General features: G+C 39.6%; 6 protein-coding genes and 1 long non-coding RNA gene across 12 annotated transcripts; 4 read left to right on the top strand and 3 right to left on the bottom strand.

The window, feature by feature from the left end:
* Positions 1 to 35405: 35405 nt before the first annotated feature.
* LOC114155678 (uncharacterized) lies at positions 35406 to 41243 on the top strand. Its single transcript, XR_003597803.1, has 3 exons — positions 35406 to 35502; positions 40784 to 40845; positions 41092 to 41243. It is a non-coding gene; the product is annotated as an uncharacterized LOC114155678 (long non-coding RNA).
* Positions 41244 to 46423: 5180 nt separating this feature from the next.
* sdhaf3 (succinate dehydrogenase complex assembly factor 3) lies at positions 46424 to 56186 on the bottom strand. The gene is made up of 2 exons (XM_028037146.1): positions 55864 to 56186; positions 46424 to 46837 (listed from the first exon to the last, which is right to left on the bottom strand). Exons 1-2 carry the CDS (start codon positions 56038 to 56040, stop codon positions 46643 to 46645), a joined length of 372 nt encoding a protein of 123 aa, XP_027892947.1. The 5' UTR covers positions 56041 to 56186; the 3' UTR covers positions 46424 to 46642.
* Positions 56187 to 58671: 2485 nt separating this feature from the next.
* On the top strand, positions 58672 to 67853 carry c1galt1a (core 1 synthase, glycoprotein-N-acetylgalactosamine 3-beta-galactosyltransferase 1a). The gene is made up of 3 exons (XM_028036849.1): positions 58672 to 59066; positions 61980 to 62650; positions 64406 to 67853. Exons 1-3 carry the CDS (start codon positions 58916 to 58918, stop codon positions 64571 to 64573), a joined length of 990 nt encoding a protein of 329 aa, XP_027892650.1. The 5' UTR covers positions 58672 to 58915; the 3' UTR covers positions 64574 to 67853.
* Positions 67854 to 67873: 20 nt separating this feature from the next.
* Positions 67874 to 105024, bottom strand: col28a1a (collagen, type XXVIII, alpha 1a). The gene is made up of 35 exons (XM_028036661.1): positions 104973 to 105024; positions 98986 to 99120; positions 95588 to 96153; positions 95380 to 95400; positions 95191 to 95250; positions 91739 to 91792; positions 91594 to 91638; positions 90978 to 91004; positions 90675 to 90719; positions 90535 to 90579; positions 86642 to 86695; positions 86478 to 86546; positions 86291 to 86359; positions 84380 to 84448; positions 84221 to 84289; positions 84062 to 84130; positions 83901 to 83969; positions 82737 to 82805; positions 82586 to 82657; positions 81210 to 81278; positions 80594 to 80665; positions 78958 to 79026; positions 77355 to 77423; positions 76170 to 76238; positions 76006 to 76074; positions 75801 to 75869; positions 75626 to 75694; positions 75353 to 75421; positions 75168 to 75248; positions 74912 to 74947; positions 74799 to 74835; positions 74016 to 74570; positions 72105 to 72253; positions 70772 to 71021; positions 67874 to 69555 (listed from the first exon to the last, which is right to left on the bottom strand). Exons 1-35 carry the CDS (start codon positions 105022 to 105024, stop codon positions 69383 to 69385), a joined length of 3564 nt encoding a protein of 1187 aa, XP_027892462.1. The 3' UTR covers positions 67874 to 69382.
* A 2903-nt stretch (positions 105025 to 107927) lies between these two features.
* On the bottom strand, positions 107928 to 109115 carry rpa3 (replication protein A3). The gene is made up of 4 exons (XM_028035643.1): positions 108897 to 109115; positions 108712 to 108786; positions 108205 to 108316; positions 107928 to 108118 (listed from the first exon to the last, which is right to left on the bottom strand). Exons 1-4 carry the CDS (start codon positions 108993 to 108995, stop codon positions 108036 to 108038), a joined length of 369 nt encoding a protein of 122 aa, XP_027891444.1. The 5' UTR covers positions 108996 to 109115; the 3' UTR covers positions 107928 to 108035.
* Positions 109116 to 109241: 126 nt separating this feature from the next.
* umad1 (UBAP1-MVB12-associated (UMA) domain containing 1) lies at positions 109242 to 115079 on the top strand. 3 transcript variants are annotated; one of them, XM_028035640.1, is made up of 4 exons: positions 109242 to 109517; positions 109655 to 109742; positions 111382 to 111467; positions 112994 to 115079. In XM_028035640.1, the coding sequence occupies exons 2-4, from the start codon at positions 109661 to 109663 to the stop codon at positions 113267 to 113269; spliced, it is 444 nt and encodes a 147-aa protein (XP_027891441.1). In that variant the 5' UTR covers positions 109242 to 109517; positions 109655 to 109660; the 3' UTR covers positions 113270 to 115079. The 3 variants fall into 3 exon arrangements, with proteins under 3 accessions (XP_027891441.1, XP_027891443.1, XP_027891442.1); XM_028035642.1 differs by having other exon boundaries at positions 109242 to 109558; XM_028035641.1 differs by having other exon boundaries at positions 109242 to 109575.
* Positions 115080 to 116079: 1000 nt separating this feature from the next.
* On the top strand, positions 116080 to 133923 carry glcci1a (glucocorticoid induced 1a). 4 transcript variants are annotated; one of them, XM_028035637.1, is made up of 7 exons: positions 116080 to 116365; positions 120059 to 120198; positions 128417 to 128551; positions 128757 to 128906; positions 129005 to 129215; positions 130750 to 130870; positions 130948 to 133923. In XM_028035637.1, the coding sequence occupies exons 4-7, from the start codon at positions 128763 to 128765 to the stop codon at positions 131234 to 131236; spliced, it is 765 nt and encodes a 254-aa protein (XP_027891438.1). In that variant the 5' UTR covers positions 116080 to 116365; positions 120059 to 120198; positions 128417 to 128551; positions 128757 to 128762; the 3' UTR covers positions 131237 to 133923. The 4 variants fall into 4 exon arrangements, with proteins under 4 accessions (XP_027891438.1, XP_027891436.1, XP_027891439.1 ...); XM_028035635.1 differs by having other exon boundaries at positions 116086 to 116365; positions 128754 to 128906; XM_028035639.1 differs by lacking the exons at positions 116080 to 116365; positions 120059 to 120198 and adding exons at positions 127358 to 127492; positions 128173 to 128239 and having other exon boundaries at positions 128754 to 128906.
* The last annotated feature ends 10256 nt before the right edge of the window (positions 133924 to 144179 follow it).

Here is a 144179-nt window from a genome sequence, read left to right as displayed (position 1 = left end):
ACCAAAACCAGGTCGAAAAGTACTTCATTTAAAGGATGGCTGACTATAATAAAAACATCAATAATCCATAATTAATTTTACATTTCCTGTGTGAGAATGTCTGTTGGCGCATATGCCACCAATGTGTCCAAATGGCACTTCTTCAGCTCTGTCCAGACAAAGCTTTCTGAAAACGTCAGTAGAATCACTCAGGTTGACTCTTTTATAGCCTCTAATAACTCAAAAGTTACTCTAAACATTTTCAGATGGACTATGTCAGTGTGATAAGACTCATGGGAGGTTTTCATTCTAATGGATGTCTTTTTAAGTTATTTTTAGGAGGATTCTTTTTACTTCCGCTGTGTCCAGGTGAATTCCCCTACATATCACAGTGTGGGTGAACAGCCTGGAGACGTCAGCAGTCCATCACAGAGGAATGTGACAAACTGGTGAGGATGGAGGAAGCCAGAATACCCAGAGAGAACAGACACAGTTCTGATACCTGTTACACCCTGCAGTCCTTAACAGATCAAATGAAACTAATACTAAATAAAAATACAAGACTAGCTCATCTTTAAAACAAAATTTAGCTTAAAGACAGACCCAAAGGTGTCCACATGTCTGACTGCAGCTGGTCTGACTCCTCATCAGTTTGTCTTCCTCCTTCATTATTCTAGCTGCCTCATGCTCCAGTACCACTGACAGAAAAACTACCCAAAAACCTGATCCTACCATCACTTTTTTCAAAAACAATTTTTTTTTTTTGCTATTTAAACAGTTGTTGTTCCTGTTTTACCTTGAAAGATGTGATATGTCTTAAAAGAGAGCTCAAATTCAGGCTTGGTTAATCCAGATGAATAACTTTAACCTTTAAATGGAAGTTCTCTTCAAAGGGACCATGGCTGGGAAGAATGAAGCTCTCACATCCAGTGAGATTTATGTTCTGCTTATTTTCACAGTGAAGAATGAACCTTAAAGCCTTGGAACCTGGTTATGGGAACCACGTTCAACGAAGAACTGCTCAATTCCTGCTGACCTTTCATTAGTTTAACGTAACCGTAGATTGGTTCACCACAGAGCCACTCTGCTCTGGAATTTAATCATCCTCACCACCATGACAGCTCATCCAATTAACAGACGGAAGGGGGAGGTGAGGAGCTAGAGGTGATATGGTGCTGTTGCTACCATCGGAGGAGCTACCGCTGTGGGGGAGGATGAAGAATCAAGGCGTAGGAGGTCAAGAGAGCCGGGGCCAAGAGGAGGCAATGCAGCTTGACATATCTTACATGTGAGGAGATGTGGACACCAGTCTGCTCTGCTCAAAAACTCCTCTAACTGTGATTCAGCAACAAGTGGGGCTCTTTTAATACGATGCATCATTTCATTAGAGCGTATTAATTGGTCTGTGTCCAGATTCTATGCGCGAGAGACACAAAATAGAAAATTCTCAATATAAACACACATTGTGCTGATGGCTGTGCTAAAACAGCTTTGAAGAAGTCAATTTAATTATGCCGCCTCACAGCTAGAAATGTGCTTATTCTAATCCGAGCCTGGCCACTCTGTGTGGGGGCTGAGTGACCTCTATGGGATGTATGGGCCAATATTTTGACATTCCATCTGAGAGCCGGACAATTAGTGGACAACAAGAAGAAAGCCACCACCAAAAGAAGTCAGGACCCAAACGCCATGCAGAGTACGGAGCAAATGTGAGGAAAATTCCACATTTAAGATTTAAAACAGGGGTGTGACCCTTGTTTAAAAATGATATAACTTTGTAGATTTCAGTGACAATTTTATGCTGTCGTTTTGAAATGTAGCTTTAACACCTGGAAGGAAGAGTTTTCTTTTTAAACAAATATTTTTTTCTTTTTTTTTAGCAGTTTCTTAAAGACCCACAAGTACTTTAAAGCACCATTAGTAGAAATATTTAATATCTGCTGCAACTGATTGTGACATGAAGGGAGAAAATCATATTGTACACAACTCAGAATGAGTAATGGCTGCCTTAGTTTGAGGATCAGCACAGTATTTACCATTAGCAGCTGACATAACAACCACAATTTAGCACATTTGGACGACTATCCAGACCAAACCCACGCAGTTTAGGGAGAAAAAAGGAAAATTCCAATCAAAAGGAACAGGTGCACATTACCAGACTATTAGTGCTTAAAGCTGCAGTATGTAACTTTTGTAAAAAATATATTTCTTTACATATTCATCCTAGCCCAGTGTGAATCTGGAGTGAATCTGGACACATTCATCCTAGACAGGATGAATGTGTCTCTATGAGACAGATCATTTGTGAAAAACATCTAGCTCCTCTGTCTTCTCCCAGTGCTCCCAGTTCTAACTACAAACAACCAATAAGAGCAAGGAGGCGGGTCTTAGTGCTGGCAATCACCCTCACATCACAGCAGAGCCTGTCGTGAATGCTAGGCTAGTGGCACCGATAACGGAGGATAAATGGTTTTCCTGTAACAATAAGTTGTTTCTCCACTATTAGCACATTGAGCAGCGAGTACACAGGTTGATTGACAGCACTAAGACCCTCCTGGTGCCTTTGATGTAAAACCCAATACATTTAAGAATCAAGCATTATTCATAAAGTAGACAAAGATAGTTATATCTCTTAAAGAATAATCGCATTGCTGAGAACAAGAGAACTATCCAGAGCTGGATTCATGAGAGACAGGAAGTGGCCTGTTGAGTCCATGACAAAGCATGAAACTTCCCTTTAATCTTTAGAAGCAAAGTTTTCAGGAAAATAAGACATGCTAATAAACAAGAGAACACAGCTTAAAAGCTTTTTAAGTTGAGTTGAAAGTTTGTCTTGATTTAATTGTTAGCCTCTCTTTTAATTTCTCACCGGAGCAGCAGCAGCTCAGAGGGCTAGGTGAGCTTTTCAACATTTCTAACTTTCCTAACTTTTCTGGGAGAAAACTTTCTCTCCACAGATAAAACAGAACTTCTTCAGTGTATTCTTGGGCTGACCCACAGATCATTTGTTCTGAGCTTCTTCTTTGTGTCTAGGTAGATGAATAAAAGTGACTCTGGTGACTAAGATTTGCAGTTCTAATTTCCTGGTTACCACCAATTATTGAACTCTTAATCAGTTGTAAGAGTCCGGATCTCATTATAAGGCTGGTATTTATGATGCCTACTGTGAACTGGGACTCTCCTGTTTTTGTCTTTGTAACTCGTCAGTTGCAGAGTGAATGTGACCTTAGCATCTCTTGCTGCACTGTTTAATCTCTTCATTCTTCATTCATAACTGCCAGAAGGGACATGCTGGGATAATTCCTGCTGCACAGTTAGAATATATTTCCACAAGGCTCTGACAGCTGACCTGTACCTGTAGCTTACAGTAAGTCCTTACTGACCCAAGACACTAAAAGCAGACACACTTTATGTGTGTGACAGACATGTTGTAGAAACGTCTGTCACATCTGTGTCATGCGCTGGAGGCAGTGAGTCCAGTAGATCTCCTCTAGGGATGGAAGAGGGCAGCCAATCAATCTGTGGACGGTGTTTATGACCGTCTGGAGCTGTTTCTTCTCTGCCGCAGTGCAGCTGGAGAACCACAGCGAGACGCCGTGGTTCAACACTGACTGAACAGAGCAGCAATAGAAAGACAGCAAGAGCCCAGTTGTTGGGTTGTTCTCCCTGAGAATCCTCAGGAAGTTCAGTCTCTGCTGTGCCTTCTTCAGGACTGAAGTGGAGTTAGGCACCATCTTCACCCTCTCCCTATTTATAGTGCTGAATGTCTGATTTACACCTTCTAAAGTTGCCAATCAGTTTGACCTTTGACTCTGAGCTGTTCAGGTTGTTGGTGGCGAACCAGGCAGACAGTCGTTCCATCTCCACTCTGTACGCCGTCTCATCTCTGTGTACGTACTCCTCTGATGCCTCTCATCAGAATGGGGCCCTGTCTCCGGATCTGAAAGCGTTGTTTCTGTCCCTCAGCAGTTCCCTGACTTCCTCGTTCATCCAGGGCTTCTGGTTGGGAAACAGCCAGATGTGTCTGTCCACTGTGATGGTGTTATCACAGTGCTGGATGGAGTGGAGTATTGCGGAGGTGGATACCTACAGCTCTGGTGCCAGAAAATGTCCCAGTATGTAGAGACTAAACAGTCGGTTTCACAGAAACAAAATTTCTGTGAAAAAGATGTTTTCTGTATTTGTTTTCTGTAACTGAAAGTTCAGTTTGTCTGCAGCACAGTCTGAGTTGGAGATGAACCTGCTGAAGCATAAACTGATTTACACACAAAATGGATTCTGGGTTAAGTACTTTGCTCAGGAGCACATTGACAGGAGCTGGCATCAAACCTACAACCTGACTACTCTAGCCACTGATCCACAGTCACAGTTAATGTTCATCTGTTTGTGAGTTTTGTTGTTCCCTGTGGTTTCACTCTGTTTTGTTACCTTGGTAACCTGATCTTGAATGACAGGATGAAAACAGTTGAATGGATGAATTATTACAATAAGTAAACAGCGGAAGAACCTCTGTTTTCTTACTGAAAGAAATCACTTCATTTTATAACTATATGACCTGGAGAGGCTGGACAGAAGAGAAGGCAAAGAACTTAGAGTAAACCGTACAGGAAGCTTGTAACAGGTAAACTGCCCGGTTTCTTCCTGCCCCGCTCCAACACCTACGAGCCACATTCCAGCAGAACGAGGCGGTGTTCAGTGAAGTGGATGTGCTTGACCAAAAACAACCAGGTGTGGGGTTTTATTTCCAAAAGTGAGAGGTGTTTAAATAAACCAGTACACAGTTATCATCTGTACTTCACACCATCAACTCCAGTTAGCTATTGTTGCCTGTTAAAAGTCAAGTGCACCTATAGAGAGGCTGGCTGAATGCAGCGCCGGGGAAAGTGCTCAGGAGAAGAGCAGTGGAGAGGGAAACAATAACTTTATTTATGTGAACATAAACAAAGACGATAGAATATCTCTTCAGAGAGGATGGTCATTAGGACAGAATATTCTCTTTGAATGCTCTAAGAATGAATCACAAAAAGTGACATCTGCAAGAATTTACTTTTTAATTTTTACAAAAGCTGCACGTCTCATCTGCCCTTCGACATACCACACACACACACACACACACACACACACACCCACACATGCCCACATGCACATTTAGTACTCTGACAAGAACAAAAGACTGAATCACCTTTGTCAAGTTTTCTTAGGAGTGACTGTGTTCAGGCACAACGGAGCTCAAATTAGAGGAATTTCAATCAGGATAGTCCAGATGGGCCACGTCAGCTGTAAATGGCAAATCCACGGGACACTCACTCATTGGCATTCAGTTGCAGTTCTCACCTCACACTGAGCATCTCTTTAAGCACGCGGCCAGCAGACACTCCAGGGATTGTTTCACTGACCGGCGTTGCTGCAGATTGGGTCTGCAGATCGACATGTCACACACATGTTCAGTTTGAAGAGCCTGCATCTGTTTGGTATTGGTCTTTATTCATTTAAATAAGCCACAAAGTAGAAAAGCTGCAGTGTGAGAAACGACACAATGCAGATCTTATCCCTCTGATGACATTTTGACATAAAATATAAGGACTGAACTGTGAAATAGTAAAATGATTAAACAAAGCATCTCAATAAATGAGTAAAGCAGATGTGTTGATCTTCATAGCTAAAATTGGAGGGCCTTTGCAAAACGGTTTGTAGCAGCACATTGCCAGTGAGCAGGTAGCCCTGCAGACACTCACAGCATCTGCTTTGTTCACCTGTTCACCAGGAGGGCAACAAGTGTGGGAGGGTGAAACTTTCTCAGTGTGGGCGCCTCGTCCAGCTAACACGTCACAACCACCTCTGGCTTTGTGACAAACAGTGTTCCAATATCTGAGCAAATCTAGTATGACTATGACTCCATTTCTTATAATGATTCTTTCACAATATTCTATGACAGGATTTGGCTTTTCAATATTTTCTAATATTTGTTAGCAGGAAAACATTTTGCTGTCAACTTTGGCACAAATAACGGTAGAAATATTGAACAGACAGTGAATTTGAGTTTTCCAAAAGTCAAAAATCCTTCTACTTCTAGAAAAGTGGCGAAATAACAACCATTATTGAAAGAAAGCTATAAGAAGCTGTGCAAATATTGTCACATGGCATGTAGGGATCCCAGCAAACATGGGGAAATGAGACTGAACCTGAATGTTTTAGCCTACATGGAAAAGAAGAGTTCAACAGAAAGATACCATCACCCTGAATAGCCCATCCCCACTGAGAGCCACCTTCAAGGAAACCTGTTATTGACAGGTTTTAATAAACATGAAGGAGCACAGGCCTCTGGAGGTTAGCACTGTTGTCTCACAGCTACTGTGGTTTGTACAATCTGCATTCATCTGTATCTGTCTTATTAGTGTATGTGTTCCAGATGGTGACCCAACATGGTCTGTGTAAGACAAACTGTGGCTGCTGTTCCCAGTCTGACACAAGTTCCGTTTATGTAGCATTTTAAAGCTACATAAACCCATTCAAAGGCAGCCTGAATGACTGCACAACAGGGTGAAATCCTGTTGAAGCAATTTTTGAAGCAATGACATAAAGGACAAATCCCAGACACAGTCGATCACAGCGTGACGGGGAAACACTGTGCAGCGCTGGGGAGCCGAGTGGGCGTGTCTGTTCCTGTAACTGTATTTGATAAACACATTTTGTGTGTAAGCTCCTTTTTAACAGAACCTCCTGGTGCACTCTCGGGTTTTTATTCTGTCAAGTCAGAATGAAATACGGCTGAGGGTTGTGTGCAATCTGGGTAATGAATTCAACAGAGCTTCCGCTTTTGGCAGGAGGTATACGGAGATAAATAGATTCCCTTTATGTTGCCAATTAGCCTCCAGAGCACGACTTCACTATGCTTACGTATTTGGTTGAGCTTTAGGAGATTTCATTTGTTCTAACATTCATTCTTGTTTGGAAACTTTCCTCTTGTGCATCTTGTGTTATGCCTGTACAGAGACTGGATTAGAATGTGTTAATTCTAACACTTTTGGGTTATAAATGTTGGCAATATTCCATATATTGTTTCAAATGTAATAAATTCAACTTATGTCAACCATTTCCCTTTAGCTCTTCCAGTATTTTATCTACTAAACTTTGCTTAAAAGAGCTCAACATTCCAGCACTCTATTTTTCTTCTAATAAACAGTGATGTTTATTAGAACAACACTGTTCTAATTTGTTTTCTAATAAATTTGTTTTCTAATAAACAGTGATGGAAAGTTTGGCTGTTTTGGCACCAGAAGAGCTTTCATTTATCATTAGCCTCACACGTTAGCTTAGCTTAACATATCAACATTCAAGTATTAATGCTTTGCATGTTAATAAATCCCTTTGCATTCAGTGTTTTTATTAGATGCCTTACTTGCCTAATTTTATGTATAAAAAACAGGCAGTAATTCTTACTTTTGTGTAATATTTTAATAAAACTTTTAATTTATATCTAACACAAAATCAAACAGCCCTGCGACAGACTGGCGACCTGTCCAGGGTGTACCCCGCCTCTCGCCCGGAACGTAGCTGGAGATGGGCACCAGCAACCCTCCCGACCCCATTAGGGACAAGGGTGAACAGAAAATGGATGGATGGATGGATGGACAAAATCAAACAAGCACTGCAAAATGTACTGAACAGAACGATAACAGAAATTGAACCAAACAAGTTAATTACAATGCTTTGAAGTAATTCTTCAAGTAATTCTTGCGATGCTAAATGCTACCTTGGGCTAGCATTTAAATCCAATCAAACGCCTCAGCCCGGATGGAGTGATGAGCGTTCTCCTCCATGTTAGTATTTGCCCTGTTTTTGAGAAAACTCTTTGCAGTCTTCTCAACAATTGCATATTACAGTCTTCTCCAATGCAGTTGTCATATTGCAAGTGTCAAGAAAATCCGAGCTCATCCCACTTCCCCATGCTGGAGATTTTAGTTTAACAGTAATAATAAATAAAGTTATCTTTAAAATGAATCACTCAAGTGATATCAAGGCCCAACAGTAGACTTAAGTGTCAATAAAATAAATCTAGTTGTGTGTGTTGTTTTTGTCTCATGCAAACTTTGCTTTAATTCTACTTTTTTCTATCTAATCATAAGAAATCATAGTCAGTCAGAGAGAGTCATTAAACAGGAAAAGCAGGTTTCCTGGAAAAAGAGGAAGTTTCCAGCCTGCAGATTTATAAAAATAGCTGAGACTATTTTAAAGCATGAAAGTTTAAAAAAATTAAATCTAAACATTTTGAGTAATTTGATAAGATTCAAAGTAAAATACTTATATTAATATTGATTTACTTGTAATAATACTTACACTTATATTTGTGAGAACACTTATAAGAAAAACAAGCAAATGTAACTTTGGTATCAAATAATTAGAATAATAGATTATTCTTGGTTTCTTTTCAGAAAAACATCTGTAATAACTCACATTAAGATCATAATAAGAGTAACTAATAAGTTATGGTTATAAAATTATAAATGAATGCTAAATCAGAGAAGCTAAAGAAAATAAATGTGATATAAATGTGATTTTGACATTGAACTTGAAATGGTGTAAAAGGTTGTAAAACTGCAATTAAACATCACTGATATGTTGGAGGTAGATGGTAGGTGAAAGGTGACAGGAAGGGAAACAGGGGAACTAACAGGAGAGCAGAGATGATCAGCACCTTATATGGAAACAGGAGGTTGAGCAGCCCTGAGACATTGGCACAGACATCATGACATGATGTCTCTTAAGACAGTGACGGATATGAGATCATCTGTCTAAGCAGACAGATAAACCCTATATAAGGTGGGTGCAAAAGAGGAACCGTTCGTTGGATCCTCCGGGCAGCTTCGAGCCAAGATCGAGATGGACAAAGAACTCTGCAGCTGAAGAAGAGCCGGGGCCACGGAGCCGGAGACTGTCCTGCACATGGAGACCAACCCGTCTGGCCCACAATCTGTGGCTTCGAATCGCACTTCTCTCATCGGCTGGGTTCAGACCCCAAAGACAAAGATGAAGACAAAGACAAGGAAGAAGAACTGGTGCCTTTTTTCCTGCCAGCACCAAGTCCTGTGTGACCTCAGCATCCATGCGGAGAAGAAGCTCATCGGACCTGCGGAGATCCTGGCCTTCGCCGATCAACATCTTCCTCCTGCTGCCACACCTTCTTCATCATCAAGCCAGGTCTGGGGTTCGAAACGCCAAACTCCGTCCGTCTCGCTCTAAGGTTCCTTTTTTAGTACCCAGTATCAGCAGTAGGGAAAGATAGACTAGATGATTGATTTTACTTATTTGATTATTTCTGCTACTGAATTAAGCTGTACTGACCCTTGCAAAAATGCCTTACTAATAAAATATTTAGCATAAAGAAAATCTAAAGATGTTGTGGACATTCAGTTAATGAGTCACCTTAAAGTTCTTTGATGGTTGTAAAATAGCTGTGATGTTTGATTCTGGAGAGGAAGAGGTGGAAAATGTTTTTAGGTTGCTGGTAGCCCATATTTAAAACATCATCCTTGGGACTCGCCCGAGTCACTAAAACCTACCTGGTTCAATAACAAATGCAAGTTGCAAAATAGAGAACGAGCGACCGTTAACAGGTGTGCTCTGTGAAACTAGTTGGCTGTAGGCTGCTCAGTCTGGCTAATTCACAGGGGGAAGAAGGGTGGGACACCTGGATGTAGGCCGTCAGATAACCAGGCGAATCGTTTCTCGAAACCAGCTTAAACAGAGTTTACTTCAGTTCTGGACAGGGTAAATCCCAGCAGATTTAGGAAACTCAACGTACCCGTTAGACGGAGAGCTGGTAGCACATCTCCCCTCTCAGAAGAGGAAGTACGAGAGTGAGAGAGTAGAGACAGAAAGGAGGGGGGGGGGTGTTGCGCAACAACACAAGCAAGCTTGTCATGTTGCTTGTTTGCAATATGACAAGCCGCCATATTGCAAACTGAAACAAAGTTCTATGGAGAGAAGTGCAGAACAAGTGAGAGGGATCTGAGCACTTCAAAGATCACTTCTCAATACTTTGGAGAGTCTGGACACAAGCTGATGAAACAGTCTGTGGTTCCTTTCAGGGAGCCTCCCTGCTGGTGGGGTCAAGATGTTTCAGCTCAACTAAGATTTTAATCTGTGTGTATGACTTCATTAAATTTACTGTAAATCTGTATTCCTGTATGGACCCGTTGCAGCATGACATCACACACCCCCAGCTACCTGCTGTTCACCAAAGATGACTGACATTAGTTTTAGCCACAAAGTTGACAACATAACGTACTAAATCTGAAATGTACGTCTGATATGTATAAGAAAAAGGGATGCAGCGTTTTGATGCTTATTGTCAATTCTACAACTAGATAACAAGGTCAGAAAAAGTTTTAATAAAAAGAAATATTCAGATTTACTGTATGATTCACTGTTCACTGTAGTCAACAAATAAAACATGCTCATCTCCATGCTCACCTTGGCAAGGTACCAGGAAATTCTGAGCTTCTGCATGATGTGAAATGATGAGGAAAAACTAATTCTGTTCATCATAGACCAGGATTAATAAGCCCTGAATTGAATGAATACAGCATGATGACAGAGGAATTACATCAGTGACTCATCACCTCTCCCCTCAGGCTTCAACATGTACAAACTTCAAGAATCTAAACAGAAGCAAATTACGGAGAAAACAGTAAAAATAAAAAGGGACTGATATTAGATCTGTTAAATTTACAATATTCAAAGACCAGGCATTAGAAATGGAATAAAAATATCATCATCAGGGGAAACAGTGACAACATGAGCAGAAAGTTGGATTGCTTATGGGGAGAGTATTTGACAGCATCTCGTTAAATGAATAACACATGTTCTGCTGCACTGTGACCTTGACACCAGCCTGCTGTGACAGAAGAGAACATCAGCAACATCACCAAGCATGTTGCATCATTTCTGGCTGTTTGGTTTGTTTGTTTGTTTGTCTCTATGCTGTGGCACCTGTACAGGAAGAACACGCTATCGTGAACATTATATTTTCTTCAAATGACTTCTTTGAATTCATTGATGCAGTTTGTAAAAATGTATAGAAACATTGTCTGACTTCTGTCCAAAGCAGGCCATTAGGTTACATCACTCATGCAGGAAGTTCAGTGTGCTTAAGTGGTGTGAGAATAGTGAGGTGGGTGGAGGAGGGAAATACATGAGACCTCTCAGTTTCAGAGTGGGGATCAGCTCCATAAATAAATTGGCCCATTAGCCTGATCTGTCCTCCTGTCAGACATTTGGCCAGAGATGCTCTGATCCTTTACAGCCTTCTTAAGTTTCTAATTTACCAGATTTTTGGCAGAGGACTTAGAAAAAGACCACTTGTATCTAATTTAACTGTCTTAATTTTGGACAGAATAAAATTCTGTAACAATCTGACTCATAATTTAATTTTATTTTAGAAAATAAGACCAACAGCATGTCCGGTTCCGTCTGGGCAGAGCAAGGCGTTTTAGAAAAAAGCTGATTGACTGCTGAAAGCTTTCAAATGATTTAAAACATTGAGGATGGCTTCATGCTTTCTGTGCAGATATAAATAAAATACCAGGAGGATAACTGATGCCGTTTGTTGGTTTTCTTGCATAGATGACTTTTCAGTGAGTGATATGTGTGACTAACTGAATTGGTACTTTTGGAAGTGTCAGTCATGGAAGTGTCAGTCACTACTTTTAGCTTCCAGCATATAGAGATCCTTTCTCTCTACAGTCCTGTGGGTGAAACAATCCCCAGTAAATGGACACTCTCCTCTCTCACTGTCTAAACTACAAAGATTTGAGTCAATCAAGGTCAGCGTTTCTGAAGAGGAAGTTATGGGAGGTTGGGCACCATTACTTCCTGTCTGTACAGTTCTTCCTGGTTGTGCTGCTGCTGATCATCCAGAGTCTGACCTGAAAGCTGCCTGAATGTGAAGGCAGTTCAGTTCCTGCAGGCCCAATATAGTCAATAAAAACTGGGGCGTGCTGTGGTGGCACAGGGGGTTACCACGCCCCACGTTTGGAGGCCTTAGTCCTCGACGCGGACGTCGCGGGTTCGACTCCCGGTCCCGACGACCTTTGCCGCATGTCTTCCCCCCTCTCCTCACCCTCTTTCCTGTCTGCTTACTGTCAAAAAAATACGAGCCACTAGCGCCTCAAAAAAAAAAAAGTCAATAAAAACTGCTTGACCTTTTTTGGGTTGTGGTTCTTGTCCTGGGTTCAACATGTACTTAATAATGTTAATAATTAATAATGTTTTCATAAACTTCTGCCTTAATACACTCCTGCTCTGCACTCAGTGTGAAATCAACCTTTAACTGGTTTCATGTACCTGACAGTCTACATAACCTGTTTCCTGTCTGCTGACCATTCTGCCTGATCTTTTTTGGCTGATTTTGGCTCCAAACCTTGTTTCACATACTCTGACTCTGATTATTGCCTCACAAATTCTTGAATTGTTCTGCCTGTTCTGTTGCTGACCTGGACTTATTCCCCAACCTTTGACTATTGAATTGTGGACCTAGTAGCCCCTGTTTTTCCCATGGTGTGTTCTGACCATTTGTGTCTGCGATTTGTCCCAGACAGAAGAGGTCATTGTAGAGTCCAACAGGAGTGTAGCAGAACAATCAAATCCACAAGGCGGGAACAAGGTCATAACCAGATGACTGAAAACTGACAAGGAAGCACATTGATATCTCCAGTCAGAGCTGGTATCAGTAATGTGGCCAAGCGTCTGTGGCTGGAGGGAGCTTAAATCGAGCAGACCAACCCAGGTGAGACAGCAGAGTAAACAAAGTCTGGACAAACGTTTATTGACTGAAACGTTTATTGACTGAAATTGGAAACAATATTAAAAAGTCTCAAACATTTCAGGTATTTCCCGCACCACTTACCAAATGATGACCAGTAGATAACTGACCAGCAGCAGGGTTAGGACAACCAAAAGCAGCTTTAACAAATACAACGGTAAAAAAGATCACTGCCTTGCAAAAGTAAAACCTTCAGCATGCTGTCTTACTGATATTTTGCGAAGATATTTTGTCGTTGAATCAGAATATTCTTTTTCAAATTTCCTGAATTCTTCCACCAAGGCTTCATGCTGAAATTAAATGAAAATAAATTCCATTTATAAAGAAAAAAACTAAACTTTGTGCTCCAGAGATTCCAGCTCTCCTCTTAACTTTTCTCTGATCTACAGTACATGTCTCAGTGACATCACCTGGGTCATGTGGAGACTTATATTTGGTATATTGATATAAAATCATTTACAATTTTCTGTTGTTGCTGGACAGAGGTCTTAGCGTTCTGTCAGTTATCAGTAACAACAACCAGCTGTGGAACGTCCACATGGAATCACGTTCTGGGGTCAATCATACAGTATATTTCTCAGCAGTTTTAAACACACATTGTTTAATTTGCATATATCCAGCATTTTGCCTCTTTTCAACACTTCAGCGTAATCACAAATGTATGTGAAATAAAACGCTTTAAATTTCACTGTTTGTTGCTACCATTAAATTTTTTTACATTTATTTTAATGCATCTACTTTATAGCATAACAAGAATGAAATGAAACTAGTTCCTTCCCTGCTTTTTGTTAGGCAAACTGAAACACCATCTAGAGTTAATATTCTGAACCCATATCATATCATACCATAATCCAGCTGGATCAACTTGTATGATGAAATGAAAAAGCGAGCTGTAAAGAAGGAGTTCATCTTTTTGTTTCAATGGCACAATAAATTATCATAGACAATTCTCATAGTCCAGTGCATGACTTTGTTCCACAGAACTCCATTCAATGATTATAACTGTCATGAAATATCCTTCACTCACTATTTTCTACGTTATAATCAATATCTTACCATATGTTATCAAAACAAAAATGATTCTATTCTATCACAGAGTAAACAGTAAAAACAGATCTTCTCAAACTTTTTACATCAGTGGTCTCAGACTCCAGACCCTAACAGTCAGAAACCTTCAGACGTCTCTCTGCTTCAGCACACCTGGCTCCAGTATTAGCTCATTAGCTGAGCTCTAGATCTTTTTCCATGCTAGTGAGACACTAAAGACATTTAATTCAAGTGTAGGACAAGAAGCTGCAGGACTCTGGCCCTTGAGAAATGCAGTTTGTAACCACTGCTTTCCACCAAACTGGTCCTATTCAGAGATGAACTGTTTTAGTGTGATAGCTATCAATTCTTTTTCTGTTTGTGTTTTTCTTTAGCTTGTTTTTTTTGTATTATTATTGTTATTATTTTACCTGGTGATTTGAGCGCATGTTTGTCATTTGCCAGCTGTTCAATCAAATGGCTGTCATACTTTTTTAATATCCAGAACAAAAGGAAATGGGATTGAGTTGGTAAATTGACTGCAATGAGAGAAGCAAACAGTGCCTCTGCGGGGGGCTGATGCTGGTTCCTGGGGTATTCCTGCTGCATGTTTACCTAAAATCTTCATATCCTGGTTGGATGTTGATTGAAGCAGCTGGCAGCGAGCTGACCTACAAGTCAAATACAGGCTGAGTTTACAGCAAATTCTCTGTGGGATGAAGGGAGAGATTGCCTTCTGGTTATAATGAGAACTTCTGCTACCCATAAAAGTTTATCACTTCACAGCGGAAATGACTGTCCCTGTCAATTATCTATTTATCGGTCGGTGGATCATTAAAACAGCCATCAGATTACAGCAGTATTGTCCAACCATGATAAATCAGAGCAACAAAAAAAATCACAAACCAGACACAGTGTGGATGTCCTGTACTGAACCAACATCCAGAACTTTACCACTGAACCAGGTTATTTTAAACCCATAGTGATGTTAGTCGAGGCTTTTTGTTCTGGTTTCTAATGGCCAGTTTCACAGAACAGCTCAGTTTTTAAAGTAACTCTCTCAATATGGAAGGAGAAAACCTCACACACACTCTGGTCTTCACAGCTTTACTGAGAGTGTGTTGATTCGTGGATCTTCTTCAGGTCAAACATCTGAACAGCAATGAGGCATGTCAAGAGATCCATTTTCATCTGAAACTGTTTGCTGTAAGAAAATGGCGTTTTGTGTTCTTGTTTTACTGGCTTGATTCAGATGATACAGTAATTTGTGCCACTGAGCTTCACTAACTTCATTATAATTACAGCCTGTGCAGAGTGGTGCATTGTGATCTGACAGTAAAAGAGCTGCTGGTGCTCCCTCGCTCAACAGCAGCATAATTACAGTGACAAGAAAACATTTGAGAGCCATTTTTAGCCTCTTAGTCAACAAAACATTTAAAAGGATTTCACTGAGACTAGTGCATCAGGGATTTCAAATATGTGTAAGAAAGCTGAGTAATTAACTGGCTGGTTAGAAACTTTTAGATCATTTTCATTTGAAAAAAATCCCCTTCTGATTGGTCATGAAATATTGTGTTAATGAAGTTACTTGTTTCCACCTGTAGTGACTCATTCTCTGCTCATTGTTTTTGTAATTGGACCTAAAGTAGATATTTATTCAAACTGAGCAGTTGATCAAAAAGTTTATTTCCTAAAGATTTATGCACATCAAGTCAGATATTCCGATTTATCCAGTCTTTAATATAAAGCTGTGTCCTGTACTGCATGTACACACCAGATATTTTGTTTGTGACCCAATATTGTTTGAAATATAAAGAGACTTTTCCAATATTGTCATGAAAAAGTCACTTTATATTTTCAACTTGTTCCCAGACATCTGACTTCTGTCTTCACCTGGGTCAGACTGACACTGTCTCTAATAACATCATATTTGTATGAATTTGTGAAATAATTTTGTAGAGTTAACATGAATGAGCACTAAGAATGTGGACAAAATCTGTGTGATAACGGATCAGGCTGAGACTCTGGCAAAGAGCAAAGCTTTATTTCTTCTGCAGATGGAGAACAACACAGCAGCAAGTTGCTCTGAGTTCTGACTTGGAGCTGCACGCCCTTACAACATATAAAACTCATAACACACAATGTGGCCACTCCAGTTTCAGATGAACAATTTCCATACAGGTCACGTAACCACAGGGTGAGTGAAACCTCATCCTCACTGGAGGGTCAGTTAACTCCTTGGATGATAAACATCTTCTTGTTCAAATATGTGAGTTTTCAAGAATCAGGTTTGCTAATGGAACAATTTTGCATAACAAGAACATTGTCAGGCCAGAATACCCAGCAGATGCATCAATTTCTCAAAACTCTGAGCTGGTGACATTCTATAGAGAAACTTGTTAAGCCTCAGTGCTTATTCCATCACACTACAATTATCTAAACTATCTGTTTAGATAATTGTAGTCAGACTCAATACAGTCTGCTGAGAAAGAAAATGTTTCACATTAACTTGACTGCATTGTTTTTGGAGTGAAATGAAAAGTGTGTAAATGATTTTAAATCTGCCTCTATGATTAGAATAAATCCATCCATCCATCAACCTAACCTTTTTAGGTTGACATAAATGTTAATGCTCACTGATGACAGCAGATAAATGGTTTTCCTCTGACAGTAAGTAGGACATTTAGCAGTGTGTTCACGAGGTTGACTGACAGCACTAAGCCCCTCCTCCTGGTTCTGATTGGTTGTTTTTGGTCAGGAACGGTGCATTTCTTCAGACAGCAATAGCAGTTCAGGGAAGAGGTGGAACAGATTAAACCTTTCACAGATGATTTTACTAAAATACTGCCATGGTATGGTGACAGTTTTAACAAGTAAAAAAAAAAAAAAAAAAAAAAAAAAAATATATATATATATATATATAATAAAAGTTACATACTACCACTTTACTACCACTAGTTACATACAACCACCTTAAAATAAAATGGACTTTGAGGCAAAGTACGGTAGATTATGAGCAGAAGTTGGAAGTTTTTATCATTAGGAAAGCCTCCCCACAGACACACCTTCACCCAAACACACTTTCTTGCTCTGAGATGACAGAACTGTTAATTTAAGTCTTTGTTTCTGTACCCTTTTTGTAAATAAGAAACTTGATGATTTCACATGGTCCAAAAGTTTGAAAATCTTTTGGATTTTCAGAAACTCTGAGCCAATCTTCTTGGTTGAGTTCATTTGACACAGTTCCACACTTCTGAGACACTCTCGTTGTTTTTCTGCTTTACTTTGAGACACAAAGGTCTGAGAAAATCTTTAGCTCAGAGTTCTTGACTCACTCTGTTGTTTAGTCACATTGTGTCACACAGAGGAGGTGACAGCGTAATTACAGCTACATGACACACAGTGGGTGGATGCTTTGAAAGTTTGTCTTTCCTGCATCTTCTGTGTCAAAGGGTGCATTTAGAGTCTCCGGCTCTCTGACTGCACACAGAGCAGAAGCAAAGTGTGGCTCCAAACTGATGCAAGCTGAGCCTCTGCTTTCATGCTGGAAATAGACCTTCTTCTTCATTTCCGTCTGTTAAAAAGGTGAATTGAGCCAAAGGACAGATAAAAGCTATTCCCAGATCATTCCTTATGGCAGATGGCTTTCATTAAGCAGAAACAGACATTTGAATGAGAAAACAGTGGAATGGTGTCAGTGTAGACGTGGTGAAACGGCACACTTTTTCTAATCACTCTTCCTTCTGTCGTATACAGCATTTCTGTAGCCGAATATACTGATATAATTTATGCAAATCAGGTTATGGCACCAAAATGCTTTAGGAAAGAGCCCAGCGCCAGCTAATGCCACTTAATCACTTAAACTCCAAGTAAAATAGGAGGGAGAGCCAGTGCTGCCCACAACAACCTGCAGCTGAATGTCTCCGGAGCTGGAAACTCATTCTCACATATAATCCCAATAAAACACACCAACATTTGTCATTGTAAAGTGAAAAAGTGGAAATAATTCAGCAAGACATTGTAGTTTGTGAAGCAAAGTGTATCTTCGCTGTGTGATGGTGTATCATCCACTTCAGGTTTTATATTTGAGAAATGAGGAAGTAGAGGAGATAATCCTTCACCTGGAGAAATGTTGGATCTGCAGATTTAGTTTCATTATAACGTTCTAGAATAAATGTCCATTCTTCAAACCTCAGATGACTCATGAATTCTGTGTATTAAGAATTTTGTCTAAAATCTCCACTTTGAGGCTTTTTAAGTTATACAAAGAAATAATTATAACCATAATCTCTGAGGGACCATGATAAATCATACAGTCAAGTGAGCCCACTCTGAAACTAATACTTCCTGGATTCATTGTTTGGTTCAATCTGAGCATTCAGTCTTCAGTAAGAGCCAGGTCACCATCATACATTATGATTTGGTGATATATACTCAGTGGAGGTTACAGCCATGTGTCTGATTTCTTTTAATGTTTTTTTAAAGGTTTTATTGGCTCTAGTGGCCTTTATTTGATAGTTAACCGACAGGAAAGTTGGTAATGAGAGAGGGGGAAAGACATGCGGCAAAGGTCACCAGGCCGGGGATCGAACCTGCGATGGCTGAGGCCTCCATACATGGGTTGTGCTAAACCCCTGTGTTAGAGATTTTTATGTATTATCATTTTATTCTTACTTAGTTCACATTAAGTCTATAGATCTTTGTGATTTTCTGTTTAAAGTGTTCTCTTCTTTAAATGACCTGGAGGTCACTACTGTCGGTTCAACTTTACGCACCTCGTAAATTAGTAACTACCTGTGAACAGTCGTATTTTGTTTTATTGACAGTACTGACCGAGATTTGAACCGGGCTCAGACCTTTGATCAGATATCACATCTGGAACCGGGTTGTTAGATGTTTGGGTTAGAAGCTTTACGACCTCTGTTGTTTTCCTGACTGCCCCCTTGCCTGTTCTTCTTTGACAATAAAAACAGGAGTTTTTGTGAGGGCAGATCAGAATGCCCTGTGGATTCTTCGGAGGAAGAGTTCTCAGAGCCTTCTCCTTTTGCAAAAGCTCCACGTAAAATTCATATACGTTGTCTGTGGTTCTTTCTTTTATTTAGGTTCGAAAGGAAAATACCTATCACCCTGCACCACCACATCACACCCCATGTGTCTGATTTCTGATTGGTATTTATCCACCATGATGATTTCTGATATCTGATTTTTAGTTAATTCCACTAATTAAATGCAACCACAGTGAGACTTTAGTGTGAGTGGTTTATGTCTCCAAAGCGACCCTCACGCTCAAAAGAAGAACAATGATGTCACACAGCGGCGCTTTGTTTACGGTACTAATGGACGCCGCCATCTGTAGATCTATGTTGAAGTTATTCAGAACTGACAGAATCATCACAAAATCATAAGAAGACAAAGGAAGCTGATAAAAAAGCACAACTAATAGCAGATGCTTTTAGTGGATAACTGACTGAAATGCCTGTAGAGAAGTTAGGTTGGATGTGTGGTCAGACCAGGAGTGATGGCGTTATGACGTCATCTGCTTCACTGACTTTCATGGTAATCATTTTTGTATACTTTGGAAATGAATGCATCTTACTTCTTCTGGAGCAGAATCACATCAAATCACATCAGTGACTTAAAAATCTGATAAAAAGTGACAAAAATTTGATTTGGGTTGCATTTACATTGATCATATGCCAGATCAAAATGAAAACAATGCAAAATAAGAATGTTATGGTGTATCATGTGTGTCTTATGTTGTGGATATGATCAATACCTCTTAAAAATAAAGAAAAGTGTCAGGAAAAGGTGTTTGGGTTGAGTTTAGTATTAGTATTGCAATGTAATATTTTCTTGTTATAGTGCAACCCTGAATAAAATATAATTTAAGATGGATGTTTGATTATATCTCTGTGTGGTGTTGATTGAGAGCAGCCTATAAGCCTGAACTGTCTGGACGATGTGAAAAACGAGTGATAAAAGCTGTGAGAAGTGAAGAGACACAAAGAAGGTGTTTAATTTCAATTTAAAGAAGGTGGAAAACAGTAATGATTGTTTTCAGTTTACTCACAGCTCTGTCTCATGCCTGCAGGTTTCACTCTGGTTCTGTGGAGGGAAACTCCTTCCACACCAATCACTATAGATACAAACACCCACACACCCACGCCCGCCCACACACGCACACCCCTATATATATATATATATATATATATATATATATATATATATATATATATATATATATATATATATATATATTCATAAACAAAGCACAAAGCTATATATATAGCACTTAAAAGTGCTTTTTATCTTTCTTTGAGCGTGCATGCCTCAACAATAAAGGGTATTTCTATTCCATTCTATTCTATAATTGATAGTTTTGAAATGTTAGTGAAGCTTCAGTCAGTCAGTATGCAAACAACAAGATGGATAAACATTTCCAGGTTTACCTGCTTGTTCAGCAAGATGTTAGCAGTGACAGAGAAACCTGCAGCTCAGCTCACGGTCGTGTTTGTGTCGGTTGGCTCACTGTGTGTGATAGAGATAGAAGAAATTATTTAAAGTATTAATACCATTCATTTCTGTCGCTCTAATCGATTCTTGGTTACCACTCACTTCAAAGACTCAAACAAACTGATCGTCATCAGGGAGTCAAACCATTTAATAGGCTCAGCAGACAGAAAACCTTTGTGGGTTAAAGGATCAGATCTGACCTTTGCATGCATCCTGTGATAATCTGAGTGGAGCCATGGTGCTGCTGGGAGTTACAGCAGTGGGAGAGATGCCTCTGTTTTTGCCATGTACGTCATGTTAATGTGTTCTTGCTAATGAAATGAAACCACTCTGCTGCAGCATAGAATCTCAATACTTTTGAACCCTGCATTGATTTGTCTTCCCATAAATTCAATGATTAAGTCCTCTCAGATTATGACTGAATCCACAGAACCGTAACTCTCCCAACAGACAAGTATCTCTGCAATTTGCACGTGCATTTTAATGTTTCTCTGAGACATTTTCAACTCAGATTGCTGTTGTGTGAAAGGAGAGTGGGAGAAGCCAGCGTGTGTCTGTGTGTGCATCTGAGCTACGTTTTCTTATGTATGTTTTTGTGCATAGCGGAACCATCTCCAGCCTTCACACAACATCAAATAACAATGCATCATTATTTTGATTTATTAGATTGATTTCATTAGTAAATTAGAATTTATCTGGGTTAGTCTTTTATTTATGGTAGAAAAGGCAGAGCCAGTAAGATGTACTGTCCCTGCTACAGCTAACTTACTGAAGCAAACAGATGAACTCAATATTACTGTATTATATTCAGAAATAGCAGAGAATCCGTTTTACATAAGCCACCAAATCACTGCTAACAACAGTCACCCTCCTTGTTGTATAGGTTTCCTTGAACAAAAAGGTTCCAGCCGTCGTCATTTTGCATCAAAATTGCCTCTGCTGTTAAGAAATTGCAGGCAAAGAGAACAGCTTTCTGGATCTTCAAAAACTTCAAGGTGAAAGAATGAGTGGCAGTGAAAAAGGTTTGAGGAAGTCCTGGAGCAATTCTCCTTAGGTGTGTGTGTGTGTGTGTGTGTGTGTGTGTGGGAAGGGGGGGTGTAGGGGTGTGTGTGCATGGTCTGTCTCTGTGTTGCACTGTGATGGACTGGCTAGTTGTCCAGTTGACATCTAGAGATGGGCAGCAGCACTCCTCTTAAATCTGATCAGATTAGGGTGTAAGAAGATGGATGGATGCATCTTTTGCAGAAGATAACTAAAATAAAAACACAAACAAAAAACAATAGTGCATCAACATAGGAGGGGAAACCATATAAAAGAGAAATGTATTCATTAATTGAAATATTTTTTATTAATATGTGAGTATTCAATTTTTGGTGAAAATGAAACTGCTGAAACTGGAACAACTACTGTTATTGATACTGTTTAACTTATTAAGTTGTTAAGTAAAATAACTCCTGTAGTGTTTCTATACATTTGTAAAAAAAATTATTTAGAATTACTCTGCCATGTTTTTACCTTAAATTAAATAATTACCTTTGTAATTATTTTCAATCATATTCAATCAGTTTGAAGGGCTGCACAGACAACTGTTGCCTTGCAGTAAGAAGGTCCTACATTTATTGTCTTATCACATTTTTATTCTGTCAAGTTAAATTAGTCAATCAGCTCTTGCCTTCACATAACTCTGTTTTCTCTTCTAACAGTCAGAAGCTGCTGGGTGACACGCTGTCTGTCAGCTTGACTGAGAGCCATCTAGACTGCTTTTTGCCAGTCAATTACTGGTGATGATGGGTGGATGACTGGAGGCCGTGCCCACACCATCCGCATTCTCCAAGCTCCAATGGGCTTGGAGCTTGGAGAAAGAAAAAAAATGAATGAGAAGGAAAGGAAAGGCCCTCGCTTCATCAGTCAAATGGAAGATGGCATCCACAGGGAGTGTATTTTGAGTTGGTGAACAATGATGGTACAGTGTTGAAAATATCCTGGAAACATGAATGAGTGTGCTTTGCTGAGCATCCATTGACGAAGCACTTTTCACTTTTTAAACAGGGCATCAGGTGGCATGTGCTCTTGAGTGGGCTCCTCTCCTGTCAGATCACAGAGAGCTCAGAGAGCTGCTGGTGTCTGTGGGTTAATTAGTCCACTAGGGTTCCACTAGCTGCTCCTTTCATGTGCCCTGCTTCCCCTGAGTCCTGACCTTTGACTTAGCTTCAGTTTACACAGGTGGTGAGATTAGACTTCAAAGGTCTGGAAGTTTTCAGTCATTGTTCTTTGATGAGAAGATGTATTAGTTTTTTAGACTGTAATATTTTATGCAAGTCCAATTGTCAGATGCTGTAGCAGAAAATTGTCATTCTGCTATTTTAGTTCAAGCAGAACAGCTAAACCTTATGAAATGGAATGATTGGCCTGTACAGAGCTTGTAGTAACATGTGGTGACTAACATGGATAACAGCAGACAGAGCTAAGCACGTCAAAGAACAATAAGTACACCGTTCCAACAAAAATTTTGACAGGCGACCTTTGACCTTTTGAGGGTGGTATAATAACATAACTGTCACGATTCTTCACAAGACTTCATGTATACTTCATGTTTGTTCATGTCCATAAGCACCTCATACTGCAGCCAATCCTGAATGATCTGACTTCCTTTGTCCACTTTACATGCAAATAAACCCAAAGTGCTCTGTTAGCTGAGCAGCAATCAGGACATCAACAGCTCTGTAACATTACAAATACATTGGCTCATTTGAACCAAATTATTATTCAGTTAACAAGGTTAGAATCACCTGAGCCACATTTTCTTCACTTATTTCATCACAAAACACATGGTGTTGCTATTTAGTGTTGTCATTTACATACAGTGTCTTGCGAAACTATTCATAGTCCTTGAACCTTTTGTAATTTTTGTCACATCACAATCAAACATATTATTTTTAATTGGAATCTGACGTGAAAGACACACAAACACAAAGTGGTATACAATTGTGAAGTAAAAAGAAAATTATACATGATTCAAAACATTTTTTTATAAATAAAAAACAGAAAGTGTGATGTGCAAAAGTATTTAGCCCTCCCCCACGAGTGAATAGTTTGTGGAATCACCTTGTGCTGCTGTTGCAGCCGCTAGTCTTTAGGGTTTGTCTCTAGCAGGTTTGATAGTCTAGTGACTATATTTTTTGCTCATTCTTTTCTACCAAACAGCTCAAGTTCAGTCAGATTAGATGCAGAAAGTTTGTGAACAGCAGTTTTCTGATTTGCCACAGATTCCGGATTGGATTTTTGGAAACTTATGGAAACACATTTCCATTTCTAATAAAAACAAATACAGAAAACCAAACTAAATTAACTAAATAAACAATAAGGTTATTGTTCAAGTTGGATCAGCCAAGATGAACATCAATATCACATCAAAAATTAAATGTAAAGATATAAAGTGCAATCTAAAGATTTTAATCATTTTCTGATTTTACATCAGGATATGCAATGAAAGAAAATACTACCAGACTCAAACTAATTCATACCTGCACAGATTTAGATTTGAGCTCATTTCTTAATCTCATAGAGATCTTTCCTCAGGCTGGAAGCAATATTAATGTTTTGGAACAAAAGTCCTGAAGATGAGGTTGATAGCAAGAGAAGATCCTAACTTGTGCACTATGTGTTCAGTAGGTTCAACATTTGTATTAATTATATACTCACAAAAACAACAACAGTCACAACAAAACATTTTAAAGAAGAATCTCTGGGGACTTGGCATTAAGTAGCCCCAACAATTCACATCAGAGGGAGTTAGAATGGCATATTTAGAACATGTTGGATAGCTGCTGCAGATGATAAAGAGTTTTAGCCTTTTGCTCTGCTGAGAGTTCAATGAGTCTTGCATGAGGTTATTGCTTCCTGAGAGTGAGGAGAAGTTGCACGGAGTTTTCCCTGATGAAGTTATGAGACAACGGTGGCAGAGGCGATGTGATGGAAGAAACGAGAAAAGACAGAGGTAGAATAAATGTGACCTGGAGCATGAGTGAAGCATCTCTAGGGAATCGCACTCCACTGAAAACACAAAATGGTCTATATCAGTCAAGGCCTGGCTGGTTTTATCAACTTGTTGATCCCTCATCTAGGAAACCTAAACTCTTTCTTCTTGTTCAAGAAAGAGATAAAACTGATACATATTTGTGCTGCAAAAAACCTCTGCTGTTAGCTGCTCCGTTTTTATCAGTCTTGGCCTGATGGCAGGAACATAAAGAAGATGAGCTCCATGACTTTGTGGAGACTGGCTCTCTTTGACCCCTTGGGGTTATGGAACATGGATAAGAGATGCTGCAGTCAGAACCTCTGTGACCCATCAGGATTCAGTACAGGATCCAACTCCACCAGGATCTGTTATCAGGAGGCTGCTTTCCATCATCTATTTTCAGAGTTCCTACAAATTCTCCACTTTAAAGTTCCACACTTTTTTAAGCCAATTTTAAAGATTTATCAGCTCTTTATGAGGCTTTAGACCTCTGAGTGTCATTCTCACCTAGATGGGTTTTATTATCTGGTCTTTTCCCCTCAAATTTATGAAGCCAACACAGCACAAAGGCATCCTTCTGATTTGACAATGTACCAAAAGGTGATTTCACATCCTTTTCTTTAGTGATTTGGATAATGCATTCAATACAGATTAAATACTGTTTCTTCACCATTGGTGGTGGAACATGAACAGCTCACATTTTTACAAGTAATTTTAAGAGACAAGCTTTCTAGTATTAATTAGTATTGGTTAGGATATGCATGTTACAAGCAAATCTTTTGTAGGACTATTAAACTGCTCATTAACAAATTTGTCTCAGTATGGATTTGAATGGAATTTGATGATGAATTTTTTGTTCCAGGGAACATAAACTGACTTCTAATAGTTTAATTTCAGTCATCTGTTCTCACTTTTACATAAACCCGGTTCCATTGGAAAACACATCCGATCACAGGAGACCAGTTGGAAATTCAATCATTTAAATGCAGCTTCGATGAATAGGTGCACTGACAGGCATTTGATCTGTTTTGTAAAGGACCAGAGCTGAAAATCTGTTTCAGGATGTTCAGGTGCAAGGTGAGAATTATTTTCCCATGAATGGCTCCAATTTCCCATGAAAATATGACAGCTTTTCAAAGCGTCCTCTGACTCCTGGACTCCTTTTCTAAGCTCTGTTTTGGGATGATTTGACTTTTAAAATACGAGATTTCATCTCCTCTAAAATACCGCAAGGCTTCAGAGTACACCTCAACCTCAACCTAAAACCTACCAAAACAATCTGAAATAATAGCAAAATCTGCATTATAAAGGATGTTTCTGTTGTAGCCGTTCAGAAGATTGGGAATTAAATGTTCCACAGAGTTCCTCTGAATGAGTTTTCTGTGGAGGCACAAATTCTCAAGGACACACGCTGTGAATAAGCCTGGTATTTCTCATCACAAGGTAATTAAGCGTCGCCTCACAGAGAAGGAATTTCTTATATCACACCTAAATGTTTTTGTCACAGAAACTGACATGACAGAAATTGGTTTTCAATGTTTACTCTTAGAAATAAATGAAAAGTGACAAAAATATTTACAAATCTGACTGTGAGGGTGAATCTTGATTCAGCTGCATGCGTCAGCGAAGGTTCACCCTTCGTGACTGTAAAACTCTGAGGTAGCGCATTCACCTATTCTTTACAAGGATTTAAAATCTTCATTGGGTTTCTGAAAATACACTTAAATAATTAAATACAACCTTTTGTTTTTATACAAGAACAGATGCAAAACAAAATGTACACAAAACACCTGGGTGGTGCAGCAGTGTTGACCAGGGTGTAAAAACTGTGTTGCTGGCATCAGTTACTGAAATAAATATTATACTGTCACTATGCTGCTTAGATTCTTGATCTAATTTTTTACTTAGAAAACATGTCAACCACTGTAGAAACCTGGTTTATTTTTTATTAAAGCTTTATACACAAAAGTCCTCCAAATAATCAAAATGTTCAAAATATTAATGTACCATTTGGTGTAATAAATTATTAGAAGTAATCTTCCATTACTGTTTATGTGCAGTGATGCACAGTGAACGAGCTGAGCATCTCTGCTTTTTATCTGGCTTGTGAGATGAAAATGTCTTAATTGGCTTAATATTGATTACAAAATATTGACTAACTTTAAAGGATTTATTCTTTTCTATTGATTCTGTCAAAATATAGATTACTTTGACCACCATGTTTTACACAGTGACTAGTAAACATAAACTCCAAACCACCGGAATCTCCCTGAAGAAATCAAGTCATAAACTGTTGGGAGTCATTTCAACATGTTGAATCCATGACTAACTCTTCTGTAAAATCACCAACTACAATCTACCCTAAAGGTCGCATATAAAGCCAAAGTAGGCAGGGCTTGTTGCTCCAATAAGATGCCGACATCTCCTCTGATTGGCTGATAGTTGATGGCGCTAGCACAATGATGAATTATGAATATATCTTATATAACTGTTCATATTTGTTGCAGTCATAATATTAATGACATTGTATGACCAATCTTAATCATGTTGAGATTTTAATTTCATTTCTTATTTAGTAGAAACACAGCATTTACAAAGTTGAGTTTTTAAACCACTAGCAGAAAATAGACCAAGATTGGCGCACGTTTGTAATGGAAACGCAGCTTTAGTAAGATGAACAGGCACATGGATCAATACATGACAGAGGCACAAAGAGCCATCAGTGATAATACTAGGGGAGCCAAGAACCAGCAGCTGGTGGACAGAGCCATACACTTCACAGCCAGAAACACTGTGAACTGATTGGGATGCTTCAGCTGGTCAACCATAACTATACATGAGGACCTGTCACATAAACAAAAAAAGGCAGCTTCAATTCTAAACCAAGGTGATGACTGGCTTCTTGGTGAGTCCATAAAAACTCATTTGTGGAATTCTAACTACCAGATCTGATGGCTCGTTTTGTGTCTTTTGTGCCGGTCCCAAGCCCGGATAAATGCAGAGGGTTACATCAGGAAGGACATCCGGCGTAAAACATTTGCCACATCTGACATGCGAGTCAAGAATATGATCTCCAGTATACCGGATCGGTCGAGGCCCAGGTTAACAACGATCGCCATTGGTGATCCTGAGGATGGACCTGCCAAGAAAGAGACCTAGAGGAAGACCGAAGAGGAGATTTATGGATGGAGTGAAAGAGAACATGAAGGTAGTTGGTGTGAGAGAAGAAGATGCGGAAGATAGGGTTACATTTAGACGGATGAGTCGCTGTGGCCACACTTAAAGGGAAAAATCCAAAAAGAAAAGAAGAAGGTCTGATGAACTATTCCTCTATGACCTGCAGGGGACACTGGCTGTTCTCTCACTCCCTGGCTCCTACCCCTTAACTCTAACCATCTTCCTTCAGGCCTCCGTCTTTCTCAGACCGATGATGCCCTTCAGTTTAATGACTGGTGTGCTTTGCTTATTATCAGTTAGTTAATGATTCTTCTGTCCCTCCCTGACAAACAGAGTTATGCCATCATACATGGCTCATGGGAATGTCGTGGATCACTTTTTCAGAAGTTTTAATATGTCTGGTATATGACACACATAGCATCACATAATTTGCAATACAGTTCTCAGTTCTCTGATTTCATTAATGGTTTTTCTTTGATTTTACAGAACAGCATTGGTCAGTACCCATCCTCCATGGGACGGCCACAGCCTTGGTGCCCGTCTCCCCCTCGCCTGGACTCTCTTCAGTTGGACCCTCCACACAATCTGTTAATTCTAAACATGTGAGAACAATACATTAGCCCATTGTTCTTTAACATTAAATACTAATGTAACTGTGCCTTACCTGGCTCATCTGACACTATGCCACACATGCTGGTCTCCCACAGTGTGGAGGCCATTCTTCTCCCTAAGGGAATTGTTTCGGGTACCCCTCCCTCTCTGGGGTGATGGTGATTTTTTTTTATTATCCACCTTCAAATCTGACCACTTCTTCTTCACCTCAGCCATGGTCTTCTCGGTGCTCACTGAACTCACTGCAGAAACTGTGGTTTTGCCACTTGTACTTCCTTTTGCTTGTCAGGTCCCTACTGTGGCAGCCAAACAGGATGTTTACCATTTTCAACCTCTTTCACCAACACAACTATTTGTACCTTACTGGAATTGTGTTTTTTGTTCCCCTCTTTTCCGTTTGATTCCCAATGTTAATCATAAAATGACACTGATTTAAATACACACTGACATTCAACAGTGTCGGGATCATGGGTTGTATTGGTTTTTTCTGGGTTTGTAGTTTTGTCCATTTGTTCTTTGTTCCTTCATGTCTTATTTAATAAGATCAGCCTTGCTTCTGTTCAGTCTAGTCTACAATAAACTATTATTTCTTTCCTGTGTTTAGTTAGTTTTTGTCTGGGTTAAACTTATTGTCCCAGTTCCTCTGTATTTACGCCATGCTCTTCTCTCTCTCACACCTACAACCCGTTAGCTAATCAACCTTCTCTGTTGTTCCAGTATTAACTCTGGTATTTACACAGCTCTCCTCTTCTCACCGCTTGCTGGATTCTCCAGTTTTTTTCCCCTGTTTACTTCATGGCTCCCTTGTGTTCCTGCTCTTTGTATCTCCCTTGCAATTTTTGTAAGTTCATTTTTCATTATCTTTTTCTTTATTAAGTCATTCACCATTTATTTCCTCAGTCCGCTCCCAGGCAATCAACACTGTAGCTCCAAAGTGACAACACATTGTGACAATTATGTGCTTTGCATTGACCATTTATGCCTGAATGTGAGTGTGTAGAAGGCTGAAGATGAGCTCACATGTGCATTGTGAATGCATAAGTTCTTAATTTTTTGTATATATATATATATATATATATATATATAGATATATATATATATATATATATATATACAGTAACTTTACCATCACAGTAAAATAGGATTGCTCTTCATAACAGAAAAAAGTAAAGTAGAATTTAATGTGATGATGATGTCACATTTTGAATTTTTGAGCACATGCACAGCACTAAGAGATAGCTCAATGTTGTTTAAACAGTAAACATGTAGGTAAGAGGTTTTCTTTTTAAAAGTTGAGAGAACTTGTTAGCCTTCCAAACTAAGTTGAGTGAAATCTAACATCTCAACCTCTCCTCAAAGCAACAGCTTAAATTAGCTTCTGACATTTTGATCCATGTCAGCCTGCCTGCTTCAACCCAAAGGAGATGAGGTGGCTCTAAACTTTCCTGCATGTCTGAACTCCTCAAACTCACAATTTAATGAAGAGTCCAAAAAGTCTCGTGAGGGTTTTGGCTAGAACAATCATCACGAAGGCGTTAGCTGCAGGGTCAGTTGGTCAGCCATCTTTGATCAAAAACCCTTGACTGAATAAATTTTGAAGAAATTGTTTCTACTTGAAAAGAAAATCATTTAAAGGGGTTGGTGGATGGGCAACCTGGACAAGTTGCCAAACACTTAGCTAACAATGAACTAAAAAAACAGTTACCATAATGTGATATTTTATTTGTGCTTTATTTGTACAATCCCACACCTAGAGAATGTGTTCATTTTTCAGAGAAAGGTCTGGCCTGCATTTGAACCCTCAAACATTTCTCCCAGCTAAAGTAGCTTATAGTAATATCAAAATCCATTAATATTGGTGCAAAAATATTTCCTTTCTGTAACCTTTCCGGTTAAATACTTTTTTGAGTTTCTTCCTTTAAAAAGTAATACATATAAAATTATTTTATGCATATCAGAAATATACACTAAAAACAAAAATCTCTTGTCAGCAGGATATGAAGTGATATCAGTCTCATCTGTTGATGGCCAGGCAGCACATTGCAATTTTGGGATGGCAGAGTTTATGTTTTACATAAAGGATTGATGAAAGTTATAAACAAAAGGGGCTGAGAAATGGTTGATTTTTTTTATTCCACCTGCTCCTGTTCTGAATGTCTTTTTGATTTTAACTCATGTTCATAACAAATAAATCATCTGAGCTTGGTAAGCTAAGGAACAGGAAAAATCTTAACCGTGCAAAAGTCTCCAAATAAAACCTAATGAGTCCTTTAAGGTGAGAATTTGATGTGAAACTCATGCTAACTGTTTTCCAGTGATGTGAGACAAAAACGTGTGCCAGCACAATCTCAGAGCCATCATTTTGCTCAGAAGAAAACAGCTAAACTAACATGTTATGTCACACTGGTGGGGCACCAAACCTGGACAATGTGGAGATGTCCTGTGTGACTCAGCTCAGCGGTGCTGAGCATGTCGCTGGCAGGCGTTCTGCTGCACCACGTCCCTGTGGTAAGCTGGCGGAAATATGCCCAGATGAAATGTCATGCCTTCTCATGAACGTGTCACTCATAGGACAGACTCTATTCTCTGCACTGCCTCTTCATATTAGGCTCCTGATCACTGTTACACAGGCTAAACCTTCCAAAATACGCTAGCCAATACCAACACATCCAAGCAACACTAAGAGGAACAATGCTACACTTGCAGTGGTTTCAGAATTAAAAAAATTATAATTTTACACACACTCTGATGCAGAGACTCAGTGAGTTTAATGCGCACTTGTTTGAAACAGTCAAAAAAAATTTCAGTCTCTGAGACTACTGTTGAGTTTTTTTTATTTTTAGAAATTCTATTCCCATTTATCTGCAGATTCCTCCAGAGAATTTAGGATAAAGAATATCAAAGCACTAGAATCATCAAGAATATGAAAATTTTTCTGATTGCTGCGTATGACAACAAATACAAATAAATTGAATTATAGATTATTATCATACTTCAAACCTCTGTTTGTTCCTTAGACCTAAATTTGAGGAACAAAATGGAAAGTTTTCCATTCTGCGGTTACTCCATCCATGTTCAGAGGATCGTGTCTCTGCAATACAAAATTGCTAAAACTTTCATTCTTCAGTGTCTTTAGTCTTGCCACTCCTGCATATATGCCAGGTTTAAAGTATAACTAGTAGTCCATCATTTCTCACCTGAACTGTGGATTTCTGCAGCTCCTCCAGAGTTACTCTGGATCTCCTTGCTGCTTTTCCTATTAAAGTTGGTTCCATCCTCTGTTCTTGTTCAGAACCTAACCCTGCGTTAGACTTCCTGACCTGTCTGCTGGGGGTCTTGTCTTCATAATGCTGGTTGTTCTCTAATGTTGTCTAATGAACCTCTGAGGCCAGAAACAGAACAGCTGAGATTAGCTTACCAACCGGTGGGTCTGAAGGGAATCTGTGTTACTGGGTTCCATTTAGGGGCACCAATGTAAAGGGGACTAGATACAAATTTATCACATATTTTCAGATTTCTATTATTGAGTTTTAAAAACCACTTAACATTTTCCATGTCTACCTTACCTGAAATAACACAGTTCTTACAGAAACTCAATGTCTTTGTTTGCTCATATTTTGCTGGTTCTTAAAGGTGGGATTAATCAGCCTGACTTGGAACATCTGGCCAGTTCTCCCAGGAACCTCTACCTAAATATCCTCATCGCTTCCTTCCTGCTGTCATCCTGTTCTGCTGCCTAAGTCTTTGGTTTTTGGACCAAACACCCTTGTAACATTATTTTGACACTCATCCATGCGCTGACTCACCGATTTTACTCATCCACACCTCCCATGATATTTTGTTTGTTCTGTTCTGTAATTGTCTAAATGAGTTAGTTGTCTTTGGACTCTGTGCAGCGCTTCTATCAGAACTGAATACATGCACTACGTTGCCAATAGCGATGGGTAATTATCTTTTCCACACACACAAACTTTAATTACAAGCCATCTTTATTACAAATGTTGTAAAATGTTAATATGGAGTCAGGGTGGGGGCATGGCAGACACCATTAAAAGTTCTCTACTGTATCTTACCAGAATAATGGTGAGTGAGAGTGATGAATTGACACTTCAAAAGCTGACAGAGAATTTGTTAAAGAGATGTAGAGTTGTGCTATTAATTGTCAGCAGTAAAACAACTAGATAACAACGTCCAAGAGCATCACATTGCCCAGGCTGGTAAAAAGTTTTAATAAAAAGAAAATGGCAGGAAAGTGGAAAGTAGGTCAGTTATATGAGCTCGACTTTGTGCTGTGTAATTTAGTATGTTAGTTAACAAAAAAAAATGTAAAAATCATTCAATCATTCAAATCACCACTCTGACAGTCAATAGTGTTTAAATGAGCTAATCAACTGTTCAGACTGCCACTGGGTCCTACTGTCACCTGGTTCGTTTGTTTCCTGTTGCTTGGTTCCTGTTTGTTTCTCCTCGACACATAGGGCCTGATCTTTAAAAGGTTTGTCAAATGATCATAGCAACTTGCACTCATTTCACTATTATGTTTTCTAAATTTATAGCAACATAATTGGTCATCGGTCAGTAAAAATATGATGAAGGTATTATAATGGCTGTTGCCTGGGAGAAGAAACAGCTAAAATCTGAGTTTGTTTTAGCTGACAAAGAATGAAGACAAATGTCCCAGCTGTGGTTGTAACATTTTGCCTGAGTTGCAAGGATTTAAGTTTTGGTTTTACAACTTTTTGACCATGGCTTAAAGAAATCCTTGGGTTTGAATAAGGACAGCTGGATTCTCTGTTGCACACAAGTAAAGAAGTATCTTATTCGGCCTTCCTTCAGTGACCATCGTTCCTTCGAAGAACAAAGATGTGCTGGTGGCGACATGAGGAAACATTTTCAGATATGTCAGAATAATAAAACATGCCACTTTGAAAATATTCTAATTTTTGCCAAAGAACAGATGCCATCTGTGATAAAAATGGTCCCAGTCCTGGAGGCGTCAGATAGGAAAGCAGAGATAGGCGTTGGGAGAGTTCTAGCAGCCCACTTGTCTTGCCAGATGCTCTCAGAAGCTTGCTGGTAAACAGCAGGAATTACATTTAATCTAGATAAATAAGAAGGCTCTAAGTGCTGCTTAGTGTAGCATAGATCCATTTAGTATTTAAGTATGTCACTTTGATTTACGGGCAATGGGAAATCAAGGGCAACTTGTAAGACTAACAAAGACTACAAGTTTTAACATTAAGTCCAAAACTAATACTCAGCGCAGGATTGTGTCTTAGACAATTCAGATATTAAAGTCTGACATGAAACTCTGAAAAGATAAAACCAAGTGTGTTGTAAAGAGAAAAACTGAACCGCACAGTAATTAACTTTAAAATATTCATGCTCTTCATCGTTTCTTATTCATTTTTATGAAGGCTGGGGGGAATTTTTAGGAGAAGCAAAGGAAAGGATTGTTTCATGTTATTTTTGACTGAGGAGGGAGAATGTTGATGGATCATAATCATTCACACAATATCATTTATCTTTGTACAGGCAGCAGTTCAACAAAGGTAAAAGAGAAAAGATATCCAGCTTAAGCCACATTGACAGAAAATAGTAAGTGATTCCATCCATTAGAGAGTCTAATGTCAATGATCCGCATGTGATGAAAGGAAATTACTTTCACTTAGTAAGCTGGAAAGGCAAAGGATTAGAAAGAGAGAGAAAGACTTCCTCTGATCAAAGACAGCTGAAGAACATGAGTTGCCTGCACAAAGGATAAGGAGAGTCCAGATGTTAAAAGTAAGGCAGAGGCTAAGAGTGTCGGATTCGTGTGCTGAAAGTCTTGGAAAGCTCCTTTATGAAAGGGGTTGGATTCTTTTTGTGACAAAACTTTTTTCCTGCTAGTTGCTTGCAGGAGCCTTCCTAAACACAATGTGGAAAAACACACAATGAAGAAATACACTGTGAAGAAATAATACAGAAATTATACATGATAAAATGTCATCCAGGTTCTGTAAAGCAAACTGTGGGATAGCCTGCTTCAGCGCCATATTTACTTACCTAGAGCATTGATTTTCAGTTTTACTTGCCAACGAAATTTAATTTGAGTTTTTAATAAATCCAGCGCCACTGGAAGTGGCAATTTTTTCTTTTCTTTTTTTTTCTTCATTCATATTCCACTCTGGATGGGTTTAGGTAAAATTTTTCAGTTAAAAATAAGTTTAAGTTTAGTTTTTAGCTTCTGCAACATTTCATTCACTGCCTCATCCATTTCCTTTCGTTCTTCACTTTCATTGATCTGTTCTTCCATATTTTCTATTTTGAGAGTAAATGGTGTTGCTGCACCGTTGCTGCAGCTTGATGCTACATGCTATTGCCTTACCATTACTAGAGATCGCAGGCAGCTCTCTCTCACTTTACCTTGAGGCAAGCTCTTAATGTAGCAATAAGCCTTAGGCCCTAAGGCTTAGGGTCATGATAAGAGCTGAATATGTATACACAGAATAAACACAGTATAAGCACTTTTAACTGCATTGTTGCTGAAAATGTGCTATATAAATAAAATGATCTTATCTTACCAAAAACCATACTCCTGCAACCGTTAACAACTGCACCTTAAAAATAATATTTACAACCAAAAATTATAGTTTTTGCATATTACTAAATAAATGTACAGTTTAATCACACAATATTTAAAATTGACTCATTTAAATCATACAGAGAACTTGTTCCTGTATCAAGGGCTTTGAAGATACATTTTATGAGCTCAGTTCCAACTTATTTTCTGTCTTGTTATTGTCATTAAGCTGCTTTTGATGTCTTTGAACCTGTAAATAAATTAATTACTTTAATAGGTTGTATCCTTTTGGCATTTAACACCCTTTAGAATAAAAGCTTCAAACTTCAAACGGGAAGTTAAATATAGTTCAATTTAAATAAAGGTGTTAAATGCCAAAAGGATACAACCTATTAAAGTAATTAATTTATTTACACATATTATAAAGTGAGTGAATCACCAGTCTTTAAACCACACAGAAAAATTGGATCAAATAATATGCTAAAGAATTCAGTTCGATTTTTATGTTTGTAAAATAAAACCACCAGCAAAGTAAAATATTTTATAACCCCAACAAAAGAGAAATGATATTTAAACAGGAGCTCCTGACAGCACAGAGGGGGTTAATGGGAGAAGGCGAACTGATTACAAACCACAAACAGCCCCGTCATTAGGCAGTGTAAACAAAGCACACACTGCCAGCAGCACACTCAGGTGCTAATCAAGCCCTACATGAAGGGCTGAAAGCGAAGCCAATGCAGAAGTGCCAAAAGCTGCAGTTGATTTAATGGCCACTTGAGACCAAATCCAAAAGTAAGTCCATCCTCACAAACCCTAATATAATACACAGCTTTGCAGGAAATGTATTCATGTTTACACCTCGGTACCAAAGAAAAAGGTTGTTGAGCTCTAATTTTAATCTTCTCTCAAATGGAAACTGTTAAACAAGTGATTTTGTTACATATCCAACTTGATTACATTCAAATAAGGGCTTCCTCTGGTCAAGTCTTCAAGTTTTTCAGTTTCGTTGATCTCATGGTGCTGAAGGACGAGTACAGCAAATAATCTAGCAGGGTTGGAACTATTAAACCATACAATATCAGAAACTACCAGGGCTTTATGAATTCAGTATGAGGAAGGTTCAGCAGGCGAGGAAGTGTGCAGATCAGTGAGCAGAAGGAAGACGAACCAAAACAGATCAAAACTTCAAAAAGCATTAAATGCATTAAAAAAAACAATCACAAGAAATAACTAAGACACAATAGATTGAACTAGTACTAAGAGAACCAACAATACTGAACTCAGGAAAATTCACCAAATATAGCCAGGTATTTCTAACAAAAGTCAAAACAAGTTTATTTGCACAGCAAATTTCGGAAACAAGAAAGTTCAAAATGCATTAAAACCATAACACAATAAACAAATAAATAAAGGAAACATTACAGTAACAAAATAGGAAAAGTAATAAAAAGTTGCACTCCAGACTAGAATTAATCAGCATTCCAGTTCTAATCAGGAGGGGTTTTAGATTTGACTTAAAGAAACTCAAAGTTTCAGCATTTTTGCAGCTTTCTGGAAGTTTGTTCCAGATTAGATGATCATAAAAACTGAATGCTGTTTCTTCCTGTTTGGTTCTGGGGATAGAGAATAGACTAAAACCAGACAACTTAAAAAGGTCAGCAGAGCTCCTGTATCTGCAGCAGTGTAAGAATGAGCCTCAGTCGTCACAAGCTAAAGCTGTGGGGTTATGAAGCAGTTTCACAGACACCATCAGTCCAGGGCCGGGGTCAGGGATCTGTCTGTCTACTGAGACGATGTTCCCAGCTACAAAGTTCCACATCCCATAACTCTTCATTCTGCTGCAGTACAAGTTAACGTGAGAAATAGTTAATCAGATAATGGCTCAAAATTATAAGAAAGACAAATTATGAGGGGGGACATGCTGCTCAATACATGTGCATGGACCAGGTCATAGTTTAAACCAGGGATGCTCAAGTCCAGAGCTACCAGCTTGCAACTTGCAGCTGCATCCCTGCTCCAACAGCAAACCTGAATCAAATGAATGTCTTGTTTCCAGGCCAGTTCAGAGCTGAATGCTGGTGAGGGAATTCAGCCGTTTGATCCTGGTGTATTGGAGTAAGGATGCATCTGAAAGTTGCAGGACGGTAGCTCTCCAGGACCGGACTTGAGCACCCCTGGATTAAACTGTAAAACAATCTATTATTTGTCCCTCAGTAGTAAAATTTATTTTTATCAATAGCAACTTATCAGCCTAAGGAAAGCACACAAGAAAGAAAAGCATAAAGTATTTTTACATTTTTAAACAAGTTTGCACAATCTTTTCAAAGTCCTGCTAGTGACATTATTTTAACACATCAGCATCAAATTAAGTTTTTCCTTATCAACCAACAACTAAATATCACAAGAAGCTCAGCACTCCTCACTTTAATTTTGCAGGATTTTTTGTATAGAAGTTCTCATTCTATCAATCCTTTATTTTCTTAGTGTCACTTTATTTTCATCCATCCATCCATCCATCTTCTTCCGCTTATCCGAGGTCGGGTCGCGGGGGTAGCAGCTTCAGAAGGGAGGCCCAGACTTCCCTCTCCCCGGCCACTTCTTCTGGGTCCTCCGGGGGAATCCCGAGGCGTTCCCAGGCCAGCCGAGAGACATAGTCCCTCCAGCGTGTCCTGGGTCTTCCCCGGGGCCTCCTCCCGGTGGGACGTGCCCGGAACACCTCACCAGGGAGGCGTCCAGGAGGCATCCTGACCAGATGCCCAAGCCACCTCAACTGGCTCCTCTCGATGTGAAGGAGCAGCGGCTCTACTCTGAGTCCCTCCCGGATGACTGAGCTTCTCACCCTATCTCTAAGGAAGAGCCCAGCCACGCTACGGAGAAAACCCATTTCGGCCGCTTGTATCCGCGATCTCGTTCTTTCGGTCATGACCCAAAGCTCATGACCATAGATGAGGGTGGGAACGTAGATCGACCGGTAAATCGAGAGCTTCGCTTTTTGGCTCAGCTCTCTCTTCACCACGACGGACCGGTACAGCGCCCGCTTGACAGCAGACGCTGCGCCAATCCGCCTGTCGATCTCCCGCTCCCTTCTTCCCCCATTCGTGAACAAGATCCCGAGATACTTAAACTCCTCCACTTGGGGCAGGACACCCCCCCTGACCCGGAGAAGGCACTCTACCCTTTTCCGGCTCAAGACCATGGCCTCGGATTTGGAGGCACTGATCCCCATCCCGGCCGCTTCACACTCGGCTGCGAACCGATCCAGCGAGAGCTGCAGATCACGATCTGATGAAGCCAAAAGGACCACATCGTCTACGAAAAGCAGAGATGAGATCCTAAGGCCACCAAATCGGATCCCCTCAACACCTTGGCTGCGCCTAGAAATTCTGTCCATGAAAGTGATGAACAGAATCGGTCACAAAGGGCAGCCCTGGCGGAGTCCAACTCTCACCGGAAACGAGCCCGACTTACTGCCGGCAATGCGGACCAGACTCTGACACCGGTCATACAGGGACCTGACAGCCCGTATCAAAGGGCCCGGTACCCCATACTCCCGGAGAACCCCCCCACAGGGCTCCCCGAGGGACACGGTCGAACGCCTTCTCCAAGTCCACAAAACACATGTAGACTGGTTGGGCGAACTCCCATGCACCCTCCAGGACCCTGCTGAGGGTGTAGAGCTGGTCCAGTGTTCCACGACCAGGACGAAAACCACACTGCTCTTCCTGAATCCGAGGTTCGACTATCCGACGGACCCTCCTCTCCAGGACCCCTGAATAGACCTTGCCAGGGAGGCTTAAGAGTGTGACCCCTCTATAATTGGAGCACACCCTCCGGTCCCCCTTTTTGAACAGGGCGACCACCACCCCAGTCTGCCAATCCAGGGGAACTGCCCCCGATGTCCATGCGATATTGCAGAGTCGCGTCAACCAACACAACCCTACAACATCCAGAGCCTTAAGGAACTCCGGGCGGATCTCATCCACCCCCGGGGCCTTGCCACCGAGGAGCTTTTTAACCACCTCGGCGACCTCGCCCCCAGAGATTGGAGAGCCCAACCCAGAGTCCCCAGGCTCCGCTTCCTCAGTGGAAGGCATGTTGGTGGGATTGAGGAGGTCTTCGAAGTACTCTGCCCACCGGCCCACAACGTCCCGAGTAGAGGTCAGCAGCACACCATCCCCACTATAAACAGTGTTGGTGCTGCACCGCGTCCCCCCCCTGAGACGCCGGATGGTGGACCAGAATCGCCTCGAAGCCGTGCGGAAGTCTTTCTCCATGGCCTCTCCAAACTCCTCCCACGCCCGTGTTTTTGCCTCAGCAACCGCCCGAGCCGCATGCCGCTTCGCCCGCCGGTACCCATCAGCTGCTTCCGGAGTCCCACAGGCCAAAAAGGCCCGATAGGACTCCTTCTTCAGCCTGACGGCATCCCTCACCGAAGGTGTCCACCAACGGGTTCGAGGGTTGCCGCCGCGACAGGCACCGACAACCTTGCGGCCACAGCTCCGATCGGCCGCCTCGACAATGGAGGCACGGAACATGGTCCACTCAGACTCCATGTCCCCCACCTCCCCCGGGACGTGTTCGAAGTTTTGCCGGAGATGGGAGTTAAAGCTCCGTCTCACAGGGGATTCCGCCAGACGTTCCCAGCAGACCCTCACAACACGTTTGGGCCTGCCAGGTCTGACCGGCTTTCGCCCCCACCACCGGAGCCAACTCACCACCAGGTAGTGGTCAGTGGACAGCTCCGCACCTCTCTTCACCCGAGTGTCCAAGACATACGGCCGCAGATCCGATGAAACGATGACAAAGTCGATCATCGAACTGCGGCCTAGGGTGTCCTGGTGCCAAGTGCACATATGGACACCCTTATGCTTGAACATGGTGTTCGTTATGGACAATCCATGGCGAGCACAGAAGTCCAGCAACAGAACACCGCTCGAGTTCAGGTCGGGCGGGCCGTTCCTCCCAACCACGCCCCTCCAGGTCTCACTGTCGTTGCCCACGTGAGCGTTGAAGTCCCCCAGCAGAACAAGGGAGTCCCCAGGAGGAGCACTCTCCAGTACCCCCTCTAAGGACTCCAAAAAGGGTGGGTAATCTGAACTGTCGTTCGGCCCGTAAGCACAAACGACAGTCAGAACCCGTCCCCCCACCCGTAGGCGGAGGGATGCTACCCTCTCGTTCACCGGGGTAAACCCCAACGTACAGGCGCCGAGATGGGGAGCAACAAGTATGCCCACTCCTGCCCGACGTCTCTCTCCCTGGGCAACTCCAGAGTGGAAGTATGTCCAGCCCCTCTCAAGGAGACTGGTTCCAGAACCAGAGCCATGCGTCGAGGTGAGACCGACTATTTCTAGCCGGAACCTCTCGACCTCACGCACTAGCTCCGGCTCCTTCCCCACCAGAGAGGTGACATTCCACGTCCCAAGAGCCAGTTTCTGCAACCGAGGATCGGACCGCCAGGGTCCCCTCCCTTGGCCGCCACCCATCACACAGTGCACCCGACCCCTTTGGCCCCTCCCACGGGTGGTGGGCCCATGGGAGGGGGGGCCCATGTTTCCTCTTCGGGCTGAGCCCGGCCGGGCTCCATGGGTAAAAGCCCGGCCACCAGACGCTCGCCATCGTGCCCCCCCTCCAGGCCTGGCTCCAGAGTGGGGCCCCGGTGACCCGCGTCCGGGCGAGGGAACACCAAGTCCAAGGTTTTCCTTTATCATTGGGGTCTTCGGGCTGCACTTTGTCTGGTCCCTCACCTAGGACCTGTCTGCCTTGGGTGACCCTACCAGGGGCATGAAGCCCCAGACAGCATAGCTCCTAGGATCATTGGGGCACTCAAACCCCTCCACCACGATAAGGTGGCAGCCCATGGAGGAGACTTTATTTTCATATGAGTTTTTTTTGTGTGTAATATTCTGACTTTATTCTTGTAATTAAAAGAAAAATCTTTCCCGGGCCACAATATTGTGCTGGAGAATATGCAGCTATATAAAAAAATAAAAATAAAATGTGCAACTGACTCAAAGGTAAACACTTCCAGAAATTATATTAGAATAGAATAGAAATATATTTTAATGTCTTACAGAGTGGAACTTTGGATTAACCAGCAGCAAGTTAAAGTTTACAAGAAGCATGCATCAAAATAAGGTAAGAAAGAAAAATGAGACAGTATAGTAAGGGCAAATTTACAGCATAAGATAACAATACTGTACAATTAACATTATTAGAAGTTAATATTTATACTGCTGTCTTGTCAAATGTTTTGCCAAACAAGGAGGTGACATTTTTATATTTCTCTAAGGTCTAAATTCTCCCTTACTTATTGGGTTTGTCCTATTTAAGGAGATTAAAATATTGCTATATTAATCATATGCTTTGTTCTTAACTACACAGAACCCTGAGCATTTCAAAAAAAATGTTGTCGAGGTCTCAATTACTAACGTGGCGCATAACAGAGCCTGAAACTGGCGTCTATATTTCCCCACGTGAAGGCTGCGAACTATAAAACACAAACTTGACAGAATATGCGTTCCCTCAAGCAAACCAAAACTGTAAGTATATGATTTTTTTCAAGCATGACTCAGACTACAATTTGTGTACTTGTACTTAAAAGTTGGAAAAGAATTTGAATCCAGATCAGACTTGGATGAAAAACGCCTGTTGTGATAAATTCATATTTTAAGCAGGACACCATGTAAAATGTAGCTTTCTTTTTCTTAGACGTTGTAAACACAGATTCTGTCTCTTCATAAAGGATTTTCCCCTCAAAGAAACTCACAGACATTTGTTTTTTGTAGCAGTATCACGTGATCGAGAATCGTCTTGGCATGCATTGAGTGATCATAGATGTATGTAACGAAGAGAATCCAGTTATTTTTCAAAATAATCTTCATTCAGACGTAAAATAAAATTCACAAATCATAAGTTACGTAATTATTATTTCTGCGTGGCACAGTATCAAGCAAAGCAAGGACTGGTATCGACCAGTCTGTGACCCAGAAGATGAGATGCATTGCATAAATCTATTTAACAGAACCTTAAAGATGCACTTTAACTATCGCTTCATACCAACTAACAGATACCTTGAGTGTCAGATTCACATGTTCTCCTGTCATAAATATTTGCCTATTAAAATTTTAACAGGAACATGGCATTAAAAGTGTTCTTTTCAGGAGTCATCATAGGCTTGCTTAGATTTAGAACGACTGTGTGACTATTGTCACTATTTGTAGTGTTTACCTAGATCTCTACCTTAGCCTGCTATGCTGTTCACTACAATTCCTTTCTTTGTCTAAACATTTTTAAAGGTTTGAGCAGTCATGTCGGGTTTTACGTATGTTTTTATTGTTTTTAAACATTAAGTTGAAGATATTTAAAGTAGTTGCCTTTTACTAGCCTGTGGTGTGAAACATCAACTTTGTGCCACCTGTTGGACAGTGTGTCAAATACAGCAGCAGTAAAAAAAAATCATAAGAGATTTCACCAAAAAAAATAAAATAAAGCTATTATTATAGATTAGCTGGATTAGCCCGTACATATCAGAGCAACTTGTTTTCTGTGAAGTTATAATTATGTGAAGTTTTCCATAGGTCTGGGATTTCACATAATGGCTGCCATCCTGGAAGGCATCGTTAACATGACCAGTAGATACATCACATTTCCCTACACTGGGAAAACAGGCTAACACTAACAGAAATCTATGTAATATTTTCTGTCTTTTTCTTCAGTAGTTAATTTGTATGTACAGGAAGAGGTTATTTATGTGATTATTTTATTCATAAATTTTCAGAGTTAATTGGAGACTTTTGTATGTGATCGTTCCTTGTGTGAGTTTTCTGCCAATATTTCATTCCTTGATGATTGACGACCATATTTGAATTCCCATCGCAACTCAAGAAACTAACTCTGATTTCATTAATAATACAGTATTAATCATAATTGCCAATAATTACACAAGTCAAGTATTGTTGTGTTCTAACAACACTTAACCAGGCAGACATTCATAAAATAATAACTGACAGAGACTGAGAGCTGAGAGATGGTGTCCTAACTTGGTAATTTTGATGAAAATTATCACCTTTTGCACCAGTTAATAGTTATTCATAGTCAACTCAAACCTATTGTTGTCCAGCCTTAACTTTACTTAATAACTCAGAGCAGTAGGTAGTTGAAGCCTTCACCAGGCTCATTCTGAATCAGCCCCTCGGTTTTATGCTCATCAGAGGCAAAGTGGAATCAGCTGAGGCTTCCTGGACTCACAGACATGCAGGCAGTGCTGCAAGCAACACATGGACATCAATTAACTTGTCAATTTGAACAGAAGAACGTAAAGCAAACGTAAAATATTTCAATTTAATTTAAAAAAAGTAATTTACTGTTAAAGAAGCAGAGGGACATCAGTGATTGCTGTTACTCATAATTTCCTCCTTTCCCTTTATTCCTTCATATGATTGATGCTCCTCAGAAGTGTTTGTTCTCCAACACCCTAATTTCACACTAATACCATGCTGTGTTTGGCAATACTAACCAATTTATTTGGAGTTTCCAGGAGTGGATCTGGTCTTCACAAGATAACCCCTCCTTATTCCTGCAAAACACAGAGTCTGTGCATGAAAGAGCTTTGGATTGTTTTTCCTTTCAATGGCTCATCTGCAAGACTAAACATTTAAAACATTGAGGTTTTATATAATAAATAAAAAAAATCCTAGCTTAACATGTGTGTATTCCAAAATACAAATGTTTCTGTAAATTGTTTTCATATTTAGAACATGTAATGGGCATGAGTTTTGTGACTTTCCCCACCTGCTATGAACTCATAATGATGAAATGAAACAGTTAATGTAGAGTTATGGAAGTTTTGTACTTCAGTTGTGTTGTGTCGTTGACTTTACAGCAATCCATCATATTGAGAATGCATGAAGCGACAATGGAGAGGAAAAGCTTCCCTTTAACAGGAAAAAACCTCCAACAGAAGCAGAACCAGGCTCTTCTTCTTTCAAGAAGAAGCAGATGAAGTGATGTAATATTATTTTTGAAGTCAAACGTTAATAGCAGGAGAGGCAGAAAACTGGGTAAAATTTAAAGCTTTAACAGAGTCCACACCTCAGCAACCAATGGTTTCTCATTATCAAAAGGTCCAGACCCTCTGAATGAAGCAAAGCTCAGGACGAGGAGCCGGTTTTGACCAGGCCAACCCCAACATGAACAGGTTCATCCAGATTGTACAGCTGGTCAATCTGTTCGTCCTGGAACTGACCGAGAGTCTCTTCAGGCAGGTCAGCCCTGACCGTCATGGCGCCACGCTGCCTCCCTGCTGACTCCAGAACCTGGGCCTGCAGGGTGTTCTTGTAGTTCTGCAAGGAACATTGTGGTCTGTGCTAAAAATGCAGAGTCCAGGCATAGGAAGCAAAACAAGTTTAATTAGATCCCCCCCTTGTGATAAGAACATGTTCAGCCACAATTATGCTCCAACCTTGTTGATGGTTACAGAAATTTTGCCAACCTTCTCCAGCTTCATAAGGACATTTATCCAACCGCAGTTTATCCAAAAGCAGTTCACAAGGTTTTGACTCCGTGGATCAAATATTAATGGATGTCTGACTTTACATATTTTTATTTATAAAAGAAAAAGGAAAACCATCCATCCATCCATCCATCCATCCATCTTCTTCCGCTTATCCGAGGTCGGGTCGCGGGGGTAGCAGCTTCAGAAGGGAGGCCCAGACTTCCCTCTCCCCGGCCACTTCTTCTAGCTCCTCCGGGGGAATCCCGAGGCGTTCCCAGGCCAGCCGAGAGACATAGTCCCTCCAGCGTGTCCTGGGTCTTCCCCGGGGCCTCCTCCCGGTGGGACGTGCCCGGAACACCTCACCAGGGAGGCGTCCAGGAGGCATCCTGACCAGATGCCCAAGCCACCTCAACTGGCTCCTCTCGATGTGAAGGAGCAGCGGCTCTACTCTGAGTCCCTCCCAGATGACTGAGCTTCTCACCCTATCTCTAAGGGAGAGCCCAGCCACCCTACGGAGAAAACCCATTTCGGCCGCTTGTATCCGCGATCTCGTTCTTTCGGTCATGACCCAAAGCTCATGACCATAGATGAGGGTGGGAACGTAGATCGACCGGTAAATCGAGAGCCTCGCTTTTTGGCTCAGCTCTCTCTTCACCACGACGGACCGGTACAGCGCCCGCTTGACAGCAGACGCTGCGCCAATCCGCCTGTCGATCTCCCGCTCCCTTCTTCCCCCATTCGTGAACAAGATCCCGAGATACTTAAACTCCTCCACTTGGGGCAGGACACCCCCCCTGACCCGGAGAAGGCACTCTACCCTTTTCCGGCTCAAGACCATGGCCTCGGATTTGGAGGAAAACCATGTAAACTTTTCCTTTCATGTCACAATTGTTACTTTGTGTTGGTCTATCACATAATATCCAAATAAATTTATGTGAAACATGACATCACGTTTGTGGGTGTAATGTGACAAAATGCAAACTAACTCAATGGTTCTGAATACTTTTGTATGCACATTACCTGGTCACTGTTACTGCTGACTTAACATTCTGTTACCATTTTTTGTAAAGAATATTTCACTTTTAAAAAATGTTTTTCTTTTAAAAACATGTAGAGGATGGAGGGTTTAGTATGGGATCTCAAAGGGGAATTGACAGATATAATGGCCATAAATATGTAGATAATGCCAAGGAGAAGTCCGATTTGGCTCAGTCTTTCTTCATAAAAGGACGAAGCAAACAAAGCAAAGTTTTAAATTCCATATGAAACTGGAAGTAAGTTTAGAATTCGTCCCACTCAGTTTTCAGAAACATGAAGATCTGTTGCAGAGCAGGACTGAATGCTGGGAAACTTCACACATCTGATGCACATTTCACCCTAACCATCCGGATAATGTAACATGATGCACATATGGTTTTATCTGTCTAAATGGCACATGAAAAGTACAGGGAACTGCACTATTCCGATTTGCAAACAAGTCTGAAATGTACAATTTTAGTTTAATAGCAATCTGCTATTTTTCTCTTGCTATTGAACATTTTGGAAGAATCACAGAAATTAAGAGTAGTTCCGATTACTATAGGCACCAGGCCACTCCCACCGTCTCTTAAGATTCTTCTTAACCATCATAACCTATCAGAAAAACACAACATTTTTTAAAGAGTAGTCAGCTGATTTGAAAGGCTGCAGCTAACACTTTGATGTTTCTCTCCACTGCTGGCTCAAGATGAATGCTGCATTGAAGATCTAATGGAATCTGCTGGCTTAGGGTAGAAAACTATGTAGGCATGTGATGAATTATGACAGGAACTCTTTCTAATTGTATTTGAATCGAACTGTAATCCTGTTGGATTGAACTGTTTGGAAAAAGTGCACTAAATGGAAATGTTGGGATCATGCTTGATGTCAGTTGGACCCGTAGAACTAAAACTCTCCTTCAGATGACCTTTACTGCAGCAAGCTGAGATGTAACTGTTAATGAAAAATATCCTGATGGAGACTGAACAGAAACCTAAGTCGGCTAATGACTTTATATCTTTTGTGGAGCTTTTTGTAATACAGTAAATACGTTTATAACTTTTAAAAGTGCCAGGTTTCATGAAAGGATTGAAGTAGGCCCTCTTGGTGAAACTGCTGAAGTGGCACATTTAGTTGTCTTTTTACCACCAACCTCAGCATATCAGAAGGAGAAAAGTTGACAAAAGAAACCAATGAAGGAGATCTTAATGCACCGGTGGAGGAGCATGAGGAACCTTTTTATTTTGACAGTAAATGGGCTCAGCAAAGAAACAGAACCATTAAACAGCACTTGAGCACCATTAAGAGCCTCTCCTTGGGCCCAGAGTCCAGTCTGCATGTCAGTCAGTAGTTATTACACCAACATCATGAGTTAGTCAGAATGAGCATGTCCTGTTCATCCATTCTCTGTGCTCCTCTTCTTCACCGGCTGTCCTCATGGATGTCGAACTGTTTGTTGGGTTTGGTGGACTCCAGCATGAGTTCGTACAGCTGTCCTATCTGTTCGTCCTGGAACTGACCGAGAGTCTCTTCAGGCAGGTCAGCCCCGAACGTCACGGCGCCACGCTGCCTCCCTGCTGACTCCAGAACCTGGGCCTGCAGGGTGTTCTTGTAGTTCTGCAAGGAAGCACACAAAGATTACTTTTTACAAAGCAAAGATTAGCTGAACACCTGCTCGTCTGCCTCATCGGTTCTGAAAGTCATTAAACACTGCATACGTCAGCCATCAAGTGTACAGGCGCTCTTAAAGAAAAAAGCCTGAAAATGTTCTCCTGTCAGACATAAAATGTGTCCAAGCCATGTTTGTTTCTGTAGAAATCCACCTCAGGGGGAAACAAGTCCAGTTCTAAAGAACTCAAAGAAAGCTACTGCCTCCTTAAAGATTTTCTCTTTAGCTTTTTTGTCACACTGAAATGTTTCAGACCATAAACAAATTTAATTATCTGATAAAGATAACCAGAGGAAATACAAAAATGTAGTTTTCAACAATGATTTGATTTCATTAGAGAAAAAAAAGCTTTTTGTTACCAATCAGGACTTTAGTGAAAAAAGTAACTTGTTTCCAAACCTAAAAACTGGTTGTGCCATCAAATATGTGCTATGGCTGACAATATGTGTCTTATATTACTGTGCAAGAATTTTGGCCACCTCTTCTTCTTAGAATTGTTTCTTTCAGAATCTTTTTTGGGTTTTGCAGCTATTACAACTTGTTAGAAACTCTTTATGAGTCTTGAAACTGGTTATATCAAGAATTTTTTCTTGTTTATTAACAAGAAGGTTTCCTTGTTTTCATGAGAACCCATTTTAATGAGAGTTTTAATTGTTTAAGAAGCATCCTTTCAAAGGAAACACCAGCAGGTTGGATTAAGACACTGACCTGCAACATTCACCCCTGGACCAGAATGTAGCAACAATTGAGAGTCATTGTGTTGCTGACTAAGCAGCAGTCCCTCATACTGGGTATGTATTTAGCAGAAAGGAAACCTCCCCATCAACAAGAAGAAATCTCTGGCAGAACCAGAACCAGGCTCTGTGTGAGCGGCCATCGACTTTGACCAGCTGGGGTTTTGAGAAGACAGACAGACACACACACACACACACACTCACACAGAACTGATCTAGGAGGACGTTCTAATCTATGTTGAAAAGTTAACCGCAGTAGTAGCTTCATCTAACAGGGAAACAGAGCAAAGGATATTCGCTCTGTGTCCATTCTAAAGTCTACAGGATGACTAGAAACACACAGGTATCATTTCTAAAAAAAAAACAAACAAAACACACACACACTCAACAAATAGTCATAGGTAGTAAATAACTTAGGAAAGGACATGCTGTAAATAAAGCTTAAGGTGAGGTTCCTATAGATTACCCATAGTCATACAAAACTGTTCTTGTAGCATAAACAACATTTCTAGTCACTTGATTACATACATGATGAGTCAAAGCTGAAAAGTGCCGCATATGACTCATCCAATGAGCAACGTGGCCCACCCCCATGTGTTCCTTTTCCTGTTTTGAAAAGCCATCCATCATCCAAGTCAATGTCTGCCGTTTGCCCATTCACAAAGCATCTTGGGTTTGGAGTGCTCTCACTGTGAGCAATAACAAGCCATTTATCTGAAAGGCTTCTTCCTGCACATAATGTAATTATATTGAATACTTGCCAAAGGGGAGAGTGGGAGGGTCACAGCCTAAAGGAATACTCCAAGATTTTACCAAGACTTTTTAAAGTCACACTGCTTGAGTGCAGATGTAAACTCTCTATCATGCCAGTTTTGCTCTGTTTGGTGTGTTAATCATCAAATAAGCCACATAGCACAGGCCAGGTACACCAATCAGGTTTTACCACCAAGATAAGATTTTTCTCTATAGTCGCTGACGGCTGAAAAAGATCCAGTCAGTGGAAACAAGATGGATATTTGTTAGATTCATCTACTGTAAAAAACCCAAATGCACTAGGATTAGAATATATATAGCATGCCAACATTAATGTGTCTTAACTGAGCAATTACATGAAATGTTACTGTACACATTGCTGCTCTCAGGGCTCCAGAGTGCAAACAATTTGGCCACATGTGCAACCAGATACACAAATAGATATATAAATAGATATGTAAATAGATATGTAAATAGTGCACGTGAAGAAAATCTCAGGTTGCACTGCTGCACCAAGTCATTGGGGATTAAAAAAGAAAAACTGATTGTATGTCTCCCCAAGACACACATCAGTCCCTCCAGCCACATATCCATGTAGGTGTTGTTGAAAAAGAAGATCATTTAATGCTAGCTTTGGACAAAAAGTTTTGGCTCTTTCCTCTTTTCTCTCCCGAGTCCTTGGCGAGTGGCGGCGTCCTGCTAAAACGAAACTAACACAGCGTGTTGACGTCACAGATCACAGAGTTTAATTCATCAACAAAGCTGCAGAGATACAGAGATATGCATTAACTCATAAAAATAAAATAAAGACACACCAGGGGAAGACAAACGAACACAGAACACATAGACAGACAACGGCGCCCACGTGGAGAGGGAAAAAAGATGGAAAAACTCTCTCCCTCTTTTTCTTTACACTCCGTTTTAAACAAAAGGGGTGTTTCCGTATTTTAATCTATGCAACGAAGGCGTTCCGTTGTTCAACCAATCAGAGACCTGTTTTCGGCCCCAAAGAAACCCCGGACACTCCCCTATACAGCTCAGAGGTCTGGTTCTTATCTCAGTATTGGCCACTTCGTGCTCATCTCTGTCTGGCACGAGGAGAGGCGCCAAGAAGTCTCTTGCCCCCTATCGGAATGTAAATTTATTACTCTGTCTTCAGCGGGGGAGGAAAAAGCCCTGCTTGTTTAAATGTCTGCTATTGTCAGCTCCTCCATGCTCAACAGAAAACTATTCCAATAAAAGTGTTAGCTATACCTTTACACATGTTGTAAGTATTTTAGCACTTAAATAATCATTTTCCTTTACAGTGTCTACATCTGGACTCTACAGTGAGAGGGGAGCAGGCTAGGCTAGGCTAGTCAGGTAAACAGAGCGGCAGTAAGAGTTAAGCTCTGAACCATCCAATGTCTGACATGAAGCCATCAACCAATGACGCCAATCACAGAGAAGAGAACTTCAAATGACTGAACATTCTACTAAATCAGCATGTTGCATCTGTAATCAGGAGTCAGTATTTATTTCATAAAGAACAACTTATTTTCAAAAGAAAAATGGTAAAATTTGTGTTCATCTGATTTTAATTAACCTTACTTTAAGACCTGTTGAAGACTAGATAATTATTAAACACTCTGCACCTTCCAGTTTAGAATATTTCTATCCTGTATAGAGCAAAGTGTTTTCCTGCATGTACTAATGGCCAACTATTCACTGTGTATTCCAACACAAATCCATCAGTGGCTAACATTGTCCTTTCTCCATTCTTTCTCATATTTTTTCATGTTTGTTTCTTTCAGGAGAGCCAGTTTGGACCCACTGGAGGTGATTTATCCGGCGCACTCCCATGGGTACCTCTGAAATAAATGGATTAACCACTGAACGCTCAAGCCATGTAATCCTATTTTGGGTCTCGCTCTTCATCTGTTTCTACTCCTCTGTGCCTCACTGAGGAAGCGGAAGATAAAGTGGAAATGTTTCCTCATAGTTCTTTTGTTTCATTTTTCATAGGAGAAGAAAGTGGAGTTTTGCAGGTTGCAGCCTGTTCTGGTTACCGGCGTTGACACTGATTGGCTGAACCACCAAGAGGAGAACGACAGTAGAAGTTAGCTTTTGTAGTTGTGCTTAGATTGTTTCCACTTAATGCATATTGAGGTATATTTGGTGTTTGAACTATTAGAATAGGCAGTTACATATTTTTAGATGGGGTATCAAGTATTGGTAGATTTCAGCTATGTGTGGGTGAATGTGACCCTAATATCTTATCCCCTGGATAGATGGACTACTGGATGAGGCAGATAGGTGGGTTGCCATGTTGGAACCTACTGCTTTGTATTATGATGTGGATAAAAAACAAACAAACTCTTTTGCTGCTGAGTCGAGTGTTCTCCTCTGTTTAACATTATACTTTGTGATAAAAAGATAACTAATATTGTATTACAGAGTCATATCAGTTTGGTGAACTGACTTTTCTTTCTCTAATAGTTCCAGTTAGACACTTCCATGTTTTCATTTACAGCTTCACAATATGTCAAATTGTTGCACTCTTGGTGTTTGGCTGGATAATATGCTACAAATGTCAGACATTCAAGCTGGACATCAATAATATACCTGACCAACTGGAAAGGGAATGACATCATGGAGAGTGATGGGATGTGATGTAATGGTAAGGAAAGTGTCGGGATGGGTTGATCATATTTCACATCATCATCTGGATTTTCAGCAGAAGTATAGTAATTATTATTGGGGCCTCCCACAGCAGAGCATAGGAGAGCATTGAAATGGCTTTGTCACTTTTCTGCAGAATTCACCAACTGCACAATTCTTGCTAAGTAGTAAGTAGTGTAAGATAAATAGTATTTCAAAAGACCAGAAGAAATTGTGTTTTTTTTTAACAATAATATTTGTTGTAAATCTGTTGCTAAGATATGAATGCGTGTTCTGGGAAGGAAGTGCCACGAAGTAAACATCTGATTTTTTTGTTGTTGCAAAATTTACCAACTGTAAATTTCTTTACAGTTCTAAGCAGATGAGCAGTATATCAAAAGAGCTCATGTTTTATAAACAGTAATACTGCCTCTTATTAATTTGGTGTTAAGAGATGTGTGTTTTTTTCTGGTAACGAATTGTCACAAAGTATAATTCAGATTTTTACATTTGCGTTGAAAGTCTGTTTAATAATATATTCACCAAGAATGACAAAAAAAACATTTTCACTTTTCTAAAAAATTCACCAACTGCAAAATTCTAGTTAAGTAGTAAGTAATATAAAATAAACAGTATTCCAAAAGAGCAGAGGAAATCTAATGTTTTTTCAACAACAATATTTGTTGTTAATGTGTTGCTAAGAGATGAAGGCGTTTTCTGGTAACCAAGTGCCATTAAGTAAACATTTGATTTTTACATTTGCAAAAGTAAAAATCAGAAGGTAGTGCACATTAGCACAAACATTAGTAGTACTCTTTTCCCTAAAATCATATTTTTATTTTGTTTATTTATTAGCCATGTTTAGCACAGTGAATGGAGGAAGTCACTGTTAGACAACATGCTAGTGCTACTAGCAGCATTTAGGCTAACATTAGCATTTTGGCTAATTTCAGCTTACACACTAATTTTAACGTACTGAATGTAGTAAGTCCATATTGCTCAACATGTCTGTGACTGTCCACATGCTATTGAGTATATTGTAGCTAACTTTAGCGTTATGCTAATTTTTAGCATCAGAACGCCGGGGTTCCAACCGACGGGCACGCTTTGGCAGGCCCCGTTTAAATTTCATCAAAATGTTTCTAGTTTTACTTATACTATGCAGCGGTTTAAACCAATCTGTTATTAAAAATGGGAAGTATATCCCTGGTGCCAATGATAACACCAGCAGCTGCTCTCAGCTTCAGGCTGGCTGCTGATAGTTTCACTCAGACTCATCCATATTCTGGCATTGTGCTGCCATGCCAACAAACACACCTGCTTGGTTAGCACGCAGGCCAGTGGCTGATATTTAAAATGCGCTAAATATTGGCATAATTTATCATGTGGATAATATGTTCAAATTGACCTTATTTACAAACACAAGCTTAACAGCACTGGTCTCCTTACAAGAGAAGCCCCAAAAGAAGAATAGAACAAGAACATAAAATCTTCAAAACCCACAAAAAATCTATGAAAACAGAACAGCAAATATAAAAAAAAAAACATTAAAAAATGAAATAAAAATAAATTATTTAAATACCTAAATAATATATGCAATTAAAATAAAGAAAGAAATCAGGGTTTAAATTGTACTTCTACATGTAGTGGAGAGCTGTAATGAATGTCATGTTTTAAGATTTTTTTTTTTTAACCATTATGCACAGTGGTAGAGGACATACTTATTTCAGACCCAAGTTTCTTCTGGTCATTTTGCTCTTTATTCAACCAACAGCTGTTGTAAATGATTATTTTAGAAATCGAGTCACTCAGTATTCTAAAGATTAATCAGATAAAAAAAGCTACTTAAGTTACAAAAAAAACATATGAAAGAGAAAATACTAATAAAAAACAATTCAGTTCCTGATTTAGATAATAAAACATTTTAGTGCTTCTAAATCAATCACTTAATCTCAAGTTTGAAGAACTACATAAAACAAAGTGCCAAAACAGATAAGAAAAAAAAGCCATTTCACATTAATTTAATAAAAAAAGCTAATTTAAATTGACGGCCGTCATAAACACTGACTTTTATATTACACCACACTTTCAGTCTCAAGTTTGAAATATGAAAATACCCTTTATAAAATAGATTTTCCTAATCTTTTTTTTCCTACATCATTACTGTTATTAATCAGTAACATGTAAAGTCAGCCAAAATACTTGACAGAACAGAGAGAGGCTGCTCCCCGCCTCGCCTTCATCATCAGCCCCTCTGCTTGTCGGAGACGCGAGCCCACAATCCTCGGTTCTGAAGGTACGTTTAGCTACGCAGAAGCTGGATTTTGATAAAACTCAATTCAATTTGAAATGCAGCCAAAGCAGTGAGCAGATATGTGGAGAAGCTCGTCATCCACTGCCTGGAACCAGATCAAATGGACTCTGGGTTTGAAATCAATGCAAATAGTGTGGCGGGCATGATGAAAGTGAACGCCTCTTCCCCAATGACTGTGACCTCTTAGGATTCCAGCTGCAATCATCATCTGCTTGATTAGATAAATTACCTGCAGATGGGTAATTTAGTATTTCCCAGTTGTCCGTGATTATCATGGAGAACAATAGCTGTCCCCAACAACAGGGACGTGAGAGGAAGACCTAGAATATTCTCTGTTTAGTGTTTGTTTTGGGCAAGACTTTAATGGTAGAGCTTAAAAACTAAGGAAGGTATATAACAGATTTTTATTAGATTAATTAAAGCAACCAATTCCTAAAAACAACTAACACATCAAAACAAAATGGACATTCTCTCAGTCGCTTCATTGCAGGCAGTTAGCTCATTGTAAGAAGTGAGTAATTCCTAGTTCAGCTTTAAAATTTTATTAATCAAATAAAAATGCAAATAAGGCTCTGTTTCTTCCAGAAAACCTTCCAGACATTAAGAGACACTAACATGGGCTTAAACAGAGCAGCCTGAGGCTCTGCCACAGAATTTGAAATTCACATTAACATGTTTAAAACACTCACATTTCACCTGACTGTGTTTTCTTACATTTATCAGAGCTGTTATTATTAAGTAACTTTTCCATTCAGGTCTGATTGTTCATAGAAGGTTTCATGGGGCTGTGCTGCCATCATGTGGTCACAGACTAATAAAGCATGGCATCAGCTCTCTTTAAGACAACAGGGCTGACCTGATGACCTGATGACAGGTCCCTCCAACATAACGAATGTTGGAGGGGGCAGAAGTTACACCAACAAACACACCCTGACTGTATCGCAGCAGTGACCAGTGGTCACTGGTGGTACCAGTGACTGGGAGGCACCGTCAAGTCGTTTCCCCAGTGATCAAGAACAGAAGGTGATCTCCTGCTTCTTAGCTCTGAAGCTCTAGTTTTACAGTGGATACAGGAAGTATTCAAACCCCTTCACATTTTTCACTCTTTGTTTCATTACAGCCATTTGCTAAAATTAAAAAAGTTCATATTATTTCTCATGACTCTGCATCCCATCTCGGCAGAAAAAAACAGAAATGTAGAAATACTGAATAGTTGTTCACACTGTACATCACAATATACGAAATGGACTTAAAGGCAAAAATAAAATAAGACATGTTGGAAGATGTGTATACGTGATTCTTTGATGACCTGTTCCTCCAGGATTTCTTGATTGCTTTTGTGATTTATTACAATGAAAATCATTGATTTGTGAAGCTTACAAGTATTTAAAAATACTTGTAAGATATTTTTACAATATTTTTTAGTCAGTAAAGCCCTTCCAAAATATAAATATAGAATAATAATAAAAATAAACATGATAAAAAAAAATGTGACTCACTTATTTTATTTTTTAAAAAACTTCAATTGATCAAATTCTGTTATCAATCACAAACAATAACTTAACTTCAAGTAAGGCTGAGGCAGAACTGTAGATGTAAGCAGTACTGCCACCTGCAGATGTGAGTTACTTAAACAGTGTTTGTGACCATTTTTGTGGAAAAGTTGCAATAAACTCTAAATTATGCATTAGGATGACAAAATGCTGAACTCTGTTGTTTTGGTGTGAATATCTGTATTCAGAGTTCCTTAAGGCTCTGGATGTTTGTAGAATTGTGTTGCTTGACATGACTGGAATATTGTGTGGACATTGGGGACAGTTCAGCCTGAACCAGCAGACCAGGCTGGGGGACCGCAGAGTGTGCTCTGTCTACAGACGGGTCACACTGTTAAGCCTCCCTGGTAAGGTCTGTTCAGGGGTTCTGGAGAAGAGAATCAGTCGATCCTCAGATTCAGGAAGGTGGTCTAAAGGTCTGGGGAGAATGAAGTCTGGGTCTCACTGCTTAGGTTGAGTTATGGTTATGGTATCTACAATTTAGCTCCCAAAGTCCTGACCAGCACCAGGAAATGGATCAAATCCCATCTGTCCTGTAGTCTCTGCACTGGTTATGACGGTAATGCAAGTATTATTTTCTCCTCTTCATTAAAACAGAAACACTGCAACACGTGCCAGAGATTGCAGCTGGGGAGCAGTTTGAGGGGGAAACCAGCTCAGCCGTTAACATACCATATACCTTGCTATATTTCTGCTATAAATATAGCAAGGAGGATCCAGAGACAGAGCAGGGACAGCTAGGAGAATATTAATACTGTTATCTGGACGCCGGATGCAGGTTCTATGTCTTACAGTTCTGGAACAAAATTCCTGAAAACCTGAGATGTTCAGAAACTATTTGTCTGAAGGCAGCATTTCCATAAAGAGCTCGTTCTCAACTGTTTTATTGCTCTGCATGTGTTTTTATTGTTTTTCTCTTTATTTATTAGCAGCCTGTATCAAGATCATTTCCCTCTCTGCTCTGTGGAGCTGTCACTTACCTCCCACTCCAACAGGAAGCTCTTCACCTCCTCTGGAGCTGCGCTCTTGTGTCTCCTGAACTCTTCCTTCACGTACTGGTCTCCCAGGGCCCTCAGGTGGATGGGCAGGAAGCGGTGCAGGACCAGGATCCTCTTGTACAGGGAGCGGATGGTGGAGACGTGAGCAGACGCCGCCATTGAACTGAACTGAAATGAACCGAACCGAACCGACCCCAGTGTTTCTAAGCGCTTGAAGCTGACATACCAACCACACACAGCTGCCTTTACAAGGACATTTACCCAAGTTATTGTTTATCCTGGAAGTTCTTCTTCTTCTTTGTTTAATAGGTGACTAAAATGCTCTATGAGAACATACTGCCACCTACTGTACAGGAGGAAGCAAGTCGGGATCTGATCTAATTTATGAGGAAACAAGTTTAAAAACAAACACAAATATATGTGTAAACTAAAAATTTAATACGTATTCTTTACAGTTCTTTACTTCCACCTCCGTTATTACAGCTAATTATTCTCATGTCCCAACCAATGAGTGGCTGGGTACCATAAAAACTGCACATTATTGTCTCTTTTCCCAACATGACATTAAACATCTCACCTTATGTAAGAGGTGCATTAAAGCCATCTGAGGCCCTGTGATTGATCCATCACTAAACAATGCCTATTATTGGTATTTTAAGATGATAAATAAAAGCAGTTTTCAGATATATTAATCTTAATTTTCTTGTGTAAACCACTGTATGAAAACTGTAATATCTGTTATGAATACTGTAAGACACAGTATGTCAATGTTATTCATTCTGCAACTCTGACCTGTCAAACCTTTGTCCTCCTCCAGGACAGAATCATAGCCAAACGGAACGCCAGACCAGACCAAACCAGACCAGGTATAGCTTCTGTGGAGAGAAAAATAACTAAGAGAAAACAAGTTATTAATAATCTATGCAAATCAGCAGCTCCACCAGTACCAACCAGTAAAACAGGATTATTATTTATGGACTTGTACAATCTGCTTATACGTTTCTTAAATTTGACTGGGAAATGTTTTGCTGCAGCTGGACTGTGTGTCTCTGCAGTGAAATATCCTCCAGAAGAGCCACCACACACACAAACACTAAATATGGGATACAAATGTCTCAAGTCACTCCTGAACCAGAGTCACCTGGGATAAGGAGAAAAGAATCTGGACTGCTTCTCAGTCTTCCAGATTTATGTTGTCTGATTAAAGTAAATTCTGGATTTCATTTGGAAATCAACCTTCCTGTGTTTGGAGGTAGAGTGTAGAAGCATAGATTTCACATTGATTCATGTCCATTGACGTCTCCACTGTTAGTGGTGGTTCTGGTCCACTGGGGTTTTCTGAAGATCACAGTCAATGCAGCGTCTAGCAGGAAACTCTAGAACTCTTCCTGCTTCCCTCTGTTAACAAGCTGGATGGACATGCTGACCTGATTTTCCACACTGCCAAAGGTACCAACAGCTGCTTCAGTGACCATGGAGTTCCTGTTCCTGATTGGCCAGCAGACTCCCCTGACCTTTAACCCCTTAGAAAATCTCTAGGATGTAGATGAGAGACATCAGACCCACCAAAGCAGATGACCTGAATGCAGCTGTCAGAGGAATCTGAGTTTCCAGAACCTAATCAGAACCACAGGCTGCTGTTCCATGCCACGCTGCATCGATGCAGTAATACCAGAGGAGATCTGCCAAGTATTGAGTCTGTAGAGATGTACAAAGTTTTCAGAATCTTGTCATTTTTGCTTAAAACATGTTTTTAATTTGTCTAATATAATTTTCCAATTTGCTGAGTCACTGAATTTGGGTTTTCTTTACCTGTAATTATTAAAACTGCAACAAAAAAATCTTGAAATATTTTACTCTACATGTAATTAATATCTATTAAATAACTGTTTCACTTTCTGACATCACTGGCAAGAAATATTGAACTTTTATAGAATGTTATAATTATTTTTAAATGTACTCGTAGGTAAGCTGCTGCTTCTCTAACCAACAACACCATAAAAAACAGAGGAAAAATTAAAGCAAAAATTAATACATTCCATATGCTACTAAAGCATGAATTAAATAATAATGACCTGATTAGTTTATCTTAATTCATCACCCTAAAACTAAGATGGGTGTGACTAAACAATGTGAATGAGGGAGCCGGAAACGTTCCAGCTGAACTCCTTTCAGCCACTCCAGTCAGTGCTGCACTGCCATCTGCTGTTCACATGTTAGTACAGCAGTCTTAATTAGTGCATAATAAAAGGCAGGATTCAAGAAAAATATTACTAAAACAAGTTAAACACGCAATCATACATGTTGCATGGCACATATAAAAAAATTTTTGGTTGACATAAATGTTTTTTCATTGAGTATTGTTATACACAGAATATATAGCAATAAACACATTTTGTATGATTCTGAATGTTCATTATTTATTAGATGTGCCCTTGATATCTGAGCTTTTTCTAAATTATTTCATGATGATGTCAGCTTGAAAGAGAGAGAAAGGTAAGAAAGGAAGGTGATCATTTCTGGTGAGCCTGCTAACACTTTTTCCTGATGTGAAGCCAAGTCTGACATTTAATATTTATTTGATGAACGAGTGTTTATGCAACAGCAGCAGCTCAACCTGTTTCGTTCAGATCTCTGATGCAGCATAACCTGCTCAGAGGGCTAACAAGCTTCCAAACTCCCTCCTCTCTCTTTTTTTTTTTATTCCCTCTGATTGCATAGGTGCAGTCACTCAAGGTCAATGCTGCTTTTTGCTCCGCCTATTTAATAAAAGTAAGTTCAGCACCTGCTGCTCTTCAGCCACTCTGAACACTGTCAGCTCGTCACTGGTCGAACTAGATTTCATCCGTTCATTTATGTAAAACCATTATTTATTCATTTATTTACTTGTCTTCAGATGTAGTTATTATTATTGTTTTTTAGTTTGATTGATAATCAGATAATTGAAAACTTAATATTTTAGGTGACTCCTTTATGAATACATATCATTTTCTCAGGTCTTTATTTATTTCATTTTTTAAAGTATTTTTGAAGAATGAGGCCTATAAGTGTGACGTTCACCATTGGATTGATTTTTGGATATTTGTCTCTTCGTTTGCTGCTGACCTCCATGTTTCCAATAGAGCTGGTCTCAGACTCAGTGAAGAATGAAAAAAATCAACTTGATGCTTACAACATACACACAGGTATGTTCTTATTAGGTAGATAAGTGCTTCTGACAACATTTATATTCATGGCATGAATGAGCTTCAAAATCACATAATTTATTCTTGTGATTTTGACTAGGGAGCATTTAGATGGTATAGTATATGTTTATTCAAACAAACTAATCTAAATGTTCTCTCTAGTAGAGGCACGTTTCAACAATGAGGTTTTAAATCCATATCAGAATGTGTAAGGATTCCAGTTCTTTGCTAGTAACATTCTCCATGTTAAGTGAATCCACCCTCAGTGAGCTTCTCATGCAGAAATAATGACAGGAGAAAATTGTAATGTTTTGGATGTAATCTGTTCAAATGTTTTTAATCTCCTTTTTTTTTTATTTTTCTTCTTTGCAAAATCCTTAAAAATGTTCCAATCCATGTCACAAATGGATTATTCAGTGAGGAGAACATAATACAGATGAGCTGAGCACTTCTATATACAAATTTCTTCAAAAATAATCCTAATAAAATGATAAAAACATCAAACTTAATCAACTAATGTATTAATGATTGATTATAAAATATCTCATTTTAATCTTTTAATCTCACATTGCACCTCTGACGGTTTTTGTTGACTTTCTAATTGTGTTTCCTGGTGCTGAACAAATGAGTCATTTTGTCATGTGAATCCTTAGGCATTTCTCACGGACTTCCTTTAGCAAATGTGAACTAGATGAACATTTATAAAACAGGTTACTCTTAAGTTATACACATTAAAATAGAGTCTAAATCTGCATGTTCCTGATCCCTGTGGCTGTTTGATGAGGAAAAACAAATCAGCTTGTTCCCTCTCACTGTGGTGAGCTGACATGTCGCAATTTTCAGTACAAATAAAATTTTACCCAATCATACTGTGGTTAACACCGTCTCATTTTTGCATTCATACAGTAATATGAATTTATATTAACATATTGAAAACAATATACAAATATGTTGTTTCACTTTTAACTAACTGCTGAGCAAGTACAGTGATTCCTGAGGTTTTGCTGAAGCTCCTTCTGATTCATCTTCAGTATTCAGCCCTCTTAAGTTCATATCCAGCTTCACTTCTATTGACTCTGATGAATGTAAAATAAAGTTCAACTGTCCTAGTCTGATCTTTCTGAGTTTTCCACTTTATCAACTTTTTGGTTGAGTCGTAGTTTGAAGACAGGTTAAGGACTATCAGACTGAGCTCATCATACAAAAAGGTACAAAAGACTCATCAGAATTATGTATATACTGTACAATGAAGGCAGATGTTAATAACTGGAGAAAATGTGAAGCAACAGTAATTTGACTCATGCTGGATATTTATTTAAACTTATTGAATAGATGAGCCTGAAACTGAGGAGGAAACATACATGCGGAGAGAAAACACTCCACCACTCCAGGATGTGGAATATTCAGTGCTCTCTCTCTGCTGGATGCATTTCTCTCTCTGGAGGTGAGGCAGGTTGGTGAGCTGGGATGAACCGGTTCTTCTGAGATCAAGACTGAGACTCATCCCCAAACTTGATGAGCAGCCCAGGAGTGATAACAAAGGCTGGTCATGTACTGTGCTTTGCATTAAACCCACTCATCTGCCCTGACTGTCAACAGACATGACACGGAAAGTGTGCAGACAAAAGAGAGTTTATGACCAGTTTATCTGGTCTGTTATATATTTTTAAAAGTTTTCAGATTTTGTTCCATCTTTCAATAAAGCCATGAGCTTTTGTTTGGTGAGTCGTCTGTGAACATGGAACTTTAGTGAAACTAAGCAATGCTGAAACACCCTGAGGGAGGCTGGTCAGGAAACGCCTTTGGTTTCCCCAAAGCTGGTTTTACGCTTTCATAAAGTATAAATACCTTCTTATATTGTATTTATTTGCTAATTAAAAAATATATAATTTTATCTATAATAAAAAATAATAATAGCTATTGACGTGTGTGAAGAGCATTACAAGCAAGCAAAGTTGTAAAGTTGTAAAGAATGACTGACTGAAACTTTAGTCCATCGTTCAGCACAAGCCCATCCATTAATGTCTCATCCCTATCCTGCAACACAAACCCGAATAAGTGGAAGATAGAAATATGTACAATAAATTATGTTTTCTTTCACCTTGAAGAAAGCCCAACATAATTTGCTATTTTATTTTGGTTGCTGCAGCTACTAGATGCAGTTAGTCGGTGCAGGACCCACCACTGCTCAGGTCCTGTTCACCATCATGTTGCAGTCAGTGCAGCCACAGCAGTGCAGCCTCAGGCTGGTCAGATGTGGACTGCGGTCACACTTTGAATTACACATTCAAGCCAGCAGACATTAGCTTTTCTTAAAGATAGCTTCATACATGGTGCATTACGGTAGCAGAGCAGCAGGACGGCCGTTCCAGGTGAAAAACAGTGATAGTGTCAGGATCTCAGGATGTTTTGTAGTTTGAATTGATTCTAGTTTCATTATTATTCTGTGTTAGTTTCTTATTTTGATAGATCAGTTTTGTTCCTGTTTTTCTTTATTTCAGTCCCTTTGTAGTGATAGCAGATTATATTAATTTCGTGTGCCTACTCATCTTTAGTTACTCTAGTTTAATTATGTTTAGCTTGTTTAGCCTGTTAGGTTCACTTCCTAACAGGCTAAACAACTTCAGCCACTACTTCAGCAAATAAGATTGTTATAATAAAACTTCCACTTCAAGGTCCTCATGAAGACAAGTGGCTTTGATGTGAATCCTCAAGTTGAGCAAAATAAGCTGTAAACATAATACAAAAGTTTGAACTTGTAGTATTTTGATTGAAAGCTCAATTAATTTTTCTTTTTGCTTAAATAAATCTTTGAAAAAATGTGATGTTTGTTGATCAATGGCTTTATGGATGTGACTCAGCACTTTTCCACTTCATCTGACACAAAACATTTCTATTATTTTGAATTTTTAGAGGCAAATCAAAAAACCAGCTCTGCAGAGAATCCCCCTAACTCGGCACGGATCTTGTGTTGGATTATGACGGGACCCAGGAACCTGGAATCACGGACCAAACATGTCAAGCAAACATGGGGCAAGCATTGCCACCACATTCTGTACATGAGTTCAGTGAAGACAGACTTCCCAACTGTGGAGCTGAACGTGAGTGAAGGGAGGGAAAACCTGTACTGGAAGACCATCAGAGCACTCCAGTACATCCACCAGCACCATCAGGACCAAGCCAACTGGTTCCTGAAAGCCGATGATGATACGTTTGTGGTCATAGAGAACCTGCAGTACATCTTATCCAAGCTTGACCCAGAAAAACCTTTGTACCTTGGTCGAAGGTTTAAGCCTTTCATCAGCCAAGGCTACATGAGTGGAGGAGCAGGTTACGTCCTGAGCAAAGAAGCACTGAGGAGATTCGTCGAAGGGTTTCAAACAGGACAGTGTACTCACTTCTCCACAATAGAAGACATGGCTCTGGGGAAATGTATGGAGACGATGAAGGTGGAGCCAGTGGACACCAGGGACGTGAAGGGCAGGCAAACATTCCACGCTTTTCCTCTAGACCATTACGTCATACGACAACTACCAAGACCTCGGCCGTGGCATATGATCTACGACTACTATGAGCCAAATGAGGTAAGGAACACAAACCACTGGTTAAGAGGAAAGTCTAGATTTTTTGTGACAGTATCATGAAAATCATAAACTGGTTTCAACAGGGGGAAGTTACACACTCAATATATTTCTAATGGTAAATCTGACATAACAACCCAGGTAATCCACACATACAAACTAATCAACAAAAAATTGGTCCATATGTGAATCTATGTGCAATAAAGTTCAATAGTATAGTGATAAGTATTGAACACAATCGCATTACAAAAATTTATGAAATACTTTACAGAAAGTCCCAGTTGGTCCCGTCTGCTGAGAAATGAGAGACGTTCATGGCTCAGCTGGGATTTTAGCAAATTCTTCACACAAACCAGCTTCTGAAGCAACTTCTGTGCTCCCAGCTCCAAACCTGTTTCAGTCTCTGACCAGACATTTTATTATCAAACTAAACCTGCAATGCAATGTGAAAACAATGGCAAAGAAAACTAAATAGGTCTTTTTCTTTTGGTGTTTTGATGAAGTCCTGTCTCAGAAATCTTATGAGGACGCCTGGCTGTTTCTGGTTTATGATGAAATTATAAATATTTCCATATTATCCATCTAGTGGCACTGACTGGAAGATTCAGAAATTTAGAAATGCATCTGTTACTTTTTCTGTTGGTGTGTTGTAAAACTGTAAGACTCTTTCCTTTTATCAACAGAACCAATCTGTGCAAAGGTTGTCGCCTATCACTTTGTACCTGATCAGTTGATATTAAAGTAACAGATATTGATCTCCAAGTAGCAGATGGAAAGGTTTCTAAATCTTAACAAATTTCAACTGTTTTCTTGGTTTCCTTTGTCTTTTTTGCACATCTATTTCTTTATGTTTTAGATACTTAACAAAATTTAACATACTTAACATGTAACATAATTTACATTTGAACTCTTTGCGCAATTTCATGACTTGGGTTATTGCCATCATCTGGTGTGAAAATTCATATCAATGAAAATATGAAAAAAGAATATCAATGTGTTCAATGCCCGTTTTACATACTGTGGACTGAAAAAGCACGTTGCTTTGGCCTTTCAAATCCAGATGTCTGCTTAAAGGAGGAATGTTTTACTTTTATGAATAAACATTAATCCCGTTTGGCCCATGACAGAGTGTATGTTGGAGGATTTGCCCCTTTCTGCAACAACATTGTCTCATAATGAGATTCTTCTTCATACTGAGAAACCCTTTAGTTAGGACTAAACCAGCTCACAAGTTGCACTGAAAAAAGGACGATTGTTTGCAAAAACCGAATGATTTCAGTTGTTATATTTCCATTTAAAGCTTTTTGGCAGTGCCTTTTCTTCAAAATGTCAGTTCTTATTGCTTGTGCTGTTTCCATGTAGTACGTACGAACTTCATTCTTCATGCTGATTCCTCTGTATGTGCAGATTACTTGGGTTGTTAAAGACGTGTGAACTTTGTGTTCATGCTACGGCTGAATGGAAAAAAATGAACATTTTTAAGTAATTTTTCCCACTGGATTTAGAACTCTCTAAAGTAATGAATATATTGTATTAACTTTTTCATAAACTGAACCTTAACTAAATAGAAAATAATAATCCAAAACAAGCCCCTGCTCCCAGAGGTCATTCATTCTCTGCATGATGTTTTCTGACTGCTTTCTAAATCTTAAACCTCTCACTGCATGTTTTGAGTCAAAACGACATGAAACATTATGAAACCCCTGTTTTTCAGGAAGCTGCTAAATGTTTTCTTTTTCTGTTTCCCTATCTCTACAGGGTCCAAACTGCTGCTCAGATTTTATTGTATCTTTTCACTACATTTATGCTGTTCAGCAGTATGTGCTGGAGTATTTTACCTACCATCTGCGACCCTATGGATACTCATATAGATTCAGGCCTGATGAAATAGTGGAAGCAAACAACAAAACCAATAAAGGAGGATGAGAAGATGAGTGGAATGGGAAAGGATCAAGAAGAGGGGTGAAGTGGATGAGTGGGGAGGAAAGGGCTTGGGGAGGGGGATGTGGATTATTATGAAAAAGGTCCAGAAGCCACGTTATTGAGTGTGAAGAGGGATGACTTGAAGCACTGCGATGACACAGAAGAAGAGTTGGGGAGGACAGAGAAAACAGTAAAGGATAGATAAGAAGAAAGAAGATGAGAACGAGAGCAGACAGGTTTCTGCCGTAGACAGGTGTGGCTACAATCTGGACATTCTTCTGAGCCTGAGATAATACCTTGATGTCATTTAGTGAAAGATTAATGGAGGAATAATTAGATTTCCAACCCACCCTTCTGGTAAACTACAGCAATGTTTCATAGCTTCCAGGACAGGTAGGGAAGCAGATCAAGTCATCTCAGTCCTGAGCTGTCACGTCTCATTGTTCGTTTAAAAGCCGTAGCAACAAAATGTCCTGGAGGTAATTCTATAGCAAACATCCCTTTTGATCCTGGGATCTTTATGCTTCACTTATGACCAAAGAACTTTGCTATATATTCTTCTAATATCCAGGGAGACGATCACGGTCACCTGAAGTCCGACCTACCAAATACAATCAAAGGACACAAAAAATTTAACACATAATGGAAAATTAAACTTCTCAACTGCAACAGAAAGATCAGAACTATGAAGGACTGTGCAAACCTATTGCGACTTCTCTTAACGGAAGTGCATTGTTTTTTATTTTTATTCTGTTCGGTTCCCTGTCTTGCTTTTACCAGTGTGATGGTAAATGGAAATTTTGCCATTCTAGGCCTGTTATTAATATCAGGAAAAAAAGTTTGTATGTAAATTGCCTCTATTTTCATCTGCAATAAAGTAAAACAACATAAAAATGTAGGAGCACAGCTTTGAAAACAGATAAATAACCTAATGCATGTGTTCCTGTTTGGTATATAGTTTGACGTCTGAAACCTTGGGAGGATAAACAACAATATTATTAATTCAATTACAGTGAGGTTATTCTAAAACTTGAGATCATTTATGGAGACGAGCTTCAGTCATCATACAGTTATTCTTTCAGTTGTATCAAATTCCCATGAAATAATTCCGGTTTTCCTGTTGACTCATGGAAACCAGAAAGTTCCTGTACAAACATCCAGCGCATGTTTGTACAGGAACTGTCTGAACATAGTGCGTAAGAAATAATAGATTTTATTTTCCTACTGACAACAAAGTAACATTTTCATGTTTTAGGTCAGTTAAAATGACCAAAGTTTCTAAAACACAAGAGACAGTTTGTTTTTATTTTTAGATTTTATTTTCAACTTTCTGTACATCTTTAGGTTTTTGTTTCTGATAATGAATTTCATAAGTTATTCTTATAGTTTATTTTAGACTGTAATCATCAAATGTTTCATCAATGAGCTTCTCACAATAGTTTGCTGGGATTTTGGCGCACTCCTACCGGCAGAACCGCTAGAACCGGGTCAGGTTTGTTGGCTCCTATGGTCATGCCTGACTTTTCAACTCCACCCACTCTTTCTCTGGAACTGAGATAATCCTTTTGTGACCATTTTTGGAATGCTTTGTAGAAGCTTTTGCAAGAAGATTTTGATCTTCTTAATCCCTTGAGTATTTAATTTGATGGTATTTTTAGGGTTATTATCCCTTTTCAAACTTTGGGTCATGGTTTTATCTAGATTCCTGAGGTCTTTAGATGTTGCTTCAATATTTCTGCATCAGGTTGTTTGCCCACGGTGCCTTCTGTTTTGGAAAGTGTACCAGTTCCTCCTGCAGCGAGACGGCCATTGTACTGCTGCTCCCATATTTCACAGTCCTGACTGTCCTCGTTCAGGACAGTCCTGACTGAGGACAAAACCTCATTCAGGTTTCGTGAATGAGTTCACGAAACCTGGTGAACTCAGGTTTTGTAAATTATAAGGAATTATAAATTCCTTATAATTATAAATTCCTTATAATTTTAGTTGCTCTTTATGACCGAACACTTTAATTTTATCTTCATCAGACCACAAGATTCATGTTGAAAACCACATGTGGACAAAATTGTTGGTACCAGTAGTGACCAGAATGTCCATAATGGTCACTGACATAATTGGAAAAAGTAATAATAAATATAAACTTACTGAAAATTAACCAATAAAAATCAGACAATATTTTTGAACTGTGGTTCAACTGAAACATTAAAAAAATCTAATGAAACAAACTTGGACAAAAATGATGCTACCTGCCTTAATATTTTGTTGTGTGACTTTTCAAGGCAATCAGATGATTTGTGTCAATGACTTCTCATAGGCAAATTGTTCCAACTGTCTCAGGTTTGAAAAGTGGCTTTTATTGACACGTCATAATACTGCATGGACATGTTGCTAAAGTCTGGAATGTAAGGTCTATTTCCTGATACGAAAGATTTAAGAGAGTAAAGGTTGTTAAAGCCAAAAGTTGCACTTGTTGGATTGAGAAAGTGCAAAGTCTAGACAATATTATCACTAAATAAAAAAGGTTTATTTTATTCATGTGTAAGCTATTCCTTCAGACACATACACAAGGATAAACAATAAAAGATATTTTACAATGAAGAGCTTTTCATACATCATTCACCATAAACCTGCTGTCAACAGAAGACAAACTGAAGTACAAGTACAAGAATGGATAAAACATGATGTAAACATTTTGTAAAAATATTAGTACTCAGACATCATCACTTTTACAATAACCAGCTACAGACCAAAAACATTTCCCACACTGTAATTCCCTAAATATAAAATATTTTATATGCATGAAAAAATTGTATACATTGAAACTCATGTTCAAAGAGCAAGTAAAGGATCTCGATTCTGTTTTGCAGTTTTTAATTAGTTTAATAAATGACATAAATTTGTCATGTATTTAGTCATTTTATTTTATGAAGATGGAGACATCTGTCTATTGCCTAGCAACTATACAGAATTCAGTAAAGATAGTGACTTGCAAAAATATTCACACCACTTGAAAGTTTTTACATTTTATTAAACTACATCCACATTTATTTTCCAGGGATTTCAGGTAAATGACCGACACATAGCAGTGCATAATTATAATTATATGCATTGTGGAGGAAACTTCCACAACCAACTTGGAGAAATGTAATGTTTCAATTGTTGATTTGTTATGTTTTTATGAAGTAAAGCACTTTGAACTGCCCTGCTGCTGAAATGTGATGTACAAATAAACTTTGATTAATTGCTTTGAACCTCTACAGACTGATAATGTTACCCTCTTTTTAAATGAATAATGAGCATCAATAAATGTCAAATTTCTCGAGGAAATTAATCTGAGATTCTCAGAATCTCAGATTAAAGTCCAGACTTTGACTTGGCCATTCTTGGTACGACTTGTTGCATATGCAACATATTGGATAGACATATCAGTCTTTGATTAATATGCTTATTATTAGCGTTGGATATTGAAAAGAAAAGAAAAGAAAAGGAAAGTAAAGTAAAGAGAAGAAAAGGGTAACAGAAAGAAGTTCATTGGATTTCTTTTCCAGTAGCTGTCACACTTACCCAGACAAGCTCTGACTAGACAGTTGTCTTTGTTGCTGAATCAGTGAGTCTGTCACACTAACAATCAAAGACCAGAGATCTAATCTGCAGCCCAGGAGGGTTTTTTTTTTTGCCAGTATGATGATTTTTTTGGGCTAAGGCAGTCCATAATCACACAGTTTCCCACCACATTTAGCATTTTGGTTCCATAGAACAAATTTTGTTGTGTCGCCTTTATGACTTGTGGAAAACTGCAATCAAGACTTCTAAATAATGCACTACTTTGTGTTGGTCTATTTCATGAAATGCTGATCAAACACAACAAGGTTTGTGTCTGTAACTGACAGAATGTTAAAGACTTCAGCTTTCAGGGAAACATGTCTGTGTCCAAGCTGCTATTGTCAGCATGGCCTTATTTAAAATCTTTTTGTCATTCAGTTACACAAAAATGGCCATTGACTTATTTTATTTATATTTTATGAAATTCCTGTATACCTGATCTAATATGTTGGTTTTCTTTGTTCTACACATTTTTGCAAGCTGGCATTACATAAAAAAGTTCTGTTTGAACTAGACCAAAGACAGATAAAGATGAAGGTTAAAATGAATTACTTTGTGTTTAACTTGACAAGAATTCAACAGATTTTCTTTCCGTGTAACATTCCTGAGATGTCTAGTCCTGAATTTGTGCTTTATAAATATAATTGGAATTCAGTGAAATGTCTTGTAACTTACTGACCCGGCTTAACTCAGCACCATTAGTGGTAAACTAGTGAAGCTTTAGAACCTGAACAAAGTTTTATGTTAGCCTGAATAGCAGGTAGAAGTTGAGACCAAAACAAGCTGAATCTACAGGTTGTATGAAGGCCAGCTCCATGACTGATGAAAAACAAAATACAAACTTGTGCTTAAACACAAATGTTATGAGAGTTAAGGTTCACTTAACTCTCATAATTAATAGCTAAGTCATAACTATGAGATAGCTACTTGTATCTTATAATTATATAATAATTTTTTTTCCCATTACAGTTGTGAAAATGGGCCATGTTACGAGCCTATAGAAGAACCAGTTTTTCAAACCAACAGTCAGTTAACAGCCATGACAGAAAGGAACAAAGAAAGTTCAATGAAATCCGATTTCAGACAGCAGCAACATGTTACCCTCAGCAGTCAGAGGGTATTGCTTCAGGCACTGCTCTTTCACGTTGCTGATATCGAAACTGATGGAATCTGCTGGGCACCACGCCCAACCTTCCACCACACAGTCTGTTACAGGTAGACGCAGGTATTCCGGCAGTTAGCTTCATTCTCAAAGTTGTTTGTGTTGCCCTGACAACCGCCATACCAGAACTGTGCACAGGCGTTGGCCTCCGGGTCGTAGTACCACCTGATCCTGTACTGCCGACACGGACCGGGTTCAAGAGGCTGGCTGCACCCCCCACCTGGAGGATGAAGAAGATGACAACTGTTTTGGTGGATCATCACCATCACAATGTGGCAGGTTAATACGCACATAAACTAGTTTGCAAATTAACTAGTAATATATACATTGGTCTAGATAAACCTATAGTCAACTACACCACTGCTCAAAAAACTTATTGTTCACTTCCCATTTCAAGCACTTTACAATTCAATAGTTGCAGATTGTCAAACCAGTGTGGTAGTATGCTTACTTTAACTACACCTCTGCTCCACAGTCACACACGTAAAACTGGTTGTAGTAAATTACCGGCTCAGTTGGCAGTAGATGCTTGGTGAACTTACAGCATATCTAATAGTGCTGGACAACAAATCAATAAATATGTATATCATGACAGACACATGAGCAATATCAATACATAATGCATCTGATAGAATAGTCAAGATTCAATGTATAGAACGTTCACTGAACTCTGATCCAGAACCACACAGCATTTTGGGAGATGTAGGCAGAGGAAAGACTTTAAAGTAAAAATACATCCATTATACACATTTTGAGTATGACAAAAATATTATACTTGCAACATTCTTGTCAAAAGTATGACATTGTGACAAAATTGTTTTTTTTTTCATGATTCGTGATTTTAAAAAAATAAAAATCACAAAACAAAATAATGAAAATATGATTTCTAAACCTGAAAAAAAAAAAACTGTAAAAATGAATCATTAACCCAGACATTTCCAGACGTCTGCAGTTCAACCATTTACTGCAGTTCCTTTGAGCGAACCACAAGCACTAGTCCAATCAAGTTTATTTGTATGGAACATTTCAGCAACATGGCAGTTAAAGTGCAGTCATCAATTATGAAAAAAGCAATAAAGATTACATTTTGTCAAATGCCATCATCAGAACCACAGGTTCTGGTTCTGGGGATGCAGAGTAGACTTGAGAAGTCTGGAAGAAAAAAATGATTTTTGTCTAAATGGTGCCGTTTCATCTCGATCACAAATCTGCTTCAGAATATTATTCTCCAGGACTGTCAGTAACAACAGTTCTCTGGGCTTCAGAGTTGTTTGCTCCTCCGTGTATAAAGTACATAAAGCTTTGTGGCCATATATGTTTCAAAGCTCAATCTGTTCAAACTTACATAAAATCTCTTCAGATTTTCTGTTTCTTTTCAGGCATGTGAATTTAACCAGGGGTGTGACATGCTAGTGTGTGGTGATTCTGCTATTTACCTGATACAGGTGTCTCAGTCAGAGTTGGTGGTGGAGGGCCAAAGGTTGTATGAAAGCTCTCCACCTCACCTGGCCAGTCAGTCGGACTCTGCCACTGCACCACAGAGTTCTGCCCTGGGCCCGGCTCTCTCTTCTCACCATGAGGCATAGATGATAGATCTGGCTGCTTGTTGGACGGCTCCACCGTCACCTCAGAGTCAAACTGGTTCTCATGAGGCCACAGTGACTCAGTGGGCTGTGGAGCAGGTGGCTAGAGAGAAACGGATGAGCAAAAGAAAAAAACAGTCAGGTTCTGATTCATCATGTCAATCAGAATCTGTGTGTGTGGTTTGACACACACACATGAATTCTATCATCACAGCACTTCATCCATGGATAAAATAGCAACAGAGTCACAAACAGGCCCTGCCTGTTCACTGACTGCGCCCTATTATTCTTGCTTTTGCACACCATCTGCTCTCTTTCTGTGCCACACAGGTAGGACAAGAGCAGAGAAAAGTTTCTTGGTAAAACTTAATTTTGTTGGATTAAATCATGCATCAGGTTTATCAAATTTCCATATAATGGAGAAAACAGGCCAACAGTGATGTTCCGTTTACAGTTTGTTAGACAGTTTTCCTGGTGTAATTTGATCTGTTGACTGCACCCACCATCCAATAAAAGCGCCATTGCAGGATGCATTTGTTGTAGTCACCTAATCACAGTTCAGTATTTGCAGATTCCCTTATTTGCGGATTTTTCAGTGGAATTGAACTCCAAAGTAAGCTCAGAAAATTTGCTTATTTGCAGATGTTTGTATGCATGAAAAATATTGTAAAGGAAATGCAGCTTGGGAAGCTGAAATACCCAACCGCAATGTTACTTGCAGAGCAGCCAATCAAAAAGCCCCAGTCATTTTGCTTGGTGCTGATTGGCTGTACCCCTAAGAGCCAATCAGGGGGTAGGGAGGACTATTGACGTTAGCTTCTGTGGTGGTGCAGAGATTGTTTCCACTGGGCGTATTAATCCAAATCAGAAGATATTTGGTGTCTAATTATTAAAATGCATAAAAATAAAACTCACTAACAGCTGAAGGTCCAGACCCAGTGAATGAAGCAAAGTGTAGAACAAGCAGCTGTTTTTTCTTCTTTTTTGTTTTTTGTTTTTAACCATGCTGTTCTTCCTGTTTTAAATCATTGAGCAATTTCTTCCTAAAGAACATCCATGTTGTGACTAGTGTTCTGTTCAGTAAGAGTCAGCTAGATAGCAAATTATGATTTCTATTAAATTATAGTTTAATCGTACAACACATGATAATAAATGGTGATAATACATAATATGACAGCAATGTTACCCTTGTGTTTTTTGCTTCTGGGATCTTTTTAGACTCGCCGTCTTCTGGTCCGTTCGGATGGGTTTCCACAGATGAAAACAATGATTTTGGTCTAAATGGTGCCGTTGCATCTCGATCACAAATCTGCTTCAGAATATTATTCTCCAGAACTATGTCAGAAATGAGAAAAAAAAAGTTGTATCAAAAGAAAACACATTTTGTTTCTCATGACAATAGTTAGGGTGAAAAGATGTGCAACTCTGCCGTAAAAAATAATAGACCACAACGTGATGTTTTAAATAATGCCAAAATTCCTTCTAAAAACAAAGCAATAATTTATAATGTAAGGCCAGAAGGCAGCAGACCCCAACATGAACATAAAATAGATGGTTCAGGAACCAGAGCTCCTCATTCAGAACATCAATGTCTCCTTCTGACTGAATTCACTAAGGACATTTACTGTTAAAACAAAAATTTGAAGCATTACGCATTGTTAGTTATTTCAATGCATAATGAAATAACGCATTGAACCAATTATGGCCTTTTATTCACAAGACTTGTGAATTCCATATAATTACAAAGACAAAATCATTAGTATAACGACATTTAGGACAGCTACATCCAGCAAATCCTTGGTTTACAAAGTGCTACTATAATAAAACTGATACGTTTAAATTAATTACGAATATAAATACTCTACGTCTGTTTGCTTCTGGAATGTGTGCCTTGTGAGAGATGCTTGCAGGAAGACATCTAAGTGTGTCAAATTGGGAGCTGATACCAGATGGTCTGCAGCAAGAGTGAACTGACGTGGCAGAATAAACAATGGATGATTAAGGGTCGGCGTTTATGAACCAGAGACAGAGGAACTGTACATGAAACCACGGATACACAGGACACAACATTGTTCTGTGGGCTCATCAGTTCCTGCATTGCTTCTATAAAAGGAAGTAAACAAGAACTTTGAACTTTGCACTCTACATTACAGCGGCTTGTAGGTGCAACACACCTGTGACTCAAGAGAACAGAAGAAGCAGCTACGCTATGTGATTAACTCAAGATAACCAAATAGGCTATGTGATTAGGATCACCCTAAGGACATAAAAAGAAAGGGTCTGGGAGGAGCTGTAACTAAAGCACGCTCCTGTCCATTCTCCTTGCAAGTAAATCTAAAACTCACTTGTCTCTCTCTTCTTTTTCAGTTTGAGAATGCTTAGGTAGATGAACCTGACAAAAACCTCCAGAGAAGAATGCTTGAATGTTTTTAGATCAAAAAGAGGAATTTGTTAAAGGAAGGGCTTTGAATGAGAAAGATGTTCAAAGTTTTGGTAGTTTAAATATACCACTATGCATGCTACTGGTAAAGTTGCTTCCATCTTATTCAATGTAAAAGATCAGATTCTTAAAAATAACTACATTAAATGCTCAAAATATGGAATAACCAAAATAAACTCCTGATTACTCCTGTTGGTCTTCTGTCTGTAGTTTTCTTAGCTACACCCAAAGTAAGAACTGATTTGCATGAGAAGTTTTTAACAACTGGACCATATTCTCTTGTGAACATCTTGCAAAACAACTGATTACATTTTACATGCTCTTACTGTTTACATGCAGTGTTGTGCTGACTGAATCAGACGTTTGCTTGAAATCTGAGTTATTCCACCTCTTACAACGACAATGAAAAAGACTGAAGTTGGGTCTGTCCTATCAGACATCCTCTGCCTGATGCATCACAGCAACAACTTTCCAAGGAGCTCATTGATTTTCACAACCTTCAAAATAAATCTGGTGCATGTATGTGATATTTACGTTTGATTGTATTGTTTGTATGACCCTTCTAACTAATCTCATATATGAACTTCAGAAATTGTGTCTTTTTAATAGTCAACACACTTTAGAACAATAACAAGGAACTGTTGTGTATTAACTCACCAGGCAGCAATAGGAAGTCATCAATAATGTAGACATGTTCTTCTTTAGGATCAGAGGCGACAGTCTTCATCTGACTCAGGAACTCTTCATAAAGAGGATCAGTCTTGTTCACCACACCTATGATCAACACCTCAATCCCCTCTGCATGGCCTTCTGAGGCCGTCTCTTTAAACTGCACCAGATCACTCTGATCTGACTGAACATCCGTTAAAACAACAGCCACTTTCCTCACATGGCGTCGAGAGTCTCTGAACACCTTCCTGGCTTGGAGCATGGCGCTGCCGGTGAAGGTGCCCTCGCCCAGGTAGGGCATGGCTCTGACAGAAGCCTGGATCTCCTCCCTGCTGGGCTGCTGCTGCAGGCCGACCACCACCGTGCTCAGATGGCTGTAGAGCACCACCCCAACGCGGCTGGCCTCCTGGCTCACAGTGAACTGGTCAATAATCGCGTTCACAAAGTCCTTAACCACCTCAAAGTTTTCTGGCCCCACGCTCTCAGAGCTGTCAATCACAAATACCAGATCTAGTGGAATCTCTCTGCACATGACGCCACATCCTAGAACAAGGGGAAGGTTAAGGGTTTAAAACCTTTATGTACACAGAGAAGGTTAGATATCAGCAGTTTGTATCGCTCTCCTCTGACTTATACAGAAAACATCAAGTCATAATTTATATCTTTCTGACCTTACTATACGGTTTATATTATAGATCAGTTTTATGTACTTGAATATTTCCTGCTAGCACAACAATAGTTATTTAAACATACACCCCTTCAAAGTTTTACCAAATATTTCCTTTATGATCTGGATGACTTCATCTCTCTGTGGAAGAGAAACAAAAAAATGTAAGAAACCCAGAAGTCCATCATTAAGTTGTTTGTCCCAGTCTGGTACTAACCGCAAGTCCTGGCTCTCCTTTTTCTCCAGGTCTCCCCTAGAGGATCAGAATATGGTTATGTACGATATCATGACTGGAATATAGGCAATAAGAAAATAAAACAAAGTTATAAATTATGTGGAAAAACACAAATACATACCAATCAGAAATTTTAGGAGGTGTATAAAATGAATAAGTGTAGAAAACAGCCTGATATCATAGATTGAATAGTGATTAATAAACTGGCCCTTTAAACAAACTGAATCTGTCATGTTACCGGTTTTCCAGGAGAGCCAGGTGGTCCAAGGTCCCCCGTGTCTCCCTTTTTCCCCACATGTCCAGGAGATCCTTGACTACCCTGTAGCATAAAAGCCTTAGTTAGCATTTTGGAGCACTGGCAAGTGAACGCAGTAGAGGTCAGGTATGAACTTATTCCCACCTGCAGCCTCAGAGTTACTGTACCTTCTGTCCTGAGAGATCCGCTCCTGGAAGCCCTCTTGGTCCCGTTGGACCTTGAAAACCAGGCTCTCCCTGGAGATAAAGATGGATGAATTGGTCAGACTGTCCAACGCATCAGATCACATGGAAGACTGAAGGTCAATGGGCCAAACTGAAAAATGATTGACTCAAAATGTCAGAATTCACCACCCTGATTGGGTCCAAAGTTCTGACCTTTTCTCATAACAACATCAGACACAGATGCTCATTCAGATCCCATTACTGTTTCCTTCATACCTTTAGTCCAGGTAGTCCTTCTCCTGGAGGCCCATGCATGCCAGGTGGGCCAGGCTGTCCTGTAGAACCCTGTAAACCAAAGATATTAATGAAACCATTAAATGGATTTCTAGAACTTTAAAAATCAAATGAAACACTTCAAAGGGACACACATTTTTGTTATTCTCACTCTGACCTTTGGCCCAGGAAGTCCAGTTCCAGGAGGTCCTGGTGGTCCTGGTGCACCCGATAAGCCTCTGTCACCCTATCAAAAAAAGTCAACAAAACAACAAAATTTGATCACATCCACTTCATAGGCAGCTCAACTCTCCAGTATAGTAGTTTGTAAAAATACTTTCCAAACTTTATTATAGTTTATGAATTTATAAAACACAGCTCACCGTTGCTCCCGGTAATCCTTTTCCTTCAGGCCCCATTTCTCCTCGTAGTCCAGTCAAACCTGGCAAACCCTGGAGATGGAGTCAAAGATGTTTAGACATAACCTCTGACACTGTAGGTACTAAGCAAAACATAACTTTAGTACACCCCACTGTTCTTCTATTACCCGAGGTCCAGGCACAGAGTCTTCCTTTGGCCCCGGTGGCCCAACAGGTCCAACACTACCTTTGTTTCCCTGGCGATGGAGTAGGAAGCAGTCAGAATACCAACATGAATCAACAGATCTACTGCAGATCAAAGATAAGAATGCAAATGGCCTGTTCTTGTATAGCACTTCTTCAAGTCCAGAGGACTCCAAAGAGCTTCACACACATTCACACACTGATGATCATCAGGGCTTTGCCTGCTGGTGGTTTGTCCTCTGACCATCACCAGCAGGCAAGGCAGGTGAAGTGTCTTACCCAAAGACAACGTCTGAGACGGACGGAATGGGAAGGTGTTGTTATGATAATGTGCTGATGGGGGAGTGCTGGAAAGAGCAGGAGCTTCTTAAAGAGACAGAGGCCAATTCAAGGCGTCAAACTGTGAAGTTTAATTTCTTTTAAGTTAAGTTTGATATATGCAGTATTTTTTCCTGGTGTTAACATATACACAATAATATATACAATATTTCCCCCTTTAATGAAAAAAAACTAAAAGCAAACTTAGACAAAACACAAAGGAAAGCAGGCAGAATTCAGAGTGAGAGCAACAGTGGAGTTTAGTAGAATGAAACTCAGACACCTAAATAAGTATTATTAATAGAGTGTGCTTACCATTAGTTGGATTTGCTTAAAATCACAGTAAATCCAATTAATTCTGCTCTTTAATCTACAAATGCATTTTCCTTTCAAATTAGGCTCTGATTAACAGAATAAATGTTTGCTGTGAGAGGAACATGTAGAGGTACCTGAGTTAAGCTGAAGAAATTCCAAGAAAATATTCTTGATTGGGACATGGCTAATTCAAGTATAAATATGCAGCTCTGTACGTACGGGATGGTCATCTGTTTTTTTACCAGTTAACCAGTCAGTCAGTGGATAAGCAGGTGAGGAAACCAAACTGTTTGCCAGGCAGAACCAGAGCAGGAGAAGCTAAAGGCCCCCTGTGAACAGGCACCTTGTTGTTTGCCTGCCAATTGTGAATAAATCCTCCACAAAACTGCATTTTGAAAGTTTTGGACCTCCTTTATACTGAATAAACTACAAATGCATGATGGATAAATTGAGTTACATTTGCCTTTAGTTTCATCACTCTTAAGTTTTTTTGTTTTTCATGGGTAAATAATCTCTAGAATCTGTGAACATATTACTTTGGGTCCAATTATTCCCACTCCAGGCTCTCCAACAGGTCCCGATGGTCCCACAGGGCCCGGCTCTCCCTGTCAAGAACAACAAAACCAAAAGGATTCATGACAGGAAAAACACATGTACCAAAACCACCTGCATAAAGGTTGGCAATTCTATATAAATGCAGAAATTACCATATCAGTGTTATAACTGGGAAGGTCGTTGTTCATACCAAATTTTTAAAATATATCTATTTATATTTTTAAAAAATCAACCATTTGGTCAGGGATTTAAGCAGTTAAAATAAATTATACTGTCACTGATTCTGTGTTATGATTCTATGGCCTTTCACCTCTAAAAACACATACTCATGTCATTTGAAGCCAAATTGAATAAGGCAACACTGAAAATAAAGAAATCCTAACAGTCCTATTGTTAAGTCAGTGATGGCTGAGATAAGTTCACAATGCATCAGAGACCTTTGCATAACATTCAACTTACATCAGAGGGAACAAAGTTAATAGTTTCTTTTGACAATCATTAGATGTGTAAAACAATAACTAATATGAATCTTATTTTGAATTAAAAAAACATGTCTATGTTTTTACTACTGTCATTGTTTGGTGAAATGGGAAATATGCTACACATTTGGGTGGAATCATGTAGAAAAACAAGTAAGGTGTTTAATTATGACCTTTTTCTGATGCTCAGAAAGTTTCCTTGAACCCTTCAGTAGACCTCTGCTTCAACACACCTGAGTCAAATAATCAGGTGATTAGCAGAACTCTGGAGGGCCTGACTGCACTGAGGAGGTAATGCAGCCATTTGAGGTGTGTTGAACCAGGGACATATCTAAAAGCTGCAGGGTGCCAGCTCTGGAGGCCTGCATGTGAGGATCCCTGCTTTAAAGCAGGGTTTCCCAACCCAGGTCCTGAAGCCACACTACCCTGCGTCTTTTAGGTGTTTTCTTGCTTCAGTCCAGGTGATTTCAATTGGCAGGTGTTTGCTGAACTGCATTTAGCTGAATCAGGCGCGTAGTAAAGCAGGGAAACATCTAAAACATGCAGGGCAGTGAGCCTGAAGGACCAGGGTTGGGAAACACTGCTTTAGAGTATTCTGACATGTGATCAGACATGTGATCAACGCATCTGAGTGCAAAATGCTGTGGATGGATGTTGGAGCTAGAGAGGATTTTTTGTTTACCATCACAGTAAATCCAATTAAATTTGCTCCTTAATCTACAAATGCATTTTCCTTTCAAATGTAGCACCACTTCAGGGGAAATAAAAAGGCTTTCATGTATAAAAGAATTGACTGCCAAAGATGTATTGTTACAACCACAAATATAAATAAATTAAATACATAGCTTTTCTCTCTTTTTGTGCTGAGTTTTGATCTCGAAGGAACATTAAAGGCCAGAACTTATCTACACCATTGCAGTTACGTTTGTGAAATGTTTGTATTTCTCAATAGTAATCTTTGCAGTATCACATTTAGAGCTATCAGCGGACAGAAAAACAGGCAGACAGCCAATAGCGGAATTCATCCACTTTTGCTCATATTCACTCCTTACATAATTCCTTAAATTCCATTACATACGTCTGTATGTGTCTGGTTTTCTTCTACCTTTGTTCCTGGGAAGCTCTGTCCAGGAGGTCCAGATAGGCCTGTCATTCCTGAGCTGCCAGGCTCTCCCTGAGCCAGGAAAACATCAAACAGACAGGCTTTTGTTAAACGCATTCAAGCACAATCATTTAAACCATGTGGAAAAAAGAAAAGATGTGATCATCTGTATAAATAAATGAATCAATATGAATTAAACACCACCGCTATTCATAGCCATCAAACGTTAGAGCTTGTGTTCAAGTGGCCTCTTGTGAAGAAGCTCTTGGCTCTTCAGAGAACATCTAGTTCTCCTGCTACATTGGCTTTTTCTGCACTTCCCTCATCACTTTGTTTCTTGTTACCACTGACTCCACTTCCAACCAGTTTAATATTTAGCTTTGATATTAACTGCATTGCTACATCTACATTTGTTAGCTGTTTGGGATAAAATGTCAACTGCGTAAACATAAACACAAGTGTGCATAAACTTCAGGTGAGTGGCAAAGTCCATGGTTCCAGCTACTTTGGCAAATCTTCCAAGTCTTGACAAGAAGAAGCAGTTTCAGACCTTCCCACTACCACCATTACGTCCATTTTCCTAATTTCTTTTAGCTTTTGTGCAGATGTAACTGGTGTCACACCATCTAAAACAATCCGCTTTGGTCTCACCAGTCCAAACAGTGATTAATGAACAAGCAGGTGGTTGGTTGTTAAAAGGCTGAAGTTGTGGGGAAACGTAACAAGATTCAGTTAAACTAAGGAAATCTTGACAAGGTGAGGAAGAACAGAAACACACAGAAGAGCAGAAACCAGAGAACTAAACAGTCCTTAAACAGAAGATAACAAAAGACTCCCAGTGACTGACAATAACATTCCACAAGGTGAGAAAATCTCTGAGAAACAGGAGGAGCTGGAAATAAATAGAAGCAAGTGAATAAATAGAACACAGACGACCGAACTGGAAACCATATGAAGAAAGAAAACTAATGCAAAATAAACAGAACAGAACACGCCTGGAAGGTACATACAAGAGAAACTAATGTTACAAAAACAACTAAAAACAAAAGTAAATGAACAAATTATAACTGAGACTGTAAGATCAAGCAGATAAATTTAAAGCTTAAGATAAAAAAAAGAACTTTGGAGTCCAAAGGATGATGACAGGATGAGCACCAAGCCCAGATTAATTTAATCTGTTTTTTTTTCCAACTGCAGCCTACGGTTGGAAAAATTGCAGGTTCACTACTACACTTATTAATCAGTGTCAACTGTAGAGAATTAGGAGTGGAGAATTATTGTCAGTAACTTTCTTTCAGTCAGCAGACCAACAGGGCAATGCAACATGTGGGGGAGGGGCAGCACCACTGCTTCATGCTTCAACCAGCAACAGGAAGCATTTTTTATTCTGTCATAACAATATTTAACATCTCAGTAGATAAATTCACAAACATTATAAATGTAAAAGTTTTTTGTAGTTTTGAAACCAAAACATTTACAAACATTGATACACCTTAACAGACCGATATCTACTGAACGCTTTTGGTAATAATATCACTGATACTGGAGAGCTGAATATGATTGGTTCTGTAATAATAATAATAATAATAATAATAATAATAATAATAATAATAATAATAATAGGTCCTGTTCTCCATACCTTAGCTCCAGCAGGTCCAACGGGGCCAGGAGAGCCTGACAGTCCCCTGGAACCTCGGTCACCTCTATCACCCTGAGACATTAGACATCTTATCACAGATCATACTGTACATTGATGTGTGTGTGTTTGTTTGTAATGCCTTGTAGAGACCATTTTCCTGACACTACATTGTGGGGACCCACTGCTTCTTGTGGGGACCAAAGCCTGGTCCCTACAAAAGGAAACACGGTTTTTAGGTCAGGAGTCAGATTTAGGACTAAGGCGTGAATTGAGTTTTGGTTAGGGTTAGGATAAGCATAAGGTTTAGGCTGTAGAAATGAATGGAAGTCAATGGAAAGTCCTGACAAAAATAGCAACGCAAACTTGTGGGGCTGTGTGTGTGTGTGTGTGTGGGGGGGGGGGGGGGGGGGGGTATGTGTGTGTGTGTGTCTTGGACGAAACATTGATCAACTAGAACCATTAGCTTATTGGAAAGAAACAAAGACAAGAAGAGAATATGAAAGAAAACTGTCTTTCCATACACCAGGGTATCTGACAAACTTTACTTTCTGAGCCTTCACTGCTGCCTTACTTAAAGATTGAGCTGCAGCTCAACAACTGATGGTCAGAATGTTACCTTTTCTCCAGATGTGCCTCTTCCTGGTGCTCCCTCTGGGCCTTGAGGTCCTGGCAAACCCTTCTCTCCCTGGTGTCATTAAGAAACAAATAATACATAAAGCTATAGGATATCATGAAAAAAGTGAAGCATTCAGCTCTATGCCATTTTATTTGCTGTTCTTTTTAATAAATAAAGAATATATTCTAGATATCCAGATGTGACACAAATCAAGTTAGGCTAAGAGCTGACCAGTCTGGAAATGACAAGGTTTCCTCTAAACCACTAAAACTGTTCTGTTAAAAGCAGGTGAGCAACAGCTGAGTTATATTTCTATTTTGCTGTTATTTGTTTGATCCTGACAGTAATTATTGATGGTGACATGAATTTCATGTCAAACTTTATTTCAGCTCTGACAGTAACAGATGAATGTCATTCAGCAAGATTAAGATTCATTTTGGGGTTTGGGCTGTGTTTTAACTATACTGCTGTGTGTTTTTCAAGAGAAATACACTTTCTCGCAAAAGTCTTCAAACTCCTTGAATGTTCTAAATTTGGTCACATGATGAAGATTTGGTTCAAAACTTCAGAGTAGCAAACAACATTGAAGCATGAGGTTAAAAATACAGAGCTCATATATTAACTGACTCACAATCTGAACACAATCTGTAAACTGGGGGGAAAAGGGAGAAATTAATGAAAAAATGGTACTACCGCAGAATAAGTCAGTATTAGTCTATAATAATAATAATAATAATAATAATCTATATTTCCCATGGGTGCTCTTATGAAGAATTCTAATCAGGGGCTTGACTAATATTTGAAATTGAATGTAGAATCTAGATACACATTGTAATATTACTGTTATTGAACTATTTTAGGTAGTGGTGTGTCATTTCTTTATCGCAAACATCTGGGCACATTGCAGTGGGTGTTGAATCACTATAAATGAAACAAAATATTCATTTTGTTTCATTTAATTTTGTCTCATGTTAATTTGGCACCACTATGATTATATATTGAATTACACACAACCAGCGTTTCATCTTCTTGCTCCTTTTTGTCTCAAAATACTTGATGCCACCAAATGACCTTTACCCAGCTGATATTATGAATTGAATTTGATTACACTGTGTTATAATAACGAGATTTAGGACTTATGAAATGATCTTTGAATCTTTATATGATTGTTTTATATTGGACTAATATGAATGTTTATTGCTGCATATGAATCCGATCTGTCTGTCTAGTTTGGTGTTTTGAGAAGATACATTTCCATGTTCTTCATTATGACACATTCATAATAATCATTAAAAGGGAAATTTGCCTGTACAAATAAATATTGGAAAATGAGCATCATCCAGTGTGAATGTCAACTTTAAGGACCACAGAATTACCTTAGGCCCTTCGATTCCATCTTCACCAGGAATGCCGGGTATCCCAGGGGCCCCATCAGGTCCCGTCTGACCCTGAAGATCATTAGTCCATCTGTAGAGTCTGTTCCCATCAACTTCATGCTGGTATTTAAACAACCTCTGGCTCTTTTACCTTGGGCCCTGGTTCACCTGTGCCTCTTTCTCCTTGATGACCTGGCTCTCCAGGAAAACCTTGGTCACCCTGGAAAAGAAAAGAAATTGGAATACCAGCAGTTGACTGATATAATGAGCATATATTTATTATTTATATTCTGGTTTTAAAACATGAAGGAAGTAAAAAAGAAGAATGCAGCATTTTTGTTGCTTGTTGGCAGTTTCATCTTTCAGTTGCAGTATAGAACTGACAGATCATATTCAAAATGCTAAGCTGCATAAAATCAGGTTCTGTTAAAATCTTTTAACAGATACACATCAAAGATGAGATTTTATTTGTGCGTTAAATAAACGTTTGCCTGGTTTTCTTTTCAGGGAAAATGTTTCAAAATAGCTCATTGAGATTAGATTGATACCGCCTGGAAACATTTATTTACCGGTATTTAGATCTAGGACTTTGACTGAACCATTCTCGCGCATGAATTTGCGTTAATCTAAACTATTCTGCATGTTCAGGGTCGTTGTCTTTTTCAGCCTAACAGGTTTTCTGCCAGGATTGTCCCTTTATTCAGCTCCATCCATTTTCACATCAACTCTGACCAGCTTCGCTGTCGCTGCTAAGAAACACATGCAAAGGTCTAACTGTTAGATAAAATCCTGACTGAATACATTAAAGTTTATGGTTGCAAGGAGGCAAAATGCTGAAATATGAAGGCTGGTAAAATTCCTTAAGGTTTGTTTGAGACAATTGAAATAAGCTGAACTGAATCGCTGTGTGACCTTGAAGCCCTCAGGTAATTTATGGTGTCCACAAAGCAACAGCCTGGCTGCTCTTTGGAAGCTTATTGTCAGCAAGGTGTGTTCTACATGCATTAAGGTGTCTAGTAAATGTGCACAGATAAACTACAGAGGTAACCAGAATCTCATTTTGTTAGCCCAGAGCAGTAAATCATCCCTATGTCAGTCTGTTTGGTTAATTTAACTTGTCGTCAGGGGGGTTAGTTCTCTTTGCCTATTGCTTTAACTTGTTTGTCTTGTACTCTGTGAAGCTCTTTGTCATTTTATTCATGAGAGGTGCTGTATGAACAAAGTTCATACAAAGTTATGCAGACAGCCAGAAAGGTGTAAAGACAGACATTATGGAGACTACTGTAAAAACTTTAGATAAAATTCTGACATTGACCTTTGACCCAGCTGTTGCCAGCCCTGGAAGTCCTCTAGGACCAGAGGGGCCAATGGGTCCTTGTTCCCCCTAAATACCAGGGAAAAATATTTACATTTAAAATGTTAAATTCCAAATGTACAGAGGTGAAGAATGTACAGTACAGTTTTCGTTGGCCTTGCCTTTTCTCCTTGGACCCCTGCACCCAGCACCCCGGTCAAACCCGGAACCCCAGGTGCGCCTGCGTCTCCCTGTCAGTCAGAATGGTATGTGATGGTAAACTGTGACGCTTTTCAGTTTTATACAACATGAGCTGCGAGTTCAGCCACAGCTAATTATACCTTATCACCTTTGTGCCCATGTCCAGGGGGTCCCAGGCTGCCTTTGGGGCCTTCAAACCCTCTGTCACCCTGTAATACGCAGAAAAACTGTGAGTTGCATCAGACACTTGAGTTGTTTGTTAAAGTTCTGGTTGACGCAACAAATTCCAGAGAACTTGCCTTTGGTCCTACTGGACCGTCACCAGGGAAACCACGAGGCCCTTGTATTCCTATAGGCCCCGTCGGACCCTGAACATTAGAACCAGTACAAAATCAAACCAGACATTATTTTCCTGTGGAAGTTTATTATTACACACAGTCTGTAATTGGCCACCAAGCCTCGTTAACATGAATGTTTCATCAGAGTAGTAAATCTCCAAGAAATAGCAACCTCAGTAGAAAAAACTGAAGAGTGTGTACCGATATGTGTTCAGTCAAGAAAGAGGGAAAAATGTTAATAATAATAATAATAATAATAATAATAATAATAATAATAAGTTTTATTAATAATGTCCTTTATATCTTTAGTTATCAAAGGACTACAAAAGCAAGTAGCTACAATGGATAAAAATAATAAATATCTCAGAAAGTGAACCAAAGATTTAGTTAAAACAAATCTCTGAAGACCTTTTGTAAAACAGTCAGTAGACTGTGGTCAGCGATGGAGTCCCATAGAAGTGGAACGGCTCTCACTTTGGTTTTTGGTGAGTGGAGAAGGTTTGACTGAGTTCAGTTCTGTGGGTTAATCAAATCCACATTGTGTACAAATTTAATTTAAAGGGACAATATTCAACCCTCAATTTCAGTTTTTATTATTATAGTTTTTTTATATGATGTGATTTTCAATCATTTACATTGCATAAGGATTTTAAATCAAGTCACATCATATCTTATTTATAGCACCTTCCAGCAAAAAGGTAGTGCAGAGTACTTCACATGATAGAAATATAATTTCATAATTTTCCAAATGTCATCATCAACATCATCATGAATAATCATCATCAAATACACATCAAATACCTTGATCAATGTTCCAGTTATTATTAATAGCATCTCCAAACAAGTGAGTTTGACTTAAAGGGGCTTTCAGCTGTTTTATACTTTTCTGGACATTTATTCCTGATTGGTGCTTCATAAAAACTGAATGATGTGTCACTTGTTTAAATAAAAAGAAAGAACTAAGAACAGCTGACTGAATGAATGGTTCCATCAGCTGCAGTCTGATCCTTGCAAAGTTTACACAGGAACTGTTTACACTGTAAACGGTTCAGAAAGTACAGAACAAGGAAGACTTGGCACAGCAGTGAGCCTTACCAACATCACTTCATCAGAAGTGATCTAACATCTAAACCTCTGCAGGCTTCACTGCCTCAGTTAAGGTCACAGGTCATGATTCAGCTATAAGAAAGAAATAAGTAAAAATGTCACTATGAGAGAGTTCCAAAGCCAGAACTACTGCTGACAGAGAACAAGAAGGCATGTCTCACATTGACCAAAAAATGTGTTGATGATCTCAAAGACTTTGGGGAACCATTCTGTGGACTGATGATGCTGTGGCGACCTGGTGCTGTTTCCTGGAGAGCTGACTCAAGCAGACTGCAGCAGAACAATGATGCAAAATGTATCTCTGAATATCCCCAAAAATACAACACAGGCCTTATCAACATCCACATCAAAGGCCAAGAAACCCTCAGACATGTTTGAATTAAGGCAGTTCTACAGCAGACTCAGTGGCAGCTTCCACTAACTGGAGGGAAGTGGCGCCTCCATGTGGCTCACGCAGCTATACGGTTTGAGGGACAACGGCATTTTCACAAACACTCAAGATGCTTTTTTCTTTTAGCAAACAGAATCAGAATTTGAAAACAGAATTTGTTTTTTCATCAAGTTATATTTGCCTAATATTAAAGATGGTTTCAAAATTTGAAGCATTAAACAATAAGTGTGACAACAAAGGAAACTGGTTGTACCAAATAATTTTTCACAGAACAGTCATGTGTTAATAGCATAACGTGGAGAACAAATGGAAACATTGGAGAGAAGTAATATTCTCTTTAACTGTTAGTGTTTGGTTAATTTTTGTCAACTGACCTGACTTCCCAGCTCACCAGAACCCATCGGACCAAGTGGACCTGGTCTTCCTTGGCTTCCCTTGTCACCCTGAAAGAGTCATTAATTATAGGTACGAGATATTTCAATGCATGCCTCGTCTTCCCAGCCCTAAGAACTAAGAACTACGTGCTTTCTGAATCAAATATTGAAAGAATCCATAAAATACCTTGGGACCCAGGGAGCCAACACCGTTTTCTCCTGGGGGTCCAGGTGCCCCCCTTGTTCCTGGATCGCCCTTATTAAACACCAAACAGGAAGATCTGAATCTTATCTTAGCTTGTGAGCAAAATAAACTCAGAGAATCCAAGACTTTTTGAATAATTTTCCTACTTTAGGCCCTGATGGTCCCTCTGGCCCCGGGTCTCCTGGTGGCCCCCTGTCTCCCTGGAAAACAGAACAAAGCAAAGATTTAAAAACAAGAGGTGCTGCGTGCTGAAATGCTTTCTTTGCAAGTTGTAGCAAATGAAGTCACCTTTTTTCCTTAGTTTGATTCATTTATTTGTGTAATACTTCAGTCACAAACACAAATGACCATCATAATTACAGATAACAAACAATCGACCGTAATGTGACCATAAAGTGCAGAAGCGTACTATGACTGTCGCTTTCCTTCTTGTGCATTTGATCCGGTTCAGTCAGGTTTTGTATTTTTTTGTCTAGTATTTGTTTTGCACATCTTTAAAATGGTTTCTATCCGTATCCTGACACTCATTCAGTAGCTTCTCATAGTAAACCTGCAACACCCTCACACTGCGTCATGAGTCAGCTTTATTTCTATAGCACTACGAGACATTCTACACTGTATTATTATTTAATTCCTTTTGGGATTAATAAAGTATTTTTGAATTTGAGGAATGCTTTGAGGGTGCTTTTTGAACAAGCTGTCCCTATAAACTGTCATTAGAGGAATAAAATGTTCTCACTCTACCATGTTCTTGATTTTATTGGCCTTGGCTGCTTTCCTGTGTAACAGATGAAGCTATAAAGTGAGCCATTACTGCCACCTGGTGGATTTAGATGGGTGTAACACGATTTCTGTCCTCCAGGACCAGACAGCCACAAAAATATTAATTCATAAATTATTTATTTTGTGTTTTATATTATAGCTAAACTAATTTTATGAATGGTGCTATTTTTTATTGTACTGCATGTAAACATTTGTTGGAGTCAGTGACATAATCGTCAGTCAAACCCATGTCCGCAAAACCCACATTTTGCAGAGAAGGGTTTATCCGGGTTTGACTCACTTTTAAATTAGGGTAGGTTGAAATCTCTAGTCAAGCAGCAAATGGATCAGACATACAAAATGAAAACTCCACAGAAAGACCAAAGCCAGGATTAAAAAGAAAATCACAAAGCAAAGTCCCATTAATAAGTGGGATAACATTTCCTTCACCATAAACAATGATCACCAATATCTAGCTTTATAAGTCCATTAGCAGAAACAAAGTTTGTGATAGCTGTTCATCACTGACTGTATTAAGTAAAGTAAAGTCATACAACTGGGAAGAGGTTTTATTTGAACAATTGGTGATCTTTATATTCTTTAATTTCTTATTTAATGTATTTTTTAAATCATTTCAATCCTTGAAAGTATTAATGCATTTAGGAGGGGATTTTGGATCCACACTTTTTCACATCTTTTTGTGAAAACAGAGGTCTTGTGTTTATTGGTCGTCTGCTCTGCTCTCCCTTCTTCCCTTTGTTAGAGCAGACCAGCAGAAACAAAGTTTCCGTCTGGTTTTCACTGAGACAAATCAAACTCTCATAACTCCACCATAGATGTCTACTAGACTTGACAAAGTCTAGTAGATGAACATCAAACCAAAAAACCCAAATAAAGCTTTGGCGGCAGATGTAAGTGACTGTCCTGGGAACTAGCGGCGGGCTATATTAACACTGAACATTGTGGAACTGTGATGATGAATCCTGTTGTTTCAGTGACCTTGAAAGGGGCAACAACCATTTAAAAAGACAGGGAATGGATAATATGCCCAAATCCTCATCCTCTGGAACAAAGTCTGCTCAAAGACCCCAACTAAACATTGGAAGCTTGGATTCCCTGCTTTAGAAAAGCTACATTGGGAACAGGATAAGACCTAATCCACATCTCACATTCCACAAGTGCAGAGCAGGAGATGAACTAAGAGTCTGCAGTGCACATGGCAGACAGGAATCTTTCAATTACTCCACACAGCCAAATGAGTCTGTTTCCTGCTGGCAGAGAAAGCTCGCTGTGGGACAAACATGCTTTATGGAGGAAAAATGACATAGCAACATCCTTACTCAGTCTGGTTGGGGACAGTTTTACTGACCTAGTTTCATTTGACCTTGGAATATTTTTAGTACAAAGACCAATGCATGGTTTCTTCAATGACTGCCAGGAGTCCAGGAAGTCGTGTCTTATATTCTAACTTTTAACATGCTGAGTTTTAATAATAATAATACATTTTATTTGTGCTGCATGCTACATGATCAAAATATCAAAATGTTTACAGACAGGTCTTAAAAGTCTTTTAAAAGATTGACATGTTTTACTATAGAAATGTATTTAGTCCTTTTTCTAAAACGATCTGTGGGTTCTGGTGCCTTCAAAGTATTAAGAAGGTCATTCCACAGACGAGAACCAGCAGGACGGAAAGCTTTGTCCCCATGGGGCCCAGTCAGGTTTTGGATGCACGCAGTGGTGTGTTTTGTAGGGGGAGAAGTTCTTAGAGGTGAGACAGAGCTTTTCCATACATACATGATGAGTTTGGAGGGAGATGCAAAGCCAGTGAAATGAATGAAGGACAGGAGTAATGTGTTCACATTTTCACACACTAACTGCAGAGTTTTGGACATATTGGAGCCTCTGTAGACTCTTGGTACACATGGTAAGGAGCTGTGAATTACAACAGTCCAGTCTAATAGACCCAAAGGCATGCTAAAGTTTGATCTGGTAGGATGAGAGTGGAGCCCTAGTTTGGCAACATTATGAACTTATGGAAGGAGATGTAGCAGAGTTGGTTTACATGAGATTCAAAGGTGAGATGGGAGTTCATTGGAACTGAAGAATGTAGAGACCAGAGAAGATGATGCTGGTTAGAGATAACGCTAGTTGAGAAGAATGCCACCACTCAGACAACCGGTAGAGGTAAGGAAACTCAGCTTTTTTAATACTGGGATCAAGTCGGATCTCGAACAGACACAGGCTCAACAACAGGTAGCTCTGGTAACTCAAACAACAGTCAGCATTGACAAGGAAGTCATAACTCAGGATAAGGGAATGAAAAGACTAAATACCTACAAAACATGATCAGAGAATGAGGCAAGGCCGGTACCATCAAGAAGACTATGATGGAATTAGCTAACCAATAAACGGGAAAACACAACACATAAGAGGGCTAAAAATAACTTACAAGCAACACAAAATCCAAATCCCCACAGACTGGGTATGGTGGGTGGAGGGTGAAGGTGGAGGGCTCATGGAGACGTTAAGACTCCACACAAAGCAGGTGTCGGCACTTAAGCTAATAAACAAGTTGGTCTTTAGTTTTACAAAAAACACACTACAAGATAAAAAGATCAAATGATGAAATGTGTTGTTCTTAATACAGCTGACAAAGGTGAATAATTTAGCTGCTTCATTCTGATCCCAGTGCTGCTATCTTCATCGTAATCATTTATATGAATCATAATGATTTAAATTTGACATAAATACATTTTGGTTGTATTGTCCAGCCATGATGAAGAGCTGATGATGTGCTGCCTCTCAGTGTGGAAGGCCCTGCACAGGATGGTGAGCGGATTTGAGGAAGTTTATTTCAGAACTGCTGCAAGAACAGAGACTTTAATCTGAGTTCATGTCACAGAACTGACAAAAACAAAAAATACTGTTTTTAACATGTCACTATTGCTCTAGATATGATCATAAGTCTGTTTTTTTACTGTGCTCAGCTGAAACTTGCATGCTGACAAAAGATTATGCAAAACATCTGAGCAAATCATAGAACAGTGATCTTTGTTTAGATAACAATGATACAACTCAATTCTAAAGAAAGTATAAGTTTTATTTTTATTAAGTCCATTTAAATCCAAAGATTGTTAATTAAGTATATCAACAAACCCTGCTTAAATTCAACATCCAGGAGTCACAACTCTGGAATGTATTGGATTGTTTTTTAATAATTTGCAACCATGTGTGAAGATTGTTAATCAAAGTAATAATATTATTCAGACATCACCTCCTCTCCTTTACGGCCTTCTAATCCAGCAGGTCCAGCCACACCCTGTGGAGAAATAAAACAATAGCTCAGCTTTTCCTTGCACTTCAGCGACCCTTTATCATAACAGTTTATTGATGTAACACAACAGTAATGCCTACTTTTCTTCCTTTTGCACCAAAAGCTCCAAATTCGCCTTGTTCCCCCTGGAATATGAACGCAGACAGAGGAGGAGAGAAAACATCTGCTAAACCCAGACAGTGAGTCAAGTCAAACCGACTGAGACCAAAGCTGCTGCTTTTTGGTTACGACTGTCTACATGTGGCACTTATGATGGGAAGCCATTAACTAAAACATGACATAGCTGCAAACAAATGAACCAAAAATGTGCTTTTTGTGTTTGTAATGAAGAAATCTGCATCACGCAGAAATTTTCCATAAATATGTTATTTAGAAATGCATACCTGTTCACCTTTCCTGCCAGGTCTCCCCTGTCAAAAGAACCAGCTTACATTATTCTTTTTCCATCATATCATACAAGCCACATTATCATTAAACATTGCAGAAGTTCAGATTTCCTGAAGTAATGTCCTTTAATGTTATTACCAGTTCCTTGAACTGTAGTGGACACATGTCACTGAGTTTGCTTGAAAGTAAGCGAGTTGTCAGACTTGTGGAAGGCTAACAGTGGCTCAGAACATTTTAACAAGTTTTACACATTCTAAATTCAACCTGAAAATGTCAACATCATGGGTCCACTGTGGCTTAGTTGGAAGAGCGGCAGTCTGAAGTTGACTTTGCTTTAAGCTACAGTCAATGTGCTCCTAGTCAATGGACTTAACATTAGTTTGCCTGCTGATCTGTGGATTAGTGTGTGAGTGTTTGTTTTTTGCTAGTGTGATTGGTTAAAAGCACTGAGTGGTGAGCAGGAAAAGAAAACCACTAAATAAATTCAATTAATTTACCAGGTGTCATTCATGAACAGCAACATTGACATTATGACCAATGAGCATTACATCTCCTCGCTAGTAATGACATCACAGGAACGTAGCAGGAGAAGATTGAAATATTTTGAAATACCTCAAGGCCCGCCATTCCTGGACGTCCATTAGTACCAGGTTCACCCTGAATTCAACAAATCAAACAAAACAACCCGTCAAACAACTCTTCATCGATTGAACCTACTAATAAACAACAGAACAGAAAATTATGACAGATCTCCTACCTGAGATCCCTTTGGACCAGGAGCACCATCCAACCCTGTCTTACCTGGTTTCCCCTGAATCAAAGAGAAAGGATAAGAATCAGTTATGCAGCCAAGAACTCCAGACTGCAAAACATATTGATCCATATTGTCCTGGTATTATTGCAACATAGGAGCATTGAAAATGGAAGCATGGTGGAGATGTCTACCAATGATGAACAGGCAAAAGAAAACAAACACACTGGGATCACTGTAGACTGTAATATTAGAACCATCCAACAGGGAGTGTCTTTGGAATGAAGAAGGTTTCTCATGGTTGTTGGAAATTTGATGAGATCCCTAATGTAGAATGGTGCCTTGCCATTTAGGCATTGGTATGTGAGGAGAGAGTTTGTGTTGAGTCCTCATGTGTAACAGGAGCCAGTGGATGGAGTGGAGGGCGGCAGTGACTTGGTCATCTGTGTTCCCTGGTCAGCATCCTGCTGGTACTGTTCTGGATATGCTGGACTCTCTGAATGCTCCTGCCACCAAGGAGAGCATCGCAGTAGTCCAGCCTGGAGGAGAGGACTGCAACATGCCTTGAATACATAGCACCACAATAAGCAGAGTACACCTGCACTTGGGAACCAAATCTCTGGGAACCATACTGTGGAGCAGTGGACAGCAGTGGACAGCAGTCAGCTGCCTCTATTGTGGGCTGCTATTATTAAGTGCATAATTTTTTAAAATAAATCAGAGACTGCCAATGTATTTAAGCTGAGTTCTGCACCAGGAGGACAGATACTCGACATTCCTGTTATCTTCTGAACCACAGAGCTTAAATCAGACCTAACAAACCATGCTTTGCAAAGCAAACACCATCTCAGTTCTGTTAGCAAAGCCATAAATAAATAAGTGAATAAGATGACATTAAGTATGCCTCCAATGCGACACTTGAGTAAAGGGATATTTCACTGCTTTTTAGAAGTAATCTCAACTTTTGTTCAGCTTCAGTTCACATTCTGAAACATGTGGGCTGGTCAAACCTGGACTGAATTGTTCTACATTTGTATATTTGGTTCCACACATTACAAAGTACAGTATGAAAAGCATGTACCAGTACTGAGAACAGAAACTAACAAAGCAGAGTGAATTAAAAATAATAACAGCATGATAGGAAGAATTGTGACCAATTTGCCAACAACGGAAACATTCAATAACTGCAGGTCTAATGTTCACATGGCAAAAAGTACATTTAATCAGTGGCCTGTCTGTGATCTATCTTCAACACAAGCTGGAGCTTTGCTCATGGTTTATCATCCATCACTGAACTTTCTTTCCAAACATTTCTCCTCAGCACTGCCTCTGATAAATTCAACCCACCAACAACCTGCTACACTTGCGGTCTGGAAATAATGTCCCATTTTAACATCATTCACTTGAAGTGTATTAAACAACTGCACCTGCAATTAAGCCACCAGTTGTTGAGGATGAGAGAATATCTGACTATGTCCTTTTCTAAAGAACATGGAGGACACCTGCAGACTGGGTCGTAAAGCTGCTACAGAACTAATTGCATTTAAAAGCATCAGCCAGGCCAACAGATTCAATCTCTGGAATCCTGACAGAACCTAACAGGATTTTGGAGCTCATGGCACATTGATCGTCATTCATTCATGTTGCAGTACAATTTGAGGCTCAATCAACCAAATGACATTTTTCAATCTGTTATTGTCCAGTTTTTGGTGAGTTTGTAGGAATTGTAACAGTGCTCAGTTGACAGGAGTGGTACCCAGTGTGGTCCACTGCTGCTGTAACCCAACTGCTTCATGACTGAACAGGTTGGATGGTATTTGCCATATTTTGGAAGCAGCGGGCAGTTTTTGAGCTATTTGCCTATCCATGGTCCTGCAGTGTCCTTATTCTCATCTAGCACCAACAAGGCACACATGCCTCGGATCCTTTTTTGTAGAAATTTTCTCTGTAAACTGAGAAACAGCTGCGTGTAAAAATCCCTGCAGCTCACCAGTTTCTGAAACCCTCAGACCAGCTGGTCTGGCGCCAACAGCCACATGTGCTTTGCTTAAGAAGTAACTGAATAAGTTTGCCTAATAAAGTGATCAGTAAGTTTTAAATCCATCAGTATATTTTTCATTATTTTAAGTAGAAGGTAGTTGGTATCATAGATATAAATAAAATATTTAACAGTTAGATTTGGATTTAAGATGTAGATTTATAATTTACAATTAGATTTAAATTTAAGATTTAGATTTGCAAAAATTGTGTGAAAAGTGAACATGTTAATATATGGTAGTATTTATATATATGTCATACATACTAATATATGACAGCCTAGACACCATGGAACAAAGCTGAACCAATATGTTTTCTCAAACAGCTGGGCTAGACTGACAGAACCATCTTTACCCACTCAGCCACAGAAAACCTTCAATTAAAAGAGAAAATGCTGTTTCTCTTGGGTCCTGTTACATCAATCAATCAATCAATCAATCAACCTACCAACCAGTCAACCAATCAATCAGTCAATGTGTAAGATGTTATTTATAGAACATCTTACACATCTAGTGACCGAAGTGCTGAACAGAAAATATTAACTACAATCAATCAGACAAAAGACAGAAAAAATAAATATAGCATAAATGAAAAGCACAGCCCGATAATATTTGCTCAACTGGAATAAAAAGCTACCTTGAAAAAATCAGGATTTAAAAATTCTTAAAAACATTCAAAGTGTCATGATTTGTAGTGTTGTAGAAGAGCAGTACTACTCAGATCAAGGGTGAGGTAGAAAAACTTCCTTCTTTAATGTCAAACTATGAGCAGGATCTGACACAATGTGTTGAGAACAGGTAGTACAGAAAACTGAATGTCCAAGACTCAGATAATGACTGTTAAGGACCCAGCAAAGACAGAGCACAACACTAAAGGTTAAAAACACACAGGAACAATGAGAGAACACAACAGAGCTGGGTACAATCAAAGGTACAACACGATAACAGAGGGACTAGTTAACCAATAAAGGGAAAAACATGACACAAGAGGACTGAATTTATTGATCAACCTATACTGGAAAACCATAATCCTCACACAAAGTATTAGACATTCTCACAATAAGAAGGAAATAGTTCCAGAGTTCGGGAGAAACAACACAAAAACACACTGGTCACAAGATGAGTCCTGTCCAGAAGTCACTGGTGTGTCTTCTTCTGGAAACATGCTTGTTTATAACTTCTATTAAATAAAAAAAATGCCTAATTGTTTATAAGTTTAAAGATCAAAATGAAAAATCTTAAAATCCAACGTACAGGCAGCCAGTGCAGAGCAGACAATCTCAGGGTAATGTGGTTTAGTATGGAATACTAAACCATAACTAGGCAGTGGTTCTCTATATATGAATTTATGAAGGCTTTAAGATCATGCAGAAATGCCCCTAACCTACTTGATGTGATACATGTCAACAACAGCATACTTACTAGACTGCCAGGGCGACCCCTCTCCCCCTTCTCACACCTACAGTTCTTCGGCTGTGGGCACTGAAATAAAGATACAGAAAACACATCTTAACCAACACACTGTAAATATATAGTAAATATATAATAATCAAAGATGCAAAGAGTCTCTGATTGAAAAATACTTAGAATCTGAGAGCTAATGTTACTTACCCCTGTCGTAACAACTGTATTCTGGAAGAAGGAAAAAAACAGTCTCTAAATATCTGTCCTTTAAAAAATGGAAATATGAATAAAATCATAGTACTTGTGATGGAACAAATTTGCTGTGCTCCAGCACAGTGCTCTAGTCCCTCTAAAAAATGACATCTAGATCTCAATGGGGTTTACCTGGGTAAATAAAGGAAATAAATTTACTCACTATTTCACTGAAGAGTTTTTCATCAAGCTGGCTGTCAGAGAGACTAAGCACATGCTGCTGTGGGGGGGCACTGGCAATGGATCGTAGCTGTGTTCCCATGGCATCTGGGTTGGGTAGAGCAGACAGCCTGACGGTGAACACCCTCATGTTGTGCTGTTTGGCCTCTGCAGCCGCTGTGATGGCACTGGGGCTGCGTGGGTGGTCTCTTCCGTCCGTCATGAGCAGCGCCACCCTGAGACTACTGGGGGACGTCTCCTGCCTGAATACCTTGGTGGCATTGGTGATGGCATAGGCAGAGTATGAGCCATGGCCAATGAAAGTCATTGAGGCCACCCGACTCTGGAAGACATCCAGGTCCTGCCAGTCTCTGAAGTTATGCTCTACTGATACTTTGCTGCTGTACTGCAGGGCAGCGAGGCGCAGGCGCAGACGCCAGCCTGGAGGGTGAAGCTGCATGAGCTTGGTGCTGAAGCGCAGGATGAATGTTTTCTGCTGCTCAAACAGCACAGTTTGGGCATTCTCTGTACTGTCCACCATGAACATGAGGTCCACTGGGCAGACCAAGGCTATCCAGAGAGAAAACAGTCTTATTACATTTGAATAGTACTGAAACAATAACATTTAACTGCGGCTCCACCCGTCAAATATGATTGAATTCCTTTGAGTCACTCTCTGCTACTACTGAATGTATTGTTTAGTGAAACATTGCCAACAGATTCACTTCAACAGTAGTCAGCCTCTTAAAGCAGATGACCACTCCTGTTAGAGCAAATGGTTTCATCAGTTAAAAAAAGGTCAAAAATAACTACACTTTGTTCATCTACCACCAGACACTACTATTGCTGGCCATAAATCTGAAATGGCCATATCTAAACAATTTCAAGTTCATGACAATTATTCACAAATGGAAAACATTTAAAATAGCTGCTGATCATCTACGGAGTGGACATTCCAGTAAGTTTCACTCAAGGTCACACTGTGAAATACTCTGAGATTAAGAAGCTTCATCAAAGATATAACAGTCACTGAAATAACTTTAAACTGAATAAATAAATAAATAAAAGCATACTGAAAATTAACCAACAGAAATCAGACATTGCATTGTAAACTAGTAAAACAGGGCAAAAGTGATGGCACTTCCTGAAAAGATAGAAATCAATTTCACCATAGGAACATGTTAAACTAAGGTGTGTCCACTATTAGAATTCCAGGTGTCATTAAACCTGTAACAGTCAGTATACGTACACATTAAAAGCCTGACACATAGTCATTGTGTTGCTTGGTGACAGTGAATGTACTAAAGTGAAAATCAACCACATGAAGGGAAGGAGATTGGAAAGAAAATGATAGAGCAGCATGTTAACGGTAAAGACTAGAAGACTCTTTCCAAGCAGCTTGGTGCTCATCTGACTACAGTTGTACATATTATTCAGAAGTTTAAGGTCTACAGGATTGTAGCCAACCTCCCTAACGTTGGCCACAAGAGGAAAATTGAAGTGAAGAGAAGGGTTAAAGGGAAACAGCTCAGAACAATCTCCAAAAACATCAAAGATGAACTTCAAGCTATAGTACATCAGTGCAGAAGTCTCAGTCACAGAAATCATCTGACTGCAGTGATTACCTCAAAGGGTTGCAGAACAAAATACTAAGCTACAGGTACCATCATTTTTTTATGAGTTTTTTTTTTTAATGAATCTGTTGAACAATAAAGACTGTTGCTAAATCTGCTGCCAACATCATAAATACATTTCTATATGAAAGGTTTTCCTCACAAAAACTGGTGCATATTTATAATTATTATGTTAACAGTCTGTAAAAAATTCATCAGTACCTCAGCAATTTTATCTTACCTTAATTTTAGCTTCCTGACTGTACAAGGATAAATGTTAAAATGTTGTTGATGGTCCATAAAGTACTTGGCCAATACTCTCTATAGTTTCTTGTCAGGTATGAAACATGTAGACCTGTTAGGTCATCAAAGATCTTTTCCTTCTCTGTTACCAAGACTAGAACTAAACCAGGTGATGCCTCTCAGTGTTGGAACAAACTCTGCAAACCTAAAATTTGGAAAAACCTCCTTTAAGTTAGGACTGAAATCACAGCTTTTTACTGGAGCTTCCAAACTAAGAATAAACACTGCTTTTCACTTCATTTTTCCATCTGTCCATCAGGGTGTAGCTCGCATGGTTAAAACCAGACCTCCCACTTCCAATCAATGGGTTCCAGCAATCACAACGTGCTCAGAAGGTGTTCAGTCTGTCTCTGTTTTCTGGTTCTGCCCAGGGAACTCGCCCAGTAGGAAATGATCAATAAATCTGTCCAGGAAGTAGCCTGATCAGATGCCTAAACCACATTAACGGAATTCTTTTAATGCAGATGAGCAACACATTTTCAGGCTCCTCTGGATGACTCATCTTATTTATAAGGCTGAGTCCACCTACTCTGTAGAGGAAGGCCATCTCAATGCTGGCATGTGGGATCTCAGTCTTGTAGTCATGGTCCATATGTTACGGTCACTTGTAACGAGATGATAAGATACCTGAACTCTTCTGTTTGAGGTGAAGACTTAACCCTGATCTAGATAAAGCAATTCAACTCCTTCCATTTTTGAATACAGAGTTAGACTCAGGACACCTGGCTACTTCACACTTGGATGTGGACTGAACCAGTGCACATGGAATGTCCTCATCTCAATTCACCAAAAGAGCTACATAATGTTTAAAAACAAAGATGAGACGGAGGCTTCCAAACCAGATGCTCTTCTATCCCAGGAACAACACAAGCAGTAAGAGCCGTAACTGTGTGATGTCTCTTTCAGACAACCTAAGCTGTAGCTGGTGATGTTATTTGTATGCATCACTACTCCACTGTCAAGAGCGTGGGAGAAACGTGCTGCAGATGGACTCATGGTCTGAGACTGACCTTTACATTTTACAGATTGTTTGGACTCTGCTTATTTCATGTCTGACAATACAGCAACCATTCAACCAGGCTTTTTAATGTTGCTGAAGAGTGTCTTTATTAAAGGACAAACACCGTGAAATTCCTATTACCAGTGTGGTTGTGAGGTTTTGACTGTCCTGATGATTGTCTGTTTCCTCTTCACCACCACTGAACATAACCCAGGAGGGTTATGTTCAATAACCTGAGGGAATCCTCAGGGGAATCCAGCTTTCACTGAGAACAAGCTCCACTAGAATGTGAACTCAGTTCTTAAAGCCACCTAGTACTCCATACTCCCTCAACAGTCCACATAGAATACCTCAAGGGACATGGTCACACACATTTTCTAGATACATAAAACACCACACTACCCAACCTCCTAGCCTTAAGCCTTAATACATTTTCACTGCCTTCACAAAGAGATACTCTTAAAAGATCAGTTGCACAACACTCACATTTGGCCTTGTATGTGACAACTTGGTTGTCTCTCTGAGCTTTCCTCCTTTTGTTTTGGCATTTGATTGGACATGACAGCACCAGAATGAGCGCAAAAATCTTCACAAGCTCCAGCACATTCATTGTAGAGTGAGCTGCAGAGAGAGAAAAATGCAGAGATGTATTTAGTGAGAAGCTGTGGCAGGTAGCAAAGCTGCAGTAATTTGGTGTGAACACATGAGGGAGACGTGAGTATCCAAACTGCATACAGATTTACCTCTGGATATAATTTCACACCCTGATAGTTATCCTACACTGCATCTGTCTATGAAACTATAGACTTTATGCTCACTTTTTCCATAGTGTGTGCTGTGCTAGAACAGTGAATTCAAAGCTACGGTCCAGTGCATTCACATTTACAGAATTTGCTTCTGGTCTTCATTTTTCTGAAACAGCTAAATTGCTCTGATGTGATTTTATGATGCATAACTCCATGTAGTCTTCTTGCCCTCCATCACAACCAGAATTCCCAATAACACTGTTATTGGAATAACACTGTCATTGGGAATTCTGTATCTCTCCTATTGTTATTATTTGATTATGATATAAATGATTGTGTCTGCTTTGTGGAAAATAGTTCCTCTCCATGGGCAACTGTGCTTTCTAGTCATTCCTGTCTTGTTCTCTGTGTTAGCCTTGCTTATATGTTCATATAAAAGTAAAAATAAAATAAAATAATAAAAGTGTCTTGTTTTACAACAGTGAAATAAAAATATAGAGCATGAAATGGTATTAACAAAAGTGATAGGAAATAAATGCACTTTTACCTGTTTGTTCATAAAAAGAGGCACCAGGTTAATCCATGAGTGAGAAGAAGCAGCAGTTCTGCCTGGGAGGGACAAGTTTCAGTGACTGGGTAAGACTTGGATTCAGAATCGAAATAGAGGCAAGACTCACAGCTACTTCCTGTTGTTGCCTTCACAATAAAGCTTTAGTTGCTTCATTTATTTGTGTTAATTTTGAATTTATTTTACAGCAAGTTCTTAATTTCAACATTAAACGGCATTTCTTTTTATTATATATATGTGATTGTATGCCCAGAGTTACACAAACATTTTTCTTTCTTAAAAAAACAAAACAAAAACAAAGATGCATAGCTTACAATGTTGATCTAACCACTGTACAGCTAGGCTCACTGTGCAAACACATCACACACTGTGTGAGGGGAATAGGATAACTACTGTCACATTGTATGACTGAATATGCTAGACTGCACTGACTGGTTTGGAGAGGTCCAGCAAACAGCAATCCAATAATGAGTGGATAGCAAGTTATGGCTCCTTTTTAGATTCAGATACTGAAAACAGGGAGAGAAGGATAGGAGATGAGACTGTACAGGAAGAATGCATGGCAAGACAAGAATCATGTCTGTCACAGTAGCTGTCAAACTGCACAAGGTTTTCAGAAAATTAAGAACACGGATCGATTATTTTTTAGATTGCACTAAAACACACAACTAAAAACATTCAAGAATTCAGCAAACACGTGACAGCCATTATCAACAATAGGATAAAACATGGAAAAGTGAAGAACATTTCCAGAAGTGGCTGGCACACCAAAAGTACTCTAAGAGCTCACCGCTGACTTATCCAGGAGAACCCAGAACAAAAGTCTGGTTCAACTGTGTGACTGTTGGCCATCTTGGACAACCAGTTATTATGTTTAGGGAAAATTACGTTTCAAATAGGGCCAGGCTGGTTTAGATGCTCTTTTTTTCCTTTGATATACAGAATGAATCTTAAAAACAACTTTTATATTCATATTTGTCTGATTTTAATACTTGTTTCATAATATGAAATAATTTAAGTGTGGCAGAAAAAAGAAGAAATCTTGGACCAGTTTTCCTCCCATCTGCCTGAGAGAACATTCTGTATCATGACAGATTCTCCTCTGACTCTGTTCCTCTAACCCATGATTATTATCTTCTAATATCCTTCATCTTGCTAGAATGATTAAGTATTTTCTGATATTTCCTATCACATATATGCTGATGACATCCAACTGTATTTATCTTCAAAACAGCATCAGGTGGACAGGCTGTTCTTTGTCCTATGTTTATCTCAGATCAGTGACTGGCTCTGGCAGCTGATGCTGTACACTTTACACTGGCTCTAAGTGGATGTTAGAATTACAGTTTTTGTTCTCACCTACAGGACTGCAAAATTTCAGATTTTAAACAAACATTCTGCTGTTCATGGTCTTCCATCCCAAATCCAGAGTCTTCTCATTGTTTCGTGTACTTAGTTAAAAACTAAGGGGGCAGGCTCACTTTCTGATCTTGTTTTCAAGTTAAGACATTTTTGTGACTTTTGTTTCTGTGAAAAGTGCTTTAGAAATAAACCTTAATTATTTACTTTAAAAATGAGACACTTCTCTTGAACACTTGAACAAATGTATTGATTGACTGAACAGTAGAGCCTGAATGTTGACCAGCATCCTTGGGTATAGGGAAACATGCGTGATTCCTGGCTGGGAGGAAGTACAGGTGGACTTTAGATGTTTCGAGTCTAATCTTTATGGAGTCGTGTTCGGAGAGGCAACTGGAGAATGTTGAGCTGCTGTAAGAAGCTGTACCTGGGGGATGACAGTATGCACAGTTTCTATTAGCTGCTCCCATATTTCAAACAGACAGGCTCAGTTAGGATTCATGCCCAACTTCTGACATAAATCAATGCTCAGTCTGTGAACTGCCTCAGAAGCTCCTGAGGAAAAAATATCAAATTTAATCAAAATTTTAAAGGGGGTAAAAGAAAAAAAAACAGTTGATTCCTGCTCACCTTTTGTTTTAAAAGAACTTGTCAATATGCTCTGATTGAGGAATAAACTGATCTCAAACACACTGGTCAGGGTAAAATTCAGGATTTCATTCAATTATTTGCAGGCAAACGTTTGTTTAATACTTAAGATCAGGCAGATTTGCCAGTGGAACTGGCCTCACTTGAGCCAATCAGATAACACCTTACTTCTCCTTACACTTGTTACCCATTTCTAATCAGCTATCTGTTCCTTGTTCAGTAATTAAACTCTCCAGCTTATATACTGCCCATGCTCAGCCACGCCTTGCTGGTTCCTCTTGTGTTTCTCCTGGAGTTTTGCTCTGGTTTGGCTCCCTGCCTTCACTGTGGCTTTTGTAAGTTTTTCTGTTCATTTTTCACTAAACTTGAAGAATCTACACTACATCTCCACCTGCTGCATTTGGATCCATTTTGATTATTTTAAGTTGACCTTATGGGAATTTTAAATTCTGAGAGCTCTGGTAGAAGAGACAGACAGCTTCCTGTTTTAGATCAGGCACTGTATTAATCAGGGCACAGCTGGATGACTCTGCACATTTCCATTTTAGAAACATTGTTCAAAAAGTGAGTTTTCTGCACATCTGTAAAGCTGAATTGAGAAGGCCTTCAACATTACATCACATACACATCAGTAAATTGTTCCCACATGTCCTCTTGCAATCTTTTTCAAACTGTTGTTAGTTTTTATTTCATGTCAAAGTCCCTTTGAATCAATCAAAATATTATTGGAATGTTAATTTATTTCAGGAACTCCATCACTGAGTAAAACACATTATATAGATTAATTACACAGACTGGTGTTTTTAAGGCTTTATTACTGTTAATTATGGCGATTTCCCACTTCCTGTGAATGAAAACATGACAATTAGGATCAGAACATTACAAGAGACGTATTTCAGGTTCATTTCAAAAAGTGATGAGACAAAGTTCTGGTATGGCATCCAGGAACTGAGTTTCAGAAAAAAGCAACAACAACAACAAAAAACCTCATTTGGGATGGAATGATGACCTAGCACTTAGCTAGTTAACAGAGTTTATGTGGAGAGCAGCAAGTCTTCCAGACCCCTAGAAGTTCAGCTCTCCCCTAATTTGTTTACACCACTGCCATGGCAAAAGTGACAGATATACTGGATATCTGTCACAGCCGTATTTTTCCACGCTAAGTGTCTATTGAAGTCATAAATATACTTGAAGATGGTGGATGCAGAATGAAAAGTCAAAAGAGGAAGGCTGGTACTGAAAAGCTAAGCAAAAGAAAAAAAGGGGAAAATCTCCATGCAGATGAAACATTACCAAAGCAGTGAGAGCCAAAGGCTGAGTGATAACAATAATGCACCAAAGCGTGAATATAAACAACACAAAAACTTAAAACAGACATTAACTGTGGCTCAAATTAACTATATCACATACAAACAATGCTTTATTTTTAACATTAAAATAAATATAATCAGAGTGAAATCCCTTTCTGGTACTTAGCATAGTAATTTAGCCAACTTTTAATTAATGTAGTTGCTAACACCAAGACATACGGCAGACTAAATAACATTTGTTTGAGCTACAACAAATAGTGCATTTTTCATATATTTGACAGAGAGTTTTCCTGTATGTATATATAAAGATGTATTATTTATGTTTCAGTTTGAGCAAATTACATTACGTCCATTTCATAAAGATTGACACACCTCTTACCTAAAATCTAAAACTTAGCACAGATATAGAGTCTTTATGAACTCACTGAAATCATGAGCTGCCACTCCCTGAGGCCCTTCAACCTGGTTCCATGATCACAGCTTCATGTCCATCCAACAGCCTCACTAATAGGTTCCCATGTGTTAGACATGTAATTGACTTTTGGACTGGCGAGTTCATGTCCTTTTAGGATAACCGGTGTGCAGATTGGTATGCTGATTATGAACTAATAACCTGTGAAGGAATAGTAAAAAGCTAAAGGCAGACAGATTTACAGGATTCCTGTAAATCCTGTACAGGGGATCCTGTACAGTTATTGAGGTCATAATGAAGGTTTATGAGGAGAAGTGAACTGAAGCTAGACCATCCAGTGCATCATAGTAAAGGAACTTCATAATGACTGATGATGAGCTCGACCCCTGACAAGTGAAACCGATAAACTCTGAGATGTAGTGATGGATTGGAAAGATAATTGCTCTTAAATCCTAAACAGCATTTTGTCCAGTTAGATAGAGGTCATCAATGCATTAATATAATTCTTTTTTGACAGTTTCAGGAGTGCCAGTTCCTAAAACCCGCTATAAAACATGCCTCATTCTGCCCTAAAGAATTTCACTTTACAGATTTTAAACAAACAACCTTGGTAAAAAAAAAAAAATAAAAATAAAAATAAGCTCAACAAAAACTCTGAGCATAAATTTCTCCAGTCCTAAAACCCCAAATTCATTTTTAAAATAAATAAAAAGATTTTAGTTCAGAAATTTGGACCTAATGAACAGTGTATCCATATCTGCACCCACTATTTGGTAGCATGTCCTTCCAGACTTTGGTTCTGCTGACGTGTCATGGTGATCTCCATCTCATCTGTTGTTGGGTCTGGTGTCTTTCATCTTCCTCTGACGATGTGAGGCCAGTATGCTAATGACGTCATGGTTCTTAAAACTGGTCCTTTTGCCAGGGTGACCTGGTACCAAATTCTGATGGAAACTCATCATGGCCTTGAAGACTGGCAGCAGAGGCAAGCATGAAGGACTTTAAAATGTCCTAGCAGATGGCTGCTCTCAGTTTGGATTTGATGACGTACAGAGGAGAAACATCCATAGGCAACATGAATCTTGAAAGCATCACAGACTGTAGAGACATCTCACTGGCCCACGTTGGATAATATGCCTCTCTACTCGCCCGTCATTCTCTGGGACCACTGAGTAACATCTCAGTCTCTTTTCTCATTGGCCCCAGTAAGTCACTTCTGATGTTGATTCTGGCCAAATGTTGCTGCTACTTTATCCAGATGAACTGAGAACTGCTCAGAAAGCCGAGATGTTTCCATGACACACCATGGTAGATGGAGGTGATAGCATCTGTGAATGGAGGCAGATGGAGCAGATGCAGCAACATAAACAGCAATGTCTCAACGTGCAGAGACACAGCAGCTGCCTTCCTCCAGGCTACGGCTCTCTCACCCAGCCCACCACTCAGCAGGGACACACTCAAGGCTTTGACAGCAGTTGACATTCTCACCCTGACTTTTCAAAAAACACATCCACACAGTCATACGTTAGGGAACGCTAAAGCGTTATGTCACTCCCAGCTTGATTCGTGTCAGCATTGTGAATTTAACTGTCAAGATAAAAATGAATAACATTTAGAAAATTGCAGCAATATTCATTTATTTCCTGTGCCTTGCAGAAGTATTCATACCTTCAGCCTTTTTTCATTCTTTTGGTTACAAACATTTTAGTGTATTTTAGGACAATGATGTGATAGACCAACACAAAATGAATGAATGAGTGAATCAATCAATCAATAAAAATGATACTTTCTTCTTTGAATTATAGATCAGTATGGCAGGTTTATTAGACAAGTATTGCCTGTTACAGCCAGTTTTCAAGTACTGCCAGGGTTTTTCAATTGAATTTAAATCTGAACTTTGACTGGGCCATTCTGACAAATGAATATACTTTGAGTTAAACGTTCCATTGCCGCTCTGACTGTATGTTTGGGGTTGTCGTCCTCCTGGAAGGGGAACCTCTTCCCCAGGGCCTCCTGGCTGCTTCTGTGATTTATGCTCCTCCATTTATCTGTTTCCTTCCACTTCAGTTGTATGCTGCTTTGTGTTGGTAAATTATTCATAAAACCCCCAATAAAATACAAAGAATTTTGTGGTTAAAATGTGTAAATGTTCAAGAGAAATAATTTAATTTGCAAGCGATGGTGTCTAAGCTGTGACAGAGTAGGACTGTGTAAGCTGTGGAGCGGGTTACTTGTTAACGCTGTAACTTTGTAGCAACAGATTCAAAAACCAGCAACTTTCTCTCTGCATGAGTCTGGATGTTATTCCGATGCTCCTGCTGTCTCCCAATACTTAAAACTGTAAACGACTGTATGGATGATTGTTTATCCACCTCTACCCTGAGATAGAGGTGCAAGATGTACCACCTTCTACATGTTGGTCAGTGAGAATAGGCACCAGCCCTAATATTTGCCCAGAGACTTGTCAAGGGGAAGAGGGATGCTTTGTGTCTTCATGATTTCGTAAGTAAATTAGGGACTTATGGTCATATACTTCTACGGTTCCACTTTCCCTGACCAAAGATAATCATTTCTAAGTAATCAGACTTGTGTAAAATACATGAAGTCAGTGTGTAATATAAACATCTAAAGCAAACACCCTGTACAAATCAAACACATTTGTGACATAAACTGTTTTATGGGTGATTATGTGAGACGTATTTGCAGAACACACTTGTATGTTGTTGTTCATCAATTTAAAAGCATACAAAGCACATTTTAATTTTAGGTGGGGATGAATGCAGCATAATGCAGATTTACAGAGGGTCCCGTCCATACTTGCTGTACACTGGACCAGATAAAGCAAACAGTGACCCCAGCTGGCTAAACTTAAAGCTCAATCTTCAGGCCTGATCTTTACATTTCTGTGTTCCAAATATCAGAGAGGTTCTTCTGTTAAGTTATTCCCTCCATTTCGTTGTTCCCATTTTCTAATATAATCACCATTAAGGCAGGAAGCTCTGATGACGTGTTCTGTTCTTTTGGCGATGGTAGAAGTTTGGCTTGCCAGTTTGATCCCTACTCCATCCTTGCCTTGGGGCAAGACACTTCACCTTCTGAAGGTTGCTGTTTTATCGAAGGGCAATTTTGTTTACAGAGACTTTAGTGCCTATTTCATTTGCTTCATTTATTTTGGATGTTTAATATGTCTTCCAGTTCCAGTGTTAATGTTGATTAAAAATCAAACTTATTGGGGTGCTGTGGTGGCGCAGGGTCAAAGCACAACCCAAGTATGGAGGCCTTACTCCACGTTGCGGTAGTTGCAGGTTCGATTCCCGGCCTGGCGACATTTGCCACACGTCTTCCCCTTCTCTCATTACCCTCTTTCCTGTCAGACTACTTTCAAATAACGGCCACTAGAACTAACAAAACCTTAAAAAAGAAATTAAACTTATTGATCTTTGAGAGGATGTACTTGCATTTTTATACCACTATATTCCTTGAAAATGATCTGAAAACAGAATTATCATTTATCCAGCAAAACTTTATATTGTGACAGGCCTAATGATAATGCAATAATACAAAGTAATATTCCAAAACATAATTCACATATTTGCTGTTATACAGTAAATCTGTCCTTACTGATATATGATGTAGACGTATTTAAAACCGACTTTACAGTTTATGATAAAATTAGCGTCAATTGGTTGTGATACACTGGCATCCTACACACAATGGGCCCATTTTCTCACCAGCAGATCTGTGCTGGTGAGAGAAGTTCTAGGTCTGTAGGTGGCTCAGCCTGTCTTTATGTACAGATAATGAACTGATCAGAGCTCCGAGATGTTCTAGAACATCTTTAAACTTCTCCACCACTTGACCACCTGACCTGAATTCTGGGTTTCCATGATGCCGTTTGTTCTCTAATAAACCTCATAGCAGGAGGACTTAAATACTAAATCATACCACTTTTCAGACTACTTTGGATAAAATGTATATGTTATGCTTCATTTTCATACTTACGCAGAATATTGTGCTGCACCATCACATCAAACACATCCTATTTGTTTAATTTATTTTGGATGTTTAAAATGTCTTCCAGTTCCAGTGGGGGGTTTTTTATATATATTTTTTGTACCCCACCAGGGGGTCTTTTTGTGGCCTCTAGTGTCCCTTATTTTTTGAAAGTAGGCTGACAGGAAAGGGGGGAAGACATGCGGCAAATGTCGCCGGGTCTGGGAGTCGAACCCGCGACGGCTGCGTCGAGGACTCAAGGCCTCCAAACATGAGTCGCGCTGTCCCCTACACACAAACTGTGTTCAACACAGGACAAAATGTGAAAATGCCCCAGTGGTGTACACACTCTACATAGGTTAGAGGTACTTCACAAATAATAAAAACTGTCACAATTTGTTGCATTTATATACATTTTACTGCAGAAGGTTTTGTACAATCATCATCTTCCAACACAAAGACAAAAAAGAAAAACTATTTTCTCATACTCATACTCTTCTTCATCCGCTTGCAGCCACCTGGAAAGGGTAGTGCTGGGGGAAGTCATGGATGACCTTCAGTGCTTCGTTGTACAGCTCTAAATCTGTCAGACAGAAACATCGGGTCATTAGTAAGCATTGCTCGGACACGCTGCAGTACAGCTGTGCTCTTCAGTCAGATGGGCCGTACCAAAGGGAATCCCCTTGTCCTCTCTCAGCAGGTTGTATGTGCTGGCCATTATTTCTCCTTTGTTCGACACCATTCCTATAACCTCCACAATTCCACTCAGCTCCTCTTCAAGCTGAAAAAGAAATGAATATCAAGACTGAAGTGCAACTCATTTTACACCTTGTTGTAAAACAAACCATTTGATATCCATATGCCTAACCATTAGGTATTGGTTGAATATTTATGTTTTTATAATGAGCTTCAGTGATAAGTGATTAAAAATTCATAAAATATTTCCATCTATTCTGGTACTGATTCTTGATTGGAATCAATACTGACTCTTAAAAAGAGAAATTGCAACCCCTGATCCACCCAGCATAACCCTGGGGGGCCTCCTGCTGGTAGATGTTAGATAGTTTTTTATTAGAGTCATAGTCAAATTATTTCCGTACATAGAGTGTCACTTTAAATCATCAATTGAACAGCATTTAAACATTTAAACAGCACGAGTGTTTGAGATGTACTTACAGGTTCGTTTAGTTCCACTGTTGCAGTCTTTCCCTCTCCATCCATCACAGTGAACATTTTCCCAGTGGGATGAACCTAAAGCAGAACGTAGCCTCAGTGTTAGACAGTAAAATGCATGAATGTTATCCACACCTCTAACTGTGTGAAACTCCACTTTCACTCATTGTCTTGCACACCACTCTGACCTTTTCAACACGCCCGACGAAGCAGATGGCTCGGCTGATGAACTGCGAAAGCATGGAGCAGTTTATTCTCGGTTTTGGAACGTCCAGTATACCTGCCATTTTCGCGGGTTGCTGCTGCGACGTTGTTCAATGAGGAGATGAGACAAGAAGTCGCGGGAAGCTTCGTGTTGCTTGTATTTTTTCGCTACGTTAGCCCGCGCGGGCGGTGCGTCTACATTCAGCATTGAGTGCCCTGAAGAGGCTTGTAGTAAACGTTTACATGTCGACAAAAACGAGCGCCTCCAACCATTTTTACGACACATCCGTTGTGTTCCAGGATCTGAATCCCTAGAAACAATAAACAGTTCCGCTGAATGTCTCGAGCAGATTCATTTGTAACAGAACTACAGGTGTTATTATTAGTTTCCTTCGACAGACGGAGCAGGTAGAAGTCAGCCATAGAACCAAAATAACACATCACGGAGGTTATTGTAGAAAGTGCTGACGGAAGGTAGTTTGATCTGTAGAGTCGGTAGCTTCACGCCAAGGAAGAATAATATTAGAGCTCTTAAAGAAGTTAACGTTCAGAGGAGCCATGATGAATTGACTGTCAGCGTTCTGTCGACTTCAGGAGGCTCAACAGTAAGGGCGACATTACGAAAACATTAAAACGACCGGGAGAAGTTAAGCCTTTATATTGGTACCATTAACTGTGTAAAGCTGCCTTCAGTTGACGTAGCGTTTAAAACTAAATTCTTTTATTTTTTTGTCGATGAAAGGAAACCATGCTTCAGTTTTTGGGACTACGGAAGGACGCCAAGAAGTCAACATCTGACAAGGAAGCGGATGGAGGCTTCGTCATTGTTGGTAAGAAGAATGTTTAGTTTGTGGTAAAGGCAGACTGCAGCTACTAGGAGAGAATCCAGACAGGGGTTTTGGGTCAGTCACAGTCGGTGTTGTATTTATTATAGAAGTTCTGTTCGGCTTATTCATGTAGCATAAAATTACAACAAAAGTTCAGATCCGATGACCTTACAGTCCGTGTGTCACAACATATTTCATAAGACAGATAAAAATGTAACTTTAGAAAGCGACCAAGATGGGAGCATTTTGTAATCTCAAATTTTAGGATGAGTTTTCTCCCTCGAGTTCACATTAAAGTCTGTTAAAAGTTGACTCTTACCAAAAATGTAATATTTTTAAAAAAACATTGACTGAAAACGTCCAGCAACAGCCCCTGACGAATGTCCTGTTTTGCAGTGATTATATTCTGAGTTCCATTAGACCATATAATATATCTTTTACTTCATCTGAAGGTCATGTTTATTGCTGCACAATATATTCTCATTATTAAAAGCAACTAGAGAATTTATTGTAACTTAAAGCAAAAATACATGGGAGAGGCACCCAACCATAGAGAAGTACATATACTTTTCAAAAGCCTGACATTTGTGTTTAAATCATCTGTTTTTGATTGGCCTACTGTGATATTCTATTGTTTTAAGATATTGAATTTGGAAATATTTTGCTCTGTGAAATGAATCTTTATAAAATTACTGTTTCACTTTCTCAGATGACTGTCAAGAAATATTGTACCTTTTAGCAACATGAAATATCTTTGAAATGTACTGATATATATGAAGATCAGGGTTAATAGGAAAATGAGAATGTTAGCCAACCAGGTCACTGGAATGTCCAGCTGGTCTCAGGTGTTTTCTAAGTAGGCAGTAAAAAATAAAAACTCCACAAATTTTCCTTTGTGGGTATTAGTCATGTATGAGTACTATTGAACGGTTAATGATCCATTTTAGCTCTTAGACTGTTGTTGATGTAACACCGTTTTGTTCTTGTTAAACCTCTGAGGAAGGCTCTCTTCTGGTTCACCCAGTGCCGTGTCACACTGTACCTGGAACGGAAAGGTCCAGCACTCTGCTCAACCTAAGAATAGACAGAGCACAGCTAAAAATACATCATACTGGAGACGATTTTTATTCCTGTCTCAAGATATCTGTAGCTCGTGAATTCACTGCCTGGCCAAGAAAAGAGTCGCCACCTAAGAAACATCACATTCTAATAAATTTGATCATGACAGATATTTGAATGTAAGTACTGAGGAGAATCAGCTGCAATATTCTTTTTCGATCTGGTGCTACAATGTAGCAGCAGCTTAAAGCTGAGTTGTTAAGTGAATTCACAATATTCTTGGTATCATAATGAAAGGCCAAAGGTCAGTTGGGTTGAGCCAAAACTGAAGTTCATCAATTAAAACATTTTCAGTTAGTTTCACTGGGAAACACTGGGAGCATGTAATGGTTGTAAGTCAGAGCAGTGTTTTATCAAACAGTCAGAATGTTCCAGGTTGTTGTTTTTTTTTTTGCTTTGATTTTTTTTTCTTTGGCGTTATTCTCCCCAAAAGAGGAGATCAATCAGGAAAACATATGTGACCTTACATGACAGAAATACATTTATTCCAGAGTTTTTTCTGCATCTTTTCTTTGGTCTGAAGGAGAGACGACTGACGAACGAAGCCAGAGGGTTAGGACTGTAAACACTGGACAGCCCTCAACAAATGTCATAGTCCAGCCATCAAAGGTGAGCTTGTGGAGGTTTGTGCTTCTGTTCAGTTGTTCCTCTGAGACTTGGGGCCAGGTTTGCACCTCAGTTTTACAGTCACAGTAAAGTCATTTTGAACAGTTTGTCACTGTTATGGTAACTTTGTGATTTTGACATCAGTTATTTGAGTGACCATGCCATCTTCATTTACGATGGTGATGATTCCTTTGTTCCACTTGCACAGCTGATCACATTCTGTGGTTCTGCCACCTGTTTCTCTCTGGCTCGGTCTGATGCTGTCAGGTTGATGCAGTCAGTTGTGTGGTGGCAGCAGTAACTTTGTTTTTCTAGGTTAACTGAATCATAAAATTACTTTTCTGAGCCAGTCTGCTGATGCTCTGGGTCTTTGAGCAGATGTGAAGAAAACCCACTGTGGTTCTACCTTCACTCTGCTTTGAGTCTGAGAATGACCCGAGGCAGGGACAGACATCAGTTCCAGCAATCATGCAGTAGAAATGTAGCTCCATTCCAAATGAAATCATTTTAATCATGATTCCTTTATAAAAATGTTACAAATCAAAATAAATCTGATAGTCCATGTGTTCGATCCCATGGGGCGAAGCTCTTATTGCCCCACTTCATGTCCAGGGTGAAAAATCATGACCATTTTCAAATTATACACCAAATAATACAACAAATATCCATGGGATAGTTTTATTTTTGCTCACTTTAAAACAGTGTACAGCTCATATGTTCTGGTAAATCTAACTCATGCAATTTATGCCATTCACATATTTTAGGTACTTCCTCATATAAAGTAATATTTTAAGTTTGGAAACCGATTTATGTTCTGATGTACACATTTTTAGGTTCTGCTTGTGCTCGGTGTATTAAGGAATTTCAGTAAAAATCAAATTTTTATGCCTGGAAAATTCTAAGGTGGTCTGGAAGCCAAAAGAGTTTAAAAGAATCTCATTGTTTGTGTTTTTATGCATAAGAATTACATTTCTCAAACTGTTTGGTGTAGAATGATCCCTTCCAGGTTTATTAACATATTGAATGTTAGAATATTCTATAACTTTATACAACCAAAAATGCGAAATAGCTATTTATTTTGGTAAAATATGTTGATTTGGTTGATTTTAAAAAAGATGACAATGCAATTGTTGTTAGCAGCTAGCCGTTAGTCTGACACTGCGTAGCGATATCGAAGCCACCAAGCCTTGATAAAATCTACCAAGCTAAAACCTTTAAGGCAAATATCCACAGAGTATGTTTGGCAAAATAGTAAATCACCAGACCCACAGAGAGAGGCTGCAGGCTGCATCATGATGGTCTCTATAGTTAGCATGCTGTAGATAGCTTTGAGATCTATGGCAACCCTTTGTAAAGGAGTGTTGTCAAATGTTGAATTTATCTTCATCTAACAAGCAGAGTATTATTTTTGTTGTGTTAAACTGCCAAACTGGGGTGCAACTACAGTTTTTGGATCATTTAATATCTGTCTGACTTTTCTGTACATTGGATGTGAATAGAAAAGTGAACATGCCCGTTTTACCTCACAGTTCCCCCATCCAGCTCCATCTCAAACAGCTGATGCAAATCCACCTCCAGCTTTACTTGATGTGGGACCAGCAGGCGGCCTTCAGTCTGTGGAAGTCACTTCAGCGCTGCCGGATCTTCTCGGAGACGTCCCCTTCACATTAGCCCCTCATGTCCTGGCCATGCAGGCCGGGTCCAGCATGGTCCCAGATGTCCTGCTGTCCAGAGACGTAAACTACAACCTGGCTAGTTTCCAGTATGACTTCACCTTAGAAAATTCTGTGCTACACAACAGTTAGTCTGTTTGGGTTTTGACATCATTAGGAGCTCCCACTCTAGAGAAGTGGGCCCATTGGCTGATTTTGATAGTTCACAATTAAACTAATCTAAAAGGAAACTGATTAAACAGCTGCAGAGAACCGTATAGCTTTACCATTCTCTAGTTGGCTCCTTTTTTTCTTCTTTTTTAATCTGAAATAGGAAATAATTGATTCAGATTTCACACAATGTTACTGGAGAGAAGCCCAGTTTCTTTCAAAAGTTAAGTTACCTGGTAGCTCAGTGAAGAATAATTTATCATTTGGTCCTATTGTTAAGACACATCACCACCACTTTGTACAGCATATATCAGTGCTACTGTTGGTCATTTGTTCCAGGAAAAGTCCCATTTAATCCTCCTTTGGCTCCAGGTTTTTGTCTGATAAAAGATTTGACCCCGACTCATGTTTAGCAGTATGACAGTCTGATTATTGGTCCTGTTGTTACCAACATCCTTGTCAGGACACGTTACAGGAAATGTTACAAGAAATGAGTTCAAGGTAGTGTTTGCATGTAGGTTAATTTTTAAGAATCAGATGAATAATATTGATGTGAAAGCTTTACTAATCTTATAATACCTTCTACATCTGTCACTTTGAAATGCTGTAAACAAACGGCTCAGAATCAGCCTTTTGTCCACATCTTTGAACTGTGGTAGCAAAACTATATCAGAGCTTAGCTGCAGTTAGACTCGCTTCAAAATAATCGCTATTATTGATGTTTCAAAATTTATTTTTAAGTAGATACATTTACCTAGGTAACAGGTAAACGTATCTAATGTATAAACTGAAAAAACAAACAAATGTATAAATGGTTATATATTGAAAAAATGAGTAAAAATCCTGTCAAACAAATCACTGGTAACAAAAACCTTACATTTACAGTGACAAACGTAGCAAAATGAAGGTTTGTTTCCCACTGATTACTGTCTTCACCCCTTTTTATTGCTCTCAATCAACATTTTTTCCTTCTATTCCATAATTTTCCATAATTTAGAGGCTCTTGCAAGTTTGTCTGTGTATTTTTCTAGTGTATTTTTATGGCCTGCCTATTTTTAATAGAGGTGAATCAAATGCACATGCTCTTAGTTCAGATTTTATTTAGGAGGCATGTGTTTTATCCCTGCAAAAGCTGCGATTCATGGCAGGATGGAGTGGAGGCCCACAGTGGAACTGTGGAACAATATCATGATTTGATCCCGCCTCACATCTCAGCACTTTTAACTTCAAGGTTCTTCTGCTTAAACTATTTTTTGAGATCCTTTTAATTGCTAGGTAATTTCATTTAAAGCAAAAATGCACTATAAAACTCTTTTGGTCTTCCTCTTTGTAATGTTATTCGCAAATGGAAAACAATAGGGGAAGCAAATGTGCAATACATAAAAATGAGGTGAATCTATTTACCGGCTTTAATAGCAGTTGTGGCTAATTTACCATAAGAAGTAAATGACATGGCTAATAACCTGCTTAAATGTGCGGTTTTTCCAATGCGTTGTTGGCACCAAGTGTTTGTTTGTGTCGGTTTCTACCTGAGTATTCACACTTGTTTGAATCAATCATGAATTTCAAGGTACATGCTAAAATACCAATCTTGTGTTCTTCAGTTGGTAACACTGTAGATGTAATGATAATGTATTTTTTTTCTTTGCCTTTGTTGTGTTTAGTGCTGTTTTCTAGTTAATGTTCTACGTTTAGCCATCGTTACCATGCTTCTTTTTTTTAATTGCTCCTCTACCACTTGTGCCTTTATCATACAGACCACCCAATAAAGTCTTTTTCATGTATAAATTAACATTGTAGGTTATTAAAATAATGTTAGTTTTGCAGAAACTATGGCTGATAAATATACCACCAGCATAAAATTACTTAACAAGGACGGAACCTTAATCAGATATCAGATCCAGAGGTGGGTAGAGTACCCAAAACCTGTACTTGGTTAAGAACACCACTACCTCAATATATTTTTAGTCAGAGAGATTTCCATTTTATGATAACAATAATACTAATAATAATGGCAACCTGGCAATAGAAGAACCTCAACTCCAGCGTGTCTGTGCTCAACTGTCTGACTGTACAACCAGAGATTTAAAGAAAAGTATCAAAAGTAAATAAGGTGGATTAGGAGAGCTGCTAACAATTGCTGGTTTAATCCAGGACATGTTACTGTGGAATATTGTCTCTGTTCCTAGATATTGAGCTGTTAGCATGTTTTGACTGTCATGAGACAGCGTCTTCAATCAGAGGTTTCTTCAGATTTGTTGCAGAACTGACTGGAAGTGGAGATCCTTTCTGTCCACAGCATCACCATCCATGACGACCCTTCCACCGATATCAGTTACAAGAACATTTAATTTCCCTTTGGGGTGAAAATAAAGTATTTTTAATTTAACTTAAAAACAATGTGATTGAGGTGCAACTTCTTTTTTTTACATTAAACAAAAATGGTGAGGATATATGTAGTATATTTGATATGGGATGTAACATTTTGACACTGTAATACTGAATGAAACAACTTGTATCAAACCTGTGGCCAGGTGATCATTTAAATTGTGTGTAGGTTGTGTTCATATTCACACCAGCATGAAAAAGAATTGCTCAAATTGATCCTTTAAAATATCTAGTCTTAATCTGAAATATCCTATTTAATTTAGGTTTAAACTGTTGATAGCAGCTGCATGACAACCTAAAGATTAAACTGTTCATTTGTGCATTGTTGAACAGGAACCTGTAATTGTATCTTTATTTTACACTCAAATTCATCTGCAACAACTGAAGGTGGATGGACCTCTCAGCATCCACAAGCTCATCCCAGCAGGTGGTAAACACGGTGGAACCCTTCCAGCCTCCTACTATTGCTTTAGTAGCGACACCTCCACAGTGCTACGGTGTCGTATCAGCTTGTGCTTGGAAATCATCACAGCCCAACCTGCCGTGCTCCCTCCTCCTTCCTTAAGCCTTGGACCGACTACATCCCGTTGCTCGAGTCCCGCCAACCGAAGTGCCAGCGGTTCGGACGGGAGGCTGGAGCTTTCCGCTGGATGACACGAATTCCTTACACTTGTCCACGTCCCCGCACAGGTAGCTTGGTTCATTGCAATTCAAACATGTTATTTTATAACCATACATTTAACGTTTAGGTACTTCGGTGGTATGCTAAGTACGGTTCTGTTTTCCACAGCGACTCCTACGCCAGTCTAGCTTAAAAACACAGTAATTGAAGGCTTTCGCCTGCAAATAAGTCAATATTGAGTTTATGAAACAAAACACAACAAATTAAATATTAAGTAAACCATAAGCTAATATTCGTCGTGTGTATATCCTGCTGTTAGATATTATATAACCAAGAAAGTAAAACTTTTGATTCTTTTTTCACCATTCTTTACTAAACGCCACGTTGTGTTTTGGTGCGTCGGGCTAATGGAGCTGAACTGCGAAGCAGCTAAAAATTCTACATTTTCATTCATGTGTTTGTGGTTATACGGATAACATTGAGGCCGAATTGTAAGGTTGGCTATCTCTAATTATATACAGATAGTATTATCATTTGAAATGTCAATTAGCTGTTCCTAATAAGACTGATAACTCAAAATTGTGTACATTTTTAAGCTAGATTTGGCCGGCCAAAGTCCTCTGCCTGTAGCTGCTGTAGGGCTTCACGCGCGCTAGGCTAGTTGGCTAGCTGTCTAATTAGGTCAGAACACATCAGGATCTGATGCTTGATGCTAAAAACACCGAGGCCGAGCCTCCGCCTCGTATTTATTCCTAACCGCCATAGTCTTGTTTTATTCATTTGGATTTTTATGTTTATTTTCGCGCAGCTTATTTGAGATGATGTTTTCCATCTGTTCGGTTTACGGAATGGATCTGAACGAATTAAAGTGATGTTATCTGTTACTACAACAGTATAACAATAAGCTGCTACTGATGAGGTAGATATTGTTGGTTATGGTTGTGTCTTGCGTGATGATGCAGCTTCTGTCGTTCATAAACAAGCCTTACAGATTTACATAGCTAATATGACAGATTTTCACAGCAAGCAATTAAAAGTGATCCATTGTCATTACTGCGTGGCATTAAGATTATTTCCTGTTGAGAAACACATCAGAAGACCCAAATATTAATGATAGCAGGTAGTCAGCTGACAGGTTTGTGGCTCCTGTGGTCACATTCTGGCCTAGCAGTTCCTGAGACATAAACAGAGCCTTCTGCGCAATCAGGCCAGGCTATGAAAATAAGTATGTACACACACCATAATACTATCTAGAACAGAAAAATCTGAGTTACAGTATATATACACATGACAATAAAGGTTACAGTGACCCATAATGTTGATGTTTTTGAAAGCAATCCAGCATGTGTCCTGACTGACATGTTTTCAGCAGGGCTGTAAACATCACTGAGCCCTCCTCCTGATCAGGAGGTGAATGTTGCTATATGCAACGGGCTTTGCATCTGTACTCTTAGTTTTATTGTTGGCTGCTTAGACAGAACCAGGTTGTTTTAATGCTAACATGCAGCAAACCTCAGTTGCTCCTATACCTTTGAAGTGCATCTGAGAATGACATCACATCTGACTTAACCATATGCTTGTTGCAACTTGGAAAATCAATGGAATTTGCTAACTTTTGCTACATGAGTAGACTAACTACTGTTAGCAGCCAAAAAGTGTGTATGTGATATTTCTTTGCATTTTATCCAGTCATGCACTGAGGCAGCACACACTCTCTAAAATGTCCCCTTTGTTTAGATACCAACCGTTAGCAGTAGCAGTAAACAATAGCAACTATCACTACATGGTACGCACACATCAACTTTATTAGATGTTGAGGTCAGAGGTTATAAAATACCATCAATTTTCCAAGTTGGAAATCTGACTTTCTTTTCCTAATTTCAACTTTCCTAATTTCACTGTGATTCTTTACAGGAAAACGGGCCCGCACGCTGCCTCTTAGGCCACATCTATCGTCTGTCTTCTTGAATTTTAAAATTCCCCTTTTATTGTTATTGACATTTTGTGATTCTCCATAAACTATTGTAATTATTTTATTGCCCTACTCTAAGCCAAACAGAGTTAAAGAAATGAGTCAGCTATAATGTTCCATAGTCTCCACCCCTAGTTCCTGACAAAGGTGTTTCTTTCTCTGGTCCAACAGAAAACTGAGGCTGGGACAACTTTGGGTTTGAGGTCTTGGGTCTGAGTTTGTCTTGGTGCCAACACAAAGAACTGCTTCACCAATATGGACTGGAACCTGTTCGGTGGATAAGGCCCCTATGTTAAATCACCTTCAGAATTCCTGAGCTGAGCTTTGACCTAGTTGTTATACAAAAGTCAAAAGCACCAAACAGTTAAGAGTTTTGGCTTTGATTGCCCATGGGAGTTACTTGAAATGTCATCCAGACAAACCTAGTTCTGCAGAAATGCCTTTTCAACCAAAACCACATAACTTGAAGCTGAGGTCCTGTATTCTGTTCCAGCTGCTCCTCAGTGTTTCCAGGGAGGAGCAAATGAACAGAAATGGAAAAGACATGATCATCATGGGATACAAGTCCTTACTACCTTGTTGATCATAGATCACAACCCAACTCTAATTGAGTCTCCAGAGTTCACCTGTTATCCCATGGATTTGTAGCAACTGTAGCACTGTCTGTGCAGTGGTTAATAGGAGCAGAGACTGAAGTGGACAGGTCACTAAAAGACCTTTGACCCTTTGTGGAGTGAACTTTCAGCATGATTCATTATGTTTGTTACCTAACAGCAAAAACATTCCCAGAAAGAAGCCTCCACCAGTTAGGTTGAAGTTCTACCTGTGGCTATATGGCTTTTCATACACTCTGTAAAAAACATATACTTCTGAATAATCAGTATGTTAACTTTGACTATATATCGCAGTACCCCAGCTTGCAATGGACATGCAGAGTATAACAAAACTTTGAAACACTTCAGTCGGTTTTCATTCTACAGCCCCATCAGGCAGCTATTGAGAACCAGAAGAATTAAACTCATGCAAAGGATTTCCTGTTTACCAGAGTTCCAGTAGTGTTCTGGTCTGTGGCCATTAGGTGGCATAACAACATCTTGTATTAGTGTGTTTTCACACCTGGTAGTCGATTGGGGACCAAAGTTGCAACGTTTGCTACATTTTCAGCTTCACACTGCATTGTGTTAAAAGAAACAAACCCTTTGAAAAACCTCTTCACCCCATCACTTTTTTCAAAAGAAAAAAAAACGTGACACTAGGGCCAAAGAGAATATAGCGACCACTTTAGTTCCAGATTACAATGGTGCTATTTCCAAATGTGGTACGGATCTGATGCTGAGCGCATCCCCGTTGATTTCTGGTTTCTGCAGCCAGGTGTACTTTGCTTGAGCTTGTATGGCTGGTGCCTATCTGCAGTGATCAGCGGTGGGCTTCAAACTGGACATGTTGAGACTCCACCACAGGGAGAAACAGAGACACACAGGACAACACACACTCAGAGAGAAATGAACCTAACATTCCTGTTTTCCATTCTGGGAAGAAGCTGGATTACCTGGTGAGAACCAATGCATTCTGGGAGAATATGGAGACTCCAGGCAGAAAGATCCCAAGCTGGGATTCCAACCCAGAACCTTCTTGCTGCTTTGCAACAGTCCTGATTTTTAGGATAGAAACATTTCATACATTTAGAAGCCAGTAAGACTTAGGTAAAGTTTTACCAAACAGCAGAGAATAAAACTTCAGATGGAGAATGTCAGACTAATTCTGCTCTGCTGCTTTGTTATTGTTGCAGTGAAAGGAAGAACGTAGCAGCTGGTGTGGAGCTGGTGGTCTTCTCCTCAGATCAGTGTTGATGGGGCTCTCCTCCCAGGCTGCTGGCTTCATCACACCAATGTGCATCACTCCTGTTGTTTGAACGAGACACTTACACAGGTGAGCAGAGCCCGCATTCTGTTCTCCTGGGTGTTGCAGTGACAATACAGAGATGACATATTTCTTATCATGTTGATGTTTCCGAAAGGAATGTGGGGAATACTTTGAACTGAAGACATGCCATTGCTGGTTAATGGAAATAATGGAAAAATAATGGAAATAAATAAATATTTATTGATTTATTTAATCAATAAATAAATAGTCTATTTATTTTAGTCTGAATAAATAGACTAAAAAACATGACATCTATTAAAGTAGCTTTAATAAATAGAATAAAAGAAGAGTCTTTATTGTGACAGTGCTGGGTGGGGTACAGTGACATTGGAGCCACCAAACACTACCTTGACCTATATATATATATTTTTTTAATCAGCTTACAAGGGCCGAAATCAAAACAATAAAACAGACATTGCCTAAGCTCAGAGAGAAAATGTACTTTAATTCTTCCCTAGTTCAAACTTGAGCAACTTTCAAAGACAAAAATGTGATTTTTTCCTCAGTGAAAAAAATCCATCATTATCGGAGTCTCATAATGATGTCCTGCATGAAGTGAGCATGTTCTCCCAATGTGTGTGTATGGGTTCTCCCTGGACATCCCGGGATATTCCAGAACTACAACCCACCCGGCAGACCCAGTAGTACAGGCTGTAGGGTAAGACATATCGTGGATTGTAAGTCGATGTTTTTAGTTGCTTTTAAGATGCAGAGGGAGCAGGTAGAGACAAATATGACCAACTACTTAAATAGCATCTGAAATACAGCAGTGGGCATATTGTTCCTCATTGACAAACCGCGATATGAAAGAGCTTCCTTACAGAAATAATACTGTTGTAATTGCTTCTTTGTAGAAAGATTGAACTTGTGTTGGCATATGGCTCTGCACTCGGCCCAATCCTACAAGTCTCGCTCGGCTACAGAACCCTGATGCCTAGTAGCAACACGGAGGTGGCAGATAACACTATCTCACTCCTGAGCATCCACTTCCCCTCCTTTCAGTGGCCTGAACAGCTGCAGTTTATGGCAAGCTGTGCCCGAGCTGGCTCTTCTTTGCCTCCTGCAGCAAAGAAAACAATGCGGCTGTGCCAGATGACGACTCGGTCCATGTGTGGACATGCATGTTATGGCGTTACAGAGCTGCAGGGAGGAGCAGAGCTGCCACTGTGGTTTACTGATGTGGAGCAGGAGATACAGGGCAGAAAAGGTCAGATAACAGGAAGTTAGCAGTGTTATTAGCTGAGCATTTGCTACCATAGCAGGTGGTTTACTTGGTAAGCATGACTAATAAAAGAGAAATACGTAGGCTACATTCACACATAGGCCTGTCATGATAGCAAATTTTGCTCAACGATTAATTGTCTCAAAAAATATTGCGATAAACGATAATATTGTTTGAAGACCTTTTTACACTGATTTAATGGAAATGACGTAATAATGCATGCGATTTCCTACCAAAGATAGAAACACTTTATTTTCAAAAGAACACTTAACACTTGAGCTGATAAACAAAACAACCAAAAACAAAAATAAAATGATTCTCAGTCTCCATTAACAAAAAACTCACTTGGAAAAAAAAAACAACTAAACAACATAAAGCCAAAGTGGAAATAAATGCTGCATTCAACCAAAAGACTGCAGATTATGAAGTCTGTATATTATGTTGCCCTTCAGTAATAATTAGATTTAAATAGAGAAGATGGGCACATCCCACTACCTGATGCAATAGTTCACACTACATGATTTTTTGCTCCTATTTTTCCCCTTACAACAATCTTAGAAAGTTGGTCTTTCTAAGATTGTGTGGTGTGTTACGGTAGATCGTCGTTGCCACTCCGATCTAAATCAGGGTTTTTCCCCGACTGGGATCTTAACGCAGCCTGTTGAATGTGACAGGTAGCCAATCAGAAAGCGCGGATTCTCCTCCGAGCTTTCTGAGGGGAAATTACGTCGGGGAATCCCAAACAGCTGACACGGCGCAACCCGAAGTCCAGCGGACATCGGAGATGATATGTGAAAACATTAATGTTTATTCAACATGCAAAGAATATAGAAATGACAAGAGGAGGAGTTGGAGCGAAATTGCTACCTCAGTTGATAAACCCGGTAACTTTTCAGCTGTTCTTCGTTAACGTGACATAAATAGGTTCTAATGATTTTCATTCAGTCAGGACTTTACGCTGACACTAGCCACATGCATTGCAGGTAGACTGTAGTAAAGCATTGATTAATGCCTGGTTTTAAAATTAGTTAACTGGACTTGTAGCCATTATTTTTTGCCCATTGTTGGACACCACACGGCAGGAACGAACCTGATCGAACCGTTATACCTAGGATTTTTGTCGGGTAATGTGTGATCTGTCAGGTTTTGAAAATGAGCCGACAGCTCTAAGATCGTGTCTTGTGAGCTGGGCTTTACACTAAGGAAATGAGGAAAGGAGAAGTCAGTGGAGAGCACCGGAGTTGAGCCTTTTTTCATTAGGTGTCATCAACAGAAAGAGAAAAAGGACGGAAGAGACGATAATGCTGATAGTTAAAATGACGTTGATAGTTTTAATTTATCATACGATTAATCGATTTACCGTTTATCGCTTCAGGCCTATTCACACAGCAGGTCTTGATGCTTAATTCAGTTTTTTTTACTGAAATTAGATTTTTTTTCCATGATCATTCATACGCCTGAACCGCCCGACCACAATGAGACATTTGTGTGAACGGTTTTCATCCCAAAAGCAAAGTGCATGCACAAAAAAATAACGTTGACATCACACAGCAGCGCTCTGTTTATAGATGAATTTTAAAGTTATTCTGTAAGGAGAGTCAGCGGTATAGTCGCAAGATCATAAGGAAACTAACAAAATGAAAGCACAACTAATAGCAGTGGCCTTTAGTGGAGAATTAACTGCAACTTCTGTAGAGGAACCTATTCAGATGTGTCGTCAAAGCCAGGAGTGAAGGGATTGTTATCCCACACACAGACTAATTCCATCATTTCATACTTATAATTTACTTCTGGATTTCCCCCTGCCTGGCTTCGACGACATAAAAGTCGGATAAAATGCGACATGACCGTTTAGACTGCAGACACTTTGAAATTTGAAAACAATTGAATATGCGTCTGATGCAGCTCAGGACATGAAAATGACAAAGATTGGATATTTTGAGGTAAAAATTGGGTTCGGGTCGTTCAGACTAGATTAGGGTCACATTTACCTACTGTGTGAATGTAGCTTTAGGTGTGTTGCTAACATTTTCCATTCAAGAAGATACAAAATGTAATCCTAACACATTACAAAATGTGTCCATCTATATCAGATCCATTTGCTGGAGGGCAACATTTTAATACTTAAACTGCCATAGGAGGGCCGAACACAAATTGTATGGGCCCGGCCACACTTTGGACACCGCTGCTGTGATGGAATCACGTCCAGACTAATCGGAAACAACTATTTCTCTGTTGCCAAAAGCTATTTTTAATCAGAAATTCAACTGATGAAAAACATGGCAGCTAGTCAGACAGGTGGCAAACAATAAACTCTACACATTACTGTCAGATATTTCTAACATAAAAACTAGAAAAATCTCCAATTTCTTTCCTACCAAGTCCAATTTTAAATTTTGATATTACTTTGCTGTCTTTTCTAAAAAAGAAATCACAAATGACAGAAAATATTTTTAAAAACAGTTTTTTTATTTCATTCATCCCTTCCATGAGTGGACTTGAATTCAAAGATTTAGAAGACATTAATAAAAAAGTCTTTAACAGATTCTTTCTCTCATTATTGTGGAATTGTGGAATATAAATAATTTAGGTAATTCTAACTGACCTAAAACAGGAAACATTTTCTTAGATTTAACTCTGTGAGAAAAAAAGAAAGATGCCTTTTTATTCCCTGTATGTAAACTTCTGGTTTCAGCTGTTTCTATATTGTATTGATTGTGTTTCTAGGAATAGCCTATATCAAAACAAATTCCAAACCTTTTGTTTTCACAAAAAAATATTGACTTGACTTGATTATAGGTAATGTTGTGGCCTCTTTAGAATGAAGGGCTTAATAAAAACTTCTTGTGCAGAGCGGTGCATTGTTTGTGAACATTCTGTGGTATATTTGGGGCCCAAATCATCCAAAGTTGGAATCTCTGTCAAACCTCTGGGAAAGCTGCGAAACTGATCTGGTTGAAGTGTCGGGTAGATGTCTGGTTCTTCTTCCTGCTCAATCAGTTGGTTTAGTCTCAGCAGTCATTACACCAGACAGTGACAGTACCCGTTCTGTTAAGCTGTTATTTCCCCCGTTTGTTGCTGTCCATCAAAACGTGTTCCTGGGTTGAAACGTCAAGGATCTGACGGAAAGTGAAGGGAGAGATCTTCAATCTGAGCCAGTGATCTGAAACGTGAGCAGCAGCAGAGGGTGCAGCGCATGCAGTGGAACTGGTTCTGTGGCCCACATCCACAGATCATCTTACAACCGTTACACACTCTGCCTTTATTGATAAATCCTGCATGTGTTCTGTTTCTGGAGAGTAGAGGGTCAGTGTCAAGATTGACGGAGGGGGGCAGGTCTGAACATGTTGCCTGGTTCTCTGGAAGTTCCTGTAGTCCTAGAAACACACAGTGACAGCTGGGTGTGAAGGTTCCTCTAGAGGAACCTTCACACTCAGGTTCCTAACCCTGAGCCTTCCAAAGATGTCAAAGAAGCAAAGATTGAAGTCTGCTTTAAATCAATTTCTGTTGTTTATCTGCAATGGAAACAATGACACCTAGTGGACATTTGGTGACACAGCCTTTGACTCTTCTTACCGTGGATGAAGTAAACCGAATATGCAGAAGAGAAAAGTGGAACAGTACACTTAAACTAGATATTTACACTCATTTCCTCAGTCTTACATGAAATGTTACTAAATGTTTCCTGTTTTTACTCAGTTCAAGTTCACACCAATGCTTTCCTTTGTCTAAATGCCAGAAATTGTTTTAGAGAATTGTTTTAACGTCATGGCAGTTTGCTGGAATTTTGACCCATACCTGCTGACAGAACCGGTGCAACTGGATCAGGTTTACAAACTGCCTTGCTCACACTCACACGCACACACACACCCCCACACGTACATGCACTGCAGAGTTTCCTCTGGTGTATTCTAAGTCTGACATGCCACCTCACCAGGCTAAGTGCTGCTTGTTTATTTTAAATAGGGTATTTTATACTCCAGTACAGTGACAATAAAGATAGATGAAGCAAGTTTATAGTTGATGCATTGAACATATGATGCCTGCTCATGTACCTCTGAATTTTTGTAGTTTTTAAACATTATTTAACCCCATAAAGTGGGCCGCTGGGTTGAAACGTCAAGGAAACATCTAGGGACCAGTGTTAGGCCCTAGTGCCCCTACCACTGGGGTTAGCTATCATCAAGCTTAGCAGATTTCCTGAGGGAAACCCTGCACTGTTTTAGTCCATAGTCCTGGAATCATGGTTTTGTGATGGCCACTTGAGATTAGTGGCCATCTACTAATTTCAAGTAGATCAAAATTTCTTTAATTTTGGAAGACTAGCGATTGACCGATGCTAACATGTGAAAGCGATCTTCTCTACAACAACAAACATCTGAACATCAGTTTCTGTCCCCTATTGGTCTGTAGTGAGCGAGGGATGACTGACTGACTCACTCACCAAGTCATATATGCACGAGAGCGGTAGACAATAGTAACCACACTGTTACAAACTTGGCAGCTTTGTCACTATATTTAGCTTTTCAGACAAAAAATTATATCTGGCAAATTCAGAATTGGCAGGTTAAGTTTTTAAAGATCAACCAGATCTTTGCAAATCTGCAGTCTGTGCACCTCTAGTTGAAAACATTGACTTTGTTATATTTAAGTTACTTTGGACTCACTGGGTGGTTCTGAGGGACATTTTCCACTCAGGACTCCCATTTGTGTCCAAACTTCAACATCACCCGGACATGTTCTCAGACCACAGAACATGTCTTCAAAACAGTGTTCATACTTACAGCACAGTTTTCAGAGATTTAGTCTGGGGGCTTTTGACGACAATTTTTGGGATTTTAATTTCAGTCATATTTTTGTCAAATGTAAACTAGACAAAAACCAAAATTTATTTTAGTCTAGTTTTACTCACAGAGAAAGGAACAAAGAATATTCATTCTGAGCTGGAATGGAGTTACATTTTGTAACGTACGCACAGGTAAACTTTTAAACATTATTTGGATTTTCCTTTGACTACAGTTTCAAAAACTAAAACTCAGAAGTAAACTTCTGAGTTTTAGTCTGAGAAGTAAATAATTTATTATCCAGTTAAATTTGTTACTGTAACAAATTTAACTGGATAATAAACTATCTCAGACGTTATCATGATAAACAGTAACATTGTTGTTTGAGACCATTTTCAAGTAACATAATGGTAATGGCATTATTATACAAGAACACTCTTTCATAGATCAATAATCTTTAAATTCTTAGGAACATTTAACACTGAAACCAGAAGACATTTTAAATATGCAAAATATTTAAAATGTTGTTTCTGTGAATAACAGAAACAACAAATAAAATGGATGATGAAGTCTGTGAACACAATTGTACATTGAAAAAAGTGGCTAGTTGAAACCAAAGCACCACACTGAAGATTTTTGTTCAGTTTTTGGTAGAAAGAAAGAAGAAAAAAAAATCCTGAAAATGGAAATGAAAGGTTTTAAAAATCTGAGCTTGTTTTAATATATTTGATATATCAAGCTAGTAATTGATTTATTGCTTATTGCAACAGGTATAACTACTGTAATGTCACACAGAAGTGAAGCTAAATGGAGTTGATAGCTGCCAGTAACGCTGCTGACAGCTGAAAAACATGAAGCCTACAGGAAATTTAAAGAAACAGAGCAGTATTTTCAGGACTAGTTATACAAGCAGGTCAGGCCGTGTTGCCATGGAAACTGGACCATCATTTCAATACAATTTATTTCAAAAATACTTTATTGATCCCAAAGGAAAATTAAATTAAAAAAAATGAATGAATTAATTAAACTTGGGTCCATTTTGGGATCAGTCTCCTGTGCATTCCGAATCTGATCTCAGAACAGTCAGCTGGCCTGGTGTGTATTTTTGACCGGTTTCCGTCGGTTACAGCTGCTCCATGCATGTTGTGGAATGCTCCTGTGTGTCGACTCCTGTGTTTATGGTGTTGATCTGGTTTGGCATCATCTGACAGCAGAATGGGTGGGGAGGATAGGCTCTGTGAAAAGTTGTTGTTTCTCCTGGTCCCTGCCGCCGCTGATCAGCCATGGATATATGGTATACACAACAGATAGATGGATTCTCTAATAATTTCATCATGTTTTTTGTTTTTTTCAAAAATATTTACCATCCCCTTTTCATTTAACTAATGTTTACTTAGATTTGGTGATGTTTCTATAACTAAAACAACTTTTACAAAATATTTTTTTCTTAGTATAATGAACACTGGTCCAAAAGGTTTGGTTTTTGTCCCTCAGGGTATTTGAGTAACAGTGAAGCGTCTATAAGAAGGAACAGAGCAGACTGGACTTCTTAAGGAAGCTAAAATCCTTCAAGGTTTGCAGCAAGATACTGCAGATCTTCTATCAGTCTGTTGAGAGTTTCATCTTTTTTGCCATCATCTGTTGGGGCATCAGAACCAGGGACCTAAAAAGGCTCAACAGCCTGATAAAGAAGGCTGGCTCTGTTCTGGTTCTGTTATGAGGATGACTTTGGAAACTCTGGATATGATGGTGCAGAAAATGATTCTTCATAAAATCAAGAACATTATTTACAACCCTGACCATCCTCTTCATGAGACTGTCTTGGGGAAAACAGAGTCTTCAGTCAGAAGTTGGTTCAAATTCACTGTAATACAAACTGCGACAGTAGATCTACCAACAGCCATCACTACCTACAATAACTCTTTGAAGAATTTGAATTGATCCGAGTTAAAACTACATTTATTTCTCTTTCAGATCAATAAAGTAGAAACGGTTTCGTCTGATTCAATGTCAGAGAAAAAAGGTTCTACATGTTTTAAGTGTATGTTAATTTCCACTGCATATGCCAAAGGTTCCAAACCAAACATTCTATAATGCATCATGTTGTTCCTTACAAATCATTCAGTGTAGTAGTAAATAAACAGGTGGGCCTGTCAAGTGAGTGCTGCTAGACCATCAATTTGTCCAAACATCTGATTTTCATTTGTTCTGCTCACAGGATCAGCAGCTAGAACTCAGGAGACAGGAAGGTGATCCAGAGGAAGAAGAGTAGCCTTCCTCCCTCAGTGGAAGAACAGCTTCCTTCCTGTCCAGCTGTAACAACCACACCTGCACACCAGCCAGCTACATTCAGGTACTTGCACCAACACCTGGAGCTTCACTTCATTCATTTTGTTTATTGTGCCACATGGGGCTGAAATCATTAATCAGATATCATGATTTATCACTTATGGTCAATATATATATATATAAACTGCATTTACTCAACAATACCTGGAGTCTTACTTAAAGTATTAAAGGAACGATGCATATGTGTGTGTGTGTGTTTGCTGCAGCAGTTTTCCATGTCGAAGTCGGCCCAGATGCCGCTGTCCAACATCACGGTGCCAAAGCCCTCCATCTCCAGGGTGCCCAGCAGCATGGAGGGCATCAACCATGAGCTAGAGAAAGTCTTCATCAAAGACAACGGAGAGAAGGACGAGCTCAAGGTTCGTCCCTGTTGAGTTGCTTCTGTCCTGTGTGTCTGCCAGATCGTTGTGTCTCAGACCTCATCCACATTCTGTTTCCATCCCCTGCTGCTGTGCAGTCTCTGGAGGTTCCGGATGGGCGTCGGGCACCCTTCCCTCCCCAGCAGCGGAGCAGCAGTTCTCGCAGCGTGGACACTCAGACTCCTTCAGCCCCTGGGCGGTCCAGCAGCTGCTCCAGCCTGTCTCCTTGTCCCTCACCAGCCTGTCCTCCAGGGTCACATGATGGCAGTCCTTACTCTACAGAGGATCTGCTGTATGACCGGGATAAAGGTCAGGAACAGCAGCATTAAAACATTACTGTCTCAGTGGAAACCCAGGCCTGAAGCATTGAGGTATCACTGAATTAGAACCAAACAGGGTCAGATTTTATTCTCACTTCTATGCATTTTTATATTTTCCAGTACCTGTTGAACAATTACAGTTAGACTATTGAGTCTGATTTCGTCCAGCTGTAACAAAATATTCAGACTTCATTGATCAAAAATGCAAGCTGGTAAAAATCAGGTCTGCACAGCAACAGTCCACGGCTCTGAGCGCAGCCTTGTGGGTTGTGGTGTCTCTGTAGTTTACTTCAGCAGTGCCTTTAACTCAAACTGGACCATTTGGAAGATGTTCTTGCAGAGCAGGTTCACCTCTACCAGTATTTATATCAAGGGTCCCCAAAGTCGGTCCTCGAGGGTCGGCGTCCTGCATGTTTTAGTTCTCTCCCTGGTGGTACCAACAACCTTTTCAGCAAGTCAATGTTCTTCTCAGGCCTTCTAACGAGCCATCATTTGACCCAGGTGCGTTAAACCAAGGAGAGAACTAAAACATGCAGGGACCCACTTTGGGGACCCTTGATTTATATGAACCCACTGAGGCTCATTTTCAGAGTACTGCACAGAGGTAGGCGTCAAAAATAAAAGCTAATCTGCTTGATTGACCGACAGCCACCCAAATATTATTTATCATATTATCACGCTTTTAGAGGTTTACAACGAACGCACAGTGAGGCTGATGTGAGTGCGCAAATCTTTGTAGGCAATGAATAATGTGTGGTGTTGACATCTCACACACGCTCGCTCACTACTAAACCATTACCTCAAACAAGCAAGTTTACAATAACAATTCTAGATCTATGATCAGTGTTAAAATTTCAGCAATTCTGCGGCTTCTTAGTTTGCTTATGTTTTGGGTCGACCAGCAATAAATATCTTGTTTTAATCAGTTGACTGATTACTAGTGCAAAAAAAAATAATTTTTTTTTCAATTTGATATTTTTGTATTTGCTTTTTTAAGACTCTGTGTATGTGCTTAATTATTGTCAACAATATCTTCCTAGAAAATATAATTACCTAGTCATACAACTTTTAACATGTTTTAACACAGAAATCCCATCCATCCTAGAATTTACCCAGTCATCCATTACTTTCTTTCTTTGTTCCTTACAGTTTTTGTTCAATATTTTACATGGAATGAATATACATGTATATATTTTCTAAATACATATCTAAAGTAAACACATATTTATAAGCATATATAAATGGAATAGAATTTTAATTTAAATTGTATTAACTGTACATGTGTCTAGATTCATAGTGAATCTTGGAATCTGGATGTGGAACCTTTTAAATCTTCTCTGAACCTTTCTACCCTTGCCATCTAAAGTGTTGTAGCAGGCAGAGCTGCCAGTGTGTTGGTGTGGAATCATGAAGGCCTCTTCTTGTGGGTGTGTGTGTGTGTGTGTGTGTGTGTGTGTGTGTGTGTGTGTGTGTGCGTGCGTGCGTGCGTGCGTGCGTGTGTGTGTGTGTGTGTGTGTGTTCAGATAGTGGCAGCAGCTCTCCGCTCCCAAAGTTCGCCTCCTCACCCAAACCAAACAACAGCTACATGTTCAAGCGCGAGCCGCCGGAAGGCTGTGAGAAGATCAAAGCCTTCGAGGAGATGAGGTGCAGACCGATTCACGCCCGTATTCATCCGCCTCATGAATGCTCCTCCCTCAGTCACTGTGCTTGTTCCCCTGCAGCTCCCGGCAGGCGGCGGCGGCAGCGGCCCCCCTCTTCTCCTGCCCCGACAAAAACAAGGTCAACTTCATCCCGACGGGCTCGGCGTTCTGCCCCGTCAAGCTGCCCGGCTCCCTGCAGCTGGCCCCCGCCTCGTGCCCCGAGGAGGACGACAGCAATGCCGGGGCCGGCCAAGGTGCTGCCTCGCTCTACGGGACCCCCACTCAGGTTTCCACCAGCACCAGCACAGATGACCCCCCGGAGGAGCCAGGGTCCCCGTCAGAGACTGCAGACACCCAGTCAGACAGCTAGAGCTGGGCGGGGCCGCCATCACCACCACTGACTGTCCCACCAGGAGGGCCTCGTCTCTCTGTGCTGGCCCCCTCCACTCCCATCTTATCACTGCATGACGTACAATGTCCCTTCATTTCCACCCAGACAGACGCTCGGAGCCGTGTGCAGGGAGCCGCCGGGGGAGGGGCCCTTTCCAGGCGTCCCCAGGAACACCCCAGCACCATGGAGGGGGGGAGGGGCATGCATTTTAAACTGGTAGTAGATTTCTGATTAAATTATGTGTTGTGTTCTGTTTCAACATTCACAGTATGAATAAGCTGTAAACGTATCCACAGATATATCCAGACACACATAGCTCTATGAAAGACAGGAACAGCTTGGTGAAACCTCTGGACTGGTTTACTGTGACGGAACGAACAGGAACAATCCGCTGCACTTCAGGATTCTGTTTACACTATCAGCTGACAGGAAGCCCTGACTCCAACAGAACACAATTAGAGCCTAGACCACAGAAAACTGTTACCATGGCCACAGCCACTGCACAGTGTGTGCATCTGGTCGTGGTTTCAGGTGTTTCACAATCAGATTCTATACTCAGGTAAATTGGAATGTGTGTCCATACAAAGTATCTGCAGCTCCACAAAGCAGAACGATTCCCTGTCATGTCATTCCTAGTTTCTCTCCATTCCCAGACGGATCGCTCCGAGCGTCCCAGGGCCCGCTTCGGGGCCGGACTGGTTCCCAGCCCGCAGCTGGAGCACTGTAGGGACCACACACACTGTGTGCAGGGGTGTGTGTGCGGATGAAAGCGTTTCCACCAGGATTTGGAAAATGCAGCAGGGGTTGTTTTTGTGTCTCAGAGCGGAGCGGACCCCCTGCTGACGGTGGGCCGTCACATCAAACCCAGACAGTTGGTCCTGCAGGAATGCAGACTGGATGTATAAATATACAAACATTTATTCTGATTTATAGCTTAATATCAGCTTTATTACCTTTTGAGGTTGATGAGAATATGTTAAAGTTGGATAAATGAGGAATTCCCACTTGTATGTATGGAAAGACTTTTTGTCCATCTAATCCAAGATGAAGTTTATTAAGATTCCACAAAATGGCCTCTGTATCTTAACCAGGCAAGCAGCCATCACCGTGACGGAGCTCAGAATCAGACAAGATTCAGTTGCTCAGCAGGTCAGACAGAAAAATCTGATTTAAAATTTTTTTTCATTAAATGCATCAAACATAAGACCTCCTGCTATTTTCAGTCTGCATTCCCACCTATTACAGCCCAGACCTTTGATGATCATTTTAAAGTTAGATAAAGTTCAGGGAACTGAGCTGTGATGTATATATCAGAGAGCAGTTTGTATTTCCTCTGGGTTTATATATAAGAAAACTGCAACACATTTTTTTCTCTTAAGATAAAAAAAAATATTAAAAACTGTCCAGGAAGAGTCTGATTAGTGCATTTCTTTTACTATAAATAAAGGCATTAAATAAAAATGTACACAGAACTTCAATTCCATGCAAAATTTTCTTTATTTAATAAAGTAAAAAAAGCAAAGCGGATCATGTTTGTGCTACCCACTGTGGGAAAATGGTTGATTTTCCTGGCAGAAATAGTTTTTATTTATTTGTTATTCTCTTTTATCCATCCGTCATTGTTTCAGACAACAACACAAACCATGAAGATGTTTGTTTTTAGCATTTTATGGAATTCCAACATCATATCACAGCAGTCACAGACCGCCTGCTCATTTCTATTTGTTTTCAGACTGTCAGACTAAACGGTCAGTCAGACAGGATCTGTGTTAAAATCCTGTTTAAGCAAATAGTTCAGTTAAGATCTGAGTGACTACTGGCCTAAGGGAACTGATCCCAAACCATTTTTTTACCGCTAAGTTAAACTGTAGGCATAATAAATAAATGTTTGTACTGAGCATACCTCCAGTCTTCATTCTATTTCCAGAACAATCCTGATCCATGAGTGACATTCCTGAGATTTGACCATCCCAAACACAGATGATTCATTCCTGAAGTTCCATCGCTGTGAGAGCGTAACATGGAGATGTGAGAGATGATTGGCTGCAGATGCAGCAGCGCCTTCATCAGATTAAAGGAGCCCGCTGGCCTGCCTCCCTCTCACCGTCCGTCTGTTACCGCAGTGACGTTGCCGCCAAGCAACCAAACCCTGTCAGCATCTTATTTATTCTGCACAAGAGTGAATCATAACCTGCATTTATTTTACTATCTGGTATGCTTGTTGACTCCCTGCATTGACGTTCCATTCCTATTTTGTATATATATGTGGCTTTCGAAGAGGCTCAATGCAATGTTGTGGTTTCTAAGGACATTTCAGCACCTTACCAAGAGCTTTAGCTTTCCCAGTATCCCACATATGCTTGACATGGGTAAACAAGTGTGTGCAATAATTTGAGGAAAAAACAAACAGAAAAACAGAGGTGTTGTCATCCAGGATGTTGCCCGTTCTTTGACATGTTACATTGCTTTGGTGTTGAGTTCAGAGGCTGGATCAGCAAGCAGCTTGTTGCTAAAGCCATCTCCTCCAAGACCAGCACTGCGAGTGACCAGAGCACATCACCGGCAGGCAAGAGTGTTCCTCAACTCACTACATGATACTTCCTTGTGTAACCTGCAGTGTCAAAGTTCATGCACAATGGCAATAAAATCTTGGTTGTTTTGCCCAACTGTGTTGCGTGATTGTGGAGGTGTGTGAGTGTTGAGGGTTTTGATTTTCTGGGAAATAAAACAGCAAAGTGACATGAATGCAACAAAAGTCAATAAAAACAATGAAAACCACGGCGTTCCTTCCTCCAGATTCAGTTTACAGTAATATACACACCCTAGGCAAATTAATATTTAGTATGAGTTTTAGCAACACTGATTCAACATCAATTTTAAGACTAAGTACCAGCATGTCCTGATGTGATTGAAGGCCTGCTGTCTGTCACCTTGACTTTAAGTTGCTCTCAGACGTTTCCCCTGCATGGCTCCTTCAACTTCCTGTCATCTCCTCACAAGTCACTTCAACTCTGGTTCCCTCTGAACGTACATGCAGCACACAGAGAGAGTAAACAGTATTATGACCTGCCTTGCCAGGAGGAGGTCTTTGATCAGCCATTTCCCTGAACAGCAAATGGGGTCACAGTGAATGAAATTGAAAACGACTGCCAGCATGGCCTGGTCTGAACAACCAAGCAAGTTCACCATGAGAGCAGACCCCAAGACGCCAAACAAGAATCCAGACAAACTGAAATATCCTCAGCAGACCTACATTTAATGTGAAACTTGTGCAGTTAGAAAGAGAATGCACAAGCATAACTTTTAGGCATCTTACGCAAGGAGGAACTGAAGATTGGACTGAAGTTTTCCAGATAACACAGACCAAAACCAGAAGTACTTTTACATCAACATGTGGGGGCCTCTGTTGATAGGAAAAAAAAAGATGAGTAAATTTCTGCCAAAAACTTCAGAAATTTTGAGATTAATCTTTTTGTTTTCTAGAAAAAGCTTTTGGAGTTTCAAAAGTTGAAGATGTTGTACTCCTTGTTTTTCTTTCTTCTACGGGCCTAATGTGCCGTTGTATACTTTGAACTGTTGGTGCCTAATGTCTCCATTGTGTTCCTACCATAGTGATGTCTGTTTTCAACCAACTCTTTAAAATTCATTTAAAACGCTACATTTTAACAATATTCAAATCCAAGGTTAACAGATAGTTTCAGTTTCTTTTAGGCCTAAATATTTGACCTTTTTTTTTTTTATAGTAAATTGAATTTAAATTAAAAATGTGAACCAACAACAACTTCCATTCCTTTAAATGAAATTTCAGACGAGGTAATATTGAGAACTGATCGATGAAGTTTAAAACTAAAGGAAGTTTGTTTATCAGGAACAAAGTTGTACTGTTAGACACTACATGTTTTAATATTCCAATATCCCACAGTAGCATGTCCTGGATGACTCCATCAGTTGTTGGCTAGCTCTGCTGATCCACCTCATTTGTTTTTGCCTCTCTTCTTTAAATCTCTGTCTGGTCGTACAGTCAGAGACAGAGACGTTGGAGTTTGGGATACGACCCTTGATTGTTATGATGGATAGAAGAGATGATTTGAGCTTCATCTTGAAGTTTTCCCTTTTCTTAGTTGGATTCACAAGAATCTCTATCTGAATTGTGAGACAACCTCCATGATCTGATTAAAGACAAAACGTTCCAACTAAAATTAGCCCAGAATAGAACCTGAAAATTCAATAGTCTTTTTTTAATTTCGTTTTTGTACTCTATAACTTAACCATTAATCATGAATCTTTATAATAAATCACTCAGTTGTTTGTTTTTTAAAGTGTGTAGTTTTTTTTTTTGTTTTCAAACTCTAAATAACTGATCTGGAACCACATCAGTGTTTTCATAGCTGCTGCTACAGGAAGTTGTATTAACAGTACAATACGTTACTGTCATTGTACTGCTAACAGTAACTTATTGTACTTATTGTGTACAATACGTGTTAACTTATTGTACTGTTACAATACAATAACAGTACAACACTGTTATTGTATTATACTGTAACAATAGTAACAATACAATTGCTAGTCTGTTTGCTAGACCATAGACTAGCAAACAGAGTCTCTGGTCTGTTTGCTAGCAAGCTAAATGCAGAAAGCAGAGCTCTCTCTAATGGTTACATTGAAATAAATGAGTGATGAAGCTGTGCAGCTGTGTGACATTCAGTTAAAACACACACATCAGCCCTGCCTACTGGTGGTGGCCATGTTGATGAGACAGAACACAGAAATGTGATCAGGCTAGTTTTATCCTCGGACGCCGGTTCTAGAAACAAAGGAGACACATTCTGGTAGACTGGGTTGGACGATTCTGAGGAGAGGACGCTACACTGCCACATGAGGTATCCACCTTCATCAGCAATCAGGAGGAGAGAAATCCACAAACACCTCACTGCCTCTGTGGCTGACACCTCAAGGTTATTAGAATATGATAGAGGTGTATTATTATTATTATTATTTGACATCTGCAACACACAGCTGGTGTGTATTTCCCTTACTTTCAACCAGGTTAAGTTGGTATGTCAAAGCTAGCAACTTTTTGTTTTAATCTTATTGTTTGTACCATTTGTGTTATATAAAGGTCTTATTCATAATAGCTCCTGTTATTATGAATAATATTATGAATATGAGCAAATCCAATTCCAGCAGTGGTTGCTAAGGTGTCAAAACCGGTAGAATAAGGGGATTGTTTCATGACTTTGTGATTGGTTCTGCTTCAACGGCTAAAACATTTAAACTGGAGAAACATAGATGGAAATATTCTCAGAATAGATTATCATTTTTGAATAACCATAATTCTATCACTGTAATATGTTTCATTAGTAGGGCTGCCATATTTGACTTTTTGTGTAGGATGATTATTTAAACGCCTCAAGTTCTGAACTTCTATTCATTTTCAACATCTGATTAAAACTGGAATAATCTTAAATGTTGCTGTGCTGTTCTAGTGTTTTATTTTTATTGATATGAAAACAATAGCCATGTCATGCTCTTTTGCTGTTTTAAAATGTCTTTCAGGATGGCGATATTTGGAAAACCTCCTTTAAAACTGCAGTGGTATTAACTGTAAAAGGTCAGAGTCACTGCTCTCAGTCGGTCATATATCAGAATAACTCCTGAGGATGCTGTGTTGTCACATTTGGTTTACAAAAGATGTGTAGCAAATGAGAAACATTTGATGGAAACTAAACCTTCCACATGAGGATGGAAAGCCGGAGGGATTCTGGTAGACATCAGGTTTCATGAGGCCGGCTACAGCTTCCCACCCAAACACTAACTGCCTGACCCACCTCTATTACAATCTAGTTTAAATTCTCTCTTCTACTGCAAATTGGAAAATGCAAAGAACAGCTTGGATGACATCACCTGTGAAACGCAGTGGTAAAAGTGTCCAGCAGATGGCAGTAGACAACCATCAGAACTGAACCAGAGGCAGAACTCCTTCTGATGAAGCTGTCCTCTCCTTCCTATAGGATGTGGAAATGGACAACATGGTTGTTTGTGTCTCATCATGACCTGTCCCATGATCTGACCGGCCTGCTCCGCATGTTCCAGATGTAAACTATAACAAGACGTCAGTCTGCTGCCCTGCTCAGATTTTGCCACGAAACTGGAGCAGGAAATGAAAACAGTCTGCTGCTTGCCAGGAAAAATGCTGATTTTCTAACAAGAAAAGCATTGTTGGCCCTGTTTCAACTGCTAATCGGCTTTGTGACAAACTCTATTCTCTGAGCTAATCTCAACCTCCCAGCACACCCTAACTGGGCACACAGAACAAAGGTAAGACTTTTATTTTAAATGAAATTACAGCACAAAAAGCCTCTTGTAATCCTCTGCCTTCTTAGCAATGCTGCTGCTCTTCCATTCAAACACGGTTCAGAGCTAAGTGCTAATCCTAATTCATCAAAGAAGAAAGATAATGGAACACCTCAGATGAGCGCTGATTGCTAAAATGCATGAGAGTGACAAGTGGCTGTGTGAGGACATACAGTTCAGAGAGCTGTCACACAGGTTGCTTTGCCCTTCACTCTGAATTCACACTCTGATCAATCAAGCGCGAAAATTAGCAGCTTGTTAGTGAACGTTGTCCCCAATCAGAGCCCTCTGGTCCCTCTGACACCGAGGCGCCGCTCAGAGGTTAGGCTCACTTTCCCCCTCTGCTCCCCTGCTGCTCCATCACTTCCTCCCATCTGACTGAAAACATGGCCAGCTTGGTGTGAGCCACTTACCAGCAGCAAGATAAACTGAGGCTGCAGGGATTCATGTTGAGGACCATTTCATTACCACAACAAATTCATGTTTATGATCTGAACGATTTAGCCATTATTTATTTAATTCATTTGAATTTTCATATGTCTTGTAATGATATTTTGGTGCTGTGATCAGGCTTCGCCAGGTGTTTGTCTGAAGCTCAGCCTGCAGAGTGACGATGTGGCACCAGACTTTCCTCATTGTTCAAACCCGATCACTAAAGCTGTTACACACACCACTCAACGTTGTTTATTTAAGATTATAAAAAGTCTATAACAGTTAAAAACCACAATGTTCTGTAAAAATGTCTAAGATTAGTGTGAAATTGAACTTACTTGTGTTAAATGTTTGCAGTGACTCAGCATCTCTCCTCTCAGGTTGTGTGTAGAACTGAGCATTAGAAATGAACCTCTTGAATCTCGACTGCCTTCCTCCTTTCATTCAGTTAGCACTGGAACTGGCTGCACCGTATTTTAACTAAAATGACATCACAATATGTGTAACTGATTTAGATTACTATGTCTGCAGAATGTGCTGGGATTTTACTGGAATTATTAGATTTTTTATCTTTATGAAATGGATCTGCTGCATGATCTAATATTGCTACATGGAAAAAATTGAGACATTTTAATTTCATAATCTGCAGATATGTTTTATTTTTACTTCCGGTCTCATCTTATTTTCAATGTGTGATCTGCAAAGCAGAAGCCAAACATTAAAATTAATTTGCATCAGAGAAAATTGAGAGCTGGTGACTGAAGGTGTCAAATACTTTTATTTTTTAAAATATATTTTATTTAACCAGGTAAAAACCTATGAGGTCCAGATCTCATTTTCAAGAGAGACCTGGGTCACACTGAGCAAGAAAACAAAATATATGTACAAAATGTTGTGCAATGATAATAAAACCTGTTAAAATAGAATTAAAACCATAAAGATAACCTTGATGTGGTTAAAATTTGTATAAATTCTGCATCATGACGTGATGTTGGCATCAATCAATCAATTATAGCGGGTTGATGAAGAACCAGAATAAATGTACAATCATTGAACTGAGTGGAAACTGATCATATCTGCCTGGAGCTCATATGAATTAAAAGAATTAAAGGTACAGAAATAAATGCAGCTTTTATTGTAATTCAAACTTAACCAAAGCTTGAACTTTACTTTAGAAATGACAGCAGGCAAATCAGTTTTATTTTATTTTAAAATTTTATTAAGGTTAAACAACCAGCAAACAACCACTGATCACACACACACACACACACACACGCACGCACACACACCCACACTCCTTACTCCTTGTGTAAGGAGTATGGAGCAGAAAGGAAAATCACAGACACTCAGGTGGCAACTAACTGTAGAAGTCATGAGATAAAAAGTAGCACAGGAAGTGAGGTGAAAACAGGAAAAGGCCTGAGTGGACCCTTGTGGTGTATAAGCTGGGAGGATGGTTACTGGAATAGGAATCTGGTGTGTGATAACAGATGGGCTGCGGCTGAGGGACATTAATGGAAGGAAAAGGAAACAGGAGTTCACTCCAAAAGGAGAAAGCAACATGTAAACTTCCTAAACCTTCAGCTGAAACTGGAAGCTCAGGTTTGCTTCATCAAAGATCCTGCTAGAAGAAGGTCTTCCATTTAAACAAAATGCTTCCATTTTTCTACAATTTTGATTTTTGAATTAAGCACCTCAGAATGAGCAAGCACAAGAAAACAGTGGAGAGGAAGAGCTTGCTTTTAACTGGCCAGAACAAGGATCAGGGTGGAGGAGACTGGATCACAGAGGACTAAAACAACCATTTATGTTTTATTTCTTCCTTTGCTTCCTCCTAACTTCTCGCAGTTCAGTTATTTGCCTTGTTCTCTTTGGGAAGACTTGCATAACGAATTCCCTTTAGTTGCTGAAACAAAGACCGCAGTGCCTCATTGTTGAGCTTCATCTCCTGCAGCAATAATAGATTATTGTGAAGAGACAGGGACTAAACTACTGTATCATGGTAAGAATGAAAGAAAAACACTTTTTGTCAGCATAAAGCATTTAAACATGTTTTGGTCGGCCCTAAAATGAAGAAGATGATGTAAGAAGTAGACGTTTACAAGATGTTTTATGTGTTGGACGAAGCTTGTAGAAAACCTAGGAAGACCCAAAGAAACGCTTTTGAAGTTTCTCTCCTTTTTTATTTAAATGGGTTTATTCCCAGTGAGTGTTTGGTTCTTTGAACTGAGTCTAATATGTCAAATCTGTCAAACGTTCGGTACAATGCTGAAGGAGGCTTTTGTGAAGGTGGAGGAGGCAGCAGCCAGCGCGCCATCTCTGGAGACGGTGGCCGGCCGGCCGGCTGGACAGACTGTCACATTCCAGTCCTTTGTGTGTCCATCTCATCTTGTGGGTCCATTGTGAAGGCTGGACAGCCTGATCCCACCTCGGGAATCCAGCCGTCCTCCCTGCCTTGTATGCATGTCAGCTTCCTCCTTCGCGCTGCGAGGGATTTCATTGTCCCGTCCCCTCCCCCTTCTCGGACCAGGCCCCCTGAATGCTACACTGATCAAGGAAAAATAATCATCTGCCCTTTTGTTTTAGCAACCAGTTCGACAGGAGAAAATAAACTTATGGTAATGAATCCTTATCATTAGTGGTTCAGACGCAGGGTGAGCGTGTGGCGTGGAGCCGTCCAGCAGAGGCCCCCCCGCAGCGTGCGAGGGCCCCGCGCCAGCTGATGGAGCTCCAGCACATTCTAATGCTCAGCTGCTGCTGCTTCTTGTTCTGGTTTAACATGGCTCTCACTAACAGCTAATCACTCACAATGTTGAGTGTTGAGAGGAGGAACTATAATATTAAACAGTTTCAGTCTGTGGTGCAGGAGCCTGTCATCACTTTCATTTATGTGCACAAGAATAAATATTTGCATTCAAATAAAAATCTGAATTTCTACAGGAATCTGACCTCAGTTTTTTATTAAAGGTTATAGCTCAGTTTGTAAAAAGGTTGTTTTTGTCAGCGATGACAACAGACTGCTTTCTTGCAAGCATTTTATAAACATCCTAAGCCAATCATTTTAAGATGTAATAATTCAGGAAAATAAAACATCTAGACATGCTGCTGACTGGATGGAATTCAACTTGAATATGGAAAATATGGGGGTTTTGCACCAACTTCCAACTGTTTCAAACGTAATTTGTTCCCATTCAGTTAAGTTTTCATGCACATTTTGAGTGAAATCTTAGCAAAGTTGCACAAAAGAATAAAAAACAAAATAGAAAATGTCTGTTAGGCTGTTGGAGAAAATCAGCCAGACTACACAAAACCTAAACATGGCTGTAACAGACAAGATGCAGAGGTTGCAAGTTAGCATGGAGCTAGCCTGATAAAGACCAGCTCCTCGTCCTTCTCCATTCCAGAACTTTTTGACTCTCAGCTAATGAAAGACGATTGTGTTGGAGTTCATTCATTTTATCTCTGTGCTCCACCAGGTCCGTTAACCAGTTTCAGGACCCGACCAGAACCCCTCAGTGTAAATTACCTCGAGCGATAATGAGATTTGGTTATATATAAAAACAGACTTTAATGCTGAAAAATGATCAAATGTTACAAGCCATGCATGTCATACTATGGAACAAATACAGAGTTACATTCACCGTCCAGCGCTGGGCCACACTGAGCTCACCATATGGATAGAACCAAGTGAGGCGAAGACTGTAGTGTGAATTTAGCTTTTTATTCTCTGCAATCTGTACCCTCCCTAAAGGGTAGTTTAATCAGTTTCAGTCTTTTTATGTATGACTGCTGACAGTCACACATAAACATGGTTATGTAAGCTGCAGCATGTGCGTGTAAGCAGATAAAAGAGGCTAAAAAAGATAAAGGAAAAGACAGAATCCATAAGGATTGGTTGCTGGAGGCGTTGACTCTGTTGAAGTTTTAGTTTTTAGCCAGTTGCTAACATTTGCCTGTAATGCACCAGTTTGATGCTAAGAAGTTTTACAGAAATTGTCTGCGCTGTAAACAACCATCCTCCACTGCGAACAGAGAAGTGCTGATCTGAACGAGGCGGCTGTGAATGTTGATTTAACATCTGGAGGTGTGGTCAACATGGATTGAACAGTTTTGTTCTCTTCCTCCGCTGCCATTGCTAAAACTACAGGAAGACTACAATTCTAAAACGTTGCAGGTAGAAACTCTACTGGAGGAAACCCAGTAAGTGATAGGAAGCCCAGACTGAATCGTGTGGAATTGCACATGAAGGCCGTGTGGAGCTGAGCACACATCTCAGAGAAGTGGAGGAAGTCCTCTCCTCCGTACTGGAGCTTTGGGCTTACATTTCTTACTAGGTTTTGATGAAGTTGTTTCAAATGTTGCAGTTTCCATCAAAAGTTTTTAATGAACGCTTTTATGCGCATAAAAATCCTTGATGGAAGCACAGTTAGTGTGACACAGCGCCACCACAGGCGAGACACAGCACTGCACCCTTCCATGTATTTGAACAAGCTATGTGTGCATTCAGCAACTTTGACCATAAGTGTTGAAATCATACAGATCACTAATTTATAGAACAGTTTAGTGTATGAACTGATTTCCCTTATGGTATTTTACTTGATGACTGCCAACCAGTTGTTTCAAATACTTATTTTCCCCCCTCTAAGTGCTACCATTCACACTAACAACAACACTCTTCAGAGTGAACACAAATGCCGAGGGTAGACTTGAAGTGAGCTCATCATGTGTTGGTGCCAGAGGAAGCAGATATAAGAAGCTGATAAAAACAAACTGTAACTAATGGATCATCCTGAAAATTTACTGACAATTTTCAGCATCTAATTCCCTTTCTCTCCAGTACCAAAGCTGTGTGTGTTTGTGTGTGTGAACAGATTGACAGCATTATCCCCACCGGAGCTGTGGAGTGTGTGTGAGGCCCCTGCTAGGTTACAGCCCTGAGTTCCTCTTTTGAGGGGCATGCTTGAGCAAAAGAGTGGGGTGACGACCTCATAAAAACGGCCCTATTTAAATGAAGCCGCCACACAATGTGAGATTACACTGTGAGGTGTGTCGGACATGCTCCGCGCATACAGAGCCAAAGCAGCCGAGGAGATAAAGATGAGAAAACGCTGGAAAATTACAGCACACCTTGGTGCTATCGGCCCTCTGCAGAGCTGGGGGTGAGAGATAGAACTGTACTAAAAACGCTGGGCAAAGAAGAACGACCTCTCACAATATTATACAGCAGCAGCAGGCTGAGCATCGGTATCTGTCCTCGGCACTGCGTTCTGCTTAAGTGGCTGTTTTTCCCCGGTGACAGCTCAGAGAGACACGCTGCAAACAAAATGAACTGCACTTTGGTTATTAGTAAATATGGAGGAGAGGATATCATCTTGCTGTTAAGGAATGCAGTTTTTATTGGACAAATCTCACTTTATTACCATTTTGTTAGGATGGGGATCTCTTTAAGAGACAAGCTCTTATTCCCAAAACATTCTTGTTTCAGTAGCACAGAGATGAGGGTGTGTGTGTGTGGGGTGTGTGTGTGTGTGTGTGTGTGTGTGTGTGTGTGTGTGTGTGTGTGTGTGTGTGTGTGTGTGTGTGCGTGTGTGTGTGTGTGTGTGTGTGTTCACAGGGTAAAACTCTGGAGATGTCAGATCTACCTTCTATGTCTGGCATCTAGACACAGAATTACTGAATTTATTAAATTTGTTCCTATTTTGTCATATTAAAATCACAAACCTCAGTGTATTTTATTGGGATTTTAGATAATTAACCAACAAATTATTTTCAGATAAAATAATTCATCAGTGGCATACGTTGCAGTCAGTGCTGCTGACTCTGGTTTTGTAGAACCTCCTCCAGCTGCAAATACAGCTGCAGTTGTTTTATAGGATTTGACAGGCTGAGGTCTCCGTCTGCGTTCAGACGGTGGATTAAATGCAGCTGCATTTAACCTGAGGTTAGATTTCACACAGGTGGACTGTGTTCACTAAGTGGAAAACTTCTGAAGGTGAATTTGTTTAATGTTGTCAGAGTAAAAGTGGCTTAAATACAACTAAGATTTTGTGGCAAAAGAGAACTACATAACGTTCCTTCCACTTCACTGACATGCACTACTTAGTTTTAATGAATAATGTGGCAAAACTTAAAAATG

This window comes from Xiphophorus couchianus, chromosome 13, assembly GCF_001444195.1.
Source record: "Xiphophorus couchianus chromosome 13, X_couchianus-1.0, whole genome shotgun sequence".
NCBI classification, from domain to species: domain Eukaryota; kingdom Metazoa; phylum Chordata; class Actinopteri; order Cyprinodontiformes; family Poeciliidae; genus Xiphophorus; species Xiphophorus couchianus.
This window is presented reverse-complemented; position numbering and strand designations above follow the sequence as displayed.

Coding starts and splice junctions, on each gene's coding strand:
- sdhaf3 (XM_028037146.1), bottom strand. CDS start 56,040: ATGGCGGCGTCTGCTCACGTCTCCACCATCCGCTCCCTGTACAAGAGG. Junction 46,838..55,863: donor GCTTCCTGTTGGAGTGGGAG/GTAAGTGACAGC, acceptor GCTTCCTTGCAG/AACTACAAGAACACCCTGCA.
- col28a1a (XM_028036661.1), bottom strand. CDS start 105,024: ATGTCAACTGCTGTCAAAGCCTTGAGTGTGTCCCTGCTGAGTGGTGGG. Junction 99,121..104,972: donor CCTGCTGAGTGGTGGGCTGG/GTGAGAGAGCCG, acceptor CTCTCTCTGCAG/CTCACTCTACAATGAATGTG. Junction 71,022..72,104: donor CAGAAGCAAAAAACACAAGG/GTAACATTGCTG, acceptor GTTTCTCTCTAG/CCACCTGCTCCACAGCCCAC.
- c1galt1a (XM_028036849.1), top strand. CDS start 58,916: ATGAGGCCTATAAGTGTGACGTTCACCATTGGATTGATTTTTGGATAT. Junction 59,067..61,979: donor TGCTTACAACATACACACAG/GTATGTTCTTAT, acceptor TTGAATTTTTAG/AGGCAAATCAAAAAACCAGC. Junction 62,651..64,405: donor ACTACTATGAGCCAAATGAG/GTAAGGAACACA, acceptor CTATCTCTACAG/GGTCCAAACTGCTGCTCAGA.
- rpa3 (XM_028035643.1), bottom strand. CDS start 108,995: ATGGCAGGTATACTGGACGTTCCAAAACCGAGAATAAACTGCTCCATG. Junction 108,787..108,896: donor TCGTCGGGCGTGTTGAAAAG/GTCAGAGTGGTG, acceptor GTTCTGCTTTAG/GTTCATCCCACTGGGAAAAT. Junction 108,119..108,204: donor GGACAAGGGGATTCCCTTTG/GTACGGCCCATC, acceptor TCTGTCTGACAG/ATTTAGAGCTGTACAACGAA.
- glcci1a (XM_028035637.1), top strand. CDS start 128,763: ATGTCGAAGTCGGCCCAGATGCCGCTGTCCAACATCACGGTGCCAAAG. Junction 128,907..129,004: donor GAGAGAAGGACGAGCTCAAG/GTTCGTCCCTGT, acceptor GCTGCTGTGCAG/TCTCTGGAGGTTCCGGATGG. Junction 129,216..130,749: donor GCTGTATGACCGGGATAAAG/GTCAGGAACAGC, acceptor GTGTGTGTTCAG/ATAGTGGCAGCAGCTCTCCG.
- umad1 (XM_028035640.1), top strand. CDS start 109,661: ATGCTTCAGTTTTTGGGACTACGGAAGGACGCCAAGAAGTCAACATCT. Junction 109,743..111,381: donor TGGAGGCTTCGTCATTGTTG/GTAAGAAGAATG, acceptor TTTGGTCTGAAG/GAGAGACGACTGACGAACGA. Junction 111,468..112,993: donor TCATAGTCCAGCCATCAAAG/GTGAGCTTGTGG, acceptor TTTACCTCACAG/TTCCCCCATCCAGCTCCATC.